Source organism: Bufo gargarizans, chromosome 7, assembly GCF_014858855.1.
Source record: "Bufo gargarizans isolate SCDJY-AF-19 chromosome 7, ASM1485885v1, whole genome shotgun sequence".
In the NCBI taxonomy this organism is placed as follows: domain Eukaryota; kingdom Metazoa; phylum Chordata; class Amphibia; order Anura; family Bufonidae; genus Bufo; species Bufo gargarizans.
This window is the reverse complement of record NC_058086.1, coordinates 170,534,540-170,659,320: the sequence shown is the minus strand read 5'-3', so window position 1 is coordinate 170,659,320 and position 124,781 is coordinate 170,534,540. Positions and strand designations below refer to the sequence as shown.

Genomic DNA, 124,781 nt, shown 5'->3' with positions numbered 1-124,781 from the left:
TGTAAACCTTCAGTTTTTTATTACGCGCGTGCATAATGCATAAAAACGCACTGCACCCGCGTGAGAAAAACTGAACGACTGAACGCAATCGCAGACAAAACTGACTGTACTTGCTTGCAAAACAGTGCGAGTTTCACTGAACGCAGAAATGATGCGTGAAAAAAAACCGCTCATGTAAACAGACCTATTGAAATGAATGGGTCCGGATTCAGTGCGGGTGCTATCCGTTCACGTTGCGCATTGCACCCGCGTGGAAAACTCGCTCGTGTGAAAGGGGCCTAACGATACGGATTGTGTCAGGATGTGTTCAGTGAAACTCGCCCCATTTCGAGTCATGTTTAGTCAGTTTTGTCTGCGATTGCGTTCAGCAAAACGGATGCAATCCGTTTTGATGCGTTTTTCACGCTTATGAAAAATGAAGATTTACAAACAACATCTACTGGCAACTGTTTGCTTCCCGATGCGATGCGCTTTTCATGGAAGCCCCTTTAACTATGGGGCCAGGGCTGCGTGAAGACACAGAATACAGAACATGCCGCGATTCTCACACAACGCAGAACTGATGCATAAAAAAACTAATCGACATGTTGCGGACAGAAGGCCTGCGTTTTATGCTGCGGGTTTATTCCGCCGCATGTGGATGAGATTCCACTGTAAAAGTCCCTTCGTTTATGCCACGTGTGGTTGTACTTTTATGGCCTATATCAGCTTTTTTGCTGCACTTTTCATACTCAGTGTGACAGCGAGGTGACCCTTAGGCCCCTCTCTGGGCTCCGCGGGTCAGGCGGACTTGGCCGTTACTGAACCTTTCATTTCTACGTAGCAGGTTTGTTATGTCCGGTTCTCATTGTGCAGCGATTCCAGCTCATCTTCAGGTATAAAAGGAAGGAGAAGGGGTAACACGGACATCACCCTACAGATCCCAGCATCGCAGATATTGTAATGTTTCCCTGTATGTGACACTTTCATGTCTGTATCACGTGTGAGAATCGCAGGAAATGTGCGACCGGCGCAAAACTGTGAAAACTCGTTACTTATTCTAATTATATATCAACACACAAGGCGGGAGCAGGAGCCTCCATCTTTCTACATTTCCACTATATTTAGTGTAGATTATCTCCCCGGCGGGGGCTCTCCATCACATGACGCCTTTCCAGTGTAAAACCTCATTTACACGTCCGTGTCCGTGCTCAAATCCATGAGAAGGTGGTCAGTGATGCATCCGTGAAGGATCCGTGTTGGGTCCGCGTGTCCGTTTTTTGCTGTCCTTGTTTCACTGATCCTGCACAATTTTTAAAGCATGTCTTCCTAATGATTCATGAAACACGGATGGCGTCTGTGTTTCATCTGTGGCTTTCACGGACCCATAGACTATAATGATGGATCCATGAACACAGACGAAATAGAGCATGCATCCGCGCTAAAAACACGGACTTACGGACCGCGCTAAAACACTGATGTCTGAATATACATATTAAAATGAATGGGGACGTGTGCTGTCCGTGAAACACTGAGATGTGAATGAGGCTTAACCCTGAGCTCCTCATTGCAGAACCTTCAGATTACAGAATTCCTGAGTAACGGACTCCAAAAATAAAGTCCATATGTCCCAATAGGACTGAGACAGAGGGACAACCGGCCAGTTACACAGGACAGGTGCATTGTGAGCTCTGCTGCTGGACCTCACGGGCCCTGGTGTTGCTAGGGCCCATTGTCATGTCAAGGCCATCCTGTACCCTGCTAGGTGAGTTGCTAAGGCCACACGGCGATTTTGGTCATGTGGTGGATTGTGACATTGCATTTAGCACGTGGTGTCATGTGACCTGATGGATCCGTAACATGACTGTCTCCAGAAATCCAAAGCTGCAGATCGCAAGTTGCATGCGACTTTGCAGTTGATGGCGCTCTCCCCAGCAGCAGGCGCAATGCAGTGACATCATCAGCGCCTGCTGAGCTATGCAGAAAAGTGCACAGGCGGGATATCATCCATGCGCGCTCCTGCGGGTGTGATGACATCACTGCATCAGCCCTGTTGCTGGGGAGATTAGGATGTGCACTAAGGGGGCAGCACTAATGTAAGGGGCACTAAGGGAACTGGGTGTGTATAGACAAACTGGGCGGAGTTATGGGCGTGGCTTAGTGTAAACAATTGCCGCTCTCATCCCTTCTTGGGCTTTTCAAACGTTGGGAAGTCTTCATGACAAGGGATGTGACAGCGCTGGCGGCCTCACCCAGCTTTCCCAGACTTCTGAATGGCAAATCTACCTTGGCCGTGCCATAACCAGACCTCCAAGGGTCCCTCTTTTTGATCCAAGTCCCTCTGTCCCTCTTTAACCTTTCAGACGAGCGAGTGTCACGCTCCGGACTCGCAGCGCAGCTCCCGTCCTGACCTCCCAGCGCAGCTCCCGTCCTGACCTCCCAGCACTGCTGGGCTTGCATAGCATGCTATTGGTTTATGATGCTTTGTAACCCTTACATAATGCTGTCAGTGTTATCCAATACTTTCCAGAACTGTAAGGGTTACACAGCATTATAAATCAATATACAGTGCTGGGAGGTCAGGACGGGAGCTGCGCTGCGAGTCCGAAACGTGACACTCGCTGGTCTGAAAGTGACCTAAATGTCCCTTTTTTTGATCTGAAGTTTAGGTTTGCGATATTGATCCAGAAAATGTTTCTCTGGTTCCCTGCTCCGCTCCCCGCACCGCCGCCGCGTCGGGGTGGGGGGAACACGGTGAGTCCGGTATATGGGGGAGCATTTGTTAGTTTCGGATAACCCCTTTAGGTTTCCCTCATTTTGATCTGAAGTTTAGGTTTGCATTGCTACATTTACAGTATTGACCCGGCCCCTCTCTGTGTATTACATTATTTCATTATTAGATGCAATATGGATTTTAGAAATTTCTATATTCAGTTAATTTTTGCGTCATAAGGATATGAAGGGAAATTGATTTTTTTTTTTACCCAATGAAACAAAATTGTCCCTTTTTGTCCTTCCAAAAAGTTGGGAGGCATGCTGCAAAGGTGGGCAGCAGGACTATCAGGATGGAGCACCTTGTGCCCCCCTCTAAAGTACATCCAGAGAGTCGGCATGACGTCACCAGCCGTCTGACCAATCAGCGCCGGAGAAAAGTTCTCCCATCCTTGAAGTAACGGGCCTGTGTGCCTCCTCTGGCGCGGGGCATGCCGGGAAGTGTAGTCGGCGGCCGAGGGATGCAGGACTACAATCCCCGCAGCCCATATAAAGCGCTTGAGCTGAGAGGAGGGGGCCAGAGCCGGGAGAGGAGCATGGATGCGCGGCGGAGCGGCAGCAGCCAGGTACGGGGCCCCTGCAGAGACATTGTATCTCTGCCGTCACCGGCATGTGGTGCAGCCTGGCACCGGACTGTGCCATCCTATAGGGTGCGGGGTCTGCAGGCAACAGGTGGCTGAATGGTGGGGGGCAGGGGTCCTGGGAAAGTTGGGGGGGGGGGGGGGTGCAATCCTGTGGATGTGGGGAGAGGATCTGTTGGTTCTGAGATTTTATGTTTGCACTAGGAGGATGTGACAGGGCATGAAGAGTTAATCCTGGCACCAGGAAGCCTGCACATTAAGGGTTAATGACTGTGCGCTCAGGTGGGCCCTGGGCTATCAGGTGGGCCCTGGGCTAGCGAGCGCTGATTCCAGGAGCCTCAGGCAGGTTGTTACAAGCTTTTATTTTTTTGTGTTAGCATTTTTATTTGGATTTTTTCCCTCCTGAGGATCTGTTGATGTGACCTGGTGATGATGAATCTCCTCCATGTGAGGAGTTGTAGTAACCTCGCTCCTCTTATCTGGTATCCAAGAACCTTCGACCTGGATCTCCGTGCTGGATGGCGATCTGATCCTTTACACTGCAGGCCGGCTGCTGCTGTTGCAAAACTACAACTCCCATCTTGCGTGGATATCCTGCAGCCACTGCATCTAGAGCTCGATAGTAAGGTGTGTGTCCTTGTGGCTCTTCAGCTGCCCTGCAACTACAACCCTCAGCATGTGCTAACCGCCTGGATTCTAACCTGATCGTTTGCAGTTAGGCCTATTCTAAGTGATCTGCTGGGACTTGTAGTGTCCCAGAACGCTGAGCACCTGCAGGTCGCTAACCACTGGGTGTTACGTTCTCTATCAGGAAAGGGATCCCGCCATGGACTGGAGGCGATCGGATCGCCATATACCGGCAAATAAATGGATATACGGAAGAAAAACTCCCTTACCGGCTCCAGCCCAGGATTCAATCCTATGTCAATGGATGCGGCGAGTGACTCCCACAATGGAGAACCAGGGTCCGGCGCGGCCTTAATCCGAACTGTGGACTTTATTGAAGCGTGCACATGCAATTAGACTGGGTTTCCTTGATGCGTTTCGGGCAACACTAGCTCTTTGTCAAAAGGGCTCGTGTTGCACGAAATGCGTCAAGAAAACCCAGTCTTTTTTTTTTATTGCATGTGGACGCTTCAATAAAGTCTACAGTTGGAGAAGCCCCATATACTGGCAGTGTAAACCGACGACCCTAATCATGTTTCTCGGAGGAAATGTGCGTCCCCACGGCTACAAAGCTGCTACATAACCTCACAATTAGCAGCGCAAGGTGTCCTAGAAAATGGGACTCCCTATAGTTAACCAAATGAACCCAAAAAAATGCCAGTTGACGTGGTGAAGAAGGGCACCAAGGAGCGCCATACCCTACATAACTTGAAAGACTCTCCTTCCAAGATGAACATAAAGTTGTAGCTCTGGCGCATAACCAGTAAAGCCGACAGAATGAAGGTCAATGGCGGCCGCCACATTATAACCTGGGCTCCACCGGAGACGCTTCAGAGCCTGATGCTGATAATACCCAGCTCAAACCGTCGCCAGCCGAGAGGCAGGGATCCTGGTCCAGATCCCTATATACAAGAACATATATAATTATATACAGGAGATACCCAGGTTATACCAGCTGTACATATATAATTATATACAGGGGATGCCCAGGTTATACCAGCTGTACATATATAATTATATACAGGAGATGCCCAGGTTATACCAGCTGTACATATATAATTATATACAGGAGATGCCCAGGTTATACCAGCTGTACATATATAATTATATACAGGAGATGCCCAGGTTATACCAGCTGTACATATATAATTATATACAGGAGATGCCCAGGTTATACCAGCATGCTCCATATCACTATATACAAGATGTATAACTTATACCAGCTGTACATATATAATTATATACAGGAGATGCCCAGGTTATACCAGCTGTACATATAGAATTATATACAGGAGATGCCCAGGTTATACCAGCTGTACATATATAATTATATACAGGAGATGCCCAGGTTATACCAGCTGTACATATATAATTATATACAGGAGATGCCCAGGTTATACCAGCTGTACATATAGAATTATATACAGGAGATGCCCAGGTTATACCAGCTGTACATATAGAATTATATACAGGAGATGCCCAGGTTATACCAGCATGGTCCATATCGCTGTATACAAGATTTTTATCTAGCATGAAAAGGAATTTTTTTTTATTTTATTTTTTTTCCTCCTAAAATGAAGAAAGTTGGCATTTGCCTCAAGGATAGTTTTTGTTCTCCTGGGTCAACGCTGCAGAAGAATGGGCTAAGGCTACTTTCACACTTGCAGCAGTGTGATCCGGCGGGCATTTCCGTCGTCTGAACTGCCCGCCGGATCCGCCGATTTGGATGTGACTGAAAGCATTTGTGAGACTGATGCGGATCCGTCTCTCCACTTGTCATTTTTATTTTATTTTTTTATTTTTATTCACATTTTTACCGGTCTGTGCATGCGCAGGCCGGAAGGACGGATCCAGCATTCTGGTATTTTAAATGCCGGCACTAATACATTCCTATGGGGGAAAAATGCCAGCATTCAGGTAAGTCTTCTGTTTTTTTTTCGCCGGCGATAAAACCGTAGCATACTACAGTTTTATCTTTTGCCTAATCAGTCAAAACGACTGAACTGAAGACGTCCTGATGCATCCTGAACAGATTCCTCTCCATTCAGAATACATGGGGATAAAACTGATCCGTTCTTTTCCGGTATAGAGCCCCTGTGACGGAACTCGGTGCCGGAAAAGAAAAAACGCTAGTGTGAAAGTAGCCTAAACTGGATGGAAACTACATTACTGTCACTATGACCTGTATAATTGTGCTGGTGGCGACTTTTGTTTTGTGCATGATGGTAAGTTGCAGAATAGTGAGTGCAGCTCTGGAGTATAATACAGGATGTAACTCAGGATAAGTAATGCATGTACAGTGACTCTACCTTTTTTATTTAGATGAATTCTTATAATATCCAGTTTACATCTCGTGGATGATTCTTATTCTACTAAGTCATTTGTGTAGCTTGGCCTAGCATTACACCTGTGCATAACTGTAGAACTACAAGGCTCAGCATGCCGTTGCTCGGGGTTGTTGGTGTCTCTTGTACATCACAGTTCGGCTTTGCGGTCTCTGCCGCTTTCCTCCGCTCTCCGCACTCCTCCTGATTTTTCTATTTATAGGATCACAAGACATTATTGTAACCAAGTTGAAGAGTATATTTTCATTCAATCACCTTCCTCCTCTGCATTCTGCACCATCTGGGAGGCTGCGCACACGCCACTGCTTTGGATAACTACATCTCTGTGTGGAGGTGAAGAGTAAACTTTGCCCAAGCCGGGAAGCCTCTTCCTTGGGGCACTCTGCTTTATGTGAGGCTTTTCCCTCTGCCCAGCGTCTCCTTGAAGTGCCAGGCGGCATCTGGACCCTGCTGTGGCGTCAATAACGGACTTTGTTTACATCAAATTGCAGTGAACTTCATCTTATCATAATACAGTAGAGTTATAAGAGGAGCAGCTGATATCAGTCACATATGATGTAATGTCTGGAGGTTATATCAGCGCTGGAGCGTTATAAGAGGAGCGGCTGATATCAGTCACATATGATATAATGTCTCTGGAGGTTATATCAGCGCTGGAGCGTTATAAGAGGAGCGGCTGATATCGGTCACATGTGATGTAATGTCTCTGGAGGTTATATCAGTGCTGGAGCGTTATAAGAGGAGCGGCTGATATCAGTCACATGTGATGTAATGTCTCTGGAGGTTATATCAGCTCTGGAGCGTTATAAGAGGAGCGGCTGATATCAGTCACATATGATGTAATGTCTCTGGAGGTTATATCAGCTCTGGAGCGTTATAAGAGGAGCGGCTGATATCAGTCACATATGATATAATGTCTCTGGAGGTTATATCAGCGCTGGAGCGTTATAAGAGGAGCGGCTGATATCAGTCACATGTGATGTAATGTCTCTGGAGGTTATATCAGCGCTGGAGCGTTATAAGAGGAGCGGCTGATATCAGTCACATGTGATGTAATGTCTCTGGAGGTTATATCAGCTCTGGAGTGTTATAAGAGGAGCGGCTGACTTGATGCAGTAATGTGAGTGCCTGGATTTGTGGAGCGCCGCACCGGGGCTTCTTTATTTTAGCAGAAAGGGATTTTCTCATTGATCCTTTAAGATGAGGCCCGGTCTGGTGGCGGGATCAGTCAGAGCTCTGGAGGCCTTATACTGGGGAAGAAATGCTGATTCTGTGCTTTAATATTTTATTTATTTTTATATTTTAATATCCAGGCCAGCACAGAACTAATGTGAAGCTCCGATAGCGAGTCGCCCTGTATTTGGTGTGAGCCTGTCGCGTTCCCTGCTGCCCGAACCTTACAGCTCTCCTGTACTGTTAAACTGCGGACCTTAGGTGTGCTGGCCCTTTAACAGGTAGATGGAGTCAGGTCTATATAGATAGTTGTCATGTTGGTCATACAGTCTTGACGTTCATTTCGGATGGGATATTTGCATTGCACTCACTTGTCAGCTTGGGACTTGTGGTTCTACACCAGGCATCAGCAACCCCCAGCACTCCAGATGTTCTGAAACTACAACTCCCAGTATCATGCTAAGTACATATGCTTGCTGGGAATTGTAGTTTCACAGCAGCTGGAGTTGCTGATCCCTGTTCTACACAATGTATCCAATGCTACCAGGTTTGATAGTCAGTTCCCTTTTCAAGATGATCAGGAATGACTTTGTACAATACCACAAAGAGACACTTTTTAATAGAAAACCCACAAGATGCATAAATATTGAAGGGCATCTCATCCTGCAGCCCGCCGCGCTTCCTGGCCCTCGCCGGTCTGACCGCTCGCCTTCTGTTTAAAAGGCTCTGCCGCATTTCTATCTCACAATCTTAACTCCTGATCGTAGAGCGTTCTGCTGTCTGTCCGCTTAATATGGGCGATTATATTGGGTGCCAGGACCTGCAAGATCCCCGATTATCGGTGTCGTGCCAGTCGCTGATCACTTTGTAGACCTTCCCCGGAATCCGTTCTGTTCCCTGATCTTGTGCGGAACAACCAAAAGCGCTGCACTGGTCCTCACCCGGGGTCTATTTTTGGGCTATGAATTCTAGGAATGTAAAGCCATAAACAGGACGTTTCATAAAATCGGTGCCAGTCGCTGATGTTCTGGACGCTCGCCGGATCACGGCCTGGACAACCACAGCTTCCTGACAGGACCCCGGTCTCCATATTATTGGGGGTTCTCTGTTCTAGGCTGTAGCGGCCATGTTCCCGTATGATGCTTTATACTGCAGGAAGTAGTGTGCGCTCCTCTCTGCAACTTTTCAGTTTTTCTGAATTTAAGGTTTCTGCTTGCTGTCAGTGAATACATTCCTGTTTTTATTTTGAGGCTGAAAACTCATTCTGAGCTAGTCCTACTTGCACTGTGTGTGGGGTTTGTTACAATGTATCAGTCTGGCATCTGAGCAGTAACACTCAAATGTGTTCCCAGGATGGATACATTGTACCCAGCAGCCGATAATACCTTGGAATAGGAAGTGCATGAGACCAGAGGACCGATCGCTGCTTTGGCATCTGTGCATGAAATGCTGCGACGCTTGTATCCGATGGGTGAAAATGGGGATATGTTCGGGGTCATCTCCTCCTTTGTGTCCACTCCAAGTCATGGCTTCAAAAACAACATAAAAAAAACTGAGGTCATTATTTGATCTGTGGGGGTCCGACACCTAGGACCCCTGCTGATCAGCTGTTTGAGAAGACACCGGTGCTCACGCCGCGGCCGTCTCTCTGCTCACCAACCACAGCGCCGTACATTGTATAGTGGCCGTGCTCGGTATCGCGCTCAGCCCCATTCTCCAATGCAGTTGCGCCTAGGCCAGGTGACCAATGACCGTGACGTCACTGGCCTAGGGAAAACGGAGAGAAGGCCGCGGCGCTACTGTGAGCTCCGGTGCTTCTCAAATGGCTGATCAGCGGCGGTCCTGAGTGTCGGACCCCACTGATCAGGTACCGGTGACCTTTCCTGAGGAAAGGTCATCAGTAGAAAAGCCTTTAAAGTTATGGCTCTTGGAATGCAACAATGACGTATGGCAAATATTGTTTGATCCCGAAGACCCAGCACAGGCCGTGACTTAAGGGGTTAAATAACGTACCGCATGTATGGCGGTTTACAGTATTTGGCCACTTTAAATACTGACATCCATTGACCCGCCTGGTTCTGCGTCACTCGGGATCTCGCTCTACGAGGGTTTTGTTCTGCATCGTGCATTATAGAAATGTTCGCCGCGTCTCCGGTGCCCTTGGCCTTGATGTGACGTTTTGTAGATGACGCCGTGCTGGATGCTATTGGCTGGCGTCGGATGCTGCTGGGTGAACCTACTTTGGCGCACAGAGTGTTTTTCTGACCCTTGCGTCCTTTACGAGTTAATGTTTCAATGAATTCAGCACCTGAGGTGCCGGCTTCTGCCGCGGAGTGTTTACTAATGACTTGCTAATTGGATGGCGTTTTCCCCTCTCCTCCTCGGGTCCGGTGTCCTGGCACAGCTGTGCGGTGCGCTGCGACGCTGCTTTATTTTCCCCTCTTCTCCTTCCTTGGTCTGATAGAAATAGTTTTCAGCCTAATTTGGTGATGGGTTAAGTAGGGCAGACTACCGTGCTGCAGACCTCCGGGAAGGGGGCTGGAAATCTGGCACGGTGTCTGTGGTGAGTGGCCCGGCTCATGGCGGTCCGTCACGCTGCGTTCACACGGGGAAGCTCTTCACTAAAATGTCTCGACTGTATCTTCAGGGACTTGAGACCTTGACCATTAGAAGTGTACGGTATTTGTTTCTTGTTCTGACGCGGTTTTTAGCGGGTTGTGGGTTGTGTTCAGACATGAGGTGCAGTTTTGCTGCAGCTTTGTTTTTTGCAGGTGACGCGTGTTTTCAAGCAACGTTTTAAGCTACTTTCACGTCATGGATCTGCAAAAAACGCTTCCGTTACAACAATACAACGGCATGCATCCGTCATGAACGGATCCGGTTGAATTATGTCTTCTATAGCCATGATGGATCCGTTATGAACTCCATGGAAAGTCAATGGGGGACGGATGCGTTTTCTGTTGTCAGAGAAAACGGATCCGTCCCCATTGACTTGCATTGTGTGTCAGGACGGATCCGTCTTGCTCCGCACCACATCGCGGACAGAAAAGCGCTGCTTGAAGTGATAGGAGCGCAACCAAATGGAATGCATTTTGTCCTTATTGACAATGAATGGGGACAAAACTGAAGCGTTTTCTTCCGCTATTGAGAGCCAATGACGGATCTCGATAGCGGAATTGAAAACGCTAATGTGAAAGTCGCCTTACTTGTCCAAACTGCGTGTGCATTAAAAACCGCCTATGATTATCCTGTGTGGCTTTTGGCAATTCATTCAGAACAGCTTTAGGGCTAATGCACACGAACATATTTTCTTTCAATGTCCGTTCAGTTTTGTGGACCATATACGGAACCATTCATTTTAGTGGGTCCGCAAAAAAAGGAAGTTACTCCATGTGCATTCAATTTCCCCATTTCCGTTCCGCAAAAAAATAAATAGAACATGTCCTATTATTATCCGCATTACGGACAAGGATAGCGCTGTTCTATTAGGGGCCAGCTGTTTTCAAAATGCATCCGGTCGTGTGCATGAGCCCTTACAGGACGCGACCAGGTACCAACACTGGGTGTCTGTAGCCTTGCACTTGACTGTTACAGTCCTGGGGACTTGTTGGTAGTGGTTGGAACTTTGTTTTCTAATAGAGATCCAAATCCTCTGAAGAGACATGGGTTTTAAAGCTACTATTCTGACCGCCTGCAGCCACCACTAGAGGGAGCTCTGTGTGTACTGATATTTTTCTATGAATTTCAATGTATGAACGGCATGCAGTAAGCTCGTGAGCTCCCCCTGCTGGTGGCTGCAGGCAGCATACTTCTTAAAGGAGTTTTCTGACTTTGCTGCAGCCTCCTCGCAGCTTGCCGAGCACAGTACTGTCCACTGTATAGAGGCCGTGCTTGGTATTGCAGCTCAGCTTGAATAGGACTAAGTGGCACCTAGGCCACGTGACCAATAAACGTGAGGGCTAACCTCCAGCACGTCAGCTGTGGTGAAACTATGACTCCCAGCATGCTCTATTCATTTCTATGGAGTTCTGAGAACAGCCAAGCAAGTGCATCTTGGGAGTTGTAGTTTTACCACAGCTGGAGTGCCGGAGGTTGGTCCTCAACGACCTAGGGTTAACTGTGAGGAGGCCATGGCCTCCACAAATGGCTGATCTGCATGGATCCCAGATGTGAGACCAAACGCCCATCCAGAGGACAGGTCCTCAGTATGAAGTCCAGAAACCCCTTTAAATCCGTGCTGGGGATTTGATGCTCTGTATCAGGAAAAGTTATGACCACTTTCATGTTTTTATCCAGAAATGCAGAATGTTGCACCTAAACCGACCTCTATCTCAGCAGGTTGTGAAGGGTTAGGACTCTGAGGAGCAGGTCGGCCCCAGGAGGTTTTTGGTTGCCGCTCGGTCTTCCAGGGATTGACTCTTCCCCTAGGAATGCCTTGGCACCATTCTTTCCATCATAATAACGAAAATCGTAAAATGTTCTTGCGGGATCCGATGGCTGCTGTGTTGTGCAATTTAGCTGGAAGCCAGTGCGCCCGACGGGTGGGCGCAGAAAGTAGACGAATTGTTTGCGCTGCCAAACCTGATGAGTGCGAGGATTAAGGAGACGGGAAAGATTTCCGTTACTTAACGCTTTGTCCTCACAGGGCTGGTGCAGCCCCTTTACCAAGATGGCCGCTGACGTACTGGTCCCATGTCTGGGTGGTCCCGTCCTGGGGCAGTGACCTGTGGGTGATGCAGCCCCATCCATGGGACGCTGATTGTCCGGCTCGCCACGTCCAAGGCTGAGCTCTTAACCCAGCCGCACCCTGTCCAGCCTGTCGGTGACCCTCGGATCTGGCCACGCGGGCGGCACCAATGCTGTGGGGTTTACGTGTCGTGGCTGCAGTTCTTGACGTTTTTCCTCTAACCCTCCACTCCTCATGCATATGCACCAGGGAGCTCTGTAAAGACATTGCCTGAATGCGAGGTAGAAGAGAAACCTGCGCACCGCGGCCCCTAATATCCGGGACACCACTGGTATTAATATCTAACTGGGCAAACTGGAATAGATGTAATTTTCAGAAAATAGGGCGACTGTTTGGGCCACTAAAGTAGGGCAAGTGCCTGGGATTCTGCAGGGAATTTATCAGGGACCATGGAGACCAAGCGGAAGCAAATCTTCAGCGCGCCCGGGGCCAAAGCTGCGCTCGGGGTGCGGGTCCTGGGGATGAATGCTCTGCAGCCGGCACTGGTTCTGTTGTCTCCTGTGTAATTGGTTTAAGGCAGGGTTTCTCAACTCCAGTCCTCAGGTCCCACCTACCGGTCAGGATTTCAGAATATCCCACAGAATGAATACCTGAGGTAAGTCCTGATGGATGGACACTAATTATATCACCTGCTCAATACTAAGGAAATCCTGAAAACATGTCCGGTAGGTGGGTCCCGAGGACCGGAGTTGAGAAACTCTGGTTTAAGGAGACCCGTCGGCTGCTCGCCACGCGTGGCTTGCTTTATGTAAAGGGCAGCTTATCCATTATAAAGGCTTCCTGGGCAGGGTGCTGCTCCCGCTGTAGACCCTTGTGAGCATGCGCTGCCCTGGAAGGAGCATGAGCAATAACTGTGCAGTGTTTACCCCCACAATGCACTGCAGTAGAACATGTGTGACAAGGGAGCCCCCATAACACAAATACAGCAGAAAAATTTGAATGCAGCTTTGGATGTGACTGGAGTATAAGGCCTAATGTTGCTCAGAAGATTTGTTTTACTTCTCTGAAGGCTGGACAGTTTTATGATGACAGTGAAGCCGCGTTCCTGGATTGAGGCCGGAGCCTCCGTATCTCCATCAGGCGGTCGTCTTTCCATGAATTCAACCTACGTCTCCATTCTGTGTAGGAAACGGAAACGCACAGCACATGGCGCAGGGGCTCGGCCAACCATAATGGACTATTTATAACCCACTTTGGCCGCCTGTTGGTGAGGAGTTGTCGCTTGCCACACGACCCCCTATTCCGGTGACGGATACAGCAGTTTAGCTCGTGTCCCTGGGAATAAGCGGCGGCGTCGATCTTCTGCTCGCTGTGACAGATTGTGACGAGCGACGTCCTAGTGACAGACTGCAGTGCTGTCACCTGGAAGCGCAGATCATCTCTCGCCATCTGCTCCGCACGTCTCATCACGGTGGCCATGTGCAATGTTCGGCCCCGGAGCCTCCATGAAGGACAGGAATGGAAATCTCTGATCTCGGCTCAAAGACAGAAATCCTGGTGTTCAGGGTTTCTTATCAGTGGCTGGAAAAGCTGGGTGTAAAATAAAACGGCGACCACGGCACAAAGGCTCAAACGCACGGTCCGCAAATCACCGATCCCAGCCGAGTGCACTGTAGAAGTGTCCTGGTCAGCAAAACTGGGTAGGACGTGTTCTATCTTCTGTGGGGCCGCAGAATGGACATACGGATGCGGACAGTACATGTTGTGCTGTCTGCAGCCACATTGAAATGAATGGATCCACATCCGATTTGCAAGAAATGTGGACCAAACTTTTGTTTGTGTGCATGAGCCCGAAGTCACACGACTCCCCTATAACATCACTATCTTATAATTCACATATAGTATTAATCTAATACATTATTGATCCTGAGTTACATCCTGTATTATCCTCCAGAGCTGCACTCACTATTCTGCTGGTGCAGTCACTGTGTACACACATTACTTATCCTGTACTGATCCTGAGTTACATCCTGTATTATCCTCCAGAGCTGCACTCACTATTCTGCTGGTGCAGTCACTGTGTACACACATTACTTATCCTGTACTGATCCTGAGTTACATCCTGTATTATACCCCAGAGCTGCACTCACTATTCTGCTGGTGCAGTCACTATGTACAGTCGTGGCCAAAAGTTTTGAGAATGACACAAATATTAGTTTTCACAAAGTTTGCTGCTAAACTGCTTTTAGATCTTAGTTTCATTTGTTTCTGTGATGCAGTGAAATATAATTACTCGCACTTCATACGTTTTAAAGGCTTTTATCGACAATTACATGGCATTTATGCAGAGTCAGTATCTGCAGTGTTGGCCCTTCTTTTTCAGGACCTCTGCAATCCGACTGCGCATGCTCTCAATCAACTTCTGGGCCAATTCCTGACTGACAACCCATTCTTTCATAATCACTTCTTGGAGTTTGTCAGAATTAGTGGGTTTTTGTTTGTCCACCTGCCTCTTGAGGATTGACCACAAGTTCTCAATGGGATTAAGATCTGGGGAGTTTCCAGGCCATGGACCCAAAATGTCAACCTTTTGGTCCCCGAGCCACTTGGTTATCACTTTTGCCTTATGGCACGGGCTCCATCGTGCTGGAAAATGCATTGTTCTTCACCAAACTGTTGTTGGATTGTTGGAAGAAGTTGCTGTTGGAGGGTGTTTTGGTGCCATTCTTTATTCATGGCTGTGTTTTTGGGCAGAATTGTGGGTGAGCCCACTCCCTTGGATGAGAAGCAGCCCCACACATGAATGGTCTCAGGATGCTTTACTGTTGGCATGACACAGGACTGATGGTAGCACTCGCCTTTCCTTCTCCGGACAAGCCTTTTTCCTGATGCCCCAAACAATCGGAAAGAGGCTTCATCGGAGAATATGACTTCGCCCCAGTCCTCAGTCCAGTCACCATATTCTGCAGAAGATCAATCTGTCCCTGATGTTTTTTTGGAGAGAAGTGGCTTCTTTGCTGCCCTTCTTGACACCAGGCCATCTTCCAAAAGTCTTGGCCTCACTGTGCGTGCAGATGCGCTCACACCTGCCTGCTGCCATTCCTGAGCAAGCTCTGCACTGGTGGCACTCCGATCCCGCAGCTGAGTCCTCTTTAGGGGACGATCCTGGCGCTTGCTGGACTTTCTTGGACGCCCTGAAGCCTTCTTAACAAGAATTGAACCTCTTTCCTTGTTGATTGAGGTGCAATCTTAGTAGCCACAATATCCTTGCCTGTGAAGCCATTTTTATGCAACGCAATGATGGCTGCACGCGTTTCTTTGCAGGTCACCATGGTTAACAATGGAAGAACAATGATTTCAAGCATCACCCTCCTTTTAACAGGTCAAGTCTGCCATTTTACCCCAATCAGCCTGACATAATGATCTCCAGCCTTGTGCTCGTCAACATTCTCACCTGAGTTACCAAGACGATTACTGAAATGATCTCAGCAGGTCCTTTACTGACAGCAATGAAATGCAGTGGAAAGGTTTTTTGGGGATTAAGTTAATTTTCATGGCAAAGAAGGACTATGCAATTCATCTGATCCCTCCTCATAACATTCTGGAGTATCTGCAAATTGCTATTATAAAAACTTAAGCAGCAACTTTTCCAATATTTATGTAATTCTCAAAACTTTTGGCCACGACTGTATATACATTACTTACCCTGTACTGATCCTGAGTTACATCCTGTATTATACTCCAGAGCTGCCCTCACTATTCTGCTGCTGCAGTCACTGTGTACATACATTACTTATCCTGTACTGATCCTGAGTTACATCCTGTATTATACTGCAGAGCTGCACTCACTATTCTGCTGGTGCACTCACTGTGTACATACATTACATTACTTATCCTGTACTGATCCTGAGTTACATCCTGTATTATACTCCAGAGCTGCACTCACTATTCTGCTGGAGGATCAGTACAGGATATATAAGCTGTACATTGATTGCGTCCATCCTGTTCTCCTGCTATGTGGATCCAGAAGGCAAGAACCCTTATGAAGTAGAAGCACATTTTCCTCATCCTAGGAGTGGGAATTAAGTTTCTTTCTGACTAAGGCCTCATTCACAGGCGGCACAATGTGCCCTATTTTTGTCTGTATTTACGGATCCTTCACGTCCATTAGTCTATGGGTCCGTGTTTCATCTGTAGTTAACGGAGATGCTCTGGAAATCAGATTTCAGCTGTCCAGTGTCCATGAAACATGGATATGACACGCGGAGAGTGAAAAATGGACACGCGGATTCTTCACAGATAAATCACTGACTATCTCTTCATGAATTTCAACGTGTACTTGGGAAGGAGTCCTTAGTCTGGGAATCGGAATCGCTCCTGGGACCTGCACCCCCTGACCTCTCACACTGTGGGCCCCTCTTCTCTTGACTCCACCATCGCCTCCTTCTCTTGACTCCACCATCGCCTCCTCTTCTCTTGACTCCACCATCGCCTCCTCTTCTCTTGACTCCACCATCGCCTCCTCTTCTCTTGACTCCACCATCGCCTCCTCTTCTCTTGACTCCACCATCGCCTCCTCTTCTCTTGACTCCACCATCGCCTCCTCTTCTCTTGACTCCACCATCGCCTCCTCTTCTCTTGACTCCACCATCGCCTCCTCTTCTCTTGACTCCACCATCGCCTCCTCTTCTCTTGACTCCACCATCGCCTCCTCTTCTCTTGACTCCACCATCGCCTCCTCTTCTCTTGACTCCACCATCGCCTCCTCTTCTCTTGACTCCACCATCGCCTCCTCTTCTCTTGACTCCACCATCGCCTCCTCTTCTCTTGACTCCACCATCGCCTCCTCTTCTCTTGACTCCACCATCGCCTCCTCTTCTCTTGACTCCACCATCGCCTCCTCTTCTCTTGACTCCACCATCGCCTCCTCTTCTCTTGACTCCACGGTCTCGCTGCTCTTACAGTAAAGAACCTTCTTCTGTGTTGGTGGAGAACCTTCTTCTCTGTAGATGTGGTGGACGCCTCTCGTTACATCCTGGATATAATTAGATGAGATCTGGATTATTTTTATATTTGGTTATCGCTCCTCCACGTGTTTTGACCCTGCCCCCCCCCCCCCCCCCCCCTAAATGAGCCTAATTTTACCTCTGAACATAAATCCGAATGAATTGTAAAACGTCCAATATTCCCTCTGGAGGTTTTCTCAGTTTCCCATGATTCCGGCCTCCTCGCTGACTGTTTCCCGGTTAGTAATCGTTTACTGCTGGAATTGACTATATTGCATCTAGATGGCAAATTTGCAGACCTGCAGCTGATTGCACCTCGTACCCGTATCGTCGCCGTTCTCACCACTGCAGGCAAAACCGACACTTCCATGTCACCTGATCGCCGCGGATCACTTCCAGTCTTCTCACGTCCTTTGATTGTTATCAGCTATGCTGGTACCTGGGGACGAGCTTCCCACAGCAATCTGCCGGCCACCTCTGCAAAACTACAACCCCCAGCATGCTGCAGAGCCCCAGGTGGAGCCCAGAGCTGTTACATTGTATCATTTATAGTGGCTGCACGTGTCTGGTATGACACTTGAATGGGTCCGCAATCTGGGAGATGCGGTGCGGAACAGAGGCGCGGATCGGAAGCACTACGCAGTGCTTCTGTGGGGTTTCTGCACCGCAAAAATAGTGCCTTGCGGTACCGACCGTCTGATGCGGATCACGGACCCCATTCAAGTGAATGGGTCCATGATCTGCATGCGACATAGTTACACATCAGTATTCAGTCACTGATTGAACCTGAACCAGCATCGGATCCTCCACAGACAAAAGGTTTAGGGCTCATTCATATGATCAGGGGCGGACCCATTCAATTCAATGGGTCCTCAAAGTATGCGGACGGCACACTGTGTGCAGTCCGCATCCGTTGTTCCGTTCTGCGGCCCCACAAAAAAGAGAGCGCATGTGCTATTGCGGACAAGAATGCACTCAGGCCAGTATCCGTGTTTTGCGGATCCACAATTTGCAGACGACAAAACCCTATAGTAGTCTGAGCCCTTAGGCCCCTTTCACACGAGCGAGTTTTCCGCATTTCCGCATCCGTTCTGCGTTGCATAAAAAATGCAGAATGTTCTATGTTCTGGGTTTTTCACGCAGCCCTGGCCCCATAGAAGTGAATAGGGCTTCAGTGAAAAACGCTTTGCAACCGGGAGCAAGTGCAGATGCGATGATGTTTTTAAACCTTCAGTGTTTTTAGCACGCGCGTGAAAAACGTATCAAAACGCATTGCACCCGCATGGAAATAACTGAACACAATTGCAGAAAAAACGGACTGAATTTGCTTGCAAAATGGTGCGAGTTTCACTGAACGCATCCGGACCTAATCCGTCACGCTCGTGTGAAAGGGGCCTAAGGCCTCTTGCGCACGGATGTATTGGTTCCGTTCAATGTACAGGTGGTGGCTGGGACGGATCCAGACCCATTCAACTTGATCCGTCCGTTCCGCAAAAAGAGAACTTATTCTATCTTTTTGTGGATCAGAACCCCACGGAAGCACTCCGTAGTACTTCAGTACGTAGTTCAGTGGGGTTCCGTTCCGTACTGCACCGCATCTCCGGATTTGTGGACCCATTCACTTGAATGGGTCCACATCTGTCATGCGGAATGCACACGGCCGGTGCCCCGTGTATTGCGGAACTGCCGTATGCGGCCACGGGAGCACTACGGCCATGGGAAAGATCTGCTCCTGTTCTGGGTTTAGAGCCGCACCGGGTTTTTGATAGAAATCACTGCCGTGTGAATGAGACGTCAGTATGGAGTCTCCCCTCTTTCTCTGCTTGCTGTCAGCAAACGGTAACTGTTTACATCTAAATCTTGCTTTATTCCATTTTTACTGCACTGATGTAACAGGACAAGTGCGAGGTGGGCGCCCATGATGTGCTCTGCTCACAAGGCTTGGATACTAAACTTCAGCTGTGACGTTTTGGCTGAGGGCTCGTGCCCGTATTGCTGCCCAGAAAATACGTACATGCGGTCATGTGCCTGAGCCCTCAGTTTCATGGTCCGTTCCTGGGTGTGCAGACTGTGCAGGAGCTTATCCTTTTACCTCTGTTTGCAAGGGCCTGGACACTGCTCCCCCTTATGCCAGTGACCGGACCCCCACCAACATGATATCTTGGATCAAGCCATTTTCACCGAAGCCTCCAACCATGATCTGTCCTGGATTTAAAAAAGTTGCTGCAGTCTTCTAAACACAGCGCCCCCGCCTGTCCACAGGTTGTGTGCGGTACTGCATTATAGCCCTGTTTACATCAGAGGAGCTGCAATACCAGGTATGGCGCAGTTTTTGGAAGAAAGTAGCCATGTTCCCTTATTCTGAGCTTGGTTGTAGCCAATCGCCTCTGTGCATTGGGATTGTTCCTGGATGTTGGGGATCCACACAGAAGTCAGAACTTAAAGGCGTTGCTCTTGGTTCTTGCTGTTATGGGGGGGGGGGCACACTAATGATCATATGCCGGGGTACAAACTAGATCTTCGCCTCTGGTGCATGATTTGTTTGAACTCCATTCATGACTGATGCTGGGGCTGCAGTACATGTTGAGAGTTGTAGTTTGGGAGGCCATTGCACCAGGCATTGTCGACATTGCAGAAATTATTTTGTACTACAAATCTGTAATTGGTTCATTATTTTCCATAAATGTCATAATCCTCACTGAAGCAGAGCTGGGGCGACGTCTGCGGCTGATCGGCACTGCTGGCGCCCATCGATCGCTCGCTGACAGTTCGAGGTGGGGTTGCCGTGCCTCTGGGTCACCTGCAGTCGATGAGTCTTCCCCCTTCCCCCAATAATCTTGATATTTAGATCTCTGGAGTGCCCCATCTGCGCTCACATCACGGTGTCACATCGGCTTGGACGACCGCCCCCCCCTCAGAGATAATGAGCGACTGAAGCATTTTTGAGTCATTAAATCTCTTTGCTGCCAGTTCTCCGCAGATCGCTCCTCTGTGACGTGACTCCCGGCAGCTGGATTTTCACAAAGTCCTAAAAATAGAGCCACAAATTTCAAGGGCTTTGGGGAAATGAAGATGAGGACGGTCCGTGGCAGCCCACCTGGCGCTTGACCGAGGCTCTCTGGGGCCCCTGCCGGGCTGCGTCTCACTAGTATTTTGTCCCGTTGTGTTTCGCATTAGTCGGTGGGTCACGTATGTTCCTGTCTGGTTGGAGCTGCTGCTTCGTTTGTCTTTCTCGTGTTCTATACTTTGATGGTAGGGGGTCTTGGGTACCCCCTGCCTGGTGCAGTATTACCAAGCGCTAGAAACGGGATGATGGCGATTTCTTCTGACTCTTAAACATGCACGCACCCCCGGCGGAGCGGAATTGTCCACGACCAGACCCCTCTGTTACCTCTGACTTCACTCACGCCGATTGTCTCTTATTAAAATGCCAGATCCCTGTGTCCTGGATTTCTGCCGCCGATACAGGGTCGGGGGGCTACCCCCTACCCATAAGGGTCACCGACCTGTTCGGCTGCCTTTATCTTGTGTATGGGCCCCGACTGGGGCTACGGAGTTAACATGGGGAAAATCTCACAACCAAAAGATCATCTGAGTGTGAACAGCCCCCCAGACTGGGTACAGAACCGTAATCCCGCTAGGGATTGATGATATCGACCCTCTATTTGCTCCTCGCCTCGTTACGTGCTGTATTATTGCTCCTCTTGGAGGTGACTATTCTCCTTCTCTTTGGCAGACGCTCGTGTCCTGTGATTGTCGCCGCCGTCGCACGTTTCCTTCTTGGATCCTTTAACAATGAAGGAGAAAATGCCAAACTTGGGTAGAATCTGCGCAGTGGAGTCTCTCGGCCGCTGCCGGTTTTATGAGCTCTTTAGGGGTTATTTATTCAAGGTTTCCGCTTGTCCTAGAATCTCATCAGGATCTCGTCTCCAGAGGTTGTTAAAGTTAAGTTTTTGGTAGTTTGCGCCAGTGAAATTCTGCCCGACTGCCGCCGTGTCCTGTATGAAGGGGCTGTGCTGCGTGGGAGGTCCGGTTTTATATGCAGAGACTTCTATAAAGATGGCGGCAGGTCCTGGATCATAACAGTTATTTTGTAGACTGCGGCGCTCGTAAAACTGTCCATGGATCGTGATGACAAACTCGGTGGAGCCCCTCGTCTACAGTAGGGCGTTCCAGCCCTGCCCCCCATTATTGCCACATCTGGCCTGAGACCACGTGGCCAGCCGTCTGTGGACATGGCTTAAAACATTCCACTTGCATTGGATGCACATTCGTTAGGATATGGGCATGAAATCTGCACCTGACCGTGTGAACCTGGCCTAATGGTGCTGAAGCGAGACACATGGAACACAGCTTTCCTGCGATCAAGGCCTCATGATAATGGAAGGTTCTCTGCACTGGAGATAGATGGAGGAGGAAGAGTTTCTGCACGTCCGTGTGTGTGGATCCGCAAAACACTGACATCGGACCGCACATCGCCTGCACTTAATAGAAAATGCCTATTCTTGTCCGCAATTGCGGACAAGAATAGGACATGTTCTATATTTTTCAGGATCGCAATTCCGGATCTGGGCTGCCCCATAGAAATGAATGGGTCCGCAATTCTGTTCCGCAAAATGCGGAACAAAATTGCTGACGTGTGAATGGACCCTAATATTACTCGTATGCTTAAAAAATGGCTGCTAATGGTGACCGCCTTCCACCATATAGGAGAGGGCAGCAGGTCGTGAGCGCTGTGCCAGGCAGACAGAACAGGAGGCATTCCCTGGTGGTCGTGTGGATGGCGCTCGCCTCCTGGATGAGTTTGTCTGAAAGTCAAAACCCTCCGTCCCCAGGGACATAATGTGTCTAGAATCCAGGATCCGTCATGGGTTTTTCAGCTTCCCTCTCCTGCTGCGATGCTACAGGTGATGGCCGCCATCACTAGGACTGCAGCATTCCTCTTCCACTCAGAACAACGTCCATTGTGTTTTGTTACATTTTTGACTACATTGTAACAATGTTGCCAGAGCAGTGTCTGCTGGAGATGCATTGTATTGTATGGTAGTCTCACCGTCCACAGGGACGCGTATCGCATGTCCCGCTGCTAGGCCGGCGATATCGCTCCTCACTGCTCGTGTTAACCGCGGGGGGCGCCCTTTACCACGCGTCCTCCCAATGCTCCTTTATCAGGTGACTAAGTTCTCATTGATCATGGTGACTATTTTGCGGTGAAGGCCGACGTCCCCACCCATTGTGCACAGACATTATCTTATCGCCATACACACGCCTTCTCCTTTCTCACCGCAGTGTAACGTATGGCATGTTTGTAGACAAGGCTTTACCCTAAGACATAGCAATGGGTTGTGTCATAGATGGGTGATCGCTGCGTCCGTCTAGACTCCTTCCCTGACGCGCTGGATCTGAGCAGGAGCCCCCCACATTGGCACCCATTGGTGGTGCGTTGACTCCATGAGGCTGTGGGTTTTGTGGTGTTTGCATTTTTCTGGCTTTATCCATTTGAATAAAAAAAAGTGCTTATTTTTATTTAATTTTTTCTTTTTCAGGGCAGCAGGCGACTTCTGTGAGGCCGGCACACCTTGGCGTTGACACCGAGGATTCCAGGTGTGTAAAGCTCAGACCACGACTACCACCTCTCCTGGGGAACCTAAGGACTCTTCCGTGGTGCTTGGTGACCCTCGTATCTTCCCTCCCCCTTTGCACCATGGTCCTCTCTGTAAAGTCGCGTCTGCCCTGGTTCCTTTGCGATCAGCGTCCGGGATGCTGGACGCTTCTCAGATCCTCGAGCTGCGCAGGAGGGAGGTGGGAAAATGCAGAGATTACAGCGTGTCCTGACAGAGGGCGAGCTGGCACGGGATGCTGCCGTCAGTCATACAAGCGCCAGTGTCACCTTGGCATCGTCCTTGTTCTATCACTCTCTTAATTATTTATTTCTTTCAGGATCAGCGAACATGTCGGACAAGATGTCGAGTTTTCTCCATGTGGGGGATATTGTGTCCCTGTATGCCGAGGGGTCGGTGAACGGCTTTATCAGCACGTTGGGGTGAGAGATCGGTTTGAATGTAGAATTGCGGTGGGGATCATTCTGGACTCTTGTGGCTCCAGTGATGTTGCTCCATTTCTGATGTTTTGTTTCTTTGCAGTTTGGTGGACGACCGTTGTGTGGTACAGCCTGAAGCCGGGGACCTCAATAACCCACCCAAAAAGTTTCGAGGTAATTGCTGGCTATTGTATGAGGGAGGGGTACTTGTTTTCCTTGTGTTGCATTCACACACAATAGATTTAATATCCCCTCCCGGATCTATTATAACTATGCCTCCTTCACAGAAATGCGGAACGGACATGCAGATGCGGACAGCACGCAGCGTGCTGTCTGCGTTTTTTTTTTTTTTTGCGGACCTGTGGAAATGAATGGATCCGCATCAGTTCTGCAAAAAATATGTAGATTGGAAGCAGAGCAAAAATACAGTAGTGTGAATGGGGCCTTAGGGAGATCCAGTTGACGTGGGATGTCTTGCCCCCAAGGTTACCTGCTGCTTTTAGGTAGTCAACCTGTAAGTCAAGGTCTGAGTAATTAAACAAGACCAGGGGTATCAGCCAGGTGGCTTTTCGCGGTTGGGTCTAAGATCCGCAATGGCAGCAGGTTTCACAAGACTGCATGCCGCTTTGGTGGCACTAAGTTTTAGCCATTAGAAATATTCAGCTTTTGCGGTCGTGGGAAAGATGGGCAGTGATGCTTGAGGATGCGGAGTGCCAACCTCCACTGCGTGGTGATGCACGTTACCTGCACTGATACATTGTAACAAATCGGAACAGGGCTTTGCAGCGTTGCCCTGACGATATATTCCTCTGCTATCCCCATTCTCTCGCCCCCGCCCCCCTTAGCCCCTGTCTGGGTCCCTCTCATCATCCACCCCCTCCTGCCTGTATCTTCTGCCTTGGGCTTTCCTGCAGCAGTTTCCTTCTAATGTAAGCAGACTGCTCAGTGTCTTGGAACAATCTGACTCGTTTCTGGGATTCACCCATCTCCTTACTGTAAGGCTCCAGTATAAAGTGTCAGGTACCTGGAATCCTTGCATGCTGCAGAGCCCAGTACGTGTTCTCCCGTCTTCTGGAGCGATGGCTTCCTCCTCAAGGAGTTTACATACCAGGGTGTTGGAACTATATACACAAAACCGGCTGCTACAAAGTGGCGTCCTGCCTGCACAGACCTGTTCCACCTTTTCCCTGGTTACTAGATTACTAGGGTTCAGCTGTCTCAATGCTCATTGCTCCCTAAAGGGCGTCTGAACCTTATAATCCTCCTGCACCATTATAAGATCTGTATTTTTTATTTATTTTTTGTCATGTGGCGGTTATTGGTCACACATGATGTAAATGTCTCTGGAGCATCTCAGCGAAAGACCTAAAGTAGTGGTCATGGGGGGCAGGGAGGTTTCTGTAGCAGAGAGCAATAGGTAGAAATCTACTTCTGATCAGCGGCAGACTGGGAACTTGTTGTGGTCCAAGTAGGCCAGACCAGCAATACCGTAGTGTTGCACAATACATCACACTAACAGAAAGAAATACCGCAATGCAGCACAAAATGTTGCCCCTCTGTGGTGACCAGTGCCATGCAGGAGAATACAGCTCTGCATACCTCTACATCAGAGGAAACATCCCTGGATGTAAGAAGTTCAGTCCTCATCTTCTCCATTCAGCCCAGACCACATGACAACCTCTGAGGACAGCAATACAGTTGAGTCCAGGAGGTCATCTGTGGCCACCGGCCTGATACATGGGCACCTCCCTTTTCTGGGAGCATCAGATCTTTACCCAGCTCAGGCAGCACCCTGGGCATCAGCCCACCAGGAATTCACCCTGTGGGGTCTATTGCCAGTCCGTCCCCGCATCTGATAGGAGAAATATGGCATTTTCATAAAGTTAGTCTTTCGTAAAAAAACAAAACCTGACTTTTTTAAGTACATTAAAGTACTAATCCTTATTTCTATCATGTATTATACTCCAGAGCTGCGCTCTCAGTTCTGCTGGTCGTTTTTAGAAGCAGTCCACAAACTCATTGTTTGGCTGAGATTCTTTGTCAGGGGCAGTTATTTTTATTCTCATTACATTCTGAGTAGTGTCCTCTTTACATCTGACCCTTGGAGATTTCAGCTCTGAAGCCAGCAGAATTGACAGCTGCTCTGGTGTATAATGCATATGATGCTTCCAGCATTTGTAGCTCCTTTCTGCCCTGATTCCTGTCCGTCCTGCGCTGGCACAGAATTCAGCGGCTGCGGTTCAGTGATCCACAAAGCACAATGATTTGTGTAAAAGCTTTTATGGAGGTTTCTGGTTGTGCGTTAATCTGAGGCTCCGGCTGCAGATTTATTTATTTTTGCTGTGCACTGGCACAGAAAGGGTTAACCCTCCTTTATACACAGCTTATGGAGCTCCGTGGAGATTGCTGATTTGCTTTTTCCGCTTCTCCTTCCCTCTCGTGTTCATGTATTAACCTCAATTCTCCTGATTCCTGTCCTTCCCATCAGCCTCTGCTCTGGACGCCGCTATCCATAACAGATTGCGATGCCTGACAGCAGAGGGCGGTAGACTACATTCAGCAGTCCGCGTGAAATGGCTGATAACGGGGGGGATTAAAGAGGGTAAATTCATAAAATGCTTGCCCCCCCCCCCCCCCCCCCCTACAGTGTCACACTGGCTGCTGAGGACCTCTAGACACGTTTGCACTTTTGGGTCCATGGTCCTTTTAAGACATGGAAATCCCCATCATCTGTTCCTAGTATAAATGCTTATAGGTGTATCCTGCCAGGAGTCGTTGTACTGACACGAATCGGGTATTTTGCACCCCCCTCCCTGCTTCCTCTTCCACACTTCTGCCCCTTCCTTGCAGCCCCTGTAACCAGGTCCCTTCCAGGCTACATGTGATCCTGCATCCTCTTATTAAATCTGTCCTCCTCCTCTTCCTCGCAGGCAGCTAATTACCAAATAAGGGCAGCGCTGCTGCGGACGCTCCTGCTCCATTCCCAGACAACCCTCAGATTCCCAGGCTGCATGACAAAGGGTTAACCCCTTCAGGTTTGCTGGGGAGGAGGGGGGGGGGGGGCATGCGCTTTGGTTGCATTCCGTAAGACCTGACTTTTTGGGTTATCAAAGTTTCTAAAACTAATTTTTTTGTTACAAAGTTTACAAGTTTATCAGTACATTTAGGAATTCTCTTCTGCATTGTGCTTGGAAGGCGGTGACAAAAGAGATGGCTGCAACTGCAGGTCCCATGGGGGTTGTCGGGCACCACTCGGGATTCTGGGAAAGCTGGGTGAGGACTCCAGTAACAGTCCAAAATGGCAAAGACTGGCAGCGGGGCACTGAAGACAAGGTAGCAAATCGGTGGTCAAACGGCACCACTTGACGACACTGTTTTTAGTCCTACATGCCCATCCCTATAGGAGCTTTACTGGCGGCCATACTGCTAGTGTGCTTCTTGAACTGAAGGATCAGGATACTTTACAGCTCAGCAAAAGTATTCAGCCCCCCACAAAAGATTGCTCTACGTCAGCCTAGGGGCCAACATGGGAAACCAAACCACCATTCGGAAGAGCGGTTTACAGTTCAGCCACAAAAATGTTTGATTTCTTGGTTCCTCCGGGGAACAAGAGATTTGATTCATTCTTTAAAACTGCACTTCCCCTTTAAGCAGTATTTTGGATTCTTTCCCCTTTAAGGAGCTGCTCAGTGTAATGCATTTTGTCCTGGATGGTGCAGACCTAAGTGAAGCCCGTGCATATTAACTGTTTCCTCTCTGCAGCCTCGGTATTTAATGTTCTAATCTGCACAAGTCATTTGTTTTTGACCCATAAGCCGTCATCTGCTCCAGCTGCTGCCCTATTATCTTCTCACCCCCCACTAATCCCCTAATGTGTGCCCGCTCCTGGGCAGGATGCCCGGCTCTGTAGTGGCTGGTGCTGTCATCTGGGATGAATAAATGAGTCCTGGGCCCAGAACGTCACACGTGACGGCACCAGGGACTAACATGTTGCATCTTCTCTTACAGACTGCTTGTTCAGGCTCTGCCCCATGAACAGATATTCTGCACAGAAACAATTCTGGAAAGCTGCAAAGCCCGGCGCCAGTAGTACGACCGACACCGTCCTGCTCAACAAACTACATGTAAGGCCCAGCGTCACATCCACAATGGAGGATAGCTCTTCTGTATTTTTATTTATTTTTTGTAGCAAAGTAAATCAGTGTTTTGTTCTGGTGAATTTATCGTTTAAATGACCCCTTGTGGTGATGAGCTGCTACTGCGCACCAATAAAAACGCTACCTACATGGATGTCTGTCAGATTTTCAACTGTACAAACTGTGACTGTGATGCATGTTCTGTTTCTTTTTAAAGCATGCAGCAGATTTGGAAAAAAAGCAGAATGAGACGGAGAATCGAAAGCTCTTGGGGACAGTCATCCAGTATGGAAATGTTATCCAGGTGTGGTGCTTTATAGCTTTGTATCTATGGTTTATAACCAACTCCTTACTGACCCTGAGTTACATCCTGTATTATACTCCAGAGCTGCACTCACTATTCTGCTGGAGCAGTCACTGTGTACATACATTACTTATCCTGTACTGATCCTGAGTTACATCCTGTATTATACTCCAGAGCTGCACTCACTATTCTGCTGGTGCAGTCACTGTGTACATACATTACTTATCCTGTACTGATCCTAAGTTATATCCTGTATTATACTCCAGAGCTGCACTCACTATTCTGCTGGTGCAGTCACTGTGTACATACATTACTTATCCTGTACTGATCCTGAGTTACATCCTGTATTATACTCCAGAGCTGCACTCACTATTCTGCTGGAGCAGTCACTGTGTACATACATTACTTATCCTCTACTGATCCTGAGTTACATCCTGTATTATACCCCAGAGCTGCACTCACTATTCTGCTGGTGCAGTCACTGTGTACATACATTACTTATCCTGTACTGATCCTGAGTTACATCCTGTATTATACCCCAGAGCTGCACTCACTATTCTGCTGGTGCAGTCACTGTGTACATACATTACTTATCCTGTACTGATCCTGAGTTACATCCTGTATTATACTCCAGAGCTGCACTCACTATTCTGCTGGTGCAGTCACTGTGTACATACATTACTTATCCTGTATTGATACTGAGTTACATGCTGTATTATACTCCAGAGCTGCACTCACTATTTACCTCCTTCAGATCTGCTATTTCCCAGCATTCTCTGCTTGTTCAGTGTGATGTATTTATGAAGTAACTTGAAGTCAGATAGGGACCATAAAGGGACATTTGCTTCTTAAATTGTACACAAGCAGTTAGTATTTCTCCCGTTTTCCCATTGTGTAGTACAGGTTTATGGGATGCATTAAAGAGGCAGGCTCAGCTCTGTTACATCTGTATGTGGTTCTGCCATAATCTTCTACTTCTTGACTTTCTTTTCCTTAGATGCTTCATTTGAAGAGTAACAAGTATCTGACGGTGAACAAGAGGCTCCCTGCGCTGCTGGAGAAGAACGCCATGCGAGTGACACTGGATGAGGCTGGGAATGAAGGCTCCTGGTTCTACATCCAGCCGTTTTACAAGCTCCGCTCTATCGGGGACAGTGTGAGTATGGACACTAATGGCCACCTTCATGTATTACCAGGACATGGACGTCCATTCTCGTAAAATATATTTTCAGGTTTTCTTGGTTATATCTGAAATTGGGAAAGCTGGGTAATGACCTGTGCTGCATCTATGGTGGAGATTATCCTTCCTGGAGCCCCGAAGGGCAGATCTGCCTGGAGTAATGGAGTGAGGGGGTTTTCATCATTCCTCTTTCCCAGGAATGTAATGATAAAGCCGTTTTATTGTAGCTCCAGTCTTGAGTGCACGGCCTCGGGTCTGCAGGACTTTATTTGGGTCAAACCTGAATACGTTTCTCTCCTGTACCGGAGTCTAGACCCTGCGGCCTCCAATCAGACAGTCATGTATTGTGTCTACAGACCCTATTAACTAATTTCACTTGTCTGACAACCGACAACCCCCATTTATCAACAATCTCTAGTTATGGACAAGATAGTTAATTAACTCTCAGAATCAAATCACTGTCTTGTACACAGGGGACAGTATTCTAGTAGTTATATTCCTGTACATAGGAGCAGTATTATAGTAGTTATATTCTTGTACATAGGAGCAGTATTATAGTAGTTATATTCTTGTACATAGGAGCAGTATTATAGTAGTTATATTCCTGTACATAGGAGCAGTATTATAGTAGTTATATTCTTGTACATAGGAGCAGTATTATAGTAGTTATATTCTTGTACATAGGAGGCAGTATTATAGCAGTTATATTCTTGTACATAGGAGCAGTATTATAGTAGTTATATGCTTGTACATAGGGGCAGTATTATAGTAGTTATGTTCTTGTACATAGGAGCAGTATTATAGTAGTTATATTCTTGTACATAGTAGGCAGTATTATAGTAGTTATATTGTACATAGGAGCAGTATTATAGTAGTTATATTCTTGTACATAGGAGCAGTATTATAGTAGTTATGTTCTTGTACATAGGAGCAGTATTATAGTAGTTATATTCTTGTACATAGGAGCAGTATTATAGTAGTTATATTCTTGTACATAGGAGCAGTATTATAGTAGTTATATTCTTGTACATAGGAGCAGTATTATAGTAGTTATATTCTTGCACATAGGAGCAGTATTATAGTAGTTATATTCTTGTACATAGGAGCAGTATTATAGTAGTTATATTCTTGCACATAGGAACAGTATTATAGTAGTTATATTCTTGTACATAGGAGGCAGTATTATAGTAGTTATATTCTTGTACATAGGAGGCAGTATTATAGTAGTTATATTCTTGTACATAGGAGGCAGTATTATAGTAGTTATATTCTTGTACATAGGAACAGTATCATAGTAGTTATATTCTTGTACATAGGGGCAGTATTATAGTAGTTATAGTCTTGTACATAGGAGCAGTATTATTATACTAGTTATTTATTATCATCAAGATAAATATATTTGTTCCTTGCAGGTTGTGATCGGAGATAAAGTTGTCCTTAACCCAGTAAATGCTGGGCAGCCTCTACATGCCAGTAGTCATCAGCTGGCAGATAACCCAGGATGCAATGAGGTGAGTACTTGGGTTTCTCTGCTCCTTTATATAGATAATGATGCATCCAGCTGTTACTCTTGGCTGTTTTGGGGTCAAACATATCTAATGACATATACGGTACTTTATGGGCTAAGACATTTGGTTTTTGTTACGAATATTACAATGACCTTTGTAGAACTTGCTCTGCCGTCACCTCAGCAATTACTTTTTGGGTAATTGTCTCCCATTTGGCTGCAGGTTAATTCTGTGAATTGTAACACTAGTTGGAAGATTGTTCTGTTCATGAAGTGGAGCGACAACAAGGATGACATCTTGAAGGGGGTGAGTACAGAATATGGTACCGGTCACGTCTGGTGGACACATCTATAGCCTGTTTAATGGAATCCGAGACCTGAGACATGATGTCCGGGTACTGGAGCAGGAATATAAAGTTAGTGAAGACTTGTGGGGGGCTTCTAGACCCTTCAGCAGGCATATTGATTTACAGACCTGGCCATGGCCTCAACATGTCTGTCTGCACTAAAGTTCCTAGTCCTGGCCAAATCATGGGATTTAACCTTTTTTGTGTCCCCCCCCCCCTTCGTTTTAACCCCCTCCTCTACTGGGGTCTCCTACTGAGGTTGCCCACATGTGGGGTGTTGTTGTATAAAGCAGAAAATAACGTTTAGTTTTTAAGCTGCCGCAGGTCCTGTTGATCTGTCTGAGACGGCAGAAGCCCAGGTTAAAACTCTGGTCTCTGGGTGTTCATGACGAGATACTGTACCTTGGGGAACAGAAAGACCAGAGTCTATAAAATCTAACCTGGTTAAAGATAAATGTATCAAATGCTAAATGAATCCATAAAGATTTGACATGAAGGCCTCCGATGGGCGATGGAGCAGTCTTCTATGTCTCAGATATTTTGATACATTGTGTTGGTTGCCAAGTTACTGCCATTATTGGTGTCTCTCCTAGTTCTACCTTAGGTAGTATGATGCCCTTTGCTGGACCTTTCCTTTCAATCGCACAGGCCTGGGTCAATTTGTAAAAGTTGCTGTTTTTGGCTTCACGTAATGCAATTAGTGCTTCACTGATGCCCTGGACACTTTTCATGCTGGATTTTCTGGCTGGGTTTAGGCGGACCCCACTTTTTTTTTAATTTTTAAATTTTTTTAAGGCTACTTTCACACTGGCGTTTTGGCTTTCCGTTTGAGATCCGTTCAGGACAGGTCAGTTTTGCTCTAATGCATTCTGAATGGAAAAGGATCCGCTCAGAACGCATCAGTGTGCATCCGTTCTGTCTCCATTTCACTTTGACGAAACTGAGCCAAACGGATCCGTCCTGACACAATGTAAGTCAATGGGGACAGATCTGTTTTCTATGACGCAATCTGGCACAATCGAAAACTTATCCGCCCTCCATTGACTCAGTGGTGTTCAAGACTGATCTGTCTTGGCTTTGTTAAAGAGAATAAACGGATGCAGACGTTTGTATTATCTGAACGGATCCGTCTGTGCAGATTCATGATGGATCCGCACCAAACGCTAGTGTGAACGTAGCCTTAGGTACTGATGGATCTGCACTGAATCCGAACCCATTTATTTCTATGGGGCTGTGCACATGAGCAGCATGCTCTAATTTGTGTGTTTTTCACGCAACGCAGGCCCTATAGAAAATTGCGTGAAAATTGCAAGTGCGGATGCGGTGAGATTTTCGTGCACGGTTGCTAGGAGACTATCGGGATGGGGACCCGATCATTATTATTTTCCCTTATAACATGGTTATAAGGAAAAATCACGTTCTGAATACAGAATGCTTAGTAAAATAGGGCTTGAGGGGTTAAAAAAATAATAATTTAACTCTCCTTTAATCCACTTGTTCGCGCAGCCGGAATCTCTTCTGTCGTCTTTGAGGAAAAGGACCTGTGGTGACGTCACTGTGCTCATCACATGGTCCATCACTATAGTGATGGATCATGTGATGGACCATGTGATGAGCGCAGTGATTTAATCAAAGGTCCTTTACCCAGGTCCTGAAGAAAGAGAAGCCGGGCTGTGCAAACAAGTGGATTAAGGTGAGTCAAAATAGTAGTTTTTTTATTTTTAACCCCTCCAGCACTATTGTACTATGCATTTTGTATTCAGAATGCTATTTTCCCTTTTTAGAACCATGTTGTAAGGGAAAATAATACAATCTACACAACCTTGAACCCAAACCTGAACTTCTGTGAAGAAGTTCGGGTCTGGGTACCACATTCAGTTTATCACGCACGTGCAAAACGCATTGCACCCGTGCGATAAAAACGGAACGCAATCGCAGTCAAAACTGACTGCAATTGCGTACCTACTTGCGTAGGTTTGCCGCAATGCACCCGGGACGCATCCTGAGCCAAAACGTGACGCCCGTGTGAAAGAGGCCTTAGAGCTCAGCAAATAATCCTGGTGCACACATCAGAGCTTTTGTCTCCGCTCAAAAATAATGTTCTGAACGGACCCCATTATAGTCTATGGTTTTTTTAGGTTCCGTTACGCACAGTTAGGTCTCTGTTATCTGCAGAATCCGTCCTGCTCCAAAACTGAGCCGGAGAACGGAAAGGAGAAACTGAACAAGGCCTTAGCGGTATACGTGCGCGGTGTCTCTATACTGTTTAGAATATATTTGCATTAAGCCGAATGGGTTTGTTTGGTTACTCGCAACCACGTTGTTTTCTGTGGGGTCTCCCACCTTTCGTGACTCTCCCTGCTGTATCTTAGTCGGGTCTGTGTGGTTCCCAGTCGGCTTGTGATCAGCTTTACGGCTCCACTTTCCGCTGTCTCAGGACACGAGCGCACTCCTCCAAATCTTCCCAAAGCATCGGGTGTCAGCTTAATAATGTTCCAATTGATTGAAAAATGTGTCTCCGTCCACACGGTCTTTCTGTCGGCATTCACCAGGTGCGTTTCGAAACAATCTTGTTTTTTCCTCAGTGGTATACAGGTATGTTCAAAGGAGTATAAACCTGGGACTCCGTATTGGATCCTTTTTAAATCCTCTTAAACAAGATGAAATCAAATACATGACCTGGATCACTTTAATAAATGTATCATTCACATGATGCGTTAAGTCAACGATTAACCGCATTATATCTCGTTAATAATCGTTAATTTCTAACGATAATTTGTTTTCCCTTAGTCCTAACAGCAGCACAGATGGGGTTAACCACCCCCATGGACTGGTAGGACCGGTGGAATTTTTAATGAGACCAAGTAATAAACTTAATGAAACACTTAAGCCTCCCCTATAAAGGAGGGAATCGCCTCCAGCCCACTGTGTTGTAGCAAGAAAAAAAGGGCCTTACTAGGGTGGGATAGTTGTGTGCTGCTGTTAAGTCTAAGGGAAAACAAATTATCGTTAGAAATGAATGATTCCCTTACATCCTACCAGCAGCACAGATGGGGAGATAGCAAGAAGAACCTCTAGGGAGGGCCTTCATGCTTGGCAGAACCAAGTATAGTCTGCCCAAAGGCTGAGTATTCAGCTAATCTGGCATCTAGTCTATAATGGGAGATGAATGTTGATTCAGAGCTCCAGGAGGCAGACTTGCAAATCATGTCTAGCGGAAGAAGACTCCTCTTGGCAAAAGTAGCTACGGCCCTGGTAGAATGGGCCTTTACAAACCCCGGAGGGTCTAGAGCAGGCATGGCCAACCTGCGGCTCCCCAGCTGTTACAAAACTACAACTCCCACCATGCTTAGACTGCCTAAAGCTATCAGCCTGCAGCAGGCCATGGTGGGAGTTGTAGTTTTACAACAGCTGGAGAGCCGCAGGTTGACCATGCCTGGTCTAGAGATTGGGAAACAATGGATTCCCTAATGGCCTCCTTAATCCACCGACTGATGGATGGTTTGGATGCCTTACAGCCTTTAAACTTACCGGCAAACAGGATTAAAAGACTTTCATCTCTCCTGAATTCCTTTGATCTATTCACATAGATCTGGAGGCATCTCGAGACGTCCAAAGGATGTATAGCAGGTTCCTCGGAGGAGTTAGAAGGTGTAGAAAGAACCGGGAGGGATATCGCCTGGTTGATATTCTGGAACTAAGGAACCTTAGGCATAAAGTACGGGAGAAATCTTAGAAGGACCCGGTCTTGCAAAAAAATGGTATAGGGCTCGTGTGCTGAGAGAGCTTGAAGCTCAGAGACCCTTTTGGCCGAAGTCGCTGCTTTTCACAAACTTGAAATCCACCTCCTCCTCCAAAGGCTCAAAGGGGGGGGGGGGGGGGAGATGCTAACCCCTTGAGAACTACTGATAAATCCCATTGAGGAATGGGTCTCAGTACTGTAGGCTTTAATCTTTCAGCTCCTTTAAGGAACTGTTTGAGCAGGTCCTGAGACTTGTTGAGGCAAGCTAAAATGGCTGAAACTTGAACCCTCAAGGTATATGGAGCAAGGCCTTTGTCAAGGCCATCTTGCAGAAAGTAAAGGATGGCTGAGAGGGGCAGATCTGCAGATGCCACCTCTTTTGAGGAATATCCTCCTAATCCGTGAGTAGGCTCTCTTAGTAGAGTTTACTCTTGAATGAGACGGCGTTCTCAGGACCAACTCAAAAAGCCCTTCTATTCTGGGAAGGGACTGATCAACCTCCTGGCTGTCAGGTTGACCCTGTGCAGATCTGAGCAGAGGTGAGTGTCCCACGACACCAGGGTCTGCTGGGGGGGCCTCCAATATTGCCCTCGACTCATCTGGGTGAGCTGGGTAAACCAGTATATCTTTGGCCAAAACGGTATGATGGCTATCACCGAGGCCTGATCCTGACTGATTTTCATCAATACCCTCGGAATCATGGAAAATGGAGGGAAGATTTAAGCCAGCCTGAACCTCCAGGATATTGACAGAGCATCTGTCACCAGGGGGTTGTCCTCCCTGCAAAGGGAGCAAAACCTCTCCACCTTGGTGTTGAAACTTGTTGCCATGAGATCCACCTCTGGCATCCCCCACTTGAGGACTATCTGCTTGAATATCTCCAGATGTAAAGGCCACTCCACTGTTTGAAGACCGCGGCTCAGCCGATCCGCTATCGTATTGAGGGAGCCTCGAATGTGAATAGCAGATAAGTGGGAAAGGTTTGACTCTGCCCAATCCAGAATCACCCTGATCTGATAGGCGGGGATGTGATCTTGTGCCTCCCAGCTTGTTGATGTAAAGTACCACAGTCATATTGTCTGACTGGACTTTCACTGCTTTGCCCTGGATCTGAGGGGCGAAGTGAAGGAGGACTAGCCGGATAGCTCGAATCTCGTGGAGATTGGATAAGAGGAGCCGCTCCTGAGGAGACCAGGATCTGTGAACTGGAGTCGTCTAGGTGAGCGCCCCAGCCTACTTGGGATGCATCTGTTGTCAATATGACCCAGGTTAGCTGGGTCATAGACTTCCCATCTAAAAGATGGAACCACCATCTGAGGGAATGCAGAGTTCGCCAAGACAGGAAGCACAGAGTTCAGCCCGTTCCGTTTGGAGAGGACCTCCGATTGCAGTGGCCGGAGGTGCCATAGAGTCCAAGGGACTGCTTCCGCAGACGCTGACATGAGCCCCAACATCTTCATGAGAGTCTGAACCGGGACTCGCTGAGGCATGGATAGGAATTCTGCCATCTTCTGTTTTCGGGATCTTCTTTCTGGAGTCAACCGGAGAGACATCCCAACGGAGTAGATTATGAAGCCTATATATCTTACTGAAGTCGATGGGCTCACGTTCGACTTCTGCCAGTTAATCCACCCTAGGCGGAACAGAAAGGAGATCGCTACATGAAGATGGTGGGTCAGGACCGCTAGAAAAGAGTCTTTTAAAAGCCAATCGTCCAGATAAGGAATGATGGTCAGTCCTTGGAGCCTTAGGCTTGTGTTTTTTTTGTTTGTTCATGATGATGCAAATGGATCAGTTTCTGATTTACATTGAAAGTCAATCGAAGGCGGATCCGTTTTCAATTGTGAAAGTAGCCTTAGAGCTGCCACCACAGAAACTACCACTTTGGTGAAAATGTGAGGGGCAGAAGAAATGCCAAAGGGAAGGGCAACAAACTGAAGGTGTCTGATGACCCCCCCGAAATCTGGACCGCAATTCTGAGTTATTTCCTGGAATCAGGCTGACTCTGGATGTGAAGATGCTCATCGTTGAGGTCCAGGGTTGCCATCACATCTCCAGGATTGAGAACGTAAACCACTGACCTGATGGTCTCCATACGGAACCTCGCCTTCCTTGCATATCGATAATCATCCGAAGATCCCCCCGACGCCTTGGGAACCAGAAATACTGGTGAGTAGATCCCTAAGCCCCGTTCCCCTGCTGTAACCTCCTCCAGAGCCCCCTTGTGGATGTAATCCTGAATGTAAGTCTCCTAAACCGACTGCCTTGTGGCCTGTAAAAGTTTGGTCCTGATGAACTTTGTCCAGAGGAAGAGAAATAAGACTGATTAAATATCCCTCTGAGATGACATTCAGGACCCAGTGATCCGAAGTTTCTCGGCTCCAAATGTCCTTGAAGTGGGAGAGACTACCCCCGACGGGAAGATTAGGCAGGAGAGTAGGGAAGTCTGGGAGGACGGCAGGAGTAACAGGAGTCATCCAAGAGACTCGAGGAGGCCCATAGTCAGAAGGTGGATATTTTACCCTTGGCTCCTTCGTGAAAGCGCCATCAAACCGCTTCGCTGTGTGCCCCAGTCCCTCCGGGCTCTTGACTGCTGGTCAGACCACCACGGTTCTGTCTGCCCCACCCCCGAAAGGACTGCTGGGGAAGACTCTTCCCCTTCTTATCCGACAGGCCTTCCATGATCTTATCTAGCTCTGAGACAAACCAACTGTTGGGCTCAAAGGGAAGGCCACGTAAATTGCAGTTGTCAGCGACCCAAGGCTTAAGCCACAAAGGCCTACGGGCCGCTGACACAAGGGCCATGGATTTGGCTGCCAATTTCAGCTGCTGCCCTGTCACACAGGAAATCCATCGCCAGGTTGACCGTCTTGAAAGCCGCCAGAATGTTGTCCCGAGACACCTTCTGATCCCCGTCTGTCTGGATCTGGTTTAGGCGAGACCGGAGGAACGTAGAGACTTCTGTAGCAGCAATGGCCGTGGAAGCTGCAGCTGCCGTATAACTTCTCCTGAGAGTGGACTCTGCTCTCCTGTCAAGGGGATCCTGCAGACTAGACCCATCGTCTGCTGGAACCAGAGTGCGCTTGGACAATTTTTTTCAATAGTTATGTCCACCTTGGGAATGGAACCCCACGATTCCCCCAAGGGTTTAGCCATCAGAAACATGGTTCTAAATCTTAGTTACAACCAGACCTTTTTCGGGTTTCTTCCACTCTGTACGCATGACAGAGAGAAGGGTCTCATCCGCTTTAAAGACACAAAGTGTCCGACCAGAGGGTTCCCCCGGGTCAACATCATGGCCCCCCGACCTAAAGGACTTGAGCAACTTTTGTGTCTTTATCAGGAGGAAAGAGGAATGAAGTAAGCGCCTCCTCATCCAAGGGAGGAAGAACCCAAGGAGCTGAAGACTCCATAGGGGTCTGCGCAGGAAGTCTCTCTCATCCAGCAGGCTTAGAACTCCTTTGATAGATCCATCAACATAGGTGTTCACCTATTGATACATATCCTGCATCGTAGGTTCAGTGGAAGGTTGGACCCTTGAACGGCAGCTGTCACACCTAGAATAGGGACAGCTATCCTCTAAAAGAGCGCTATAATCATAGCAAGATAAATGTTTCCTTTTGGGCCCTGCCTTTCTGCCATGCGAATCCCGTGGAGAAGACATCGCTGCGGGAAAAAGGAACAAGTAAAAAATTTGTAAATTGCCTATAAATGTTTCAGGAAAAAAGGTTAAAAAAAAAAAAGCAGGCCAGCGGAAGCTGACAATGAGGACCAGAAGAAATGAGGCACCAATGAGTGGAGGAACACCAGCTTATAGGACTCTGGGAACTAGCTCAAAAAGCATGTGCAGCCAGAGACCAACCTGGTGCACAATGCTTCCTTAAATAGGAGAGGGGATGGACCCAGAACCGAGCCCCCAGAGGAGAAACACCATATTGACAAATAAAGATTTCCAGAGGGAGGGGGAAATCACCGCCTACTCCACCTGTCCGGAGGGCTGGAGGTGATTCCCTCCTTTTTATAGGGGACAATTAAGTGTTTCATTAAGTTTATAACTTGGGCTCATTAAAAATGCCGTCAGTCCTCCGGGGGGGGGGGGGGGGGGGTTAACCCCATCTGTGCTGCTGGTAGGATGTAAGGGAATATATGGTAAAGTCAATATGCAATATTGCTTTTAGATGTGTGTGATATATTAAAATATATATATATATATTCCTACTCTAAAGACCTTTTAAAAGGCCCTATACAGAGCACATGTGGAAAATGTGCCAGATAAAGGGGCTGAAAAAGCTTACAAAGCTATACACATGAAAAAGAGGGTAAAAATAATCTTTAATGTCTTCTTAATACTACTAACTGTGTAGAATTCTTGAATGCACTATTCAGTGTTTTTAGTTTTGATGCCCCTGACATTTTACAAGCGTGAATTTGGAAGGCGATTCATCAGCTGTAGCTTATTGACATCTCAGCTTCTGCTTACTTTCGACACTCGGCTCCTCGTCCCATTCTCGTACTTATGGTAAAGATCACACTTTGCGTTTTTAAGTCTTAGGATTCCAACCTTTTGAAATGCCTTCTGATCTGATAATTCACCCCATAAATATTAATAAAAATGTATACAAATAACTGGCATCTTAACTTTCATGCTACTATTGTGATATTGTTACTTCTACTGCTTGAAGATATGGGATGACAATGAAGAAGCTACAACAAAACCATGATCACAATTCTCCCTGCCGATAAAGGCGGAGCGATCGTGATCCTTGATGCTGCAAAATATGTCGCAGAATGGCAGAGACAACTGGCGGATATCAATACATATGGTCTATTAGACAAAGATCCAGTTGAGGCCTATTATAAAAAATTGATTGAGATACATGAGAGCACATCAATGTGGGATTTTAAATAAATTGCAATTTGACTTAATTTTGTGAACGCCGAGTAGACTTCCAGTCTTTTTATTGTATCCCAAAAGTCCATAAAGACCCTATTAATCCTCCGGGAAGACCGCTTGTTTCCGGCATGGGGTCTATAACAGCAAATCTGTCCCAATATTTGGACAGATTTCTGCAAACCTATGTTGGAAACACTCAATCACATTTAAAAGATACCACCGAAGTAATAACTTTATTGGAAAATACAGTATGCCAACCCCATAGGATTCTGGCCACACTTGACGTTGGTGCAAAATTATATATATAATCTCTCATGAACAAGGTATCCAAGCAGTATAAAAAAATTTAAACAAAAGAAACTAAATGAGGAACATATATATTTTTATTTTGGAGGGTATTAAGTTTGTACTCAGTCACAATTATTTTTATTTTAATTATCGTTATTACAGACTAGTTACCGCTATGGGCACCAGCTTCGCCCCCAGTTACGCTAATCTATTTATGGTGGCTTGGGAGCAGTATTCAATCACTCCACGACTGGGGCGGACCCGGTGCTCTGGCGAAGGTACATTGATGATATTTTTTGATTTGGGGAAGCACACATCAAACATGGAGTTCATAAACTCAATCAATATAACTTAAAGTTTACACCCATTATAAATAAGAAATCTGCTGAATTTTTGGATCTCAAAATAGAAATGCAGGGAGAGATTCATTTGTAGTGTATTTCAAAAGGATGTAGCTAAAATTGGCTTCATCCTTTACACCAGCTGCAATTTAGTCAATTTAGACACTTGAAGAGGAACTGTACCCAAGACAACCAATTTGAAATTGAGGCAGAAAATCTAGAGGCCCAATTTCTGGAAAAAAAACCAGTATCCACTCGATACACTAGAAAAATCATTGAGAGAAGTAAAACGAGACAGAACCATGTTTTTTTTTTTATCAAAACAAGAACAATCTGAACATACTAGATCTGACCCCTGTAAATTAGTTTTACCATTCAACATTAAATATAAGAGTATCTAAGATATACAAAAACATTGGCACTTACTGAAAGAAGATAAAAAAAATTGGGCTTTATTATGCCTCCTCGACCCCCAATAGTGTATACAAATGGCACCAACCGTAAAAAAAAATAAAAAAAAATTCTAGCCGAATGATAAACGACAGTGACAAAAAACTGGATGACATTTAGTGGCCTCAGATGTGGCAATTGCCAGAACTGTAGACAGATGACTTTCCAAAGATTTTTGGCTTTCTATAGAGCAGTGTTTCCCAACCAGTGTGCCTCCAGCTGTTGCAAAACTACAACTCCCAGCATGCCTAGACAGCCTTTGGCTGTGCGGGCATGCTGGGAGTTGTAGTTTTGCAACAGCTGGAGGCACACTGGTTGGGAAACACTGCTATAGAGGATGGCGGGACTGTTCACACGAGACGTCCGTTTCTAGTTATAAATCTACGCACTGACGTTCCCTGTATTCCCTCCCCCCCTTCATATCTTCAAGTAGTAGAAGTAATGGGATGAGGAGCTGAGATGGCAATAAGCTACAGCTGATTTACCTTCCAAATTCACACTTGTAAAATTTTATGGGCATCAAAACTAAAACCTTGAATAGTGCATTCAAGAATTCTACACAGTTAGTAGTATAAGAACACATCATTATTTTTTTTACCCCTTCTGACATTTGGCTCTGACAGCAAAACTATATTGGTGACAAACAGATTGCCGTATACTTCCATAGCCAAATGTGTTACCATAATGATTTGGAATTTGATTGCCTTTCAAATAAAAGAAACGCAGGGTGTGGACATGATCATGACTAAAAACATTGTATAAAATGAATCATTATGCATCTAGTGTACGATTACCATACACATACAGTACAGACCAAAAGTTTGGACACACCTTCTCATTCAAAGTTTTCTTTATTTTCATGACTATGAAAATTGTAGATTCACACTGAAGGCATCAAAACTATGGATTATCACATGTGGAATTATATACATAACAAACAAGTGTGAAACAACTGAAAATGTCATATTCTAGGTTCTTCAAAGTAGCCACCTTTTGCTTTTGATTACTGCTTTGCACACTCTTGGCATTCTCTTGATGAGCTTCAAGAGGTAGTCACCTGAAATGGTCTTCACTTCACAGGTGTGCCCTGTCAGGTTTAATAAGTGGGATTTCTTGCCTTATAAATGGGGTTGGGACCATCAGTTGCGTTGTGGAGAAGTCAGGTGGATACACAGCTGATAGTCCTACTGAATAGACTGTTTGCTGCTTTTTTTTTCTTGCCATAATACAAATTCTAAGTAAAGAAAAACGAGTGGCCATCATTACTTTAAGAAATGAAAGTCAGTCCGAAAAATTGGGAAAACTTTGAAAGTGTCCCCCAGTGCAGTCACAAAAACCATCAAGCGCTACAAAGAAACTGGCTCACATGCGGACCGCCCCAGGAAAGGAAGACCAAGAGTCACCTCTGCTGCGGAGGAGAAGTTCATCCGAGTCACCAGCCTCAGAAATCGCAGGTTAACAGCAGCTCAGATTAGAGACCAGGTCAATGCCACACAGAGTTCTAGCAGCAGACACATCTCTAGAACAACTGTTAAGAGGAGACTGTGTGAATCAGGCCTTCATGGTAGAAGATCTGCTAGGAAACCACTGCTAAGGACAGGCAACAAGCAGAAGAGCCTTGTTTGGGCTAAAGAACACAAGGAATGGACATTAGACCAGTGGAAATCTGTGCTTTGGTCTGCTGAGTCCAAATTTGAGATCTTTGGTTCCAACCACCGTGTCTTTGTGCGACGCAGAAAAGGTGAACGGATGGACTCTACATGCCTGGTTCCCACCGTGAAGCATGGAGGAGGAGGTGTGATGGTGGGGGGGGGGCTTTGCTGGTGACACTGTTGGGGATTTATTCAAAATTGAAGGCATACTGAACCAGCATGGCTACCACAGCATCTTGCAGCGGCATGCTATTCCATCCGGTTTGCGTTTAGTTGGATTATCATTTATTTTTCAACAGGACAATGACTAGTGATGAGCGAACTTCTGTTTTAAGTTCGGCGTCTAAAGTTCGGCTTCCGGTTAGCGGAGAATCCCGATATGGTTCCCGATATGGATTCCGACTTCCGTTGTGGTCCGTGGTAGCGGAATCAATAATCGGCCATTATTGATTCCGCTACCACGGACCACAACGGAAGTCGGAATCCATATCGGGAACCATATCGGGATTCTCCGCTAACCGGAAGCCGAACTTTAGACGCCGAACTTAAAACAGAAGTTCGCTCATCACTAACAATGACCCCAAACACACCTCCAGGCTGTGTAAGGGGTATTTGACCATGAAGGAGAGTGATGGGGTGCTGCGCCAGATGACCTGGCCTCCACAGTCACCGGACCTGAACCCAATCGAGGTGGTTTGGGGTGAGCTGGACCGCAGAGTGAAGGCAAAAGGGCCAAGTGCTAAGCATCTCTGGGAACTCCTTCAAGACTGTTGGAAGACCATTTCAGGTGACTACCTCTTGAAGTTCATCAAGAGAATGCCAAGAGTGTGCAAAGCAGTAATCAAAGCAAAAGGTGGCTACTTTGAAGAACCTAGAATATGACATATTTTCAGTTGTTTCACACTTTTTTGTTATGTATATAATTCCACGTGTTAATTCATAGTTTTGATGCCTTCAGTGTGAATCTACAATTGTCATAGTCATGAAAATAAAGAAAACTCTTTTGAATGAGAAGGTGTGTCCAAACTTTTGTTCTGTACTGTATATATTAACAGTGTTTTAGTTATGCTAATCATTTACAGTTATAAATAGGATAGTAATAGACACATTTTGATGTTAAATAAGTTGCCGTTTACTTGCTATATATGTGTAGATTAGGCCAATATGTAACCATAATGTCACATGAAATGGGGAGGGGACAACACACAGAAATAAACCAGAGCCTAGGCCTCAAAGCTAAGGAAGAGGGATGTGACCTAGGAATCCCTAGACCTCTCCCGACTCCTGCCAGTATGAGTAGACCCTGAAGGGGGGAAAAATTCATACACCGGAACCTAGGCCCTGGAAATCCCTAGGAACGGTTCTTTCACAGGTGAAGGACCCAGCGTCTCCCTGAGGACTAGAAACACAATGCACAACAAAAGCGCTAATCTTTAAAGAGGGAATGGAGAAGCCGGCAATTCACGGAAACCACACACCAGCTCAACAAACGCCAAGCAGGAAATGTCAACCGCATGGTGAGCAGTGTGAGAGTGAACTAAATGGAGCCTCAGTAATGACCACAAGCTGCACCTGACAAGGGGTGTGGTTATCACTAAACAACAAACTGCAAGGCGAGGACAGACTGTCAGATAGCCGCACGTGCTGCTGATCTCCCCGATCTTCTCACCTGTCATGGGAGGAGCCGTGACACAAAGTCTGTGCAGGCACCGTCTATATAAACGATATGGGCCATTTATAGTAAGATCGCTAAAAGAAAATGGTGACGGGTAATATGTATTAACAAGATACATTGGAACATGTTTCAAATGGTGAGATAGATAGATAGATCTATCTATCTTTAAAGCAATATCTCATATTGACTTTACCATATATTAACATGAGATATAATGCGGTAAATCGTTGACTTAATAACGCATCATGTGAATGACACATTCATTAAAGCGATCCAAGTCATGTATTTTGATTTCACCTTGTTTAAGACTATTTAAAAAGGATCCAAAATGGAGTCCCAGGTTTATACGCATTTGAACCTATACCACGGAGGAAGAAACAATATTGTTTCAAGATGTATCTGGTGAATGCCGACTGAAAGACAGGTCTCCGTCCACACTGTCTTTCTATCAATTGGAACATTATTAAGCTGACACACTGCGCTTTCGGAAGATTTGGAGGGGTGCGCTCGTGTCCTGAGACAGCGGAAAGTGAAGCCGTAAAGCTGATCACAAGCCGACTGGGAACCACGCAGACCCGACTAAGATACAGCGGGGAGAGTCACGAAAGGTGGGAGACCCCACCGAAAACGACGTGGTCGCGAGTAACCAAACAAACCCACTCGGCTTAATGTGAATATAGACACCGCGCATGTATACCGCTAACCCTGCCACTCATATCCAAATTAACGCCGCAGGATTTTGGCCAGTGCAGTGATTTTTAAACCCATATGTACAGATATATGTAACATCAGAAAATCGCCATGAGATTAGCTGCAGTTCAGCCGCTGCTATTTATATATGGACAATAATATCCATTGAACAAGACGCCGTCCAGAAACGGTCATGAATAACTGGCCATTATTATATTTTTTATATTTCATTACTATAATATTTATGCGTGAGCTCCGCATGATTTAAACCTTGGGTTAACAATATTTTAATGAAGGTTTATTTAAATGGTGAATTTAATAAAATATAGGCGCTTTGAGATCCAGTCTCATTAACGGGTCACCATTTATGCCTCCTTGGTATCCGATGTTTTTCCTACTGAGGTACAAGATGGAAATCGTGAATCCTTGGTGACGTTGCAGTGATACAATGTAACTTTCCGTTCTCTCTACATAATGTATCATGGTTGTGGATGAGGAGATGCTGCCCGCTCTGGGTGACCCTATGATCTATCTACAGGGCGATGTGGTTCGGCTCTTCCATGCCGAGCAGGAAAAGTTCTTGACGTGTGACGAGCACCGGAAGAAGCAGTACGTGTTTCTCAGGACGACAGGGCGGCAGTCGGCCACTTCGGCTACCAGCTCCAAGGCTTTGTGGGAAGTTGAGGTAAGTGATCCAAACTCTCCTCAAATGTAGTAAGAGTTCAGATTGTGGAGTCTTTTGAGTCTTAGGAAACGTCTTTCAGATCTTGATTATCTTTTGTGTCCAAAGTTTCTGATGGAGCGTTAACCAAAAGCCTACAAGAGACGCCCTCTGTAACCCCTCGATGCTCTGACCATGAGATGAGAGAAAATGTCTATTGACTCTCGCTCCCTATTATGAACAACTCCTTTAAGAGGACTGTTTTATAGACAATGGGGGCATATTGCTAGGATATTCTTCCATTGTCTTATAGGTGCGGGCCCCACCGCTGAGACCCGTACCTACATCGAGAAGGGAGCACTGCAAGGTGGTGGCTGGAGGGCTCAATGGGAGCGTACTGCTCCCATTATTTCTATGGGGCCCGACTGAAATAGCCGAGCCATAGAAAATGAATGCAGGGCGGCTGCGCATGCAGTGAACCCTCCTTCACTTGCGGGGCTCCATTCTCGATCTAACACAGTAGGGGCATAACCAGGGGCGTAGCTAAAGGCTCATAGGCCCTGGTGCAAGAGTTAGACTTGGGCCCCCCTTCCCTTAGTGCTTTGTGTGTCTTCTTATGCAGCACAAGGGTATTTGGGCCCCCTCAGGCTCCTGGGCCCGGTAGCGACTGCTACCTCTGCACCCCCTATAGCTACGCCCCTGGGCATAACCTAGCACTATACCCCCATTGTCCATGATTAGACAACCCCTTTAAATCCTCAATCCTTTGTAAATCTGTTTTTTAGGTGGTGCAGCATGACCCATGTAGAGGTGGCGCGGGCTACTGGAACAGTCTCTTTAGGTTCAAGCATCTTGCAACTGGGCATTACCTGGCAGCAGAGGTGAGTGACTCCTCCACGGAGGCTGAAGGCTACGATTTATCCCCAGACTCGGTTAGCTGAAGACCGGCAGGGCTTGAGTGAGCCGCTGCCCACAATGAATCCTGGCTGACTATGGTGGGTCACTCCATGGGTAACTCTCGCCCGCTCCTTCCACGTGGGTAAGGCTCACTTTCCGGTTCTCTTTCCCCAGGTAAATCCTGACTATGATGCAGGTTGCCTGGAGTCTGAGGTTTCCGTAAGTAAAGGCTAGCCCGTAGAAGATCCTTCTCATCCTATAGCATGGCTACCGGAAAGGATGCCAGCTTGTTAACCCTTTCCCGACCACCGTTTCCACCTCACCTTGCATTTTGCCTGGCATCAGCTTTCTTGCCCATTTCATGATCTACAAGAAAGCCGTATGTCCTGTACACGGGGCTCCCATTGTCTGATCCGTGCCCACCGCAGAGCCATTCAGCTGCACCGACGGCACTGAAGACTCCAGCGGTGATTTCTGTAGTATTTTCTATGGTGGCATATGTTACCGGTAGAAAAAGGGGATTAAACTGTGACGTCTGCCGCTGCCCGTATACGTAAAGGGGGGTGTAGGAGAACGTCGCTGCGGGGTTCAGGGCGGTTGGGAGGAGGCGCTGCCTGCATGCAGTCATTGTGGAGCGTTTCTATTCTGGTCCGGAGCCGTGCAGAAGTTCACAAGGGTAGACGGTAGGAAAAGTTGCAGGAAGGGGCCGACTCCAGGCTGGTTTTTATGGATTTTTTTTATTTATTATTTTTCCTGGTGCCTCTGATCATGTACATATCAAACTTTCATCTGAATTGGTTTCTACATCCATCAAAAATCCCCTTTTACTTCTCAGATGGATGCAGAACAAGACCCCACCCGTGCCCGGCTCTGCATGGACTCGGAGAAGATCAAGTGTACATTGGTGTCAGTCCCTGAAGGCAATGATATCTCTTCCATCTTTGAGCTAGACCCTACCACCCTCCGAGGTGGAGACAGCCTGGTGCCAAGGTATTATGCAATCGCGGAGGTGCTTTGAGCCTCGTAGCTCCATGTGATCGCTATTTGAGTCTGTAGTTAGGAGGCTGCAGATCTTCTGGTCAGATTCGATTTATTGGGGGTTTTCTTCACTTTCAGGAACTCGTATGTTCGGCTGCGTCATCTCTGCACCAACACCTGGGTCCACAGCACCAATAGCCCTATAGACAAGGATGAGGAGAAGCCGGTCATGCTGAGGGTGAGTGGCACCCAGCGGTCTTGCCGTTTGTGCCCTGACTAGAGGTCTGGTTATAGTCCTGGTCACGTGGTCCTCGTTTGTCTCTTAGATTGGTACGTCACCCATAAAGGAGGACAAGGAAGCCTTCGCCATAGTTCCCGTCTCACCTGCCGAGGTGCGCGATCTGGATTTTGCCAACGATGCCAGCAAAGTTCTGTCTTCCATTGCGGGAAAGTTGGAGAAAGGAACGATCACCCAGAATGAGAGAAGGTGAAGAGTCTGGGACACAACAAGTCCCAGCATGCCATAGCCATCACCAGCTTTCAAGGAACGCTGGGACTTCTAGTTTTACCACAAACTGATCCCCACATTGTCTTTAACTTAAACCTAACACTTCTGCTCTTCTACTCTAGTCACATCCAGAGCTACATCTGCATCTTGTATGATATCAGGTCTTATATGTAAATTGCATCCAGAGCTGTGCTCCGAATTCTGTAGCTTACACCCACTTGCCAGAGTGCAATGCATTGTGGGAGGTCAGATGTTGGATAGTAGTGTGAAGAAAGATAAAGCATGTTGTAATTCAGAGAGCCGGCTGCAGAAGGGGCTTTAGATGTGTCTGGAGGAAAAGATACAATGTAACAGGAGATCAATACAAGAAATTGAAACAAAGTGTCTTTCTCAACACTTTATGCTGATTGAAGATGTGAAATGTTGTGGAGTTCCCCTTTAAACTCTTCTTTTATCTGACAGGGCTGTGACCAAGCTCCTGGAGGAACTGGTCTACTTTGTGACTGCTGGGGTGAATTCTGGTCAGGATGTCCTGGAGGTTCTGGTGAACAAACCCAACCGCGAGCGTCAGAAGTTGATGCGGGAGCAGAATATCCTAAAACAGGTGCCTGTATCCTCTATACAGATAGTGTCCCCCTGAAAGCTGCTTGGTGGTAACTTGTGTGTCCCTCTAAAGATCTTCAAGCTGCTGCAGGCGCCATTTACAGACTGTGGGGATGGTCCGATGCTGCGGCTGGAGGAGCTCGGAGATCAGCGGCACGCACCTTTTAGACATATATGCCGACTCTGCTACCGTGTACTAAGGCATTCGCAGCAAGACTACCGGAAAAATCAGGTGCAGAAATGTGTATTATACAGGGTCCAAAACTCTGCCTCTATTACAGCTTTACAAGGTTGGAGGTTTAAGGGGTGTTCTGGTCAGTACAAGTTACACCCCATATGCAGTGAACAGCGGATAACTTAGATCAGTGGGGGTCGGACACCAGCGATCACCAGCATGTGGGGGTCCTGTGTGACTGGCATGATGGTTGAGCACCACACCTCTGCTCCGTTAGTACATGTGGGACTGTTAGATGTTGAGGAGTGTTGTACTCGCCTGTCTCCAGCAGTCCTGTTGAGATGATTAGTGACAGAGCGCATGCTCGAGTTCTGCTTCTTACAGGGACACAGTTCTCAGATCCGTTAGGGTCCCAGCAGAAACCCTTATGTAACACTTTTTTTTTTCTTTAAAGTCATTAGGGGATACTGGAATATACCTTTAATTTTAGATCCAGCTCCATAGGCACAGTTACATGATACAATTCTTGCTATAGACAGCCACCACTAGAGGGAGCTCACTACATGCAGATTATACAGCCACCACTAGAGGGAGGTCACTACATGCAGATTATACAGTCACCACTAGATGGAGCTCACTACATACAGATTATACAGCCACCACTAGAGGGAGGTCACTACATGCAGATTATACAGCCACCACTAGAGGGAGGTCACTACATGCAGATTATACAGCCACCACTAGAGGGAGGTCACTACATGCAGATTATACAGCCACCACTAGAGGGAGCTCACTACATGCAGATTATACAGCCACCACCAGGGGGAGCTCACTGTATACAGATTATACAGCCACCACCAGGGGGAGCTCACTGTATACAGATTATACAGCCACCACCAGGGGGAGCTCACTGTATACAGATTATTCAGCCGCCACTAGAGGGAGCTCACTGCATACAGATTATACAGCCACTGCTAGAGGGAGCTCACTACATACAGATTATTCAGCCGCCACTAGAGGGAGCTCACTACATACAGATTATACAGCCGCCACTAGAGGGAGCTCACTGCATACAGATTATACAGCCGCCACTAGAGGGAGCTCACTGCATACAGATTATACAGCCACCACTAGAGGGAGCTCACTATATACAGATTATACAGCCACCACTAGAGGGAGCTCACTACATACAGATTATACAGCCACCACTAGAGGGAGCTCACTGCATACAGATTATACAGCCACCACTAGAGGGAGCTCACTGCATACAGGTTATACAGCCACCACTAGAGGGAGCTCACTACATACAGATTATATAGCCACCACTAGAGGGAGCTCACTACATACAGATTATATAGCCACCACTAGAGGGAGCTCACTATATACAGATTATACAGCCACCACTAGAGGGAGCTCTCTGCATACAGATTATACAGCCACCACTAGAGGGAGCTCACTATATACAGATTATACAGCCACCACTAGAGGGAGCTCGCTGCATACAGATTATACAGCCACCACTAGAGAGAGCTCACTACATACAGATTATACAGCCACCACTAGAGAGAGCTCACTACATACAGATTATACAGCCACCACTAGAGGGAGCTCGCTGCATACAGTTGCAATAAAAAGTATGTGAACCTTTTTGGAATGATATAGATTTCTGCACAAATTGGTCATAAAATGTGATCTGATCTTCATCTAAGTCACAACAATAGACAATCGCAGTCTGCTTAACCACTTCAGCCCCGCTAGGTGAAACCCCCTTCATGACCAGAGCACTTTTTACACTTCGGCACTACACTCCTTTCACCGTTTATCGCTCGGTCATACAACTTACCACCCAAATGAATTTTACCTCCTTTTCTTCTCACTAATGGAGCTTTCATTTGGTGGTATTTTATTGCTGCTGACATTTTTACTTTTTTTGTTATTAATCAAAATGTAACGATTTTTTTGCAAAAAAATGACATTTTTCACTTTCAGCTGTAAAATTTTGCAAAAAAGACATCCATATATAAATTTTTCGCCAAATTTATTGTTCTACATGTCTTTGATAAAAAAAAAATGTTTGGGCAAAAAAAAAATGGTTTGGGTAAAAGTTATAGCATTTACAAACTATGGTACAAAAATGTGAATTTCCGCTTTTTGAAACAGCTCTGACTTTCTGAGCACCTGTCATGTTTCCTGAGGTTCTACAATGCCCAAACAGTAGAAAACCCCCACAAATGACCCCATTTCGGAAAGTAGACACCCTAAGGTATTCGCTGATGGGCATAGTGAGTTCATAGAACTTTTTATTTTTTGTCACAAGTTAGCGGAAAATGCTTTTTTTTTTTTTTTTTTTTTTTCTTACAAAGTCTCATATTCCACTAACTTGCGACAAAAAATAAAAAATTCTAGGAACTCGCCATGCCCCTCACGGAATACTTTGGGGTGTCTTCTTTCCAAAATGGGGTCACTTGTGGCGTAGTTATACTGCCCTGGCAATTTAGGGGCCCAAATGTGTGAGAAGAACTTTGCAATCAAAATGTGTAAAAAATGACCGGTGAAATCCAAAAGGTGCACTTTGGAATATGAGCCCCTTTGCCCACCTTGGCAGCAAAAAAGTGTCACACATCTGGTATCGCCGTACTCAGGAGAAGTTGGGGAATGTGTTTTGGGGTGTCATTTTACATATACCCATGCTGGGTGAGAGAAATCTTGGCAAAAGACAACTTTTCCTATTTTTTTTTTATACAAAGTTGGCATTTGACCAAGATATTTATCTCACCCAGCATGGGTATATGTAAAATGACACCCCAAAACACATTCCCCAACTTCTCCTGAGTACGGCGATACCAGATGTGTCACACTTTTTTGCAGCCTAGATGCGCAAAGGGGCCCAAATTCCTTTTAGGAGGGCATTTTTAGACCTTTGGATCCCAGACTTCTTCTCACACTTTCGGGCCCCTAAAAAGCCAGGGCAGTATAAATACCCCACATGTGACCCCACTTTGGAAAGAAGACACCCCAAGGTATTCAATGAGGGGCCTGGCGAGTTCCTAGAAATTTTTTATTTTTTGCATAAGTTAGCGGAAATTTGATTTTTTTTTTTTTTTTTTTTTGGACTCAATATGCCCCTCAGCGAATACCTTGGGGTGTGTTCTTTCCGAAATGGGGTCACATGTGGGGTATTTATACTGCCCTGGCTTTTTAGGGGCCCTAAAGCATGAGAAGAAGTCTGGAATATAAATGTCTAAAAATGTTTACGCATTTGGATTCCGTGAGGGGTATGGTGAGTTCATGGGAGATTTTATTTTTTGACACAAAACACATGCGGACGTCTGAATGGAGCCTTACAGGGGGGTGATCAATGACAGGGGGGTGATCAGGGAGTGTATATGGGTGATCACCCGCCTGTCATTGATCACCCCCTGTAAGGCTCAATTCAGACGTCCGCATGTGTTTTGCGGATCCGATCCATGTATCCGTGGATCCGTAAAAATCATACGGACGTCTGAACGGAGCCTGACAGGGGGGTGATCAATGACAGGGGGGTGATCAGGGAGTTTATATGGGGTGATCATGGGTGATCAGGGGTTTATAAGGGGTTAATAAGTGACGGGGGGGGGGGGTGTAGTGTAGTGTGGTGTTTGGTGCGACTGTACTGACCTACCTGAGTCCTCTGGTGGTCGATCCTAACAAAAGGGACCACCAGAGGACCAGGTAGGAGGTATATTAGGGGTTAAAAAATTCGGATCTCCAGCCTGCCAGCGAGCGATCGCCGCTGGCAGGCTGGAGATCCACTCGCTTACCTTCCGTTCCTGTGAGCGCGCGCGCCTGTGTGCGCGCGTTCACAGGAAATCTCGCGTCTCGCGAGATGACGCATATATGCGTGACTGTGCGCAGGGCTGCCACCTCCGGACCGCACATCTGCGTTAGGCGGTCCGGAGGTGGTTAAACTAATAACACACACAGAATTAAATGTTACCATGTTTTTATTGAACACACCATGTAACCATTCACAGTGCAGGTGGAAAAAGTATGTGAACCCTTGGATTTAATAACTGGTTGAACCTCCTTTGGCAGCAATAACTTCCACCAAACGTTCCCTGTAGTTGCAGATCAGACGTGCACAACGGTCAGGAGTAATTCTTCACCGATCCTCTTTACAGAACTGTTTCAGTTCAGCAATATTCTTGGGATGTCTGGTGTGAATCGCTTTCTTGAGGTCCTGCCACAGCATCTCCATCGGGTTGAGGTCAGGACTCTGACTGGGCCGCTCCAGAAGGCAGATTTTCTTCTGTTTAAGCCATTCTGTTGTTGATTTACTTCTATGCTTTGGGTTGTTGTCCTGTTGCAGCACCCATCTTCTGTTGAGCTTCAGCTGGTGGACAGATGGCCTTAAGTTCTCCTGCAAAATGTCTTGATAAACTTGGGAATTCATTTTTCCTTCGATGATAGCAACCTGTCCAGGCCCTGATGCAGCAAAGCAGCCCAAACCATGATGCCCCTCCACCATACCTCAGTTGGGATGAGGTTTTGATGATGGTGTGCTGTGCCTCTTTTTCTCCACACAGTGTTGTGTGTTTCTTCCAAAACAACTCAACTTTGGTTCCATCTGTCCACAGAATATTTTGCCAGTTCTGCTGTGGAACATCCAGGTGCTCTTGTGCAAACTGTAAACGCGCAGCAATGTATTTTTGGACAGCAGTGGCTTCCTCTGTGGTGTCCTCCCATGAGATCCATTCTTGTTTAGTGTTTTACGGATCGTAGATTCGCTAACAGGGATGTCAGCATATGCCAGAGACTTCTGTAAGTCTTTAGCTGACACTCTAGGATTCTTCTCCACCTCATTGAGCAGTCTGCGCTGTGCTCTTGCAGTCATCTTTACAGGACGGCCACTCCTAGGGAGAGTAGCAGCAGTGCTGCACCTTCTCCATTTGCAGACAGTTTGTCTTACCGAGGACTGATGAACAGCGAGGCTTTTGGAGATACTTTTATAACCCTTTCCAGCTTTATGCAAGTCAACAATTCTTAATCGTAGGTCTTCTGGGAGCTCTTTTGTGCGAGGCATCATTCACATCAGGCAATGCTTCTTGTGAAAAGCAAACCCAGAACTGGTGTGTGTTTATAGGACAGGGCAGCTGTAACCAACACCTCCAATCTCATCTCATTGATTGACCCAGTTGGCTGACACCTCACTCCAATTAGCTCTTGGAGATGTCATTAGTCTAGGGGTTCACATACTTTTTCCACCTGCACTGTGAATGTTTACATGGTGTGTTCAATAAAAACATGGTAACATTTAATTCTTTGTGTGTTATTAGTTTAAGCAGACGGTGATTGTCTATTGTTGTGACTTAGATGAAGATCAGATCACATTTTATGACCAATTTGTGCAGAAATCTATATCATTCCAAAAAGGTTCACATACTTTTTATTGCAACTGTATATGCTATGCTAGGAGCCCCTGAGCTCCTTCTAGTGGCGGCTGTAGGTAGCAGAAATGTTATGTAACTAGGTCTATAAATGGGATCTGGAGCTCTGTATTGGGTAAAATGACACGATCCTTATATATTATGGAATTAATCATTGAGATGTTGGATCAAAAAAAGGCTTAAAAGGGATATATATACACCTACCTCTCATTCGTTTTAAGGGTTTGTTTTCTCTAGGGAGCAATCATGAGGAGAAATAAAATGGCCCCTGTCTAGTTGGTACACAGAAGACCTGTCACACAGGAAGACAAGTTGCATCAGAGCACTGAGCTAAAGACCTGCCTCATCCTCCTCTCTGCTCGTCACTGATTGTGATCCTGAATGCAGATAAGATCTTCAGCTGAATCTCTAGGAATGGACTTTGAGGAGATGGCTAAAGTACAAGCAGAAACTCAGATTGGCAGCACTACTCATCCCACACATTTGGGTACAGACCAGTGAAGAAGCTTGCAAGCCGGATGGTGCACGCAGATAGGGATCCTGGCTGGGGGTCCTGACTCTTCCAGAAATTTCAATAATCCGCAGAACTCGCCGGTAGTTTTTGCCAGATTACAGCGACGTTTCGACCTTGGTTGGTCTTTATCAAGCAATAAAGACCAACCAAGGTCGAAACGTCGCTGTAATTTGACTGAGTGACTAAATCACAATTTTTTCACAAACTACCGGCGAGTGCTGCGGATTAAAGTACAAGCGGAGCAGAGATTCAGCTGAAGATCATATTAAACTGTATTCAGGATCCTAATCCCTGACGAGCAGAGAGGAGGATGAGGCAGATCTTTAGCTCAGTGCTTTGATGTAACTTGTGCTCCTCTGTGATTAGGACAGTCTACGATGGCGGCCATGTTATTTCTCCTCACGATTGTTCCCCTGACAAAACGAGCCGTTATAACTAATGAAAGGCATTTAGGAATATATTTGTAATAAAGTAATATAAGTATTTTTAGTATAAGTAATTTTAGTAATTCCCGGAGAACCCTTTAATGATAAGTTTGAGGTTCTCTTGGATTCGGTGTGATTTGGGAGATGGTAATCTCTTTGCGCTGTGTCCACAGGAATACATCGCCAAGCAGTTCGGTTTCATGCAGAAGCAGATCGGTTATGATGTTTTGGCAGAAGACACAATCACAGCTCTGCTACACAATAACCGCAAGTTGTTGGAGAAGCACATTACGGCGGCCGAGATCGACACGTTCGTCAGCCTGGTGAGAAAGAACCGCGAACCAAGGTGAGGCCATCGGAGGAGGGTCCATACTGCACTTAAAGGAGCCCTCCAGCCAATACATTGTATCACTTTGTATCTTTTGCTTCCTGTGAAGGTTTCTGGATTATCTGTCGGATCTCTGTGTGTCTATGAATAAATCCATCCCGGTCACTCAGGAGTTAATCTGTAAGGCGGTGCTGAACCCGGCCAATGCCGACATCCTCATCGAGACCAAGTAAGAAATCTGTCGCGTTCAGTGCTGCCATGGCTTTCACCTGAGCTTCAGAGGGGTGCAGTGACTGGGGGTCCCCCTCCCACCTTAATCTGGCCATGCATTGCTAGGTAACCCTCTTTCTGGAACCCAAATACCACGCGATCTCCCCTCCGACCATCTATAGGCGAGGCTGTGCATGCATGTAGACCCCTCTAGGACCAGCACCTACTCTCAGGAATTAGCTGAGCAAGCATGTGGTTTCCCATAGATTTCTGTAGAAGTGCACGGCCACCTCTCCATTCATTTTCCCCTGGATCTGGGGGTCAGGAGACCCCCTATTCTGAAGATAGGTGAGGGTCTCAAAGGTGGTACCTATCTCTATGGCTAGTGCTCTGAATGTCTGAAATTGTAATACCCCCTTAAGTCTAAGGATGTGAGAGTCAGCTTCACCGGTCCACCCCAATGGCCGTCAGGGAGGGAACTTGACTTTCCCCTAGTAGAGTCCTCTCCATAAACTTTATATGGAGCCCATAGAAATCGAAGGACTGTCAGGTAGTGCCTGGATGTACCAGGCCCTCACCTTCTGTTACCTGTGGACAACCCCTAAGCCAGTCTGTACTTGTGATGGTTGGTTGCTGGTTGACCGCCATGCTTTATCCCTTCCCATAGGCTAGTTCTATCTCGTTTTGAGTTTGAAGGCCTGAACACTGGCGATAACCCTCTGGAAGCTGGAGAGGATGAGGAGGAGGTTTGGCTTTTCTGGAGGGACAGCAATAAGGAGACGCGCAGTAAGAGCATCCGAGAACTGGCTCAAGACGCCAAAGAGGGTCAGAAAGAAGATCAAGACGTCCTGAGCTACTACAGGTAAAACGCGTGAGCGCTCCGCTCTGTGACCTGCATGGCGTCTTCATCTGCTCTTCATACTGTAATCTCCCCTGCAGATACCAACTCAACCTGTTTGCCCGGATGTGTCTGGACCGCCAGTATCTGGCCATTAATGAGATCTCAGGGCAATTGGACGTCGACCTCATTTTGCGCTGTATGGCTGATGAGAACCTGCCGTTTGATCTGCGGGCGTCCTTCTCCCGCCTGATGCTTCATATGCATGTGGACCGGGACCCGCAGGAACAGGTGACGCCAGTGAAGTACGCCCGCTTGTGGTCAGAAATACCATCTGAGATCGCCATTGACGAGTAAGTGAGCACCATAGAGTATAACGGAGCCAGTAGTTCTGCCGAGCATTCTGCTGCACTTGGATGAGGCACTGGTGATATTTCCCAGCCTCATCCTCTTAAAGGGGGGCTCTGCATGTGACAGTCCAAACTTGTTAGGATTCTCAGACCAAAAGCAGATCCCCAAGCGATAGGTAATCTGTGGTGAGTATTCACTTTCCCTGCAGCACCTCCACAGGAGAAAATGGGTACTACAGTGTCCATGGATTGTTTGTGTAATGCAGGAAAGGTCCCCAAGAATGAGGTATCCTCCAGCCTGGCGTAGAGATGAGGACCCTGAACTAAGGACCCCCGCAATTAAAGGGGTTCACCAGGAGTTTAAAATTATTGGAAAAGCCTCCATGTGTATTAAAATATGAAAGAACCCCGTAACCTCCCTAGCTGATGTCCATCCGCTTATATCGGCATATTGCGCCATTTTCTATTACCTCTGTACACCAGAGCAGCTAGGAAGGAGATGTCGTGTATTAAGGACTGACACCTGAACCCAGAATGTTCTTGCCCCCCCCCCCCCCAGCTATGACAGCAGCGGGACCTCCAGGGATGATATAAAAGAGCGTTTCGCTCAGACCATGGAGTTTGTGGAAGAATACCTCCGCGATGTAGTCGGGCAGAGGTTTCCTTTCTCGGACAAGGAGAAGAACAAGCTGACCTTCGAGGTGAAGTGACCACAGCACCCACAAGACTCTGCTGCATTAGACCGAATCTCTCTGACCTATCTCTGTGGGGTCTTTTCTTCGCAGGTAGTGAACTTGGCACGTAATCTCATCTACTTTGGCTTTTACAACTTCAACGACCTCCTCCGACTGACGAAGATCCTTCTGGCTATCCTGGACTGTGTGCACCTGACAGCCAACTTCCCTTCTAACAAAATGGGCAAAGGGGATGAAAAGCAAGGTATCTAAAGGGGGCAAATAAATGGTCATAGGGGTAGAGGGTTAACTCAGATCATAGGTTCCCCAATTTAATAGTTCCCATTGCATCTCTTGGTATAATGGGGGTAATGCATCAGGGTCCCAGCTAGGTCTGACCTCCTGGAGATCTCCCCTGTAAAAGCCACCATCATGGCCCCCACAGCAGTCTTTCCACAGCACTTTCAGGGATCTTGTGGTGTCTCACTGAGAACGTCTCTGACCTGCAGGGGGCAGTAATGTGATGCGCTCCATACATGGTGTCGGGGAGCTCATGACACAGGTAGTCCTGCGCGGTGGAGGCTTCCTCCCAATGACTCCGTTAGTGGCACCTGAGGGAGCCATCAAGCCTCAACGGGAACCTGAGAAGGAGGACATACTGGTGATGGACACGAAGCTGAAGATTATAGAAATTTTACAGGTACAGAATTCTTCCATGGTTGGGACTCCTCCAGGCTGTGTCCGGTGGAGTAATTACAAGGATGTGCGTTACGTGTTTTCAGGTGTTTGGTTTTTCCAGATTTTTGACTCTCCTTTATGTCTTGTTGTTTAGTTCATTCTCAATGTCCGTCTGGATTACCGCATCTCCTGCCTCCTCTGCATCTTCAAGAATGAATTTGATGAGAGCAACGCTCAGAGCAGCGAAGGTTCAGAAACCACCACAGTAGTGCCAGGTATGACGGACCCGCAGCAAGAAGTGTCACATCCTGCACCGTACAGTTACATACGAGCACAGCACAAGTGTATAGATTTTATTTATATATTTTTCTTCTAAACCTTCAGGAGCTCTGGATTTTGAGCACATTGAGGAGCAGGCAGAAGGAATCTTTGGAGGAAGGCAAGTGTCAGTAATTCCTACCCCAAATACAGTAGTTTACAAGTGGTCACCGCTGCAGAGCTTAGACAGGAAAATGATATAATTGTCTAACTTAAGCCACCACTAGAGGGAGCTCACTACATGCAGATTATACAGCCACCACTAGAGGGAGCTCACTACATACAGATTATACAGTCACCACTAGAGGGAGCTCACTACATACAGATTATACAGCCACCACTAGAGGGAGCTCCCTACATACAGATTATACAGCCACCACTAGAGGGAGCTCACTACATACAGATTATACAGCCACCACTAGAGGGAGCTCACTACATACAGATTATATAGTCACCACTAGAGGGAGCTCACTACATACAGATTATACAGCCACCACTAGGGGAACCCACTACATACAGATTATACAGCCACCACTAGAGGCAGCTCACTACATACAAATTATACAGCCACCACTAGGGGGAGCCCACTACATACAGATTATACAGTCACCACTAGAGGGAGCTCACTACATCCAGATTATACAGCCACCACTAGGGGGAGCTCACTACATCCAGATTATACAGCCACCACTAGGGGGAGCTCACTACATCCAGATTATACAGCCACCACTAGGGGGAGCTCACTATGTACGGTTATCCATTGACCTTAAAAAACGGATGCGTAATCTGTGACAAACCCTTTCAAAATGTGCTCTTAACCCCAGCATCCCCGGACAATAGATCTGTATGCAGTAAGCTTCCTCCCTGGTATCCATGAACAGACTTGGTACTTTTCTCTTTTCTTCCTAGTGAGGAGAACACTCCTTTGGACTTGGACGATGATGGTGGGCGCACGTTTCTACGTGTCTTGCTCCACCTCACAATGCACGACTACCCCCCACTAGTGTCAGGAGCCCTGCAGCTCCTCTTCCGGCACTTCAGCCAGCGCCAGGAGGTTCTGCAGGCATTTAAACAGGTAGGAAGTTGGTGGAGGAGCCTCCATATCTGTGGTTATTGTCCTGGAGGGTTTTCTGACCTATGATCTGTGCTCCAAGGTCCAGCTCCTTGTGACCAGCCAAGATGTGGATAACTACAAGCAAATAAAGCAAGACTTGGATCAGCTGAGGTCCATCGTGGAGAAGTCTGAACTCTGGGTGTACAAGGGGTCGGGTCCAGAAGAAGCTCCAGAGCCATCAGCTACAGCTGCAGGGGGCAAGGATGTAAGTTTAGTTTGATTCCCGTAGACTTTTATTTGTGTCTGTCATGTTGCAGCTGGTGGCAGGCATGTTGATCTGCACGCTTGTCCGGTTCTAGAAGTGGACCTTATGGTGCACTGGTACCAGCAGAACCACTTCAGTTCCTCTTTCAATCCCACAGGAGCAATCGAAGACCCCAAAGAAACCAGAGACTACAAGCAGCTACAACTATAGGGTGGTCCGTGAGGTGAGCCATAGACCTGCTGTACTGACCCGAATGTTAACAATCTGAATTCGGCTCACCCTCGCTACTTTAACCCTTTAGATCCTCCTACGTCTCAGCAAGCTCTGTGTGCAGGAAAACACGTCGGGCCGGCGAAACCGCAAACAGCAGCAGCGTCTCTTGCGTAACATGGGGGCGCACGCGGTGGTCCTGGAGCTGCTGCAGATACCATATGAAAAGGTGATTTAGATTTTCTCTTTGTGAAGTTTGTCACGAAGACCCCGTCAAGAAGATTTACGCAGATTTTCACTTTGTTTCAGACCGAGGACACGCGGATGCAGGAGATCATGAGAATCGCACACGAGTTCTTGCAGAACTTCTGCGCAGGGAACCAACAGAACCAGACGCTGCTGCACAAACACATCAACCTGTTCCTGACACCTGGAGTAAGTGACGGACTATTCACTTACTAGGGAGCCCAATGTACTCCGGGATTTTTTTAATTATTTTTAACTGGTGATCTGTCCTCGGGATAGATCGATCATCAATATCTGATCAGTGAAGGTTCGCCATCACGGACTCCCGCTGATCAGCTTCGAGCGCCGTGGCCTTCTCGCAGCTTACCAGGCACAGCGCCGTACATTGTATAGTGGCCATGCTGGGTATTGCAGCTCAGCCCTGTTCACTTGTATGGGGCTGAGCTGCTTCCAGGCCACATGAATGATGACTGGGTCATCACTCTGCCTAGGACAGTGATGGGCAAACTGCGGCTCTCTGGCTGTTGCAGAACTACAACTCCCAGCATGCAAAGACTGCCTACAGCAGGGCATGGTGGGAGTTGTAGTTTTTCAACAGCTGGAGAGCCGCAGTTTGCCTATCACTGGCCTAGGAGAAGCTGTGAGAAGGCCGCGGCGCTACTGTGATCACCAATGTCTTCTCAAAACAGCTGATCGGGGGGGGGGGGGGGTCCCGGGTGTCGGACCCTCACCGATCAGATACTGATGACCTATTCTGAGGATGGGTCATCGGTAAAAAATCTTGGAAAACCATTTCAAAGAGACGTGCCGATTATTGGGGGTGCACAGACTTTTCCCATCTCGTAGCTGGAGCCTGGGCTCGGTCTCTAGTGCGTAGCTCTGTCATAGAAGTGACCAAGATGGACATATTGAATTTGGAACATTGCATGGAGACCAAGTATACATTAATTTATCCACTTGGTGGCGCTCTGTCTCCTCCATACGTAATCAATCTAAGAAATCAGTATCCGGATTTGATCGGCTTTGGACCATTAACGGTACGGCCAGAAATTCCACGTATAAAGTAGGAGAAAAATTCTCATCCATTTTTCTCCTATTCTTACATTTTCACGATCTGTGGACAGAATCTTCACCCATCAGAATCCACGCGTGATACATGGTGCGCATCTTAGTCACAGCCTGGTAATTCTCACTGTGAATTTCCATCATGGAATGCAGAGGGCGAAACCAAAGCCAGATCCACTTTTGTGGCCGTGTCCTAAAGGTTTCTGGCTTGATGGAAATTACATTTAATCACTCGATAAATGAAAAGTTTCCAACTTCTATAATATTCCTTGATTTAACTTCTCACGCATTTAAGATCTGCTTGCTTTCAGTGAATGATGACGCTCCTTTTTCCATTCAGATGCTGTAAACCTGTGCATGGCTGGTTCTGCTCTCAGCTGAGAAGTGGATGCAGTTGTTTCAGTCTGGACAATGAGCTAAACCGCCTGGACTCCAGACTGATACATTGTAGCTGCTTTGTGTCGCATTATCTAGATTGGATACGCTCTGGATGGGTTTACTGCCTCTGAATGGAACCAGGAGTGCGCTCATTAAGGGATCATTCTCACAAACATATCAATTTTTTTTGCCATGTACGTTCTGTGTTGCCATGTGCGGCCGGTATGCAGAACCAAAAAAAAAAAAAAAAACGGAAATGACTGTGTGCATTCAGTTTCCGTATGTCTGCATGGCCGATCCCCCAAAATAGAACGTTCTATTGTCCAATTACAAGGATAGGACTGTTCTTCTAGCGGCCAGCCGTTCTGTTCCGCCAAATTTGGAATGCACACGTTCGGTATCGGTGTTTTGCGGATCCACAAAACAACAATGGACGTGTGCATAAGCCCTTACTGAAAGCAAGTAGAGATGTTTAAAATGGGCAGGACTTGAAACACAAAGTGGGAAATATATCAAAATTGATGTAAGGGAAAACTGGCTTAGTTGCCCAGAGCAACCAATCGGATTCCACCTTTCATTTCACAAAAGAAAAATATCCCCCAAAGTCTTCTGTGAAGTTGCAGAACTTTAATTTTCGTTAAACTGAAGCGTCCTCCAGGGCTGTTTCCTGCATAATCCGCTTTGACTCGGTTACTTTGTAGCCCAGGAGCCATGTTTGATTTGGCGCCCCCTGCAGGGCCGTCGCACATCTGATCAGGTCTCTTCTCCCGGGGTTGCAGATTTTGGAAGCAGTCACCATGCAGCACATCTTCATGAATAACTTCCAGCTGTGCAGTGAGATTAACGAGCGCGTCGTCCAGCACTTCGCTCACTGCATCGAGACGCACGGACGCAGCGTTCAGTATATTAAGTTTCTGCAGACGATTGTGAAGGCTGAAGGACGGTTCATTAAGAAGTGCCAGGATATAGTCATGGCGGAGGTGAGTCTTGGCAGTCGTCACCTGCTCTGCACTTCATCCTCCCTGACAGTCAGACACAATCTTCTCTCTGTCTCCTGCAGCTGGTGAACTCCGGTGAGGACGTCCTGGTCTTCTACAATGACCGGGCATCGTTCCAAACTCTGGTGCAGATGATGCGTTCTGAGAGGGAGAGAATGGATGAGAACAGTCCCCTGATGTATCACATCCACCTGGTGGAGCTCCTGGCCGTGTGCACAGAAGGCAAGAATGTCTACACCGAGATCAAGTGCAACTCTCTGCTCCCACTGGACGACATTGTCCGTGTGGTCACTCATGAAGATTGCATCCCGGAGGTAAGCCTGGGTCCACTCAAGGTGCCGGCTGTCTGCCCGGAGGAGACTCTTAAAGGGGTTCTCCACCTAGTCTGGTGTAAGCATGGTCCTCGCAAGCTTCATGTTCAGTTCCAGTTCATCCTGACAGGCTGGTTGCTAGGGAAGAGCTACCTGGCAACAACATTAAAAACACTACAGTTGTTACAATGTATCCCCCGCAACCAGTCAGATTAGACGCTCCTGCTCTGGAGTGATCCTGTGCTGCCAGCAGGAAAGTAGCAGCCGCCCCACATCAAGCATATTTTTTTTCCCCCAAAATACTGCAGCTTGGGGTACCTTCACATTAGCGGTTTTCTTTTCCGGCACAGAGTTCCGTCACAGGGGCTCTATACCGGAAAAGAACTGATCAGTTTTATCCCCATGCGTTCTGAATGCAGAGCGATCCGTTCAGGACGTCTTCACTTCCGTCTTTTTGACTGATCAGGCAAAAGATAAAACCGCAGCAAAAACTGGCGGAAAAAACTGAAGACTTGCCTGAATGCCAGATCCGTCATTTTTTTTTCCATAGGAATGTATTAGTTCGGAAGGACGGATCCGGCATTTACTTTTATCACCTTTTTTTTCGGTCTGCACATGCGCAGACCGGAAGGCCGGATTTGGCTTTCCGGTATTTTGGTCTGCGCATGTGCAGACCGAAAAAAAGGTGAAAGAAGTAAATGCCGAATCCGTTTTGCCGGATGACACCGGAAAGACGGATCCGCCATTTCAATGCATATTTCTGACTGATCATTGGGCAGACTAGATGGGCCAAATGGTTCGGGTCTCCGCTTGCGAGTTCCGTTTGAAGGCTCTGACAAGTGGCCCCGAACGCATCCGTACAGCCCCAATGCATTCTGAGTGGATGCGGATCCGCTCAGAATGCATCAGTCTGGCACCGTTTGTCCTCCGCTCGGATGTCCGCCTGGCCGTGCGGAGGCAAACGGATCCGTCCAGACTTACAATGTAAGTCAATGGGGACGGATCCGTTTGAAGTTGACACAATATGGCTCAATTTCAAATGTAAAGTCTGGACGGATCCGTCTGAGCAACTTTCACACTTAGAATTTTTTCTAAACTATAATGCAGACGGATCAGTTCTGAACGGATCCCATCGTCTGCATTATAGGAGCGGATCCGTCTGTGCAGACACCAGACGGATCCGCTCTGAACGCAAGTGTGAAAGTAGCCTTACTAATGCCATCAGTTGGCATACATTTCCCGGATCCAGCAGGCAGTTCCGGCGACTGAACTGCTTGCCGGATCACTCTGCCGCAAGTGTGAAAGTAGCCTTACCAAATTAAATTATAATTTTTTTTTATGCTCCCAGGTAAAGATCGCCTACATCAACTTCCTCAATCACTGCTACGTGGATACAGAAGTGGAAATGAAGGAGATTTACACCAGTAACCACATGTGGAAACTGTTTGAGAATTTCCTGGTTGACATCTGCAGGGTGAGGAGCGTCTCGCCTGAACCCTTCCCCCTGGACTTTTCATTCTGGTCTTTGGCTGGTGCTCGCAGTTGTCAACCATCCTACTCATATGAGGCTTTATCCTGTAGGTTTGTAACAGCACCAGTGACCGGAAGCATGCGGACCTAGTGCTGGAGCGATATGTGACTGAGACGGTGATGAGCATCGTTAACACCTTCTTCAGCTCTCCTTTCTCCGACCAGAGCACAACGCTGCAGGTACACGAGGGGGGGGGGGGACTTCACCTACTCTGCTCGCTGACTGCAGTGTCTTATGGCAGCTCAGGCATTGTCCAGTGACACCTGCTGGAGGAACTGTGTAACTGCACTCCTGGGTCAGAAATGATACAATGAAGCTTGCCCCCTAGATCCCGCCTTCCCACACCTTAGCAGGCAATCACGCCCTCGACCACAATACACAGAAGAAAATCCACACATCTGGTAGAGTCCAGTTAATGACTGTAAATACTTCCAGTTCTGAAGACTCCAGCGGCTCAGGATCAGTGCTCTGGGCAGCTGGGCTCAGGCTGGAAGTGGGCACCGCTCTGCAGGAAGGAGACCAGGGCTCGGCTCAACCTAGCGTTACAGTGCACCCCACAGTATGCAGTATAGCACCCCATAGTATACAGCACCCCACAGTATGCAGTATAGCACCTTATAGTGTACAGCACCCCACACTATACAATATACAGCACCCTACAATATACAGCCCCCCACAGTATACAGTAGAGCAGTATAGCGCCTCACGGTATACAGCACCTCACAGTATACAGTATAGCACCTCACTGTATACAGCACCTCACAGTATACAGCACACTAAACTATACAGAATACAGCACCCCACAGTATACAGTAGAGCAGTATAGCCCCCACAGTATACAGCACCCCATAGTATACAGTAGAGCAGTACAGCCCCCCACAGTATACAGTAGAGCAGTATAGCCCCCACAGTATACAGTAGCTTACAGTATACAGTAGAGCAGTATAGCACCCCATAGTATACAGCACCCCATAGTATACAGTAGAGCAATATAGCACCCCATAGTATACAGTAGAGCAGTATAGCACACCAGTGTACAGCACCCCAGTATACAGTAGCTTACAGTATACAGTAGAGCAGTATAGCATCCCACAGTATACAGTAGAGCAATATAGCACCCTATAGTATACAGTAGAGCAGTATAGCACCCCACAGTATACAGCACCCCATAATATACAGTAGAGCAGTACAGCCCCCACAGTATACAGCCCCCATAGTATACAGTAGAGCAGTATAGCACACCAGTGTACAGCACCCCACAGTATACAGTAGCTTACAGTATATTAGCATACCAGCTCCTGTCACCTTTTCCTGATGTAATCTTCGCAAAAAATGCTCCACAGTTAAGGCAAACTTCTCCTGCAGCAAAACTCCTGGTAGAAAGAAAGGACCTTTGATGACCTCATAGCCATGTGACCAGTAATATTGCTATATTACTGGTCACATGGTGATGATGTCATCTAAGGTCCTTTATCCTAAGAGAATCACAGGTCGCTGCCTGGAGTACCGGCAGGCATGGCATGGCATGGCAGCACCCCCTTGTGTAGCTGGCAGCCTGACACCCGGGGCAGTGGCTAGCAGGGCTCAAGAGGCAGCTGCCCCTTTTGCCCCTTGTTAAAGACTGCCCTGCTTGTGCCATTAATGCCCTAAGCCTCGTACGTTAAAATATTGTATATAGTTCATTTATTAATTATCATGTATTGACAGTTTATCTAAGAAAACTGTGTTTTTGTTTCTTCACCATTGTCAAGATCTTGGCTTGCTGTCAGTGAATGAGAGCATTCTTGTTTTTCTGTGGCCTAAACTGTCTAGGATCCAAGAGATACATTGTAAGAATTTACCGGGTGTTTACTGCACAGAGGATTGTTCAAACTGGATGCTAAAGTAACAAACCCTCAGCTGTAGTAAACGCTAGATCAGGGCAGGTTTTAAGCCCTTGAATGTAAACTAATAATCAGGAATAGTCCATTCACTGACTGCAAGCAGACAGTGGCGTGGAAAGGAAACATTTAGAGTTACAAACCTTGAACAGATTAGGCTTTATTTCTGTGCCGTGATGACTTTATAAAGGTATTTTGTGGGTTTTCGGATCCGTATTTGTTGGGCTCTTGGTTCCTGTGAGTTTTCGTCAGTTTTCTAATGGCAGTGTTTTTGCTGCAGGCTTTGATGCTCGAAAAAATGAAGCAGGTAAATGGGTGGCGGGTCACCAGGTGCATTGTGGGTGTTTCACTTTGCGTTGGGTTTATACTGACACAATCTTATTCTGGGAAGGTTTCACGTAGAGCACAGGCCGTGCAGGGGTCCTTGTAGTTGCCGTTGAGGAGTATTATACTTTTAACCCTTAAGCCTCATGCACATGTCCGTAGAACATGGACTGTGAGATACCGGCCCAGATTCCTGCTGAGTCATTGGTTGCGATGCCGCCGCCGCTGTACAGTAATATACGTATTATCTATACGAGTGTATTACTGTACAGCAGCGGGCGCACGGCGTCGTAGCAACCGATGACTCCGTGCACTCGGCAGGAATCCAGGCCGGTATCTCGCGGTCCGTGTTCCACGGACGTGTGCACGAGGCTTTACTTTGATGGCTGTTCCCGCAGACCCGGCAGCCGGTGTTTGTCCAGCTCCTGCAGGCCGTCTTCAGGGTCTATCACTGTGGCTGGCTCCTTCCCTCCCAGAAGGCGTCGGTGGAGAGCTGCATTCGGGTGTTGTCCGATGTCGGTAAGCAGAGGTTTTGGTAACGAGGCTGTCAATGGTTGCTGGTGACCTAGGACTGGTGACCGCTGGGTGGGAAGTTTGTGTGTTAGTTATTTTCCCCGTATTTCCTTGCAGCGAAGAGCCGCGCCATTGCCATCCCTGTAGACCTCGACAGTCAGGTGAACAACTTATTCCTGAAGAGTCATAACATTGTGCAGAAGACGGCCATGAACTGGCGCATGTCTGTGCGAAACGCGACCCGGCGGGACTCTGTGCTGACTGCTTCACGGGACTATCGCAACATCATTGAGCGGCTGCAGGTGGGAGATGGAAACTGTCATGTCCTGTGACACACGACTAATGGCGCGTCCGTTCTCTTGCTGGCTTGGTTCCTTTCCTTCCACTTGTTAAAGGTGACGTCCACCCTAAGAGGGGAGGCGTAAGGATTATAAATGACCCGATCCAATCCTCCCGCAATGTTATTTAGATGTGTAAATATTTTGGTTGGCGTCATCCTTTAATCCTTTCACTACCAGTGCCGCTGGAGCGATGGGCAAACATGGTGCCCGCTTTCACGTGCAGCGGGCGTTATGGCCGATAGATCTCTGCTGTTTCGAACGGCTAATTACTGTGACAGGCAATAATGCCGATCGCGGTGATTAAAGCCTTTTTTCAGCTGCCGCGATCAAGGGAGCTCGCACTTCTGGGATTCTTACCAGTAGCCTCTGCGGCCACTGAGGATGGCGGTAACTAGATGAAGGGACCTGGGGCATGCAGGTGGCAGGCCAACGGAAGAAATGAGCAATTCTGACATTTTAAATGGATGTAAAAAATCCATAAATGTTTAGAATTTAAAAAAAGAAAATTTGGATTTTGTAGGCTCAAATGAGTTTCAAAATCGTAAAGTAAAAAAAATAATAAAACTGTTAAAAATATAAATTGAAATCCCTCCCTTTTCCGTATAATAAAAAACACTTAAAGGGAACCTGTCACCAGGATTTTGGGTATAGAGCTGAGGACATGGGTTGCTAGATGGCCGCTAGCACATCCGCAATACCCAGTCCCCATAGCTCTGTGTGCTTTTATTGTGTAAAAAAACCGATTTGATACATATGCAAATTAACCTGAGATGAGTCCTGTACATGAGATGGGTCAGGGACAGGACTCATCTCAGGTTAATTTGCATATGTATCAAATCTGTTTTTTTACACAATAAAAGCACACAGAGCTATGGGGACTGGGTATTGCGGATGTGCTAGCGGCCATCTAGCAACCCATGTCCTCAGCTCTATACACAAAATCCCGGTGACAGGTTCCCTTTAAATAACAAATATAAACATCATGGGTATCACATGACCGAAAACGCATGCACTATTAAATATAAAAATATTTTTCCAATATGGCGTAACGGAAAAAGGGTAAAAATGGCCAATTTGCCATTTTTACATTGCTTCTCTTACTTTTTATTACCAAAAAAAGTGATCAAGTAGTCGCACTTAGAGTTGAGCGAACACCTGGATGTTCGGGTTCGAGAAGTTCGGCCGAACATCCCGGAAATGTTCGGGTTCGGGATCCGAACCCGATCCGAACTTCGTCCCGAACCCGAACCCCATTGAAGTCAATGGGGACCCGAACTTTTCGGCACTAAAAAGGCTGTAAAACAGCCCAGGAAAGAGCTAGAGGGCTGCAAAAGGCAGCAACATGTAGGTAAATCCCCTGCAAACAAATGTGGATAGGGAAATGAATTAAAATAAAAATTAAATAAATAAAAATTAACCAAAATCAATTGGAGAGAGGTTCCATAGCAGAGAATCTGGCTTCCCGTCACCCACCACTGGAACAGTCCATTCTCAGATATTTAGGCCCCGGCACCCAGGCAGAGGAGAGAGGTCCCGTAACAGAGAATCTGTCTTCATGTCAGCAGAGAATTAGTCTGCATGTCATAGCAGAGAATGAGGCTTCACGTCAGCCACCACTGCAACAGTCCATTGGCATATATTTAGGCCTAGCACACAGGCAGAGCAGAGAGGTCCCGTAACAGACAATCTGGCTTCATGTCAGCAGAGAATCAGTCTGCATGTCATAGCAGAGAATGAGGCTTCACGTCACCCACCACTGCAACAGTCCATTGGCATATATTTAGGCCTAGCACACAGGCAGAGCAGAGAGGTCCCGTAACAGACAATCTGGCTTCATGACAGCAGAGAATCAGTCTGCATGTCATAGCAGAGAATGAGGCTTCACGTCACCCACCACTGCAACAGTCCATTGGCATATATTTAGGCCTAGCACACAGGCAGAGCAGAGAGGTCCCGTAACAGACAATCTGGCTTCATGACAGCAGAGAATCAGTCTGCATGTCATAGCAGAGAATGAGGCTTCACGTCACCCACCACTGCAACAGTCCATTGGCATATATTTAGGCCTAGCACACAGGCAGAGCAGAGAGGTCCCGTAACAGACAATCTGGCTTCATGTCAGCAGAGAATCAGTCTGCATGTCATAGCAGAGAATGAGGCTTCACGTCACCCACCACTGCAACAGTCCATTGGCATATATTTAGGCCTAGCACACAGGCAGAGCAGAGAGGTCCCGTAACAGACGATCTGGCTTCATGTCAGCAGAGAATCAGTCTGCATGTCATAGCAGAGAATCAGGCTTCACGTCAGCCACCACTGCAACAGTCCATGGTCATAAATTTAGGCCCAGCACCCAGGCAGAGGAGAGAGGTCCCGTAACAGACAATCTGGCTTCATGTCAGCAGAGAATTAGTCTGCATGTCATAGCAGAGAATCAGGCTTCATGTCAGCCACCACTGCAACAGTCCATTGGCATATATTTAGGCCTAGCACACAGGCAGAGGAGAGGTTCATTCAACTTTGGGTAGCATCGCAATATAATGGTAAAATGAAAATAAAAATAGGATTGAATGAGGAAGTGCCCTGGAGTCCAATAATATATGGTTATGGGGAGGTAGTTAATGTCTAATCTGGACAAGGGACGGACAGGTCCTGTGGGATCCATGCCTGGTTCATTTTTATGAACGTCAGCTTGTCCACATTGGCTGTAGACAGGCGGCTGCGTTTGTCTGTAATGACGCCCCCTGCCGTGCTGAATACACGTTCAGACAAAACGCTGGCTGCCGGGCAGGCCAGCACCTCCAAGGCATAAAAGGCTAGCTCTGGCCACGTGGACAATTTAGAGACCCAGAAGTTGAATGGGGCCGAACCATCAGTCAGTACGTGGAGGGGTGTGCACACGTACTGTTCCACCATGTTAGTGAAATGTTGCCTCCTGCTAACACGTTGCGTATCAGGTGGTGGTGCAGTTAGCTGTGGCGTGTTGACAAAAGTTTTCCACATCTCTGCCATGCTAACCCTGCCCTCAGAGGAGCTGGCCGTGACACAGCTGCCTTGGCGACCTCTTGCTCCTCCTCTGCCTTGGCCTTGGGCTTCCACTTGTTCCCCTGTGACATTTGGGAATGCTCTCAGTAGCGCGTCTACCAACGTGCGCTTGTACTCGCGCATCTTCCTATCACGCTCCAGTGCAGGAAGTAAGGTGGGCACATTGTCTTTGTAGCGTGGATCCAGCAGGGTGGCAACCCAGTAGTCCGCACAGGTTAAAATGTGGGCAACTCTGCTGTCGTTGCGCAGGCACTGCAGCATGTAGTCGCTCATGTGTGCCAGGCTGCCCAGGGGTAAGGACAAGCTGTCCTCTGTGGGAGGCGTATCGTCATCGTCCTGCCTTTCCCCCCAGCCACGCACCAGTGATGGACCCGAGCTGCGTTGGGTGCCACCCCGCTGTGACCATGCTTCATCCTCATCCTCCTCCACCTCCTCCTCATCCTCGTCCTCCTCGTCCTCCAGTAGTGGGCCCTGGCTGGCCACATTTGTACCTGGCCTCTGCTGTTGCAAAAAACCTCCCTCTGAGTCACTTCGAAGAGACTGGCCTGAAAGTGCTAAAAATGACCCCTCTTCCTCATCCTCCTCCTCCTCCTCCTGGGCCACCTCCTGTTCCATCATCGCCCTAAGTGTTTTCTCAAGGAGACATAGAAGTGGTATTGTAACGCTGATAACGGTGTCATCGCCACTGGCCATGTTGGTGGAGTACTCGAAACAGCGCAACAGGGCACACAGGTCTCGCATGGAGGCCCAGTCATTGGTGGTGAAGTGGTGCTGTTCTGTAGTGCGACTGACCCGTGCGTGCTGCAGCTGAAACTCCACTATGGCCTGCTGCTGCTCGCACAGTCTGTCCAGCATGTGCAAGGTGGAGTTCCACCTGGTGGGCACGTCGCATATGAGGCGGTGAGCGGGAAGGCCGAAGTTACGCTGTAGCGCAGACAGGCGAGCAGCGGCAGGATGTGAACGCCGGAAGCGCGAACAGACGGCCCGCACTTTATGCAGCAGCTCTGACATGTCGGGGTAGTTGTGAATGAACTTCTGCACCACCAAATTCAGCACATGCGCCAAGCAAGGGATGTGCGTCAAATTGGCTAGTCCCAGAGCTGCAACGAGATTTCGCCCATTATCACACACCACCAGGCCGGGCTTGAGGCTCACCGGCAGCAACCACTCGTCGGTCTGTTGTTCAATACCCCGCCACAACTCCTGTGCGGTGTGGGGCCTGTCCCCCAAACATATGAGTTTCAGAATGGCCTGCTGACGTTTACCCCGGGCTGTGCTGAAGTTGGTGGTGAAGGTGTGTGGCTGACTGGATGAGCAGGTGGAAGAAGAGGAGGAGGAAGCCGAGAAGGAGGAGGTGGCAACAGGAGGCAAAGAATGTTGCCCTGCGATCCTTGGCGGCGGCAGGACGTGCGCCAAACAGCTCTCCGCCTGGGGCCCAGCTGCCACTACATTTACCCAGTGTGCAGTTAGGGAGATATAGCGTCCCTGGCCGTGCTTACTGGTCCACGTATCTGTGGTTAGGTGGACCTTGCTACAGATGGCGTTGCGCAGTGCACACTTGATTTTATCGGATACTTGGTTGTGCAGGGAAGGCACGGCTCTCTTGGAGAAGTAGTGCCGGCTGGGAACAACATACTGTGGGACAGCAAGCGACATGAGCTGTTTGAAGCTGTCTGTGTCCACCAGCCTAAATGACAGCATTTCATAGGCCAGTAGTTTAGAAATGCTGGCATTCAGGGCCAGGGATCGAGGGTGGCTAGGTGGGAATTTACGCTTTCTATCAAATGTTTGTGAGATGGAGAGCTGAACGCTGGCGTGTGACATGGTTGAGACGCTTGGTGACGGAGGTGGTGGTGGTGGTGTTGGTGGTACATCCCCTGTTTGCTGGGCGGCAGGTGCCAACGTTCCTCCAGAGGCGGAGGAAGAGGCCGAGGCGGCAGCAGCAGAATAGGCCGAGGCGGCAGCAGCAGAAGAGGTAGCAGGGGGAGCCTGAGTGACTTCCTTGGTTTTAAGGTGTTTACTCCACTGCAGTTCATGCTTTGCATGCAGGTGCCTGGTCATGCAGGTTGTGCTCAGGTTCAGAACGTTAATGCCTCGCTTCAGGCTCTGATGGCACAGCGTGCAAACCACTCGGGTCTTGTCGTCAGCACATTGTTTGAAGAAGTGCCATGCCAGGGAACTCCTTGAAGCTGCCTTTGGGGTGCTCGGTCCCAGATGGCGGCGGTCAGTAGCAGGCGGAGTCTCTTGGCGGCGGGTGTTCTGCTTTTGCCCACTGCTCCCTCTTTTGCTACGCTGTTGGCTCGGTCTCACCACTGCCTCTTCCTCCGAACTGTGAAAGTCAGTGGCACGACCTTCATTCCATGTGGGGTCTAGGACCTCATCGTCCCCTGCATCGTCTTCCACCCAGTCTTGATCCCTGACCTCCTGTTCAGTCTGCACACTGCAGAAAGACGCAGCAGTTGGCACCTGTGTTTCGTCATCATCAGAGACATGCTGAGGTGGTATTCCCATGTCCTCATCATCAGGAAACATAAGTGGTTGTGCGTCAGTGCATTCTATGTCTTTCACCGCTGGGGAAGGGCTAGGTGGATGCCCTTGGGAAACCCTGTCAGCGGAGTCTTCAAACAGCATAAGAGACTGCTGCATAACTTGAGGCTGAGACAGTTTCCCTGGTATGCATGGGGGTGATGTGACAGACTGATGGGGTTGGTTTTCAGGCGCCATCTGTGCGCTTTCTGCAGAAGACTGGGTGGGAGATAATGTGAACGTGCTCGATCCACTGTCGGCCACCCAATTGACTAATGCCTGTACCTGCTCAGGCCTTACCATCCTTAGAACGGCATTGGGCCCCACCATATATCGCTGTAAATTCTGGCGGCTACTGGGACCTGAGGTAGTTGGTACACTAGGACGTGTGGATGTGGCAGAACGGCCACGTCCTCTCCCAGCACCAGAGGGTCCACTAACACCACCACGACCATGTCCACGTCCGCGTCCCTTACTAGATGTTTTTCTCATTGTTATGGTTCACCACAACAACAAATATATTATTTGGCCCAATGTATTGTATTCAAATTCAGCGGGATATAAATTTGAGGCCTAGTATTTAGGCGCTGGGTGACCGGTATGGATTTAGTGACAGAATTAGACTTGGAAATGCACAGAAGCGTGTGTGTGAAGTTATTCTGAATGACCCTATGTGCACCTTCAATATTATATACCCTTTTAGGGATAGATTTCAAATAGCTCTGATATAGCAGAAACCACTAAATTATGAAATTGCTAAATTGGGAATTGTACTTCAACCCAGAACAAAAAATGTGCTTTGACGGACACTAAATATCTTGCCCAGCAACAACAGTACAGCGGTGGGTAACGAGAGATTTAGAGGGATTTAAATTTGAGGCCTAGTATTTAGGCGCTGGGTCACCGGTATGGATTTAGTGACAGAATTAGACTTGGAAATGCACAGAAGCGTGTGTGTGAAGTTATTCTGAATGACCCTATGTGCACCTTCAATATTATATACCCTTTTAGGGATAGATTTCAAATAGCTCTGATATAGCAGAAACCACTAAATTATGAAATTGCTAAATTGGGAATTGTACTTCAACCCAGAACAAAAAATGTGCTTTGACGGACACTAAATATCTTGCCCAGCAACAACAGTACAGCGGTGGGTAACGAGAGATTTAGAGGGAATTAAATTTGAGGCCTAGTATTTAGGCGCTGGGTCACCGGTATGGATTTAGTGACAGAATTAGACTTGGAAATACACAGTAGCGGGTGTGTGTGAAGTTACTCTGAATGACCCTATGTGCACCTTCAATATTATATACCCTTTTTGGGATAGATTTCAAATAGCTCTGATATAGCAGGAACCACTAAATTATGAAATTGCTAAATTGGGAATTGTACTTCAACCCAGAACAAAAAATGTGCTTTGACGGGCACTAAATAACTTTCCCAGCTACAACAGGACAACGGTAACGAGAGATTTAGAGGGATTTAAATTTGAGGCCTAGTATTTAGGCGCTGGGTGACAGGTATGGGTTTAGTGACAGAATTAGACTTGGAAATACACAGTAGCGGGTGTGTGTGAAGTTATTCTGAATGACCCTATGTGCACCTTCAATATTATATACCCTTTTTGGGATAGATTTCAAATAGCTCTGATATAGCAGAAACCACTAAATTATGAAATTGCTAAATTGGGAATTGTACTTCAACCCAGAACAAAAAATGTGCTTTGACGGACACTAAATATCTTGCCCAGCAACAACAGTACAGCGGTGGGTAACGAGAGATTTAGAGGGAATTAAATTTGAGGCCTAGTATTTAGGCGCTGGGTCACCGGTATGGATTTAGTGACAGAATTAGACTTGGAAATACACAGTAGCGGGTGTGTGTGAAGTTACTCTGAATGACCCTATGTGCACCTTCAATATTATATACCCTTTTTGGGATAGATTTCAAAGAGCTCTGATATAGCAGGAACCACTAAATTATGAAATTGCTAAATTGGGAATTGTATTTCAACCCAGAACAAGAAATGTGCTTGAACGGACACTAAATAACTCGCCCAGCTACAGCACTAGGGACAGATTTAGCTGGATATAAATTTGAGGCCTAGTATTTAGGCGCTGGGTGACCGGTATGGATTTAGTGACAGAATTAGACTGGGATATGGCCAAAAAATGAACAGACTATTGCTGGTTAAATGCACTTGGTGTGACAGCTTCACCCTGATGTAGGCTTTAGCCAAAAAACAACCACACCATTGAGGGTTAAATGCACTTGGTGACAGGCGCAGCTTGCCCCTGATTTTGTATATGGCCAAAAAATGAACAGACTATTGCTGGTTAAATGCACTTGGTGTGACAGCTTCACCCTGATGTAGGCTTTAGCCAAAAAACAACCACACCATTGAGGGTTAAATGCACTTGGTGACAGGCGCAGCTTGCCCCTGATTTTGTATATGGCCAAAAAATGAACAGACTATTGCTGGTTAAATGCACTTGGTGTGACAGCTTCACCCTGATGTAGGCTTTAGCCAAAAAACAACCACACCATTGAGGGTTAAATGCACTTGGTGACAGGCGCAGCTTGCCCCTGATTTTGTATATGGCCAAAAAATGAACAGACTATTGCTGGTTAAATGCACTTGGTGTGACAGCTTCACCCTGATGTAGGCTTTAGCCAAAAAACAACCACACCATTGAGGGTTAAATGCACTTGGTCGCAGCTTGTGCTGGCGCACCACAAGACACAAAATGGCCGCCGATCACCCCAGAAAAATGAGACTGACAAACGGTCTGTGCAGCCTAAAAACAGTGAGCAATTGAGGATCAGCAGCTCAATGATCCACAGCTGCAGATCGATCAGTTAATCAAGTCCTTTGGAGGAGTTAATCTGCCTAATCTCGCCCTACTGTCGCAGCCGCAACCTCTCCCTACGCTAATCAGAGCAGAGTGACGGGCGGCGCTATGTGACTCCAGCTTAAATAGAGGCTGGGTCACATGGTGCTCTGGCCAATCACAGCCATGCCAATAGTAGGCATGGCTGTGATGGCCTCTTGGGGCAAGTAGTATGACGCTTGTTGATTGGCTGCTTTGCAGCCTTTCAAAAAGCGCCAAGAAAGCGTCACAAAAGCGCGAAGAAAGCGACGAACACCGAACCCGAACCCGGACTTTTACGAAAATGTCCGGGTTCGGGTCCGTGTCACGGACACCCCAAAATTCGGTACGAACCCGAACTATACAGTTCGAGTTCGCTCATCCCTAGTCGCACTCCAAAATGGTATCAAGAATTAGAGATTGATCTGCAATTAATTTTTTTCAAAGTATCAATTTATTCCCCCCCTTCCCTGCTTCTCGCTACATTGTATGGTATTTTAAATGGTGGCATTAAAAAGTACAACTTGTCCTGCAAAAAAATAAGCCCTCGTACTACTTTGTGAATGGAAAAATAAAAAAGTTGTGGCTCAAGGAAGATGGGGGGAAGTAAAATGAAATGGGTAAAACCTCTGGTATCCCAAGGGTTAACTCTGCTTCTCTCTGTGGGTGGAGCAGCGACTACTTTGGGGGTGCATGTTTTTGGTGGGCTTTATTTCCGCTCCCCTCATTCAGGTTGCTCATGCCTTTTGCATTATGTAGTCGTATGATCCGTGTAATGGCATCTCGTCCTCCTCTCAGGACATCGTCTCGTCTCTGGAGGACCGGCTGCGTCCACTGGTTCAGGCTGAACTTTCAGTCCTTGTGGATGTTTTGCACCGACCGGAGCTTCTGTTCCCAGAAAACACAGACGCCCGCAAGAAGTGTGAGAGCGGACAGTTCATCTGCAAGTGAGTGATGTGTGCAAAGCATTAACGCTAAAGTGGTCTGTAGGGGGTGAATAGTTTTGCATCCAGTTACTATGTAGCTTAATTTCTATATCCTGCTGCAGTCATTCTCAGTTTCAATTGCAAAGACACATTTTCTACCAGTCTCCGTTTAAAAAAAATATATAATCTATCCCTTTCTTCTCCCAAGATTAATTCGCCACACCAAACAACTTCTGGAAGAAAATGAGGAGAAGCTGTGCATCAAGGTCCTGCAGACACTGAGGGAGATGATGGCAAAAGATCGTGGTTATGGAGACAAGGTAGGAAGATTCACAGAAGTGACCCTGGACAAGGAGTATGGTGTTCTCCTCGGCAGTACCAAATGCGGCCACTAGGTGCCAGTGCTGCATTGTCTTAGGATCTTGTGGCCCTGTTCTAATGGTGATCGCTGGGAACTTTCTGAAGTTTAAACACTTGCTGGATCCGGCAATCTGTATACAAACAAAGTAATTTTTTCCGGATCTGGTATTTCAGTCTCATCTGGAATAACTGATCCAGTATTTAAAATTTTAACATTTTTTGTTTTTAAAAATCAAGAGAAACCCGCTCCTCCTATGTCCCGGCACATGCACAGACTGGAAAACTGGATCCGGCGATGCAGCAGTTTCCAGAACACTTGGTACAGGATACGGCATTAATGCATCTCTATGGAAATTAATGCCGGAACCGGCAAGTGCGGTACTGTTCCGGGATTATGGCCGGAAAAGGAAAAAAAAAAAAAACGCAGCATGCTTTGATATGTTGTCCAGTCAAATACCGTACAAGGAACTGAAGACCCCCTGATGCATAATGAACGGATTGCTTACCAGTCAGAATGCATTAGGACAAAACTGATGCGTTTTTTTTCCAGTATTGAGCCCCTTTACTGGATTTCGATGCTGGAAAAGAATAACGCTAGTGTGAAAGTAGCCCAACTTGTAATTCTAACTGTTACAGTTTTTATATCCTGATGCAGCCTCCTCTCATTGGACAGACAGTGGTTATCGAACTACAAGTTCACGCTTTCTCTTGCAGCTTTGAAGGGGTGACCGCGCCTCATCTGTCTGTAGGATGTGTCTGGTATTGCAGCTGAAGTGACTGGGGCTGCACTGCAATACCACTGACATCCCGTGGAGAGACGTGGCACTGACTGTATTTGGAACAAATGTGTCTATTTTCCTTTTTTCTTTGGAACTCCCTTTAAGCATGCAGGGTATGCTGGGACTTGCAGTTCAACAACCAGGCTGCTGGCTGAAGCCTTTTTTTGTGAACGCGAGGCGGCCTAATCACTTGCTCTTTGCTCTCTTGCAGCTTATAACCATTGAAGCACTGGAAAGTTCTGAGGTTTTTCACTAGTCTGTCCTTTTCTGCCCCCCATCTCCCACCTACCCCCATGTCCCTCTCCTCCCTGGGGCCGCTGACTTGTGAAGCTTCATCATTAATCAAGAGATTAAGCTGTCACTGTCTGAGGCCTCCGGGCCGCCTTGTCTGTCCGTGTCCTGTGATGTGTCGCCTGCAGATGGTGGCGTGTTGTCTGCACTTGTGCCGTGTTGTCAGGAGGATTGTATGTCTGTTTCCCCCCTCCTGTATTTTTGGTGAATTTAGAGGAATGAGCTCAAATTAAACTGCTGAACAGTCTCCAGTCCATAAACTCCGACCTCCGACCGACAGCCGCATCTTCCGTGAAGTGTTAGAATGTTACAGCTGAAAACGTAAAATAAACCACAATGTAAGAAATACAAGGAGGAAGACCCTGTCTGGTCTGGGGTGGACCCTCTGTCTTCAGGGTGGCCCGTTACGTACCTCTCCGCACTTCTGTGATAGACTTGCCTTTTGCTGCTTGAATCTGGTCTTCAGGTGTCTGTGTCTACGCATGAACGCAGCATCTCATTAGGTTAGAAGGCCCCGTGCTGGGACTTGTAGCCCCCCCCCTCCCCCAAATCCTGGTTAGTTTAGCAAGACCCCACCATAAATAAAATAAAGTGTGTGTGTGTGTAACTTATACACTTTTATTTTTTATCTCTGGTCCACAATCTCCGGCTTTCGGTGGTGGACAGACGCGCTCAGCAGCTTCCCTGCCCTCAGCAGTCATCTCATAATAAAGCGGCTTAGACATCTTTCGTTCATTTGTCGCTGCTTCCAAATTCATAAAAATCTATAGGTCCTTCTATAGACAGTGGAAAAGAAAATGATGGGGGCATTACATACCATACGCATCTCTGGGGCTACTGTTTTTCTATGGAAGGGAAGTAGGGGTTGCATTACGTGCTGGGAGATGCAGGTGTTTGAGCTGCTGCCCACCCACAGAAAGGGAAGAAGGCTCTTCAGATATGAGTAAAATGAAGTCTTCTGTGGGATGACCCCCTTAAGTGACCCTTAGACCTCATGATTCGTGCGTTGTAAAATGGTCTCTTCTCAGGAAACCTTTGAGACCCGTGGACGTTGTGATGTTGAGTTTCTGGCTGCCAGTAGGTCGCTGTTGTAGGTGACTCATGGAGTTGATGTTTGCTGTCTTGGATACGGTTATATTACACTGGGTGGAGAAACCCGTAAGATTACACCAAACTACCTACAGGCTGACGTCCCTGCTGGTTCTCCTCCCCCCTCTCTATTATAAAGAACAGCTGTTGTATAGCAACTCGATGGGATTGAACAGGTGACCACCACCGATCTCCTTGGTTCTGTTGATGCTGCCCCTAGTGGAGAACCATAGTTATTGCTATTTAACAATAAGCTCTGGCCGCTTCACCCCCTCTCCTTGCAGCTCTGGTCCAAACAGTTAAGACCTGGCTGACAGTCTGGTTCCCAGGGATACAATGTAACGTCTAATGACTTGTGGCCAAGCGTATTCCATAGCAACCAGGCTCTTAGATGACCCCAGGCATGGATGGCAGTGTCTGGGGGCAGGAGGCTCCTCCAGACCTCGAGCTGCTCAGTGCATACGTTTTTCCTAATCTAAAATCGGAAAGTATATTTTCAAGGGTGGCTGAGACCCCCGGACACTCCACCTCCATATTGTGTTACCGCAGTGAAGACTACCTCCTATTTACTGCCCATAATATCCAAGACGACTCGCTGTCCTTGTAGAAGCAGTTTAATTTCAGATAATGAAACAAACCCGTTACAATCTAACATTCCTTCAAATGTGTGAAATGTCCCCCCCCTCCCAAATGTCCTTTCCTCCTCCTCCCAGGTTACATCATTGACCTAAAAACCTGATTAATGACTCATAATCTGCTAAATGTGTCGGCTATGGAAATTCAAAGAGCAATCCCAGTCCAATCTGCAAATTCCTCTACCTGTTATGATCCAGCATCTAGTACATAGCAGTATTATAGTAGGTATATTCCTGTACACATAGGAGCAGTATTATAGTAGGTATATTCCTGTACACATAGGAGCAGTATTATAGTAGTTATATTCCTGTACACATAGGAGCAGTATTATAGTAGTTATATACTTGTACACAGGAGCAGTATTATAGTAGTTATATTCTTGTACATAGGGGCAGTATTATAGTAATATTCTTGTACATAGGAGCAGTATTATAGTAATATTCTTGTACATAGGAGCAGTATTATAGTAGTTATATTCTTGTACATAGGAGCAGTATTATAGTAGTTATATTCTTGTACATAGGAGGCAGTATTATAGTAGTTATATTCTTGTACATAGGAGGCAGTATTATAGTAGTTATATTCTTGTACATAGGGGCAGTATTATAGTAGTTATATTCTTGTACATAGGAGCAGTATTATAGTAGTTATATTGTACGTAGGAGGCAGTATTATAGTAGTTATATTCTTGTACATAGGAGGCAGTATTATAGTAGTTATATTCTTGTACATAGGAGCAGTATTATAGTAGATATATTCTTGTACATAGGGGCAGTATTATAGTAGTTATATTCTTGTACATAGGAGCAGTATTATAGTAGTTATATTGTACGTAGGAGGCAGTATTATAGTAGTTATATTCTTGTACATAGGAGGCAGTATTATAGTAGTTATAGTCTTGTACATAGGAGCAGTATTATAGTAGTTATATTCTTGTACATAGGAGCAGTATTATAGTAGATATATTCTTGTACATAGGGGCAGTATTATAGTAGTTATATTCTTGTACATATGAGGCAGTATTATAGTAGTTATATTCTTGTATATAGGAGGCAGTATTATAGTAGTTATATTCTTGTATATAGGAGGCAGTATTGTAGTAGTTATATTCTTGTACATAGGATTAGTATTATAGCAGTTATAGTCTTGTATATAGGAGGCAGTTTTGTAGGAGTTGTTAGTGACTGGAATTGCCCTTTCACTGTATCCTGTGTATCCTCTGCACTCTACAGTTGACTTGCTGTTTGAAGGGAATCCGGGGTGTCCTACTTTAGTACCTTGGTGTCTCCAGTTCTTACCATGTGGTCTCGGAGCAGATCTGGTGACCGGCAGCCCCTATCAGCGCACTAAGAACTGTCATTCTGCGTGATCTGGCCGGGCTCTGAGGCATAGATCGCACATTTTTTAGCCCCTGTCTGTTTTTAGACGTCCATAAGGGTGGATTCAAATGTCAGGACAGGTGTGAATAAATATAGGACGGAACTTCAGGCCATTTACAGGGAGATATTTGCGCCGTGCAACTTTCACAGGAGATTAAACTTTATGAGAAGTTCCAGTAAATTTTTTTTATTTTATTTTTTCTTTAAATATTCCGAAGTCAGAATATCCTCCAAGGCTTCTGACCATAGTTTGCATCCGGTTTCCGAAGATTAATGTGTGTTTTTTATTTCCCCCTTTGGTTAATGAAGTTGAACTTGAGTTCACGTTCCCCTGGGCAGAGAACACTTGGCACAGTCGTGACCGTGGGTTGTAAATGGTAACGCATTACCCAGGGACCTAATATGTAACGTCTCCTAATGTTGATGTGCCCAGGAAAATCCAATCCTTTCTAGTTAATGGCTGTAAAGGGGGGAAATGAGACCTCCTGCGGTTTCCTTTTTATTAAGAAAAAGCTGCAAGTTGATTTTCTTAAAGGGCCAGTATTTTTTATATTTTTTTATATCGATTGAAAGTGCTTATCAGTGAAGGTTCACTCTCCGGTCAGCGCTGCACTTAGGTCTGCACACGTGCGTTGTCTCCATGGTATGATGGGATGCATTGGGTGATGTCTACATGGAATGATGGAATGTATTGGGCGTTGTGTCCATGGAATGATGGGATGTATTGGGCGTTGTGTCCATGGAATGATGGGATGCATTGGGCGTTGTGTCCGTGGAATGATGGGATGTCACTTATTCCCAGTAAATATTGCTTCACCTTCCGTTGTATAAAATAAGGGTACAAAGTCAGACAGGGAGGAATGCCCGCAGAGGGCACGTGTCAGACATCTGTGAGGGCAGCCTTTCTGATTGGCAGATCATCAACCGATGACTAATCGGGGAGACGAGAGGCACAAGCTTCTTTATATCGCTCCAGTTTTGTCGAAATTGTAATCGCTGGGTTGGTTTCTGTACGTGGAGCGAGGGTTTCGTCGTATTCCTGTTTCATGGCCGATGTGGATCCTATACCACACCAGTCCTTAAATGCAGCAGCCTCTCGCTGGCAGATCACCTCCTGCTAAAGCAAATCCCCGCTGTCCGATCCTGTACATCATGTTTTCTGCTCTAGTCACATCCAGAGCTGCAGTCAAACGTCTGCTACTTGACCATGAAAATGACTGCCAATCTAAGAGCTCATAATGCACTGCTTATAGGTAATGGGCAACTGGAATAATTGTGAATGCAGCTCTGGCTGTGACTAGAGTAGAGATTGAAAAGTATGATCTGCATGAGTGGAGTTTCCCTCCTGGTGGCACAGCCTTTGACCCAGGCTGCCATGGTCTTCCTCTGCCATCATGGCTGTGCACCCTTTTTATTTCTGATGTTGTGCCAGACATGAGCCTATTACATAATGCATCGCTGTGACCTTCACAGCAAGTTCCCAATAGACGCCTAGCCCTTTAGAGGGAGTTGTCAGGGGAGCGACCAGGCGAGTGGTTCCGTCGTTTTGATGGGTCACGAACTTGTTGCAACAACCTGACAAGTCGGCTTTCTCCTTCAGTATTCCAGTTTCTTGCGAAAACTAATATAAATAAATAAATAGAGGGGGGGGGAATAAAATAAAAAATTATATAGAATATATCTTTTATCCAGCAAATCAGCGATGCAATTTCTGTCTTCTAGCTCCTATTCCCAGCGTCCTCTGCTGATGGGAGTTGTAGCTGGCCCCTTGCCACCAGGGAGACGTGCAGCCTTGTTCCGGTGGTGAAAACTCGCTTGGCACGGAGGCCGTGTCTACCCACGGCTGATCCCTCAGAGGTCCAGATGTTCCTTTCCCACCCTCTTCTGTGGAAGGGACTTTCCTGCTGATTCATTGATCTGGTGCGAGTGGGAGGTTAACCCCTTCCCTGCTGTGCTGCTATTTCATGTTCCCCCTCTGTCATTATGGAGCATCCTATTAAAATGAGATGGAAGCAGCAAATTATTTAAAAATCCATTATTCCCCTGGTGGCTGTGGCTGGCACCGCTGGCACCTGCACTCCTGCTATCCGGCAAGGCTCCCTATTCTTCAAGTCAAGTGTTAAATACTCGGCCGTCCCAAGGAGCTTGGGGCACAGAGATGGGATGTTTTTGCAAGGATAGGTCTCCTTCTCCTCCTTTCCTGGTGATCGCCTTTGTCATGGTGACCCTCTTTCGTCACCGCTCACATTCCTGTCTCGTGCCGTACAAGACTTGCAGTAAAATCCTGTCTCCAGGTTGCCTCACGCCCTCCCATAGCAGGGGATTTCCAAAATCCTTTGCCCTCTGATTGCCTCATCGTTCCCTCGGATGTTCAACTTCTTGTGGTTTGTTGACCCAATTACTGACCAGATTCTCCACCCAAATCTAATTTTAGAAAGAAATCTGATTTAAGGGCTCATGCCCAGGGGTGCAGCCATTTTTGTGGTCCGCAAAACACGGATACGTTCTGTGTACCTTTTTGCGGAACGTAACTTCTGGCCTATAATGGAACAGTCCTATCCTTTTCAGTAATGCAGACAAGAATAGGATATGCTCTATATTTTTTGCGGGTACCACGGAACTGACAAAAAAATATAGATTGGATGCGGACAAAAACGAAATGTGTGCATAACCCTGAGATGAGCAATGACACAGGGTGATGGCTGCCTCCCCCAGGAGTCCTGTCTGACAACCTGTGGTTGTTACAATGTATCGGTCAGTCTTTTGCATGCATTGTCGGTTTCTGCACCCTAGTAACCAGGTAATTCTGCAGAATGACCATTGACTGGAAGGGAAAGAAGACTTGACAGGGGTTCAGAAAAAGCCTCCATATATGCTAAACAAGGGAACCCATCTATATAGCCTTTTGGGGCAACATGGGCGCCATGGAGGGGACCTGATCTGTCTAGTCCATTTAAATGAAAAGGTTTCATGCCCAGGGACTCGGACTGAGTGCACTGGATTACAGGTGAATTTCCCATCTTGTACCCCGGACCCCTCCCAGTTTGCCTCCATCTCCACATCCTCCCATCTCTGTAGGGTTCTCCAGGTATCTTACATCTGATCTCTGCCCAGTCACAGGACTCTGGCCAGGCCCAGCCTCTGAGGCAGCTGCAGGATATCAGGCGGGTATGTATGGCCGTTGGCCTGTTGGTCACTAGTTTGGTGGTCGTTATGTCCATTCTTGTTGATGTCTTGCTGTGGTGTTCAGAAGGTTCTTCTAGGATCATTTTCAGATTTGGGCTTGTTGACTTCTTGTACCCCATATCTGAGTGTGTCTTGGTCTGTGCACCCTTTGTTGACCATTCAGCAGACTATTGGGCTCGAACCGGGTGGCCTGCACATTTGTAGGGTCCTGTACGTGCCTCTTCTGGGCAAGCATTGACTGCCATGTCTTCCAACAGGGTGAAGCTCTACGGGTGATTTTGGTAAACCGTTACTATGGGAATGTCAGGCATGGCGGAAGACGGGAAAGCCTCACCAGCTATGGGAATGTTCCTGGAGGTGGTGGAAAATCTGGCAGTGGAGGTAAGTGGAGTTATGTTTATTGATAAATTTGACCTGGTTTTGGTTTATTCTCCCTGAACTGCATGCCTCCTGTAGCCTCCGTAGGATTGGTGGGCCTAAGCCGAGGGGAGATGAGTTTGGCTGATGTTCAGTGTCATCTGGATAAAGAAGGGGCATCGGATCTGGTGATTGACCTAATCATGAATGCTACCAGTGACCGGGTCTTCCACGAGAGCATCCTCCTTGCGATAGCCCTGCTTGAGGGAGGCAACACCACTATTCAGGTTAGACAGGACCTTGTGTCGCTTTTATCTGGCATGTTGTTTGATGTAATAACTTGCACTCCATTCACATCCAGAGCTGCATTCTATGCTGGTTTCCTGCTGGCTGATCTCGGGCTTCCCCTGCGCTGGTTCTAGGTTTGTGCAGGACTTGCTCTGTCGCCCCCTGCTGGTTCACTATATGTACAGTGAATTTATACGGTCGACTAAGAATGCAGCTCTGGATGTGAATGTTATAAAACTATTTCCATGCATCATGTTATCAACTTGAGAAACGAGAATAAAACTTAGCAGGTTTCTTCCTGTAAGTTAAGAGCAAAGCTGCGCCACTGAGATCCTCTCATCCATGATGTGCCGCTACCTGACTGCTGTAATCCTGGAAGCAACTTGTCATTGAAACACTTGGAGGCCAAACTTTTTTTTTTTTTTTGGTGTCTTCCTAGAAGTGGCAGAAGTTGTATTATGAACCCACAGGCTACAATGTAACATCTGTGATTGTAACAAATGTTTTATTAATTCTTTAAAAGCAAAAGTTCTCATGGTTCCAGGGGTCCCAGCGAGGGGGGCCGGGATGGATAGGTGTGTGCACGCTCGGCGGGCAGCAGCAGGAGGTTACATAAGGGCTATTTATATCTGCTGGCTGCAGGCAGGAGGTTTAATGAGCTGCTGGCCTCATTCTCTCCCTGTGTCAGGCTGTGCTGCGTGCGTCAGCGAGCTGCAGTCGGGAACAGAGGCAGTTTCCATGGCTACTGTTGTCCCCCTGGAGATCCTGGCAGCTTTGGATTTTCTGTTCCTGTTTATAGAGGTGTCTGGTATATTCCCTTCACCCTCCGAGCAGCTCCTCACTTCACTATATTTATCGGCTTTCCCACCCCATGTGCATCCCACGGGCACATTTTGGAGGAGGAGGGGGTGTTTAAAGGAGGCTTGAAAGTTGTATGAAAAGTTTTGCAACTTTCTGAAAGACCCTTGCTTGCTTTCAGTAAATGGAAACATGCATTGTTGCATCCAGAAGCTAAAAACCTGTTGGGCCCTAATATTTTTTTATTTGCTACAGTTGTACTCCCTCCAGGCCCTGACGGTTTTACATGTTACTTACACTGATACAAGGTCTCCTCCTAGAGAGATTTGGGGTGCGGGGTCTAGGATTGTGTAGACTGAAAACTCTGCGCTGTTGCACTTATCGGATCTGTACAAGGTTTTTGAGCCTCAGTTTACAAGTATGTAGCTGTTCACTGACAGCAGGCTGAGATATTTGAAGAAGGTGGAGGGTTAAACATTTTTATTTTTTAAATCCTGATTAAAGTGGTATTCGGGTACTGAACATTATATCCCATCCACAGTATAGGGGTAAACTATTAGATCGTGGGGGTACTATTGCTAGGACCCCCACTAATCACGAGAATGGGGACCACATGGAGGCCTGAAATGCGCTTGGCCACTCAATGTCTGTGGGAGTTCTGGTGATAGCCGAGCGCTGTACTCGACCTCCAGAACTCCCATAGAAATGAAGGGGGCAGCCACGCACATGCCTGACTGCTCCTTTCATTTTGGGTGACCTCCATGGGGTCCCAATTCTTATTGGTGGTTGTCCCAGTTTCAGGACCCCCACAGATCTAATAGTTTTTCCCGATCTATCTATTTATTTATTTATTTATTTATTTATTTATTTGTCTTCAATTTCATCAGAAATAAAACGTGTCAATTAGTCTACATCCGTATGCCATATTTTGCGGACCCATTGAAATGAATGGATCCGCATCCTATCCGCAAAAAAACAGAAACCAACAACGTTCGTGTGCACGTAGCCTTAATCTGTATATTCCACGATTTTATATTAAAATTCTTCAGCTGATCATATATTACTTCTCGATGTGAGCAGTATAGTGCGGCAGTACGCGATAATCACATTGCAGAAGGAAGATTGAAAAGTAATAATAAAATAGAGTATACCCCAGTGTGTTTTTTATTTTTTCCCTCTTTTTATACTGGGGTTTACTGTATTTTATTACTTTTCAATTTTCTGCAATGTGATTATCGCGTACTGCCGCCAACAATCTCACATTGAGAAGTAAAATTCTTCAGCTGAATACATATATTAATATAATCGTGGAATTTAGATTAGGGCTACATGCACACGAACATCGTTGGTTTCTGTTCAATTTTTTTTATTTTATTTTTTGCGGATAGGATGCGGACCCATTCATTTCAATGGGTCCTCAAAATATGTGCACCGTGTGCTGTCCACATCAGTATGTCCGTTCCGTAGCCCCGAAAAAAAGTGTATTTTTTTTATTTTTAACATGTCCTATTTTCCGTTTTAGGCATTGTTACAATGGATCCGCCAAAAAAAGTTAAAGGTCCTTTTGAATAAAATACTATTATTTTTTAAAATATTTTTTTTTATGCATGATCTTCATGACGATACCAGTTAATTGAGTGCCTTCCATATTCCCTAATTTTTGCAAGATAGATGCCAAATTAAAGGGTTTATAATACTTTGGTCCTCTCAGATCCTGGATTAGCAGGCGCTCCTGAGCCTCCCTACAAATACAGCGCGTGTCGGCTCACGGCGGGGCAGTAACTCTTTGGTAACTTTTCCTGGACCCCATTTGTTGGTCCGGAATGCGTCTGTTACATCAGGGCACTGTTGCTTTGTGTTGCGCTGACATAACGTTATGCTCTCCGCACTTTGCAGCATTCCTTCTTCTGCCGGCTGACCGAGGACAAGAAATCGGAGAAGTTCTTCAAAGTTTTTTTTGACCGGATGAAAGTCGCGCAGCAAGAAATTAAAGCCACGGTCACTGTGAATACAAGTGATCTAGGGAGCAAGAAGAGGGATGAGGAGCATTCGGAGAGGGAGACTCCGCACCGGAAGACAGGTGAGTGTTTACCATGAAATGGTCTTGAATGTCTTGGTTTTTTTTTGGGGGGGGGGTCTGTTGACTTTTGCACTCAATTTATTTTAATGTACAAAATTATAAATGCATCTCAAGACACAAAGTGAAGGGACTTTGTAAGTAACCTTGATATATTTTCGACCATTTTGTGTCTACAGCTGTTGTGCAGACCTGTGTGTCTCCGTGGTTACTGATCCTGTAGGCATCTCCTGCTCTTATCCACGTCTCCAACACTTTACCACGTTTACATTGATTAGGTTACAAGTTGGGGACAGATGGAAGGTGATATGACTGCAGGATCAGACTACCCATGGTCTGTGTACACTAGACTGTAAGGCCTCTTTCACACGAGCGTGTCCGGATGCATTGCGGCAAACCCCCGCGTAGGTACCCCAGTCAGTTTTGATTGCGTTCTGTTTTTATCGCGCGGGTGCAATGCGTTTGCATGCGCGTGATAAAAAACTGAATGTGGTACCCAGACCCGAACTTCTTCACAGAAGTTCAGGTTTGGGATCGGCGTTGTGTAGATTGCTATTTTCCCTTATAACCATGTTATAAGGGTAAACAATACATTCTGAATACAGAATGCTTAGTACAATAGCGCTGGAGGGGTTAAAAAAAAAAAAAAATAACTCATCTTAATCCAATTGTTCGCGCAGCCGGCATCTCTTCTGTCTTCTTCTTTGAGGAATAGGACCTTTGACGTCACTGCGCTCATCACATGGTCCATCACATGATCTTTTACCATGGTGATGGACCATGTGATGAACGCAGTGACATCATCAAAGGTCCTATTCCTTTAAAGAAGAAGACAGAAGAGATGCCGGCTGTGCAAACAAGTGGATTAAGGTGAGTTAAATTATTTTTTAAACCCCCCCCCCCCCCCCAGCCCTATTGTACTAAGCATTCTGTATTCAGAATGCTATTATTTTCCCTTATAACCATGTTATAAGGGAAAATAATAATGATCGGGTCTCCTAGCAACAGTGCGTGAAAATCGCACCGCATCCGCACTTGCTTGCTATTTTCACGCAGCCCCATTCACTTCTATGGGGCCTGCGTTGCGTGAAAAACGCACAATATAGACTCGCAGGGATGTCAAACTCGTGGCCCTCCAGCTGTTGCAAAACTACAACTCCCATCATGCCTGGGCATACTACAGCTATCAGGGAATGATGGGAGTTGTAGTTTTGCAACATCTGGAGGGCCATGAGTTTGACATCCATGATATAGAGCATACTGCGATTTTCACGCAACGCACAAGTGATGCGTGAAAATCCCCGCTCAAGTGCACAGCCCCATAGAAATGAATAGGTTCAGATTCAGTGCGGGTGCAATGCGTTCACCTCACGCATTGCACCCCTGTGGAAAACTCGCCCGTGTGAAAGAGGCCTAAGAGGTTTCTCAACCAAGATCATTGAAAAGTTGCTTTATTTAAAATTTTTGATGCGATAGATTGTATTATTATTTTTTTTATTTTTTTTGACCAGCTCGAGAATCCAGCCCCCAGATCACAGAGGAGGCCAAAGAGCAGCTTCTAGAGGCTTCTGTTGCCACCAAGAAGGCTTTCGGCACTTTCCGGAGGGAGGCAGACCCCGATGATCACTTCTCTTCTGGGGATGGTGGACTGGCAGCTTCAGAGAAGGGAAAAGATGATCTGGAGATGAGCGCTGTGATCACCATTATGCAGCCGATCCTGCGCTTCTTGCAACTGCTTTGTGAGAACCACAACCGAGACCTGCAGGTGAAGGAGCCAACATCGCATGTCTGCACATGTATGGAGGTTTATGGGGCCTTCTCTCCTAGATCTTTCCAGTATTACATTGGGGGTCTCCGCCATTGCTTGTGACCCCTGCATTTCAATATTGGAGGTTTGATGGAGGCAGGAATGGAATCTTATAGTTTGGAAAGTGTCCTGCTGGGTAAAAATTGGTGGATAGTTTCTTTCGTCACTTTTGTTACTTTCTTTCTTCATTTTGTTACAGAATTTCCTGCGCTGCCAGAATAACAAAACCAACTATAATCTGGTCTGCGAGACCCTGCAGTTCCTTGACTGCATCTGTGGAAGCACAACCGGTGGTCTTGGCCTCCTGGGACTATACATCAACGAGAAGAACGTCGCCCTCATTAACCAGACACTGGAGAGCCTGACTGAGTACTGCCAGGGACCATGCCATGAAAACCAGGTGACGAGGGAGGGGGCCACCGCCAGATTGTGGCAATGCCTACATACGCAGTGATTCCTAGATGGGATTGGCCCCCGAGCATTGTACCAATACGATTCACTTTTGTGCAGGGTTATTGCGTAACTGGGCTGACTGGGACATGTTGCACGTGTTGGGTGATTTCCTGGAACTCTGTGTAACTCCGCTGTTATGTAACCTGTTGCTCAGGGTGTCAGGACATGCCTCGGGCTGCCAGCCTGCACAGTGTGTGCTTCGAAAGCTGGAGCGTGGCTGGCACTGCACCCTGGGCACCGGTGTAAATGTGGCTGCTTGTGTCCTGCAAGTTTGTAACCCTGTGTACCTGTAGTAACGAAATCTCCTCTTCACCTGCAGAACTGCATAGCGACCCACGAGTCCAACGGCATCGATATCATCACTGCACTGATCCTCAATGACATCAACCCTCTGGGGAGGAAGAGGATGGACTTGGTGCTAGAGCTCAAGGTGGGGACTTCGCCAGAACTTTTTGTCTCCATCCGGACGCAAATATCTCCAATTCAGCATATACGTTAGGCACATAACATATCGTTGGGGTAAAGATGGAGTTGCACAGAATAGTGAGCCCCTCTTATGCACACTATCGTAGATCAGGTCCGTATCCGAGACACAGTTTTGGCGGCTCGGATGCAGACCCATTCACTTCAATGGGGCCATGAAAGATGCAGACAGCACTCAGTGTGCTGTCCGCCTCCGTTGCACCGTTCCGTGGCCACGCAAAAAAAATATAGCATGTCCTATTCTTGTCCACAAAACGGACAAGAATAGGCATTTCTACAATGGGCCGCAGTTTTCGGACCACAAAAAAAGGCGCGTGCGCGTAGCCTAACTCTGTAGGCACACAGCCTTGGGGCTCATGCACACGGCCCTAGTTTTGGTCTTCATCTGATCCGCGTTTATTGTGGATCAGATGCCGACCCATTCATCTCAGCGGGGCTGCAAAAGATGCAAGCAGCACATCCGTAAGTCCGATCCACGCCCTCGTAAAAAACATAGAGCTTGTCCTATTCTTGTCCGTTTCTGCAGGAGCATAAAAAAAAAAAAAGCGGCATACACTTTGGCTGGGATCCATGGTTTGCGGACCGCAAAACGCCTACGGCCGTGTGCATGAACCATTACAAATCATTATAATGCTGTGTGATCCTGTCAGAACGGGCACTCGCACTGAACTCGCCCATCTGTGTCTGGCCTAATAAGGTACATTACGTTATACATGAAACAATCACTGGGGAACTATGATTTATTAGCTTTTATGGACTTTCCTATGATGGTCCAATAATCCAGAAAATCTGATAATCCAGCACCATGCCAGGTGCCATTGATGCCAGGTCAAAAAAACAAACTTTTTCTTTAAAACTTTTTCAATTGATTTACTAATAAAATAAAAATAAAAAAAATATTAATGACAGTCGACAAGGCTGGCACGTTTTGTGCGCTTTGCTGGGTACATTGTACAGATGGCGCTTCGCTTCCTGATAGTGCGGTGTATTCCTGATCCACGAGGCTGCTGCTTCTCAATTAGCTGACAAATCCTAAACCTGCTGCTTCTGCCAAGGATTTGTTACTAAGCAGGAACTCCCAATTCATCGTTTACATAGTCGGGGCTTGGCACAATGCGGCCATTATGTAACCCTGTCCTGTAATGATACCTGTCTGCAGAGAGAGCGCGTTGTTACCGCTGGACGTGGCGAGTGAAATCTGGTGTCCGGAGACGGCGCCGAGCAGCTGCAATATTCCTGGATTTCATCCAACCCGTCACCTTCCGTCATTTGCATTTATTGTATTTCAATTAAATGTGCATTTCCTCAATTGTTGGGAAATCACCTGAAAGTCCGAATGCATTCCTACAGAAGAAAAGGGGCAGATTATATAAGATTTACAGCAATCCGAAGATGGCGGCCCCGCCCGAGCCCTGGAGGGGTTGTGCAGATCACAAAATCAGATCCAAGCCCAGGGTTGTGTGAAGTCACGGAGCATGTTTCAGATGCATTCATATTGTGTCCCGAAATGTCACTTGCCCCCTAAAATAATAATAACCGAAGTCAGTTTCATTATATCCTTCTGGGTGACGAGCAATATGATGGCAATGAGATCGTCACCCAGCTTTCCTAGAAACCTAAACCTCTAGTTCTGCATGTATACGCAGCAGTCGGGTGAGGGTGGCTGTATCATTGGGCAACCCTCTTGTTCTAGACCGGGGATCCCCAACCTTCGGCACTACAACTCCTAGCATGCAAGCCTGCTTGGCTGTTCTTCTAACTCTTATGGGAGTTGTAGTTTCTAAACAGCTGGAGTGCCGGAGGTTGCTGATCCCTGTTCTAGACATTGGGGAATACACATAGGAGCTGCATGGCAGCCATATTGGTGATGACCCAGCTTTCCAACGTGGCGGAATATATAGAAAACCTGAAAGAACAGCATGACGTGCCGATATCATGCTTGTCAGTCTATTAGCATTGGAGTGTTGAGTTCTGGCCATAGTCTGTAGGCTAAAGATCTATTAATTCATCTAGTCCATTGTAACATCAGTGAGGTGCGAGTCACTTTGTGCCTCGTCTTGTACAGTTATGATAAAGCCCTGATCTGCATGGTCCAGCGTCTCCAGACTCTTAGGCCTCGTTCACACTTCAGTGTTTGGTCAGTGATTTCCATCAGTGATTTGTGAGCCAAAACCAGAAGTAAAGCCTCCACAGATATGAGGTAGAAGGGAAAGATCTGCTCCTGTTCTGTGTTTAGAGCCGCACCTGGTTTTGGCTCACAAATCACTGATGGAAATCACTGACTAAACACTGAAGTGTGAACGAGGCCTTAGTCCATTGTAACATCAGTGAGGTACGAGTCACTTTGTGCCTCGTCTTGTACAGTTATGATAAAGCCCTGATCTGCATGGTCCAGCGTCTCCAGACTCCTGTCTTCTCTTGCAGAACAACGCCTCCAAGCTGCTGCTGGCCATCATGGAGAGCCGCCACGACAGCGAGAACGCCGAGCGAATCTTGTATAATATGAGGCCAAAAGAGCTGGTGAGTATGGGGGGGGGGGGAGGAGGGGGGGGGGTCATCCTGGCTACGGTCTGGAAGCTATTATAAATGTTGTCCGGCCCATAATCTGGATGTTATAGCAGTTCTGTTGTTAAATTGTATCCATGTTGGGTTTTTGCTTTGGAAACATTGTATTTCTCCTCCAGAAAGTCCATGATTGATTATTATTTTTTTTTCTATTAGGCCTCTTGCACACGAACGTTGTGCATCCGTTCCGTGCATTGGGAACCGCAATTTGTGGTCCCCAATGCACAGGCAGCGGCCGGGACTGATAGACCATTCAACTTGAACAGGTCTGTGATCCATTCCCACCGCAAAAAAAATATAGAAAACGTTTGTGGCCTTAGGCCTCTTGCGCACGAACATTGTGTGCCCATGGCCATATTGCGGCCCGCAATACACTGGCACCGGCCCATGCACACTCGTATACATGGGCACACAATGTTCGTGTGCAAGAGGCCTAAGGCCACGATATTTTCAAACCTGTGGCTGAGGATCTGATGGACGTTTCTTTTTTCATCTGGACGATCCTCACAGCCGGCAAGCAGGAATCTGTCTCCAGACAGTTAAGACTTGAGGGCATCTGTCAGCAGTTTTGTACCGGACCTGTTACATGTGCGGCTCGGCAGCTGAAGGCATCTGTGTTGGTCCCATGGTCATATGTTCCCGCATTGCTGAGAAAAATGAAGTTTTAATATATGCAAATGAGCCTCTATGAGCAACGGGGGCGTCACCATTACACCTAGAGGCATAGCTCTCTGCAGCTACCGCCCCCCTTGCACTTTGACTCGTAGGCGTGATCACACACTGCCCGGTCCTGTCAAACAAACTAGAGATGGCGCGGCAGTTGCAGAGAGAGCAGAGCCTCTAGGTGTAATGGTAACGCCCCTGTTGCTCCTAAAGGCTCATTTGCATATATTAAAGCATCCTTTTTCTCAGCAATGCGGGCACATAGGAACATTGGACCAACACGGATGCCTTCAGATGCCAAGCGCACATGTCACAGGTACAAAACTGCTGACAGATGCCCTTTAACTGCGTAATAATATCCAGAGAAACTATAAATGATGTCTACAGAGCAGTTTATCTAATGTGATCATGTGTGATGCTGTCTGCTGAACCGTGCATCTAATTTTATCATGAATTCAGTTTTTTTTCCTGCATTTTACAGGGGACATGACCTCCTTCTGGAGAACAATTGGGCTCCATTCACACGTCCGCATCCGTTCCACAATTGTGCGGACCCATTCATTCTCCATGGGGACTGAATGGATGCGGAGAGCACACTATGTGCCCTCTGGAGTGCGGCCCCAATCTTCCGGTCTGCGGCTCCCAAAAAAAGAGAACATGTCCTATTCTTGTCCACAATAGGCAGTTCCATGGGGGTGCCGGCGGGTGTATTGTGGATCCGCAATACACTACGGAGGTGTGAATGGGCCCTTTATGCTGCGCATCCTTTCTGCCTGTGTTGTATGGAGATGATCTCCTTCTCCCTTCTCTTTCAGGTGGAGGTGATTAAGAAGGCTTATCTGCAGGGGGAGGTGGAGTTTGAGGATGTGGAGAGCGGTGAGGATCACGCTGCTTCTCCTCGCAATGTCGGCCACAATATTTACATCCTGGCACATCAGGTGGGCTTCTTATATAAGAGCACGAGGTGTCGGCTGTTGTGTAATCGGGAGGACGGTGTGAGGCAGCTTCGCTGTGGACACCGTGTCCTAGTATTGTAAGGCTGTGGGTGCGCCAGCTCTCTGCACATGTAGTAGGCATGCCCTGCCACACACGGGTAGAGCTGTGCCGCTTCCACACTGGGCGCGCATCCAGGGATTGCACAGGAACTCTGCTGCGCTGAGCAAGAACTGAAGGCAATCTGTGCTGGTTTATGTTCACCTTATTAAAAAAAAAAAATCCCCTTCCAGGGTTGTGGTCTCATGATATACGCCTCCTGTTATCGTGGCTGCTGTTTTATTTTTATTTTTTAAGGGCTTGTACAGAGAAAAAAATATATAAAATGCACCACATCTGTCCAAATTTTGCACATTGGTATTGTAGCTGAACTGCATTCACCTTGATGGAACAAACCTAATCCATGGACAGGTGTGGAGTAGTCATTTATTTTATCTTATTTTTATTAATTTTTTTTCTAACCTTGGACTACCCCTTTAAGGCTCTTTAAGTATCTAAATGAGAATGAGTAGCATCCCTCATGTCCGTTCAGTCTTGGGTTTACATCTTTGCCCTACGGTTTTAGGAGAGGGATGTGGGGAACCTGCAAACTACACAAGAAGACACTGTGGAGGTTGGGTAATGGAGGGTTGTGACCGTAATCGGTTAATATTTAGAGTGGTTTGGACATAAAGTGACACTCCACCAAACCCGGTCTCCTTCATGGTGAATGAATCTGAGGTCTCTGTGGCAGGTTCTCTTTGAGGTATTAATCTTTCAACTTTTTTTATTTTTTAAATCTAGTTGGAAACCATCAACAAGCAGGGCAGCTGCTGCAGACATATCGGACTCTTAGGATTATGTTAAAGAGCCGACCCGTCGCCGTAGTGTTTTCTGTATCTGTGCTAGTCTTGGGGCAATGTCCTGTGAATGGAGGGGGCACCCACATAGAAGGATCGGCAGGCCAGATCTGTATCTATTTAAAAAAAATTATATATATATATATATATATATATATATATATATATATATATATATATATATATATATATATATATATATATATATATATATATATATATATATATATATATATATTTCATTCTGCACAGAACGGCAGCACGGATGAGGACGCTGCACGGTTCTCATCTGTATTGTATGCGCCGGATTCTGTTGTAACACACAGCAGATGTGAACATGTCCCCATGAGAGCAGATCAGTCAACAGCAGCTTGTTTGTTTTCAGGTATAAACGTGCATTTTTATTTTCGTCCTGCACCATAAAAATATGAAAGGACATAAATAACATTGACCTGCGATCCGGGTGCTGGAAGCTGTCGCCACCTCCAGATGTCGGTGCCCGTGAAGCCCCTTCATGATGAAGGTGTCCCACATGATGTGATTTCAGAGATGGTTCTGCTTCTCACTCGACTTCAGTTTTCCTTCTTAAAATAGTGAGGAGGGAAGCGAGAAGCGCTGTGCCATTTTTAACCTCTTATCTTATTACTGTAAATGAAGTTAAATTGGGTTTAACACTCCAAGGCAGCGGAGCATGCAGTGTGTATGGGCGACCTGAAGGGGAATCCCGCATAAACTCTCCTCCTATAGACTAGAGAGGTTTTTGTTACTTGCAGCACTAAATGGACTCTGACACTGGGTTCACACCTGAGCGTTCCGAAAGGAGCGCTCTGTATGCGCGATTAAACCGGCATTTACAATCGCGCATACAGAGACAAGCGAACGCCCATTGTCGCGCATTCCCGAATGTCTATGTACGGGAACGCGCGACAAGACGCCCCAAAGAAGCTCATGTACTTTTTTGAGCGTAGGGCGTTTTACAGCGCGATCGTACGCGCTGTAAAACGCCCAGGTGTGAACCATTCCCATAGGGAATCATTGGTTTCTCCTTGTTGAGCGTTTTACAGCGCGTAGGAACACGCTGTAAAACGCTCAGGTGTGAACCCAGCCTGAGACCGAACCCCTACCATATCCGGTCAAGGGTCTACGATTCGTCGGAAGGTTATTTTTAGGTTTGTCAGGGATCAATATTGGGCATTGACTGCAACCTCTCCTGTCTGGATAAGGAACTAGAGCTCTGTTCTACAGCCTGGTTTATGTACAGAATGCAGTGAAGACTGACGTGCAAGCAGAGTGTAGAAGTTAACCATGTAAATTTGTAGGATTGTTAGGAATATGGGGAAAGTTGGGTTCTGGAAACATGTGATTGCCACATTTTGTTGACCACATGGAGCTCGTCGTGTTTTTATGTTCTCAGCTTGCACGACACAACAAGGAGCTACAGCAAATGCTGAAACCAGGAGTCCAAACAGGGGATGGCGATGAGGCCCTGGAATTTTATGCCAAACATACAGCACAGATAGAGGTGAGGTTGGAAAGCCCCATGCACGGGACATTCCCGGTCCTGAATTGTACTACATAGGACTTGTGCTCCATTGTCTGGTGGTCTCTCGATCATAACAGGTGGAGCTCTCTGACCTCACCATAATCTTTGATATCTCCCCAGATTGTACGTCTTGACCGGACAATGGAGCAGATAGTCTTCCCTGTGCCGAGTATATGCGAGTTTCTTACCAAGGAGTCAAAACTACGAGTTTACTACACAACTGAAAGGGATGAGCAAGGAAGCAAGATCCATGACTTCTTCCAAAGCTCAGAAGATCTATTCAATGAAATGAACTGGCAGAAAAAGCTACGAGGTGAGGAGTCGCTTGAGATTCATAAGAGGCTGGAAGGATCTTGCACAATTCTTGAGGTTCTACTATGGTACCTCCGTGGATGAGAAATCATGAGATCCAATAGAAGGGTTGGTCAATTGACTTGTCTATGGTAATTCATTAGAAGTAATTATGAGACCCACTAATAGATGGGAGTCTTTATGACTAGTGGAGGATCCTATTATGATAAATCACGATCCAACAGAAGGTGGATTAGATTGTTTTTCTTAAGGTTCATCCATGGTGAGTCATTGGATCTAATTAGGAGATCCAGTAGAGGGTGGATGGGTCTTTGTCTTCCTGAGGTTCCTCCTATTTGGGAAATACTTGGGTGAGTAGTCGTGGAAGGGTCGATCAGTTCACTTAGGCTACTTTCACGCCAGCATTTTTAATATCTGCTATTGAGATCCGTTATAGGATCTCAATAGCGGAGGAAAACGCTTCTGTTTTGTCCCCATTTATTGTCAATAGGGACAGAACTTAACAAAATAGAATTCACCAGAATGCGTTCCATTTGGTTGCGTTCCCATGACTCTCTCACGAGTGCAGTAAGCCACATTGAGTGCGTCCTGGCATGCGGAGCAAGACTGATCTGTCATGACTGACGATGTAAGCCTATGGGGATGGATCCCTTTTCTCATACACAATAGAAAACTGATCCGTCCCCCATTGACTTTCAATGGAGTTCATGACTGATCCGTCTTGGCTATTTTAAAGATAATACAACCGGATCCGTTCATAACTGATGCAGACGGTTGTTTTATAATGACGGGAGCGCTTTTTGCTGATCCATAACTGATCCAGCAAAAACACTGTGAAAGTAGCCTTACAAAGGTTCATCCATGGTGAGCCATTGGGTGTGAAGTCAAGAGGTCCAGTAGAGGGATTGGTCATAGTCCTATGAAGGTTCATTTATGGCAAGAGTTGGCCACGGTCCTCTTCTGAATTTAACAATCACCCGTGTCTGGTGTCTTGCAGCGCAGCATGTCCTATACTGGTGTTCTAGAAACATGACCTTCTGGAGTAGCATCTCATTCAACCTGGCTGTGCTAATGAATCTTCTTGTTGCGTTTTTCTACCCCTTTGTTGGTGTACGAGGAGGTTAGTGAGTGACTTCTAGTGTTTCTGCGTCCAAGAATTTGTTATGGCGATAGGTTCAACACTTTGACTAACATTCTTGGTTTTTATAGGAACACTGGATTCCCGTCTCTCAGGTCTACTCTGGACAGCCATGCTTGTTTCTTTAGCCATAGTCATTATCCTTCCCAAGCCACATGGAATAAGAGCTTTGATTGCTTCCACCATTCTGCGACTCATCTTCTCCATTGGGCTCCAACCAACCTTGTTCCTTTTAGGGGCATTTAATGTGAGTTGTCATTTAGACTCCTGTTGAGGTCTTGCATGGTATGACCAAGATTAGAAAAGTAGATGGACTCCTCAACTGACCTGTAGTCCAGTGGCCATTTTAGCTTAGCGTATATCATTGGTTTTGTCACTTCTTGGCTCCCAGTAACTAGTGGGAGGGGGGCAATTTAGCAAAGGGAGTTATAGTAGGGACATTCTGAAGAGCTCCCATGCCAGACCCTTACATGATACCTAATGAGCAAATTGGACCATGAATGCAGATCTGAGTCTTGTAGAACTTTGCATTTGGATAGTAGACAATGTTTCTTCACACTTTCTTGTAACCTTTTAACCACAGGTGTGCAATAAAATAATCTTCCTTACAAGCTTTGTGGGAAATCGAGGCACCTTTACTCGAGGTTACGGCGCAATGATCTTGGATGTTGAATTTCTTTACCATCTGTTGTATCTTCTCATCTGTGCTATGGGGGTCTTTGTTCATGAATTCTTCTACAGTTTGCTGGTGAGTCTTCAATGACTTATGGTCCAGAAATGAAATCTTCCCATCTCTTATAATGATGGTCCTCTTGTTGCCTTGTCTTCTCAGCTCTTTGATCTAGTGTACCGAGAGGAGACTCTACTCAACGTGATTAAGAGTGTGACTAGGAATGGGCGGTCGATTATCCTGACTGCTGTGCTGGCCTTGATTCTGGTCTATCTGTTTTCTATTGTGGGATACCTTTTCTTTAAAGATGACTTTATACTGGAAGTGGATAGATTGCCAAATGAGACAACCTTCCCAGGTGAGCTACAGGGTTACTCTATCACAAAATTTGAGACTGAAAAGTGACACCTTGTACAACGAGGGGTGGTAATAACACTTGGTGACTAGATTAATGCTGACAACTACATGTCACTATGTGTACCTTACTGTTCCAGAGACTGGAAGTTCGATGGCCCGAGAACTCTTGTATTCAGAAGTTTGCCGTTTGGAGTCGGGAGGTAACTGCACCCAAGGTAAGAAGAAATCTGGTAGTGTGGGTATATAAAATGTAAAAACTGTCCATTGTGAGTGACTGTGCATCTACAGAAGAGGTCTCAGAAGATGCAGAGGAAGAAGAGAAAGAACATACCTGTGAGACTCTACTGATGTGCATAGTGACTGTCCTTAGTCATGGACTCAGAAGTGGCGGCGGTGTTGGAGATGTTCTCCGGAAACCTTCCAAAGAGGTACCTAATTCTTTAAAATGTAAGCACGTTCCACTGCACCAGGGTCAGAGTGGACAACTTGTTATTTCTTGTCACAGGAACCTCTGTTTGCTGCGCGTGTCATCTACGATCTGCTCTTCTTCTTTATGGTCATCATTATTGTGTTGAACTTGATTTTTGGTGTCATCATTGACACTTTTGCTGACTTGAGAAGTGAGAAGCAGAAGAAAGAGGAAGTGTTGAAGACTACATGTTTCATTTGTGGTGGGTCAGGCTTTTTTTCTCCCACTCTATGATCATCTGACCTCTTCCCATATTAGAGATGTATGGTATGTCTACACATTTAGACCTATATGATATAGGAATGGGTCCCTGGGGCTCCCTGACACCGTCCTGCCTGAGACTGCTGCATCCTGATGGAGAATGAACGGAGAGGTGGCTCCAGGGATTCCTATAGTACATGGGTTTTATTTGGCACCCTAGTGTGAGAAACTACAGGTCAACCTCACAGAATGTTGAGGAGCCTTGTGGAGGAGAGGACAGGTCTACATATGATGACCCTCGTACCTTCACACCAGCAGTAAACTACTGCTTGTTCTTGTTTGACCTCTACAATATCAGCTTTACAGATTCTTGGCCCCTCCTGATGTATTATTACCTGTGGTAGAATTTTTTTACTCCTCTCCAGTTGAGTCCTTTCCAAACCATTCACGTGATCTAACGTGAGTCTTTCTTTCTCTTCCTTGTAGGGCTGGAACGTGACAAATTTGACAATAAAACTGTGACGTTTGAAGAGCACATTAAGGAGGAACATAACATGTGGCACTATTTGTTTTTTATTGTACTGGTGAAAGTGAAAGACTCCACGGAATACACTGGACCGGAAAGCTACGTGGCAGAAATGATAAAGGTGAGGCTGGAGGATGGATGGTTAGGATCTTGTGTGAAGCTCTTTCTACAAGGTATTCCCATCTGATATTCAATAACTGTGGGGGTCCAACCTCTGCCGAGCTAAAGAATGAATGGACCAAGATTCCTTTTCTCTGCACATTGGCACTGTGCAGAAACTACAGCTCTGCTGCCCAGTGGATAGAAGAGAGCAGTGCTCGGCAGGGAAACTGAAGGAGCAGGGGGTGGTCTATCATCCTCAACCTTTCTATATGTCCTATGGATGCCGCAGAGCTGCATTCACTTCATATGCAATACCACACTTCATCTGTAGTGGTCACTGTGGGGTCAATGAGCCGCCAAATCGGCTGTTGGCCTTGGGTCTGGTCGTGTCTTCCCCATAGGGAACAATAAGACTCATGTTGCTTCTTCTGAAGTTGTGCGGTTAGTTGCATATAGAGATGAGCGAATTTCCGCTTATGAAATTTGTTCACACTTCATTTGTTGGTTAAATGTGAATTGCGTTATGGATTCTGTTACCACGGACCATAACGCAATTCTATGACTGAGTGCGTTTAGAGGACTCCCCTGCATAACTGAAACGGGACGGATCCGTTTTGCAGCCCATAGGCTTCTATTATGACGGAATGAAGGCATTTCGTTATGCATTCCATCATAGAATAGCGTAATGGTCTGTGGTAACGGAATCCATAATGCAATTCACATTTAAGGCTACTTTCACACTGGCGTTTTGGCTTTCCGTTTGAGATCCGTTCAGGGCTCTCACAAGTGGTCCAAAACGGATCAGTTTTGCCCTAATGCATTCTGAATAGAAAAAGGCTCCGCTCGGAATGTATGTTTGCCTCCGATCGGTCTCCATTCCGCTCTGGAGGCTGCTTGCAGCGTTTTGGTGTCCGCCTGACGAAACTAAGCCAAACGGATCCGTCCGGACACACAATGTAAGTCAATGGGGACGGATCAGTTTTCACTGACACAATCTGGCACAATAGAAAACAGATAATTGACTTTCAATGATGTTCAAGACGGATCCGTTCTGAACGGTTGTATTATCTGAACGGATCCGCACCAAACACTAGTGTGAATGTTGGTTAGGCTACTAACTAAGTGTGAATTTCAAAATATTAAATTCGCTCGTCTCTAGTTGCATCAAATATTTGCTTAACTTGTGGTCATTACCAAGTATTCTTCTGAAAACTGTGAATCAAGGTCGGCCTCTGCAAAACATGATTCCTGTTTCACCCAAGCAGAATGGGGTCAGCGCTGTACCCGTCCTGCAACCTCTGACCGTCAAGTGGTTAAAGGGTAACTCTACTTTCATCTCTGCTCACACAGATGTCATTTAACAATGACCTGAGGTGGATGATTAAACCAAATTGGAGCCTGCACGGGTGTGACTACCCAGCTTTCCTAGGCCCCTGAATAGTCAGTCTGCCTAGTCTGCTGAGGGAGCAGGAAGGCAAGCGGGTGTAGTCGAATGGTCACCCAGCTTTCCCAGAAACATCTGAATATAAACCATTTCAGGACCACTCAAGAACAAATCGAAAAATCCTTGATTTTAAACTTGCGCTGTCAACTTCTCTGGCCAAGGTGGGAGTTGTGATCCCGCTCTACGGACGGGGGCTCTCCTCTTAATTCCAGCACGCAGGAAGTTAAGGGGCTTGTCTGCCGCAGTCAGGGGGGCACGATTAGTTCGAAAGAAGGAAACCTCTTCCTTGTTAGCAAGAATTGAATCATCTGGTGGGCGGCTCAGCTGACCGGATTAGGTTGTGGATTTCTCATCAGCTCTGGGGTTGTGGAATCCACTTCCTGCACAGAGCTGAGAGGATGGGGGTGGTGGTGGGTCAGCCAAGCCCGTCTCTGCATTCTCATCATGGGCTTGTTCCAGCACATCCGGAGATGCTTGGCAGCTGCAATCTGCTTCGTTACTATGCAAAAGAATAAAACTTAAACCCTTTTTAGGGCACCAACAGTTAAAGGGGGATTCCATCATAATCCAGGTAAATCTGTAAGTGGGCCCCCACCTGGTGCATGCCACGGATAGTGCAGCCATTGGGCTCCCATCTGCACCTGATTTCACACTGGCGTTTTGGTTTCCATTTGTGAGATCCGTTCAGGGCTCCCACATGCGGTCCAAAACGGATCAGTTTTGCCCAAATGCGTTCTGAATGGATAAGGATTCGCTCAATGCATCAGTTTGCCTCCGTTCCGTCACCATTCCGCTTTGGAGGCGGACAAGCAGCGTTTTGGTGTCAGTCTGGCAAAACTGAGCCAAACGGATCCGTTCTGACACACAATGTAAGTCAATGGGGACGGATCTGTTTTCAGTTCACTGACACAATCTGGCACAATAGAAAACTGATCCGTCTCTCATTGACTTTCAATGGTGTTCAAGACGGATCCGTCGTGGTTATGTTAAAGAGAATACAAACAGATCCGTTCTGAACGGATGCAGATGGTTGTATTATCTGAACTGATCCGCACCAAACGAGAGTGTGACAGTAGCCTTACACATGGAGTGGATTTGTTGCAGTGAGGGTAGTCTGCAGGCAGCGGTGGTAGGTGGCCCTGTCACATGCCATGGCAGTGCCCTTATCACCCATCCTTCATGACACTGCTACGGACACTGCGGTTTGTGGGCTGCTCCCCCCCCCCCCTCATGTTTCCACTGCCGGCCGCCCCCGCGTCTGGGTGTTCAGTTTGTGTCCACGGGACTTTTCCAGCCCCTTTACTTTAGAAGTGAGTTGTTTTGTGGTTAAGACACATCTGCTCGAAGGAAGTGGTGGGACGAGTGAATGGGGGGGGGGGGGGGGGGAGATGCGGGTGGGCGAAGGGGTGCACATGCAACACTGAGCCCGGTCTAAGTGGAAGTGGGGTGCATTGTTTGGAGGGACTGTGGATAATAGGAGGTCTTGTAAATCTAAGTGCTTCAGTCAGCTCAAGGGCTTTCTAATGGTTGCAAAACTACAACCCTCAGCATCCCCCCCCCCCCCCCCCCCCGACAGCCTGCATGCTGAGAATTGTAGTTTTGCACTCACCGGAGGGCCATCTACTGTCTTAGAGGATGACGCGAGGACCGGGTGTCAATGAATACAGTTGCCATTGCTGCTCTCACAGGGAACATTAACTGACAACTCACGGGTCATAAAGTAAACTGCCCGCAAAGGTTGTCAGAGCTCCCCCTGACTTCTGAATAACTTGCTGCATAACTGAGGTGATCAGGAATTAAAGAAAATGGGTGACAACCTTGATGGGGGGCTTCACTGGAAGCCCCATGAGTTGTCACCCAGCTGAAAATGGGTAAAACGGGTGTTGTCCCTTTTTTAATTAGTTGTCCCCCATTAAATGTGTTAGAAGGCAGAGGCAGGAGTCACCTGGACGGTTCATCTTGTGTAGTGGAGGCCTATGGGAGACGTTCACCATGACTTGTATGACACGAGGGCCGGCGCTATTGCATCACAGCTACACGGTGATGTAATAAACACCAATCGTAAATGACTCACAAAGTGAGTATGCGTACTAGGCCTATATACCAAGTATCGACACCAAAAGGAGGAAACGGGCACGACTAACAATATATATAAACTTTATTATGGTTCCCGGACAGGGAAAATCCAATAACGGACAATAGAAAACCATGGTGGATGACACATGGGGTGGAAGGATCACAATTGGACAAAGTACATAATAAACCATAATAAAGTTTATATATATTGTTAGTCGTTGATGTAGCAGAGTGGTGTATGTCTCATGGAGCGTGTTCTACAAATGTTCTGTAGGAGGAATTGTCCTCAGGAAGGGAATATTTTTGGAGTCCTGGGGCTAAAGGTTTACATATTTATAGGTTTGTAGAAAACACAGAATTTTGTATTAATCATCGCTTCCTTGGTTACTCGGGCACACCTCCTGTATTAGGTTTTAGATTGTCAGCTCCGGTGACGGGGGGCTGCTGGTATCCTGTGTCTGGAAGGAGGGGGGTTGAATCTGAACCCGCCTTTCAATATGGTGAAGTCTACGGTGAGAAGCCCTTAAATTGTGTGGAGCTCGGTCTGTAATAGACGCTAATGGCGGCGTTACGTCCCCCAAGGAGGAGTTGAGGAGAGAATACATATAATAAAGCTAAAACTATTGGGCCCCATTTTGATCTAAACTCCATAATAACCAATCAGAGCTTGGCTTTCATTTCTTGAACTTCTCTGGTGAGATAAAAGCTGAGCTCTGACTGGTTGCTATGGGCAACAGTTTTCCAAATTGGGCCCAATGGGGGAGGTTCTTTTACACAGCTTTCAGAAGTCTGCAGCCCCTAGCAACCAATCACAGCGAGGCTTTCACTTGCTGAGATCAGAGCACAAAATGAAAGTTGCGATGTGATTGGTGGCTAAGAGCAGCAGGCTTAACATGGAAACCTAGAATGTGTCGGGAGATGAGAGCCATTTGGCCCATCTAGTCTGCCCCATATACTGAATACTATGGATAGCCCCTGGCTTGTATAGACATTGGTATAATTCAGTTAAAGGGATCTGATGGCAATTAAAGAGGTTGGCTGTTCAGCTGTAACTCTGTGCTTCCTTCTCCCAGCAACCCCCAAACAGCTGTGGGAAGGGGGGGGCTGTACTGTGACATGGGGGCCATTCATATGCAGGGCCCTCCGTGCATGAGTCTGCCAGAACAGAGGGCACCACCACAACCATAGGGCATATCAGAGGATATGGCTATCTGCGAAAAGCCATATAATGAACTCGTTCTCTGCAGATTATCCGTCCCTTGGAGGGTAGATCATGGAACTCTCGGGGTCTTCTATGGGGCTGGTGGAGAAGGCAGTATGCAGTGGTCTCAATGAATGGGGGCCATCGTGCATACTTGACTTCTGCTCCATTCATCTGGGGAAGGCAGGACCCCCCCCCCCCCCCCACCACATCATTCTTGTGAGAAGTGAGGGTCCCAGTGGTTGGGGGCCCCCCACAATGTAACTAGAATACCCCTTAGGGCAGATACCCCAACTCTACTGGACTATACATGAGTGTCCCGGAAAGAGTGGAGACCTCCCAGAGGAGATGCCAAACCGGGGTTCCTCCAGAATGCATCCCTCCGGGAGCACTGACTCGTATGGACGATGGGGCTGATGGACATCCTTGCACCCATGGTTCATGAATCACCAGGAACATCTTTATTCATAATGCAGGATATTCTGGGACACTGTACGTACAGTACGCCCGCTGGGTGCAGTGTACGGCTCTGACACATGGCCTCTCGGGAACACGCTACTGTCGGCTATTAGGATCTGGGTGTGGCCCTGGGTGTTCCTGGGTTCAGGGTAGGTCACATTACGGGTTTTAGCTTTTACAGGCCTATAAAGAATTCTATACTAAAGATGGCTACCTGCAGGGTCTCCTAGACTGATGGCCTTCATTGGCCCCACTATAAGCTGCTGGACCTTTAGTCGTGGTTCCTTTTTAGGTCATATCTCATTCATTTCTTTTAGGATCGAAACCTTGACTGGTTTCCAAGAATGAGGGCCATGTCCCTTGTGAGCAGCGACTCTGAAGGTGAACAGAACGAATTAAGGAATCTGCAGGAGAAGCTGGATTCCACCATGCGTCTGGTGACCTATTTGTCCAGCCAGCTGAGTGAGCTTAAGGATCAGGTAGGGAGGACTTTATGGGTCTGGGCATATTTTATTTTGGATGAGAGCCTTTGTTTTTGGAGACTCTTCAAAGTAAACGTGATACCTCCAGTGCATAGGGGTTAGTGACTCAACCACCAACTGACCCATGAGTTTGTTCCTGCATTCTTTATGGAGTACGTGGTGCCCTAGGAGGAACCAAAACTGCTTGATTCTTCTCCTAGATGTGAGCTCTGTGGTGGTCTCAGTCGTCTGCCACTGCTGAGAGTTGTAGTTTTGCAGACCCACAGCTGCCTAGTGGCCACCTACCTAGTACTAGATCTTGGTTAATCTGTTCTTTATGCTTCACAGATGACAGAGCAACGAAAGCAAAAGCAGAGGATTGGTCTTCTGGGGCAGCCGGCTCATCTAAACCTCAATCCCCAGCAACCGGCATAGTGGACTGCATCCAACGTGGCGTCTGCTTCTCCATCCCTGGCAGTGTATTGGGTGAAATTTGTGCCATCCGAGCCTGTTGTTCCACCCTCCCCCCCCCTTCCACCCTTTGTCTGCCACCACCACTACTGCTGCCACTCTCCCCAACCCACCTTTTATAGAACTGATGGCGTCCAAGTCTAGTGCCAAATGCTCCCAGGTCTCGGGAAGGAACGGACTTTGCACTTGAGAATCTATAAAATAAATTGACTTTAGAGGGAAAGCTCGTTTTTATACTTCAAGAATTCTATTTATGAGAATTTACTTATTTCCTTTTTTTTTTTTTTGTAATTTATGGCGTCTGTGTGTATGGACCACTATGTATTATAATGCTCTAGTACCTTGTGTTGGGGGATTGTCTCAGACCCGCCATTACCCCATTAGAGGGAGACTTCTTTTTTTGGCCGTGCACCCTTCATGGAGAACGGATGCCCCAGGAGTGACCAAACCAGCAGTGGTTCTTCCCCTTGCTCCATCTCCTCCATTGGCCTCTCATTTTTCCATGCCGGTCCTGAGCAGGATCCCTGACACACTGCTCCCAGCAGGCTTGCCGCTTTTGGACATCCCCCTCTGATTGGGGTGGACGGGCGCCGGCTCTTGACTCTTCCCCTAGTCGCTCTATTTTGTACACATTCTTTGTTTCTTGACACGGACGCTGCTCCCTGAGTTTTTGTTAATGTGTATGGTTGAGATTAAAAGAAAATGAAGCAGAGCCGTGTCCATTTACTAAAGTGTCTCTGTGGAATAGAGTGCATTGGGCACAGGTCATGTTAAAAATGTGGTGTAGCAGTGCGGAGTTTGTCATCGAGCACTCTTTCTTCTGCATTTTCTCTGTAGTGAACTGTCAGTTCTTAAAGCGATGTTTCAAGAGAGCCAGAGGTGCTGCAATGTAGTACTGTTCTTCCTAACCATCCTGGTTCAGGAACCAAATTCCAGAACTACAGTAAAGACTGACATAACGGCGATTCAGGTGGAGCATGGGTGCAGAAATAATGTCATTCAGGGTCCATGTAAAGCTGGATCATTAACTGCAATCTTAGAGGTGTTCATTAAAGGGAATTCTAGAAAGGATTGCACAGGATTAGGAAAACATGGCTACTTCGAGAATCGGTGCCACATCTGGCCACAGGTTTGGTGTGGTATTACGGCCCCATTCACTTTGATAGCACAGAGATGCAATACCAGACACAACCTGTGGACAGGCGGGGCGCTATTTGCAGAGGAAAGCTGTCATGGCTTTGTAATCCTGTACAAGAGGGCCATGCAGAGAGTCTGGAGCATTGGCCCTAAAAGCAAAAGGTCCTAAAAAATGTAACCTGCTGAAATCTCGGACAGTTGACCACTAATTCGGCACTGCTACATCGGTCTTCGCTCTTCAGTTGCGGTGACGCTGATCGCACCACCTCCTCTCGCGCCACTTCTGGTGTCTGACCTTTTTTCTTTTACATTTCTTTGCTGTGTGGTTTATCTTTCTGTTATGTTTTGATGCAGGGTCTTGGAATTCCCCCTCTTCCTTCCTCCTCCTTTTACTGCCGCCCTCCCTCTTGTCTCAAAACCTCACGTTCAGTCAGCGCTGAGGCTTCCAGACATGTGCATGTGTAGGTGTTAAGGTTGTGAGAAGGGGCAGCCGTGGCTTTAAACCTTAAAGGGCCACTGACCCTAAAATCCGGAGTCTGATGTAAGAGTCGCATCTGGTATCCATCACACGTGGAGGTTCTCGGCACTGGAGATGTGACCTACAGTAGTGATCGTACCCTGTCATCAAGTGAAATGGCCGATAACAGAGAGCAATAGAACACATTCCTTTTATTCTCCCAAGTGGTTGATAACAGGGAACAATAGATAAAACTCAACTGTGACGGCCTGTGGGTGTTGTGCCTGGTGAAGGGATGGTATGCTGCCAACGCGTAATGACTGGTGGGGGTCTGACCTCTGGGACACCCCCCCCACAAAACCCTACAGTAAAGGGGCTGCAGCACTGATTTTAGCGCTGTCCCGTCCAGTGGCGCCCACCTCCGGGCTGTGCAGGGAATTTCTGCTGGCCCCATTCAATGAAGCGGACATGGTGCTGCAGCCCCTTCATTCTCCAGGTCAGTTGGGGGTCCCAGAGGTCAGATCCCACCAATAGTAAAGTGCTGGCACATCCTTGCACTATACCAGGGATCAGCAACCTTCGGCACTCCAGCTGTTCTGAAACTACAACTCCCAGAATCCTCCTTTCATTGCTATGTCAGTTGCAAGAATGGCAGAGCAAGTGTGCATGCTGGGAGCTGTAGTTTCACAGCAGCTGGAGGGCCGAAGGTTGCTGATCCCTGCACTACACCATTCCTTTATGAGATGGGAATACCCCATTAGGCTGGGGCTATGGCGTGATGTGAGTACATTAGATCTGTGATTTGGATGTAAAAATTAGGCCAGACTGCAGAAAAGTCACACGCTACTTGCATAGTGGTTTGTGCCACCAAAAACCCAAGAGTGTTGCACCTGTGACGCGTCTCATCACAGCGCCACGGATGATCATTAGCTGCAATATTGTGCAACACTTCACCACTTTGGTTGTCTGTTTACTTGCTCCCTCCACTAGGATTGAATATCCGCCCATAAAAAACTTAGATGCAACCAGATACGTAATCCACAACCCCAGCCACCATATTCCCTTTTTTTTTTTTTTTTTTTTTTTTTTTTTTTTTTCCCCCCCAGCCCGGATGATGAGGGTAGAAACTGTGTGGTCATGGTGTATTGGCAGTAGAACATGAGTTCTGGAGTGGTCACCCATGGGTAGCCATAGCCTAAAGCTTGGCTGGACACGGGTAAATGTCAGCCAAACACAATGGGGCACATTTACTATAGTGTCTGTTTTTCATTGAAAAATGCAGTTTTAAACAGTTTTCTCTTTAGTTGCATTTACTAGTGAAATTGCACAGTTTTTGGAGGCTTTTGTGCCTTGTTTGCCTATTTTGATTTAGACTAATTCACAAGTTTTCTAACTTTTGTGATTATTTTTTTCGATCTATTTATGTAGGTGCACATTTTTTTTGCACCTGGATTTGTTGCAAAAACTTTCTAATTTCTACTTTACTCCAGGGCTGGCATAGTGCGTAATGAAGTGCACATTATCTTTTTTCTAGACATTTGACTTTTCTCTGAAAAGATGCAACTTTTTTTAATGTACAGATAAATGAGACCAGTCTAAGTGAATAGGAACCTGTCATACTGAATAACAACCACCAGAGGTCAGACTAATAGAAATAGACTCTGTGTAATTCATAAACGGCTGTGCGATTTTTAATAAATGCCTGTCTTCACACGCGGCAGAAAATGAGTTCCATTCACTTTAATGGCGCTTGCAGAAATCGGTGTGCTTGCTGCCCCATACAAATAAATAGAACAGAGTTTGTCGTGGAATTTTCTGCCACACAAATCTGCCTCATGTGGAGGCACCAAAAAAAACAGGCGAGCTTGATAAATGTGCCCCAATGATTTTGGCAGGTCTCAGCGACCAGCTAATATCCAGTGGCGGACTGGGAAGTTAAAGTGGCCCTGGGAATAAAAAAAAACCAAAAATGGCCTCATGTTGTAGGAGGCATCAAGAGATGCCACTTATTGTTCTCCAGTGGTCTCTGATTAGGGCACCATTCAGACGTCCGTAGAATGGATCCGCATCCGTTCTGTAATTATGCGGAACTGGTGCCGACCCATTCATTCTCTATGTGGCCGGAAGAGATGCACACAGTGTCCTATCCGCATTTCCAGAGCGCGGCCCCGATCTTCTGGTTCGCAGCTCTGGAAAAAAAAAATAGAGCATGTCCTAAGAATAGGCATTTCCATGGGGGTGCCGGCCAGGTGTATTGCGGATCCGCAATGCACTACGGACGTCTGAATGGAGCCTAAGGCCTCTTGCACGCGACCGTATGGCTTTTTCAGTATTTTGCGGTCTGCAAAAGACGGATCCGCAAAAAATACGGATGACGTCCGTGTGCATTCCATCTTTTACGGAACAGAACAGCTGGCTCCTGATGGAACAATACTATCCTGGTCTGTTATGCAGACAATAATAAGACATGTTCCATCTTTAAACGGAATGCAGATGGAGTAGATTCTGTTTTTCTTGCGGACCCATTGAAATGAATGGTACCATATACGGAACGCAAACGGGGGGGGGGGAAGGAGCAGGCCACAGCAGTTATATTCAGGAGGACATGTGTGGTTGCTGGCCGGGTACATGAGTACGCTGATTCTCACAGTATTAATTACCGCTGAGAGCTCATTATGTACCCAGCCAGGGGCAGAAAGCAGAGCAGGAGGCCCCCTGGACATCGGCCGAAATCTCCCTGTAAGGTCTACGGCCAATCCGCCCCTGCCAATAGGTATTGGGCCCGCTGGCCGATGTCGGGGAGATGAGGACTGGGCATATTGGATGTCACCTGCTTGTTCTCGGGAGATAAGCCACTGCCAGAGGGATCTCCACACGGCAATCCTGGCACGGATTAGGGCTGCGCTGCTGCTTGGAAGTTGATGCGGCCAAGTTCTCGTTCACAGCCCCTCATGAATCCCTTCACAATGAGAACCCTCTTTATTTTTTATGTGGAGTTTCCCTTTAAAGGGAACCTGTCACCAGCATTTTGTGTATAGAGCTGAGGACATGGGTTGCTAGATCGCGGCTAGCACATCCACAATACCCAGTCCCCATAGCTCTGTGTGCTTTTATGGTGTAAAAAAACCTATAATTTAATCCATATGCAAATTAACTGAGAGGAGTCCAGCGGGAAGGAGCCCAGCACCGCCCCGCATCCTCCGAATCTCCTCTTTGCTCCCCGACGTCAGAAAGCTACAGTGCTGTAATCTTGCGATGCGTGAGCTAGCGCATGCGCAGTTCATTCCCTGAGGCTGATGCCAGCACAGGGAAGAAACACTATGCTGACAATGCGCATGCGCTAGCTCGCACATTGCAAGATTACGGCGCTCTAGCTTTCTGATGTTGGGGAGCAAGGAGGAGATTCGGGCGGTGCTGGGCTCCTTCACGCTGGACTCATCTCAGTTAATTTGCATATGTATCAGATAATTTTTTTTTACACCATAAAAGCACACAGAGCTATGGGGACTGGGTATTGCGGATGTGCTAGCCGCCATCTAGCAACCCATGTCGTCAGCTCTATACACAAAATCCGGGTGACAGGTTCCCTTTAAGGCTGGAATCCCACATGTAGCTTTTTGTGGCAGTTTTTTGGAGCCAAACCCCAGATTGGATACAAAACAGAAGAAATGTATCCATTCCCTTCTATTTCCAATTCCTTGCGGAACCTCTTCTGGCTCCTGAAGCTGCACGTGCGAGTCCAGCCTCCGGCTTGTATAGCGATGGTCAGTGCGCCAGGTCCATGTGGCAGAGACCAGCTGCCCGGCAATCGCTTTCTGTAAACAGCTGGGGGAGAGACTGGTTAATCGCTGTAACGTCAGCGCCTCACGCAAGGCAGTGCATGTGCCTGGTCCTGAGCGCTCACGTTATATAACCAGGGCTCTGCAGAGACACAATCCGGCTTAATGCACAGGGTTTCATTGATGGAACGGCGGATTAAACACGCTGGGCTATGACCTGACTCCTGCGGCTGCCCATCCCCCACCCACCATACTACACGTTTTCTTATTCCCATTTCGGGACACTTCCCATAGGTCTGCACTATAGATTGAACCCCAGATTACACATCCCCCCCCCCCCCCCCCAACTTTATCACTCAGCCCTGTATCTATGTCCTGGCCAGGGCAGAGTGGATGTTTGCCCTCCCCTGGCACCTGGGGCACAGGCCCTATCAGCTATACTCGTGATGTTTATGGTATAATTTAGAGTAATTGCTGATCCTGATGGTCCAGAAATCCTGACTGACTTTTGTGTTGCAAAATTTTATTTATTTTTTGCAACTCTTTCCTCTGCACACGCCTTTCTGAAGTGGTGAGAGGATGGCGTAGTAGGCCCGGCACATCGTTCTTTATTTATGTCCCTTTGGGGTGAATAAGACCCAAATCTCAGGCTGCCACAGATTTTAGACGTACGGCCAGAGGGAGGTTGGGGCAAATCTACGAGAGGCTTGTGCTTCTGCATAAATTTAGCAAGTGGCATCAAGACTGGCGAAGAAAACTCCAGTCTTGATAAATGTCCCCCTATGGGCTCCTTCACAGGACTGTATGTCTTTTTCAGTGTTTTGCGGCCCGTTTTTATTTTTTCAGTAGTGTTTCCGGTTCTGTTTTTGCTCAGGCAGCATGAAGGCCATGTGCTTCCCTGGCCACAAAGCACTGAGGGAAGAGGGGCCCAAGCTTTACCCTTGCACCAGGGCCAACGAGCCTTTAGCTACTCCCCTGTACGGGAGTGTATACTGAAGCGAAACGGGGACGACCCTAACATGCCAGTAAGGCCTCATGCACGCGGCCGTTGTTTTGGCGGCTCGGATGCGGACCCGTTCACTTCATTGGGGCTGCAAAAGATGTGGACAGCACTCCGTGGTCTGCAAAAAAAAATTGTCAAGAATAGGCAGTTATATTAAAGGCTGTCCGACTCCAACTTGTTTTCCTTCCACAGAACTGGAAGCAGGACCCCCCCCCCCCCCAAATAAAAATAATAATAGAATGGTAGATTTTGTGGTAATCTAGTTAACTTTCAAAATAAATAGAAGGTTTTTTTTTTCCCCATATCCGCCTGGTCGTTCAGGGTGTGAACTTCCACGTGGGTCTCATCCGCTTCAAATCCCACCTGGGGATCTGGCACCTATTCCACCCCGATGACCTGTCACTGTGTGCACATATCCCTGAGCCTACATGAACGGAGACCCCATACACTTGCATTACATAACCGCCGGACCCCCCCCCGTCTTCACGGCTTCACGTAATCGCTAGCGTCCCATGTCACATTATACCCGGGCTTGTTTGTGTCTGATTATTGGATTAGCTCCCGTCTTGGTTCTATCTGCCCCGGTTTCCCCTCGTCTCATGTTTACTGATCTTTTTTTTTTTTCCTCCCATGCTCAAAAAATGTGACTGCATCCTCCCTGTGACTCCGGAGCTCATGCTATACCCGTGACTGCGACCCAGGGCTGAGCCTGTAACTCCTCGTGTGCCGGGCTGGATTACCATGGGGCAAGGGGAACCGCGCATGCATCCAATAGAGGTTTTGTGGTAGAAAATGCCACGACTGGAAATCGGTTCCATTCACCTTAGGCCTGTTGCACACGAACGTGTTATGCCCGTTGCCATGTTGCGGACCCGCAATACACTGACACCGTTCCGTGGGCATTCGGCATCACAGATGCAGACCCATTAATTTCAGCGGGTCTGCAAATCCGGAGGTGCGGAACGTAATGGAACACTACGGAAGCTCTATCTTTTTGCGGAACGCAAGGATCACAGACCCATTCAAGTGAATGGGTTTGCAATCCCTATGCGCCTGCCCCGCAATTTGCAGGTCCACGGCACGGGGCTTCACATTCTGTTTTTGCGGATTCTGTTTGCAATTCGTAAGCAGAACCATTCATTTCAATGGTTCCGCAAAAAAATGTATTCCGTTTCCATATTTCTGTTGCGCTGAAAGATAGAACTTGTCCTATTATTGCCCGCAAATAACGTCCATGGCTCCATTCAAGTCAATGGGTCCGCAAAAAATACAGAATGCATACGGAACACATCCGTTTTTTTTGCGGATCCATGCCCACTTTTCCATGTTTAGGCCTCATGCACACGACCGTTGTTTGGGTCTGCATCCGAGCTGCCGTTTTGGAGGCTCGGATGCGGACCTGTTCACTTCAATGTGGCCGCAAAAGATGCAGACAGCACTCAGTGTGCTGTCTGCATCCGTGGCTCCGTTCTGTGGACCTGCAAAAAAAATACAACATGTCCTATTCTTGTCTGCGCTTTGCGGACAAGAATAGGCATTTATATTGCGGCTTCCGTCTTTTGCGGATCTGCGGTTTTCAGACCGCAAAAAACTTCACGGTCATGTGCATGAGGCCTTATACTGTTAAAACACATTACTGTACATTACATTAATGATTGAAAATTTTATGTTTCTGTTTTGCGGAAATCATACAGAGATTTTTAGCGGAACCACGAAATGGAAACAAAAAACTGAACAACGGATCCATGAAAATCGGACCTCAAAATACTGAAAAAGCCATATGGTCGTGTGCAAGAGGCCTTAATGAGACGGCGAGCACATGGATTTCTGCAAGCCCCATTAGGCATGAATGTGATCGGCCACGTGTCTGCAGGAGCTCCCGGGCTGCCTGTATCATAACATTCTCTGATGCAGTCCGTTCATATCTGATCGCGGGTCTATTGTACGGGGCTCACATGCGCTTTCACACTAGTTTTTGGTGCCATCTTTCTGCACTTTTTGCCTTTTTTTGTGACATTTTTTTTTTTGCTGCAAAACCACCACCAGCCCCAACTGTTAGCTAAGGGTCTATGGGAAGCATGAAATGCAGGACACACAAGCGTTCTTCTTTTTTTTTTCTTCATTAGGTGCATATTATTTGTATTTTTGTTTTATTTATTTTTTTTACTGGTAAAAAAAAAAGTTGCACCCAAATTCATGTGTGTAAGAAAGAACAGTATGTTTATCTGTAATGTGATATTGTATCAATAATTATTTTTAGTGTATTATTGATTTAAAGGGTCACTGAGCTTTCAAAAAACTTTGTGATATGTCATAGAGACATAGTAAACGTTTTGATCATCGGGGGTCTAAGCATTGAGACCTCCAGCAATCGCTAGACTGAGGAGAGCGAAGCGTTTGTACATCCCGCACTCTCTCCTCGCTGCGGGAGACAGACTCAATAGAAGTCTATGGGCCTGCCTTTGATTCCGTCCTCTGACGCAAGGACAGCGCGCAATATATGTGAGCGCTTCTCATTCTAATGATCGGGGGAGGTCTCACTGCTCAGACCCCCCCACTAATCAAAACTTTTGATATGTCTCTGTGACATTTAAAGTTATTTGAAAACGCAGTGACCCTTTAAGGCGACTTTCACACTTGCAGCAGAGTGTTCCGGCAAGCAGTTCCGTCGCAGGAACTGCCTGCCGGATCCGGCAAAACATATGCCAACTGATGGCATTTGTAAGACTGATCAGGATCCTGATCAGTATAAAAAAAAAAAATGCATTAAAATGCCGGATCCGTCTTTCTGGTGTCATCCGGAAAAACGGATCCGGCATTTATTTTTTTCACCTTTTTTTCGGTCTGCGCAGGAAGGAGGGATCCGGCATTCCGGTATTTTTAATGCCGGATCCGGCACTAATACATTCCTATGGAAAAAAAAATGCGGGATCATTCACTTGGCATTCAGGCAAGTGTTCCGTTTTTTGGGCCGGAGATAAAACCGTAGCATGCTGCGGTTTTATCTTTTTCCTGATCAGTCAAAAAGACTGAACTGAAGACGTCCTGATGCATCCTGAACGGATCGCTCTCCTTTCAGAATGCACGGGGATAAAACTGATCAGTTATTTTCCGGTATAGAGCCCCTGTGACGGAACTCAGTGCCGGAAAAGAAAAACGCGAGCGAGAAAGTACCCTAAGTATTCAGTATTGTTTCCCATTTTTTTAAGCATTGTTATTATTACTTTTATATCTCTTTTTATATTTTGTGTTTTAACTATTTTTATATTTAATCTTTATCCCTTTGTTCTGATCAGTCACCTGTATAATGGTGCACACATGTGCCGCGGGCACAGCTGCTGGCACTCTGCATTCACATGCTCAGTACCCACTGTATTTACAGTGACACGGTGTCCTTTCTCAGTTGAGTGTGCACTCCCCTCCAGTCCTCCCAGCTCCACACCCCTATGTGCTCTCCAGCAGTCTGTTCACACTCCCCTCCCTGCCTGGAACAGATGCAGCATTGAGCAGCACGTGAGCTTCATATGACAGCAGCAGCAGCAGCTGGTTCACTTGGCACTGGGCGTGCTGCTGTCACAGGGAGGGACACACCACCGCTACCCCCCACCAATGAGCACACCACATCCCCTCCCATCCATTTAACTAGAAGCTGGAGCTCATAACACCATCATATCCATGCAGAGCAGCAGACACTGCTCACACACTGAGGCTCTGACCACCTGAAGCCCTCACCTGTGCCCACAGGAATACCGCAGGAGACCCCGTCTCTACTGCATGGACTATCTGCTCTGCTCTACACTTTGGTGGATTTAACTTCATTTGGCATGGAAAGAATCCCCAGTGCCCAGCCTCCCCCTGCTTGTCTGGAGAGATCTACCTCCTTGTCTGGGTAAGTGCTCTTCTGTGTCTGGAATCCTAGAAACCTGTGCAATCTGCAGTTTCATCAAGAAATGTGCCCGGCATGTAACGGACAAGAACTAATTACAGTGAGAGGCAATAAGTTCTGCTCCACGCTATCCCAATGACTTAGCCTGGAATGTGCAGCCATTTGTCTGATACCTATAGTCTTCTTACAGGGATACATTGTTGTAAATGGAGCCTAAGGATATAGGAACCTCCACCGATACATTGTAGACGTCCTATAGGTTCCTAAGTGGATACACTATATGGCAGGCATATAGGATCTTGCAGTGTATGGGATGGCAGAACTACCTGGTTCTCAGTGAGATGTTGTAGCAATCGATATGGATTATATCCCAACAACACATGGTAACAATATGTAGCAAACAGCGTGGGTTATATGGCATCTTGATACATGGTAACAATCATTAGCACAACCATCATCTCAGTCTACGATCAACTTGATGACATAATAATATTTTAACATTAATTCTTCTTTACAACATTGTTGCAGTTTTTCATTTTCTTGACTTGTGGCCATTTTCTTGTAGGATGGATTTTTCCCACATGTATCCGGTTTTCAAAAACAGGAAAGGTCTGAAGCGATGCGAGGATGGCAAGGTGAGGACTTTTCCAAAACTTTTCTAACTCTATGGAATTATAGCATTGCTTTGAAGCCTGTGATTTGTGCTCATTTGCATTGCATTTGGCTCTTCTACCTTATATGTGTGCAGATCTTGGTGCTGCAGTTTAAGAGATACAAGGAGTTAAATCTTTGTCTATCAGCCCAATAGATTTTGCGGCTTGTTTGGTTTCAGTTTGCTGGCCAATGATGCATGTGGTGTCTGTACATTGTGTACTCTGCAGCCCGTCTGCACGTTTGCCTACATGTTCCTTGTGGGGTGTGTATGATTAGAGTCTCACGTGTACCATCACATGTAAAGTTTGCTTTTTGCAATATCCCAGTCTGAACACTAGGGGGCGCTTCGCCATTCAGTCTGCCTGGCCTGCATTGGTGTGACATGGATATGTCTTTTCTTAACAGGAAACTTACAAGCTCCCTCACCGACTTATTGAGAAAAAAAGACGCGATAGGATTAATGAATGTATTTCCCAACTGAAAGACCTGCTGCCGGAGCACCTCAAGCTGACGGTAAGTGACTGCGGAGAAGACATGGCTGAAAGGGATGTAGACTGTGGCCACTTTGCAGAATTGAAAGGGTTTTTCCTAATGGCGATACCGCACGTGTTCATGGCTGGTGCATGTGACAACCACGCGATGTGTTCAGCAGCCTTGTGACCACCACGCTGCGCGCTCCTGCTCTGAAACTGATTGTAGACTGCCGTGTGACAAGGAGCCGCCTTATATAACCCTTGTATTAGCCTTAAGGGCTGACCTCGCTACTACCAGGTGACAACTTGCGCAATGTAAGATGAGAATCAATAATGACATGGCTCTATATCCTGGTCCCAAGAGCTTGCAGTCAAAACAGAAGACCTTTTCAACTGTCCAGCTATGCGCCCAATCCTATTTCAGAGTTACTTCTATGGCTGCCACTACAACTGTCACACGGGGTTGTCACCCAGTCCTTCCAGACTCGGGAATCACAGGTTTTCATAAATCTCCACTTATCTGGGTAGATTTGTCTGGGAAAGCTGGGCGACCTCCTCTGTTGGAGTGTAATGATGTCTCAAGAGGTCTATGTTACTGGGTCAGATCATGGGCTCATCAAGATACCTCTAGTTGCCCCCTTAGGATTGGGAAGAGTTGGCGTCTGACTTTGTGTATGTCTGTGTTCTCGATAAATGTTGGTTACTAATCGAATCCCTTTTTCCTTCAGACACTGGGACATCTTGAGAAAGCTGTGGTCCTGGAACTGACCCTTAAACATGTGCAGTCCTTATCGAACCTGATCGAGCAGCAACAGCAGCAGATCCTAACACTTCAGAAGGGTCAGTATCTCTTCTGGTCTCCAATACTACCCTACAGACCACTCTGTCTGGTACTGAAAGCTTGGGCCTTGATCTAGGCACAAGATGCAGGACACATGTGGGAACCATGTTCTCTCATGGGGTAAAACCTTCATGCCAGTTATGCCCTGCCTGGCCATGTGAATGGTCAGTGGTCAGACCCTATTGGTATGAGGTAATGGGACTATGGGGAAGAGGATGCTAGTGAGACTTTGCAGGCAGGGTCACAGTCCCGTTGAAGGATCTGAGGTCATATAAGATGGGGCCAGGGGCTATTCATAGTATTCAGGATATTGGGCAGAGTAGATGGGCCAAATGGTTCTTATCTGCCGACACATTCTATGTTTCTATGTCTATAATCCTATTGCACTTCATTGATTTATCTGACACCTCCTTTTTCCAGGTGGGTCACCCCTAAGCAGCAAATCCTCAGAAGAGATGTTTCGCTCAGGGTTCCAGCTGTGTGCAGAAGAAGCTTTAAGATTCCTGCAAGGAGGAGAGACGCGTGAACTTGTAGCTCATCTTCATCGCGTGGCCTCCGATTTCAGCCACAGTCCCTCCAGAGTTGCCAAACTGGATGAAAAACCCAGTCCTAAGGCTCAGGCCACCAACTGCGTCCCTGTGATTTGCCGCGCTGCACCCCTCCAATCCGGAGAGCAGAGTGGCACCGACACAGACACTGACAGTGGGTATGGAGGAGAAGTGGAAAAGGCAGATTCCCATCAGGAACAAGGTGGCGTCATTAAGGAAGACTCCTCTGGATCCCCCACCCTAGACAGGGTCATCAAGCAGGAACATGAGGAAATTCCAAAAAAGAGGCCCAGACTGGAGACCACAGATGGTGACTCCAGATTCTGCAACAATGACCTTTCTTCAGTGGGGTCTTACCCTTCTCATCCACCCTTTTGCTTCCCCTTTTATTTGATACCCCCTACACCCTCTGCCTATTTGCCCATGCTGGAAAAATGTTGGTACCCAGGATCTATGCCTATGTTGTATCCCAACTTATCCCAGTCCGGACTGCTGAGTCAGGATAGCGTCCCCCAAGTTCACTCTCCAGCAATGTCATCCATGGACTCCTCTGCCTTACTGCAAGCACTTAAACAGGTACCCACCGTGGGTGCAGACCCCAAAGACTGAGGATGGAGGAGAAGAAAAAAAAACTCTGCTTGTACTACTATTGCAAAAAACCATTCTGGGCCCCCTTCCAGTATGAGACTCCGCTAAAGAAACTGGGGTCCACCAGGATGAAACTCTGAATGGTGGCGACCACCTCTTTGGGATGAGGACCCTTTGAGTGAACATGGTATTAAAGGTTGTCCACCAGGAAGAGAAGACAGTCTTGTGCCAAGGCTGTGGAATTACAAGACGTGTGGCGGTAGCTTAGTCCAACAAATGTGGCAGAACTGGGAGACGATGGACAGGTCCGGCCCATCCCGGTTAAACCAAGACCTTGAAAATGTAAAGGAACCTTTTTGCAGCACTGAAGATAAAAGGGCTTCATGAACTTGTTCAGCGCCTACGACCTGCCAGCCCTTGCTTCACTTGCCCCACAGGATGGGGATGGAGGCTCCAGTACATAGCACTTTATATTAGTATATTAGATCTGCTTCCTCTCCTGCTGGATTCTTGCCCAGTTTCCGGGCTTAAGGGGAGAATGTCGTCAAGAAATAAAAAAAAAGTTATTTTTGAGAAAAAAATAAAATAAAAAGTTTATTTGACAAAATGTTGTGGCCTTTTAATTCCAAATGTACACGAGCAGGGAGTCTAGCAGGGCAGCAGAGGACTCTCTCCAACCTTCGCCCCCTCCCTTGCACTCCCGGGGTCAGTGTGACACGTACGCAAGGTGTGTGACTCATTCATCCAGGTGCATATAACAATAGGTCCTTTCTCCGGAACTCAGCAGGGGAGGGGTTAAGCGAAGGAGTTGGGGCTGCCAGCTTATGGCACTTTGATGTCAGGCAGACAGCTCAGTTCCCCTTCACTTGTTTTGACAGTGTCACCTCCCTGTCACCCTGTGCATGTTGACACAGTCAGGCTTCCGAATGTTGCTTTCATGTGCAGCCTGAGGCTAAATGTATCCCCTGCTTCCTGGAATGAGACGTGACTGGCAAGCATTCAACAGCAGCTTGCTGACGCTGTGCACTCTAATCCACCTCCCTCACTTTGCACCTTGCTCCTTTTACTTCACACCCCTGAGTGTGCACTTTCACTGAAAGACCTTCCCTTGTGCGACAGACACTGCACAAGACTATAAAGTCTGAGAGTGATCACACGCACATGAACAGTGCACCCAGTGACGCATTTGGGGTGTTGGGAGAGGGTCACACAGCTGGGTTCACACTTTGCAGCAGGGCTTTGTATTTGTGTTTACTAGAACACGGGCAACGGACATAAAGGAAAGGACGATGCCCCCAAAAAGTGCAACACAGGCTCAAAAATGCACCGCAAGACTGTGAAAGAAAAGCGTCCGGTCCCCATGATTCCAAGGGCAACATCTGCCTGGTGCCGAGAAAGCGGGAGAACATCCTGATTACAGCAGAACGAGAGAAATCCACTAAAATAACATCTAAAACCTAAAAGACATAATTGTAGTTATCCAAATTATATATTATAGTATTATAATGGTTATACTCCTGTACATAGGAGCAGTATTATAATAGTTATATTCTTGTACATAGAAGCAGTATTATAGTAGTTATACTCCTGTACACAGGGGGCAGTATTATAGTAGCTATATTCTTGTACATAGGAGCAGTATTATAGTAGCTTATAATTCTTGTACATAGGGGGCAGTAATGTATAAGTAGCTTATATGCTTGTATATATGAGGCAGTAGTATAGTAGTTTATATTCTTGTACATAGGAGCAAGTATTATAGGCAGTTATATGCTTGTATATAGGAGGCAGTATTATAGGAGTTATATTCGTGACATAGGAGCAAGTAGTATAGTAGTTAGATTCTTGTACAGAGGGGGCAGGATTATAGTCATTACTATTATGGTACATAGGAGGCAGTATTACAGTAGTTATATTCTTGTTATAGAGGAGGCAGTATTATAGTAGTTCTATTCTTGTACATAGGAGCAGTAGTAGAGTAGTTATATTCTTGTAACATAGGAGCAGTATTATAGTAGTTTATTCTTGATCATAGGAGCAGTATTATAGTAGTTATATTCTCGTACATAGGAGCAGTATTATAGTAGTTCTATTCTTGTACATAGGAGGCAGTATTATAGTAGTTATAATTCTCGTACATAGGAGCAGTATTATAGTAGTTATATTCTCGTACATAGGAGCAGTATTATAGTAGTTAGATTCTTCTACATAGGAGGCAGTATTATAGTAGTTATATTCTTGTCATAGGAGGCAGTAATATAGTAGTTATATTCTTGTACATAGGAGGCAGTATTATAGTAGTTATATTCTTACATAGGATGGCAGTATTATAGTGTTATTCTTGTACTAGGAGCAGTATTATAGTAGTTATATTCTTGTACATAGGAGCAGTATTATAGTAGTTAGATTCTTGTACATAGGAGGCAGTATTATAGTAGTTATATTCTTGTACATAGGAGGCAGTATTATAGTAGTTAGTATTCTGTACATAGGAGCAGTATTATAGTAGTTATGTTCTTGTACATAGGAGGCATGATTATAGTAGTTATATCTTGTACATAGGAGGCAGTATTATAGTAGTTATAGTCTTGTACATAGAAGCAGTATTATAGTTAGTTTTATATTCTTGTACATAGGAGGCAGTATTATAGTAGTTATATTCTTGTACATAGGAGCAGTAGTATAGTAGTTATATTCTTGTACATAGGAGCAGTATTATGTAGTTATATTCTTGTACATAGAGCAGTATTATAGTAGTTATATTCTTGTACATAGGAGGCAGTATTATAGTAGTTATATTCTTGTACATAGGAGCAAGTATTATAGTAGTTATATTCTTGTACATAGGAAGCAGTATTATAGTAGTTATATTCTTGTACATAGGGAGGCAGTATTATAGTAGTTATATCTTGTACATAGGAGCAGTATTATAGTAGTTAGATTCTTGTACATAGGAGGCAGTATTATAGTAGTTATATTCCTTGTACATAGAGCAGTATTATAGTAGTTATATTCTTGTACATAGGAGCAGTATTATAGTAGTTATATTCTTGTACATAGGAGGCAGTATTATAGTAGTTATATTCTTGTACATAGGAGCAGTATTATAGTAGTTATATTCTTGTACATAGGAGCAGTATTATAGTAGTTATATTCTTGTACATAGGAGCAGTATTATAGTAGTTATATTCTTGTACATAGGAGGCAGTATTATAGTAGTTTATTCTTGTACATAGAAGCAGTATTATAGTAGTTATATTCTTGTACATAGGAGGCAGTATTATAGTAGTTATATTCTTGTACATAGGAGGCAGTATTATAGTAGTTATATTCATTCATAGGAGCAGTATTATAGTAGTTATATTCTTGTACATAGGAGGCAGTATTATAGTAGTTATATTCTTGTACATAGGAGCAGTATTATAGTAGTTATATTCTTGTACATAGGAGGCAGTATTATAGTAGTTATATTCTTGTACATAGGAGCAGTATTATAGTAGTTATATTCTTGTACATAGGAGCAGTATTATAGTAGTTATATTCTTGTACATAGGAGCAGTATTATAGTAGTTATCTTGTACATAGGAGCAGTATTATAGTAGTTATATCTTGTACATAGGAGCAGTATTATAGTAGTTATATTCTTGTACATAGGAGCAGTATTATAGTAGTTATATTCTTGTACATAGGAGCAGTATTATAGTAGTTATATTCTTGCATAGGAGCAGTATTATAGTAGTTATATTCTTGTACATAGGAAGTATTATAGTAGTTATATTCTTGTACATAGGAGCAGTATTATAGTAGTTATATTCTTGTACATAGGAGGCAGTATTATAGTAGTTATATTCTTGTACATAGGAGCAGTATATAGTAGTTATATTCTTGTACATAGGAGGCAGTATTATAGTAGTTATATTCTTGTACATAGGAGGCAGTATTATAGTAGTTATATTCTTGTACATAGGAGCAGTATTATATTAGTTATATTCTTGTACATAGGAGCAGTATTATAGTAGTTATATTCTTGTACATAGGAGGCAGTATTATAGTAGTATATTCCTTGTACATAGAAGCAGTATTATAGTAGTTATATTCTTGTACATAGGAGGCAGTATTATAGTAGTTATATTCTTGTACATAGGAGGCAGTATTATAGTAGTTATATTCTTGTACATAGAGGCAGTATTATAGTAGTTATATTCTTGTACATAGGAAGCAGTATTATAGTAGTTATATTCTTGTACATAGGAGGCAGTATTATAGTAGTTATATTCTTGTACATAGGAGCAGTATTATAGTAGTTATTATTCTTGTACATAGGAAGCAGTATTATAGTAGTTATATTCTTGTACATAGGAGGCAGTATTATAGTAGTTATATTCTTGTACATAGGAGGCCAGTAATTATAGTAGTTATGA

The 124,781-nt window shown here is 46.5% G+C and overlaps 2 protein-coding genes across 5 annotated transcripts; both read left to right on the top strand.

The window, feature by feature from the left end:
- Nucleotides 1-3,184: 3,184 nt before the first annotated feature.
- On the top strand, nt 3,185-107,706 carry ITPR1 (inositol 1,4,5-trisphosphate receptor type 1). Of its 4 annotated transcripts, none has more exons than XM_044301012.1 (58): nt 3,185-3,317; nt 22,756-22,813; nt 23,150-23,252; nt 23,353-23,423; nt 27,258-27,373; nt 27,603-27,689; nt 28,687-28,845; nt 30,282-30,380; nt 30,600-30,683; nt 44,994-45,140; nt 45,902-45,997; nt 46,849-47,003; nt 47,130-47,229; nt 47,318-47,478; nt 47,962-48,103; nt 48,176-48,334; nt 54,816-54,988; nt 55,080-55,199; nt 55,848-56,042; nt 56,120-56,371; nt 56,928-57,069; nt 57,154-57,307; nt 57,552-57,742; nt 57,875-57,995; nt 58,105-58,159; nt 58,948-59,113; nt 59,193-59,357; nt 59,515-59,580; nt 59,659-59,796; nt 59,877-60,002; nt 62,036-62,236; nt 62,317-62,568; nt 63,914-64,039; nt 64,147-64,275; nt 66,699-66,819; nt 66,931-67,115; nt 76,394-76,542; nt 76,730-76,841; nt 84,499-84,622; nt 84,707-84,885; nt 87,581-87,764; nt 89,273-89,526; nt 89,768-89,968; nt 90,341-90,451; nt 92,929-93,024; nt 94,548-94,670; nt 96,979-97,086; nt 97,228-97,420; nt 98,417-98,539; nt 98,629-98,804; nt 99,141-99,305; nt 99,390-99,585; nt 99,722-99,799; nt 99,873-100,012; nt 100,090-100,255; nt 100,741-100,901; nt 106,380-106,541; nt 106,872-107,706. In XM_044301012.1, exons 3-58 carry the CDS (start codon nt 23,161-23,163, stop codon nt 106,956-106,958), a joined length of 8,034 nt encoding a protein of 2,677 aa, XP_044156947.1. In that variant the 5' UTR covers nt 3,185-3,317; nt 22,756-22,813; nt 23,150-23,160; the 3' UTR covers nt 106,959-107,706. The 4 variants fall into 4 exon arrangements, 3 of the variants coding, with proteins under 3 accessions (XP_044156947.1, XP_044156946.1, XP_044156948.1); XM_044301011.1 differs by having other exon boundaries at nt 84,698-84,885; XM_044301013.1 differs by lacking the exons at nt 3,185-3,317; nt 22,756-22,813; nt 23,150-23,252; nt 23,353-23,423 and having other exon boundaries at nt 27,344-27,373; nt 27,603-27,691; nt 84,698-84,885.
- Nucleotides 107,707-116,952: 9,246 nt separating this feature from the next.
- On the top strand, nt 116,953-120,962 carry BHLHE40 (basic helix-loop-helix family member e40). The gene is made up of 5 exons (XM_044301022.1): nt 116,953-117,259; nt 117,822-117,891; nt 118,316-118,423; nt 119,112-119,223; nt 119,645-120,962. Exons 1-5 carry the CDS (start codon nt 117,195-117,197, stop codon nt 120,379-120,381), a joined length of 1,092 nt encoding a protein of 363 aa, XP_044156957.1. The 5' UTR covers nt 116,953-117,194; the 3' UTR covers nt 120,382-120,962.
- The last annotated feature ends 3,819 nt before the right edge of the window (nt 120,963-124,781 follow it).

Bases quoted from the DNA above. Each gene is read 5' to 3' on its own strand.
- ITPR1 (XM_044301011.1), top strand. From the start codon at position 23,161: ATGTCGGACAAGATGTCGAGTTTTCTCCATGTGGGGGATATTGTGTCC. The intron at 56,043-56,119 runs GTAAAACGCGTG...TCTCCCCTGCAG, and splicing joins GACGTCCTGAGCTACTACAG to ATACCAACTCAACCTGTTTG. The intron at 97,087-97,227 runs GTGAGGTTGGAA...ATATCTCCCCAG, and splicing joins AACATACAGCACAGATAGAG to ATTGTACGTCTTGACCGGAC.
- BHLHE40 (XM_044301022.1), top strand. From the start codon at position 117,195: ATGGAAAGAATCCCCAGTGCCCAGCCTCCCCCTGCTTGTCTGGAGAGA. The intron at 118,424-119,111 runs GTAAGTGACTGC...TTTTTCCTTCAG, and splicing joins CGGAGCACCTCAAGCTGACG to ACACTGGGACATCTTGAGAA. The intron at 119,224-119,644 runs GTCAGTATCTCT...TCCTTTTTCCAG, and splicing joins GATCCTAACACTTCAGAAGG to GTGGGTCACCCCTAAGCAGC.